Here is a 143309-nt window from a genome sequence, read left to right as displayed (position 1 = left end):
TAGTATTCTAAAATGTTCACAGATTTGTAATATCATGAATGTAATGTATTCTGTGCTGCAATCACTGCTTGTGCACTCCTTTTGGCAGAAGAGAAAGCCCGTTTAAGAAGTATGTAGTGATTAACGATTGGGTTGGGGAACACATAGAATATGAAACATTTCATGTGCTACTTTATATGGGCCTTTGAGTAAGGCCCTTATTCTGTAGTTGCTTCATGACGTTAATCTGCATCCAGCCCTGCAAGCAGGTCCTCCAACTTGCAGGGAAAACATGGGAGTTGGTGGCAGAACTGGGACTTGGGTCTCAATCCAGGTGGTTCATCGTGTGGTGGGTGCAGCAATGTGCTATCAGCACATGCTGCCAATCCCCCCTTTAGTTACGATGGGATTTGAGAAACTCTAGTAAATTAAGCATCGATTAGGCATACATAAATCAATGCATCTACACCAAAAGAGTAAACAAAATCATAGTGTGGAGTTTGAAAGTAAACGAACTAAAGCCAGGACCACTTAAAAAAAACACACACCACAATTTTGTTTTGCATCCTTAATTTTGGACAAACATGGAGTTTAGGTGCTAAGCTTACTTTAGACTTTTAGGTCAATGATGTGACGTGAAGGCACTTCTGGTTGTCCATGTGTAGCAACACCCTAGCAGCAGTAAGCAGACTATTGAAAAAATGGCAGCACCCTTGAAAACAACATGGTGTTGAGGTAAATGTTAAGTAATTTCAACAGCCAAAAATGAAACTGACAATAAATGAAAATATTGATTCTTCATAACAAAAAAACAAAACAAAAAAAGGATATAAACTGTAGTTCAATAAACAAGGGACAAAACAAAAAAAAATTTAAATGACCATATAATAACACATGTTACTCTGCTGACACAGTCTTTGTTCAGCCTTATTTCCTTTCTCAGGGAAAGAAAATTTTAACTTTTGTCTGAATTTAAGTTTTTTTCTAGAGAATTCAGATAACCTAATATTTTAAAATAAATTCTTAATTGTAAAATGAGATTTATAAATGAAAAATGTGTGCATGAGTGTGCTTATCAAATGAACAACGCCATTGTTTCAGTTCCTTATAGGATGCTATCATTTATGATAAGAATATTTTTAAGAATGGTTTGCAGAACACTAAATGCCAGGTGTAATAATAAACAAAGAAAACCAGGAAATGTATAATTAGGAGGAGGAAAGGCCAAGACATAGACTAAGAACAGAAAGAAGGTCAAAATAGCTGGACACTTTAAAATAATGTTATGCATAACCCAATATGCAAAGCGCCAAAGTCAAAAGTAAATAAAGCAGAGCTTGCAACATTTAGCCCGAGAAATGCAATAAGTAATTGATTGATTTTCTTTTAAACAGTGAATTCCAAAAGTATGACACCAGTTAAAGTGCACCGCCATCTTATATAGCGGCTGGACAATTACATCACAACTCAGCATCACGTGGCAATCGTGCATCCAGGAACAAAATGGCTGTGCTCAATTTGGAAAAAGTACCAACAAAATGGAGGCTTGCTGACATCACTGAAATAACAATAAAAATAATACAATAAAAGTACTGCATTTACATAAAATTAAATATACTCACTCACTATAGCAGTGCTGATGCTAACTTTTGAAATTTGTTAATCTGAGACACTTTCATTGCTTTGTTTGATTTAAAAAAAGGTAATCCAACATTTATCAGCTGAGGCTGTTTTCTTCATTTTGGAGTAGAGTTAGGTTAAACTAAATGTTAAGAGAACTAACTGCAAAAGTATGCCATTTTGAGGGAAAAGCAGAATATACTAAAAGGCCAGGTTGAACATTTGAGCTTTTTTTCTCACCAAACCAATAATGGGCACCTTGACTGGCATACACGTGTTGCATCCATGCTTGAGTACAAAGTTATTACTAATGTCTCCTCTAACATAGTCTCTTGGGGGGGACAGATGTGATTCTCAAACAAGAATACCCGGCTGGGGACAACCTGTTAAAAAATTTGCAGTGAACGGCATGGTGAAGACTACACCCACAGAGCTTCTTCCTAAAACATCTATCTCTAATTCCATCATTCTATGTGCTAAAGTAAACTGTCAGGCTTCAAGGACAGTGCAAAAGAAACTGAATAAAAGACTTGATGCTGAAAGGAAATAAAAAGCTAAAACTGCTGCTACTCATTCAGGGACCTGGTAGCAAAAGGTGACCAAAGGTTAATAATAAATCTGTATGCTATAATGACAGAGGCAACACACACACACACACACACATACATACGTAGACCACCACAGCTACACACTATTGAGAAATGCTTCTGTATCTTTCTGTCATTTTAACTATTGGATCACTATATGGCGTAACAAGAGTGTTACGTATTAAAACTCTGCGGCTATTCTGGCATGGCATGTGTTTGTTTCCAATTTGTAATGTTAACTTCCTTTAGTTAGTTAGAAGGTGGACGCTGTGTATACTGGTGTCATTGAGCAGATTTGTTGATTCGGGTGTTTTTGAGTACTGAAACCTGCATCTCCTGTGACTCTGCAGGTCTCTTAATGGCAGTCCTTTTGTTGGAACATGACGCACAGTTTACTTCAAAATACATATTTTGCAGTTCATATTTTCACAAGCAAGCTGCTGATTCTTTCAAACTCACATTGACTCCCACACTATCATCACAACAGTGAGCCACAGAGAGCACACGCAGCATCTGCGTTAAAGTAATCTTCATGTTTACCAATAGTCCATTAATGTCTTTGAATGCCAATGTATAATCTGATATTACAGAAGGAATTTTTACCTTGCATCAGGTTATTTTATTTTTCAGATGTGCTCTCTGCACAATCGAAACACATTTATATGTCTAATAGTTTGTTTTATTTTTAGGACACTTTTCAGCTGTAGATGGTTCATCGTAAACAGAAGCTTTCTCTCTGTCAGGCCAGGTTAACAAGAGCAACTCAGATCTTTTCAGTTCAAAATCACATCCTTTAGTTGGGGCGCCAATTTAGAATTGTGACATTCCCACCCAGTTCTAAGCAAAATTCACTCATGGTCGTCTCCAGACATATATTATACGTCTGGTTGGTTTCAGCAAGACTACCTCTGATGTGAGATACCATGGGTCTCGGCACTTCTCTTTAAGCATAACAAATTAAGGGCTAAAATATATTCTTTTATTTTTTACAAACCCATTCATTGGTAAAATAATCCATATGCCTCACATCACTGAATGAAGAATCAGTTTTTAATTTTAAAATGGAACAGTGGCAGGTGTCTTTTTACATTCATTCAACATTTTGTATTCTATTACTGAAAATGTTTCAAACATTGTAGGTATGCATTAGCAGTAATGCAAAAATGAGTACAGCCCTTAATCTGTGCACATTTGCAGGCTGAGATGGCTGATATCCACATTATCTATCTATCTATCTATCTATCTACTGAAAGAGTTCAAGATTGCTTCATTTCTGTTTTCTGTTAGACAAGGTAATAATCTACCAATCATAGAAAAAATAACTGGACAAAATGCTGATTTTTCATTAGAACAATAATCCACCCTGATTATAAACAGAAATCTGGAATCTGATAACTTTAGTGCTTGACTCAGAACTTGTGATGGAGGAATACGGTTTTTAATATAGTATTCAGGCGAGTGCCTTTATCATAGAAAACAGGTGCATCCATTCAATCATCCTCAGACTTAATTGGCTTCATCCAATTTCACAGCTGTAGACGCCTTTTGTAAGGGGCACACACAACCATGAAATGTATTGCTTTTATCTTTCAGCCTGTGCTAATTATGTAATAGTCCCGTGCACAGCTGAAAAAAAAAACATGTAACAAAATAGCAAAAATAATCAGACATTAAAGAAACACGGCACTTAGTTTGACTTTTAATTTAAATTGATTAAATAACAGCTTATGAAGGAGGAACTTTGTTGCAGCAACAGTCTCTGGTACAGAAATAGTTTTACAGGGAACTTTCTTGCTTCTAAAATAATGATTAAAATATTAAAAACAAATCGACAATATTAAGAAAACAAACAACATGAATCAGTCAATACTTTCTAACACTGTGGAGTGCTACCCATAGAGTTTGCTCCTATCAAAACAGGATCTGTGATGGACAGACTGAAACCTACTGGCGGAGTGGTGGCTCTGAGGCTAGGGATCTGCACTGGCAATCGGAAGGTTGCCGGTTCGAATCCCGTAAATGCCAAAAGGGACTCTGCTCTGGTGGGCCCTTAAGCAAGGCCCTTAACCTGCAATTGCTAAGTGCTTTGAGTAATGAGAAAAGTGCTATATAAATGCAAAAAATTATTATTATTATTACTACACATGCAAGTGTTCCTCTCGACTCTGTGGTAGACACCTTCATGACATCTTCGGGGGTGAAGCCAATCCCCTGACATTTCTTTCCTGTTGTGTTCTTAAAGATTTTTTCGTTGGTTCAAATGTTTGAAAATCTACACACTCTTACTAGGATATTTGATTTCCCGACCTGAAACAATTTTCCACTTACAGGTGTATACTGATGATTACTTGCATTGTATGAAGATTATTTCTTAGTACTCATCAATAGTCTTTTAGTTTACCGCAGCTTCACAATAGAACCCTGAACTGTACGTAGTGGCATTGCTATCTTTATTTATTCTCTGTTATCAAATTTGGTGTCATAACTTACATTAACTTGAATGGTGGTTTGGACAGTGTGGCCAAAAATCCCCGTCAATGTATAATTAAAAATCTTGATGGTTTGGGTAGATACCAGTTTTCAAACACACAAGCTTGGGGAGTATTTCATGAGTATTGGTAAAATTAAGCATGGGGGAAGAAAAACATTTTATGCACTGTCACTAACCCACTTTCTATTTCCCTTCTTAGGATGGAGAACTCCTCTCTGGAAGATGATACTTCCGTTCCAGAGCCACAAGTCCCACCTCTGCCTCCTCCTGCATATGAATTGCCACTAACCTCATGCATAATGCTGTGCGTAGAATTCAAACTAAAACATGGCGTATGGACAAAAGTCAAAATGTGCATATGCACAAAAAAATTCAGATGCAGAAAATTGTGCGTAAGCCAACTTACACATTCTTCCACTACATAAATCCCGGTCTGCGTGAAATATAACGCTTGTGCATGCCCCTCCCACACTCCTCCCAGAATTATGCCTCTTTGCATATGCAAATCAATATAAATAGTCCTTAAGCTCAGCGTTCTGTGAAAAGACAATGGCAAAAGCCGAAGAAAAAGAATTTCAGTGAATACCAAGTGGAGGCAATCAAAAAGTACTATTTGCAGTTGTATAAACAATAAAAGGAAGTTGATCAACAGTTCAAGTTTAGAAAGTTGCACAGTGCCCAAAATCATAGACATCTGGCGCCGCCGAGAGTGGCAGCCTTTTCAGCAGCTCCGTGTATGACTGTATGTGTATATGTACTTTTTTACTTTTATTTTTCTATTTTTATTTATTGATCACTCCTATCACTTTATTTTATGTGGATTTGTTCACTGGACACACTTACTTTTACAACATGGGTAATGTGAATTTCCCATTGGGATTAATAAAGTATCTATCTATCTATCTATCTATCTATCTATCTATCTATCTATCTATCTATCTATCTATCTATCTATCTATCTATCTATCTATCTATCTATCTATCTATCTAAATTAAACAGAAGTGGTCAGATATCAAATTCGCTGTTAAAAGGTGTGTTGTAGCCCACCGTCTCAGTGTCATATGGAAGCTTATTAGGGTACAGAGAAAAGAAAAAAGAAATTGAGACACAGTGGAAAAAAAAACTTGAAATGTCAACTTTAATCTCAATTTAAAGTTTAATCACGTTGTTTATTTTGTCATTAAAGCAGAACGTCATAAACTTCATCTTTAAATTGTTTAATATACTAGTTTCTCAAATCCCATTGTAACTAAAGTAGCACATTAAATGCTTTGTATTCTGTGTTCTTCTATGTACTCTTTGTGTGTGAATCACTACGTGCTTCTTAAACTGGCTTTCTCTTTTGCTGACAGGACACAGAATATTTTACATTCATGATATTACAGCTCTCTGAACAATTTAAATATTAAGATGTATACTTGATATCATTTTCATGAGGAGATGAATTAAAGCATGTATAAAACATGGGAGCTCAGTGGTGCAGTGGTAGCAACGAGCTGGCGCCCCGTCCACAGATTGTTCCTGCTTCCTGCACGATGCTTGTTGTGCCATGCATGACCCTCAATGAAATAATTTATTGCAGCAGTACTGTCTCTCTCAAACGTACTAACCCCCAATTCTTCCCCTTTCTTTCCTTTCTCCACGTAAACAATCGCCACACAATAAGCTCTGTAATAAATGTCAAGCCATCTATAAGTTTAGAACGCCAATTCTTCAAAACTTTTAAGGAACATTGAAATATCTTCGTAGTACATGTTTAATTATTCCATCCACCTATCATTCCAGGGTCACAGCAGTCCCAGCAAGCATACAGTCCAAGGCAGGAACAATCTCTGAAGGGGGCACCAGCTCATCGCTACCTCTGTCCACCGTGTCCACACTTTTAATGAATAACAATATACATTATTTAAATTAAGTTAAAATGTATCTGTTATGGTGGGTGGCCAGGTCCCCTTCTACTTATGTTCTGGGGGAGCAGCCATGGGCTCCTCAGTACCTCCCCCGGGATGCTTGGTGGCAGCCTCCCTGGTTGACAATGGTGCCTCAGTTTCCTGCAGGGTTCCATGGGAGATGGAGTTCTCCACAACCCTGTGGGGATCTGGGGTGGCCGCCAGGGGGTGCTGCATGGATCCCGGAGCCAACCTGGACACCTCTACAGCCCCACCCGGAAGTGCAATTAGCAACAGGTGATCAAGCACCTGGAGCACTTCCGGGTGGGCTATAAAAAGGGCCAGCATCCACCACTCATGAGCCAGAATCGGGAGGAAGAGGACGAGGTTGCCTGGGAGGAGTGGTGGTGCCAGAGGAAGAGTGTTTGGTCTGTGTATATTAAGTGCTTATTTGGGACTGTGTTGTGGCTGGAGGGTTCACACGGAAGACGTGCCCTCCAGCTGAAGAAAAATAAAAGCCTGTGTCTTTTTACACGTGCCTCTGTGTCAGTCTGTGCCAGGCCGGGTGCTATATAGCGCCTTTATCACACTGTATAATGTAATATACATGATACATTAATGCATTTCTTCTTAAAAATGATATCAAGAGCTCCAAGAAGATAGCGCTTGGAAATCTAAATCGACTTAGAAGCTAGTCATCATCATCTGTAAATACATGCTCTCTTCTATTGAATTGAATTGAATTCCTTTATTGTTATAGTATGGTAACATAAGTTTCAATATGTAAATCCTCCATAAACCTATTTTCCTATAAAATGATAAAATAACAGTAATAATAATAATAATATGATACAAAACAAAGAAAAACATACAATATGAAAGCAGAAGTGGCTTAGGTTGTGCAATATTACAACTGTAGTGCAAGTTTACAGTGAGGTACTTATTATCTTACTTATAAGTACAAACAGTTCTACTGGAAGCACTTGATGAATTGATTGAGTGTGTTTAGAGAGAGCTCTTGGGATGAAACTGTTTCTGAACCATGAGGTTCCTACAGGAAAGGCTCTGAAGCGTTTGCTGAATGGGAAAAGTTCAAATAGACTGTGCACATGGCTGAGGTAGTGTGTGCTAGATGTTGTATCCCGATAATTCTCTCCGCTCTTGACACAATCTGCCACAGAGCTTTCCGATCAGCTGCTGTATAGCTGTGATTCCCCACTTAGATACAATGGGTTAAAATACTGGTGCACTGACAGTGACAACGCTAAAGCAGCTGTGGTATATGGAATAGTTTGGCCATTCCACAGGTTACAGGTTGATTACAATCAGATGCCTTAAACTAAAAAACGAAATGCGGTTAATTTCAGTGTATTTGATAAAGCTGAGTCAGGGATGTGAATCTAAAAAATAAAGGGAAACCACACAGGAACAGTAGCACTGCTTTGAAGCTGGGTGCCACCAGTTTGCAAAACTGAGCCAAAAACATGAGTACGCAATAGTTTGAGCTGGCGTGAGAATGTGCGTGGCTTTACGGCAAGTTTAGTATTTATACATTGCAATGTGAGCATGGAAACGGGCGTATGCAAAATTTTTGTGCATATGCACCGTTTATACATGAGGCCCCTGGAAGTCTGCATTTATTTTAGAACCTGCTCCTGAAGGACATCGGGCTCATTAACAAGAGGCTTACTTTCTGCTCTTGATTGTCATATTTTGTCAGAAGTCCAAAAATTCTCTCCAACCTTTTTCAAATCTCTGAACATTAAATTGAGTTTCTTACAGGATCTCAACCATTTATCTGCCTTTTGTGTGCTTCATTCACATAGTATTTGTATGTACTTTACGAATTACTTAACAAAAAACAAATACACTACTAATAATTATGCACACAGGCACACCTCTTATTTTTGAAACAGTTATTTGACTCTGCTAGTCAAATACTGTAAATTCATTAGCATTCATTGACCTTTCTTGAAGTAATAAGTCACTCATTCATGCTCACTGACACCACCACCACTGCAAAGAAAACATAGCACAAGACACGGCTTCTTCACGTCATACCGTCCTCTGTGTATCACCTCACAAACTTGGGTAATACTCTTAACGGTGTGGTCTAGCTAATTACATACAGTTCACATACAAGTCTATACGCAAAGACATAGACAATTTTGTTTTGCATGCACAAATTTTTATGTTCTGTGTTTTATGTTTAAATGCATTCATAAGTTTCCAATAATTTTTAGTATATTGGTATTTTTTTAGTTTATATCAGGAGAGAAATATCATATAGTATGTTGTATTAACAGATATTTCATGCACTCCAACTCATTTGATCTGTAAATTACTTGAGTTCAGTCCTAGATTTAGAAATGCCCTGCCAAGTATTTGTTGCTTACAATATCCACATCATTTTTTTTTATCTTGAGTGATGCTTCGGAGAGGACACTACAGTAAATGAAAGAAAGTCAGGAGCTGGATGGTCCTATTAAGGCTCATTTATACTTCACGCTCACAATGCATACGCGCCCACATCATGGTTGCCACACATTCCCAGCGTTCATTTGATGTGTCCTCTGAGCAGGTCCTAAGAAATTAGCGCTACGCATGCGCGAGTTGCAGTACCAGTAAAAAGTCGGGGGCGCAGTGTGCTAAAATTTAGAATGTGACGTCAGAGTCTCTGTTTACTATCTACATGTGACAGAAAGCCGCTTTGCGGATCCTACGATATCGATGTGCGCGCTTCGATGTTTGATGAATGGTTCGAGGTGGTGAAGCAAAATGCCAACATACAAATGCATTCGTGGTGCTTTTATATTCAAGCGTCACATATTCCCAATCGTAATGACACAATGCATTTTAAAAGTCTCACATACTGTCTTATGTGCCGTCTTTTTATTTTAAGGCTTCCCCTGGACATGACAGCAGCAGCAATCAGCAATAGATCACCACGTAGAACACATTAAATGTATGATATTCCAACTCTCTGCACATTTAGAATCCTAAGATTTACAGGTATACTTGATATCACTTTCATGATGAAATGCATTAAAGTATGTATGTTACATTTTACAGAGAAATCATTAATTTCATTTAAATAATGAATACTGTTAATAATTACACACATGGGGGTGACATGGTGGTAGAGCGTTAGTGCTGCTGTCTTCTTCTTCTGATATTCTCTGCCTGGAGTTTGCATGTTTTCCTTCTGGATTTCCTCAGTGTGCTCCAGTTTCCTTCCAAAGATATCCAGATTTGGTGACACTAAAATGACTCCAGTGTATGTATGTGCTTGTATTCACCTTGCGATGAGCTGATGCCCATCCAGGGATTGTTTCAGTCTTGTGTTCAATGCTTGGTGGAATGGACAAATCCCTGGATTGATGAATTTAATCATTAAACATCCTTTTCAGAGATATTGCGGTAAGGTGTCATCTGAGTTTAATGGGTGTTCCAGGCAATTCACAACACAGAGAAGCCAAACCTGTTCTCACTGTGATGATATCGCGCACTGCCACCTGGTGGATTCCTCCAGATTTCTGTAAAGTACGTGCGCAAGTATAAACAGTAAAACGCTTGCGTAGCAGGAGCATCCGCTGCAGCATGCGTCACGTCGCGTGAAGTATAAACCCGGCCTAAAAGTGTGAGACGTTTTGGGCACACTATAGGATAATTCATTGGAAATCTCCCATTGCCAAGGCCAACTTCCTGTAAGGATGAAAAAAACACAATCACTGTTCTTCTATGAGGGCAATTTCAATTTGAGTGTTGCTGTGTTGGGACTTTTGCAGGATAACTTCAAGTTCATTACGTGTGTGTGTCCAGACTAAATGCTATCCCACACAGCAGTCAGATGATCCTAAGGTGAAAGAAATTAAGTATGAATTATAAGGGAGAGAAAAAGAAAGACTGAGCAAAGGAGAAGTTCTGAGCTTGTGCTGGTTGAGTGAATGGATAAGCTGACTCCTCAGTTAGAGAGGGAACACCTTTGTAAAAAAAATTATAATTATATAAGTTCAGATCAGCTCTGTTTTTAGATAGTTAAACTCCTACCATTTCTCTTTTGCTTGGATGACACTGTTGGTGTAAACAAAACTGTTCAAGCTATCATATGTGAACTGTGACTGCCATCTACAGGATTACAAAAAATATTCTGGTATCTTTCACTTTGATAAATAAAAATGGCATTCATAATTAATTATGTAAATAAGTAAAAATATCAGCAGATTAAACAATTACTTTAAAATGCTTGAAGATTGCATAAGGTAGCACTATCAAAGCAGCTTAATCCAAATCAGTGTTGTGGAGGTCCATAGCCTATCTAGGCAGCATTTCACACAAGGGAGTAACCAACCCTGGACAGGGGGGCACTAGCCCAATCATGCACAAATATTCGCTTACACAGGGCAAATTGAGAACAACCAGTTAACCTTACATGCATGTCTTTGATGACATGAGAGGAAATGTTTACTGCCAGTACCAGCTGTCCCAGTATCTCATCCTGATTAAAGGTTGTCAAGTTTTTGCTTCAATTGCATGTTTCGGTAGTTTGTTTCAGAGTCCCAAAACTCTTTCCGTAAAGAAGTGCTTCCTGGTATCAGTTTTAAATTCCACTTCCCGTTAATTTCCACTGCTGTCCTTGAATATGTGATTCAGTGTTAAGGTAAAAGAATTCTGCTAGATCTACTTTATCATTGCATTTGAGGATTTTAAATATTTGGAATAGGACTCCATGCAGTCTCCTCTACTCAAGACTAAACAGGCTTAATTCTCTGAGCCTGTCAGAGTAGGACATGTTCTTAAGTCCAGGGATGCTCTTGGTTCTTCTGCTCTGCACAACTTCAAGTGCTACTATGTCTTTCTTGTAGTGTGGTGGCCAAAACTACATATAATACTTTAGATGCAGTCTCACTAGTGTATTATATAGTCTGAGTGTAATATCCCTCAATTTATATTCAACATTAAACATTAAACTCCATTTTCCAAGTGTGCGCCCAGTCATGAAGCTTGTCCAAGTTACCCACAAAGATTTGATAAGAATTTTTCTGTTCATTCTTGAGTTACAGTGCCGACAAAGTTATGACTATATAAACTTCTTCTCAAAATGAGTATGAAAGAATATTGCTATATCGAGAACCTGAATGCTTTTACATCATGTATTATATCTCAAGCTATTAAATATTCTTTTTTATGAAAAATTAGTCAGCATGAAAGTATGTGTGAATTAAAACAGGTGTTATAAAGTATGTAGCAGAATGTTTTACTTAAGTGCTTTATAATTAACAGTGAGTTTGGCTCAATTAATATACAGTACAATCAGTTGTGGGAAAAGCTGATGAGATATAATGCATGTCAGAAAACATATTGAATTTAGATAAATTTATGAAGAATTAAAATCTCATATTTCAAAAGACTTACTACTTTCAATTATATTTGTTTTTATTTTGAAAAGTATAAATAATAAAATACTCAGATTGTTAATAGCTGCATATAATGGTCACTGAAATTGAAGTGCTCCGTAAACTTTTTAAGACAATGTCCAAAGTAAAAACAGGCAGAAATATGAAAATGGAAGCACTCTGGAATGGCAAGACACACTGCAAAAAGTTTAAGCAATCAAATGCCAGGAAGAAGAAATGAACCAAACATCAAAGTGAGAAGTTTTTGCCAAAGAAAGTCTTAATCCTGAAGGCCTCTTTACTAATCACTCACTAATATCAGAAAAGTTTTGTTTACAATCCAAGATCTTAGACAAATCGAGCCACCATCGTAAACAGTGGTGTCAAATGACATGACTTCCTTCTTGCTCCACCTGTGACAGCCAAAATGACAGCAGTGGAAAATAAAAATAAATGTTTAAAAATATTAAATCGTCAAGAATGAAACCAAAATAATAAAATATGTACAAAATACCATTCTTCACCTTGATAAACCTCAGAGTTGTGACAACCACCTACTGCCACCCCATAAAGAGACCATGCAGGCAGCGTTCGAAGTGTCTCACCACATGACACTGCGTGTCTGCTTGTAATTTTTACTGCTGTTGTCCCACCAAGCTCTTGCTCAGCCTGGTACAAGTGCAGTATATAAAAATGTCTGCTCACCATGGAAAAGCCCTATTTGAAATCGCTGGTATACAGTATATTAAAATTTACAAAGATGTAATGATACATGTTTGATATTGACACTACTGATTGTGTTGGTTAATCGACCCCTCATGTCAAAGTCATTGGATTTTAAATCTCAGGTGAAGGTTTGAGTTCCTCTTTTCCATTTTTTGTTAATCTGTGATCCATAATCTCAAACTGTAAAAAAAATATATATATATTTTTTAACAATTGTATAGTTGAGAAGGCACTGTATAATGGTGTAAAGCCAAAGTCTCTGAATGTAGACAAAACAAAGAGATGATTGTTGACTTTAGGAAGACTAAGAGTGACCATCTGCCACTTAGCATTGACGGCTCAACTGTGGAGGTTGTCAATAGCACCAAATTCCTGGGTGTCCACCTGGCAGAGAACCTCGCCTGTTCTCACAACACCAGCTCTTTAGCCAAAAAAGCCCAGCAGTAGCTCTACTTCCTGCGTAGGCTGAGGAAAGCCCATCTTCCACCAGCTACTCTAACAACATTCTACAGAGGAACCATAGAGAGCATCCTGAGCAACTGCATCACTGTCTGGTTTGGAAATTGCACGCTCAGGGATCGCAAAGCCCTACAACAGATAGTGAAGACAGCTGAGAAGATCATCGGTGTCTCTCTTCCCTCCATCATGGACATTTACACCACATGCTGCATCCGCAAAGCCACCAGCATTGTGAATGATCCAACACACCCTTCACATTCACTGTTTACACTCCTGCCATTGGGAAATAGGTACCGAAGCATTCGGACCCTCACCACCAGAATGTGTAACAGTTTCTTCCCCCAAGCAGTCAGACTCCTGGACACTCATGGACCAGTCTGATATCTGATATATGTGTTCTGTTCTGCAATGTTTGCACAGGGTTGCACATGTTTGCACATTTGACTCACTTGCACCTTGTTATACTGTATATTATGTGTCTTTATGTTATGTGTCGTGGATTCTTTGTTGTCCTGTGTCTTATGTAGCACTATGGCCCTGGAGGAACGTTGTTTCATTTCACTGTATGCTGTACTACTGTATATGGATGAAATGACAATAAACATTCTTGATACTTAATACTTGACTTGATACAGTATATGAATGTAATACCTTAGATGCTTCAATCTAAGAAAGCGGCAATGCCTTTCAGCACCACAAGATGGCAGTAGTAGACTATGCTTGGACTCCATTGTGCATAAGTACTACAGCACGGCACTGTGGACACACTTGACTTCTCCTGCTCTTCCTCTAATGACACTTAGCAGACCTTTTTTCCTTTTAATTTCATTTTCACTGTTGCTCCTCAAGACACTCTTTATATTTTTCAGAACTGTAATTCTCTTTCTCTGCTCTGCATGTGAATGGCAATTCCTCTTCCTCTCCAGTCCAAGACTAAAACAAGTGTACCACTCTCTGTGAAATGGCTAGAGAATGGGGAATATGGGTACAGCAGGGTAAAAAATAGCTTGAGACATCAATAATAAATGCAGATACAAAAGATCTCAATGTATAGGGGTCTTTAAATTTGTATGGGTTATTTGCTGTTTCCTTTATGACTTAGTTTAGTTCTAACTAGCCACATAACAGGTAATAGAATACATTTTAAAATACTTGAAAACTCTTGCCCTACGTGTACCTTCAGTACTTTCGCTTGGTAGTTTCGTGTGAAACTCTCTTAACTGGTGTTCTCTCTTTTAGGCGTGTTCCTGTAAGGCCTGCTTCTCAGACACCACCATTTCAAGATGCTTTTCTTGCTTCCTGTCCACTTTTATACATCATCTCTTTGAAGGCAGCTCTCATATCGTGCCTCCTATACCATTTCTCCTCTTTGTGAGCAATCAACTTATGTTTACTTCCCAGCTTGCTCAACTTCAGTTCTCTTCAGGTCTCAACTTCGTTCTCCTCCCATATCTCAGACTTGTACATGTTAGGCTAATCAGTGACTCTAAACTAGCCCTGGCACCCCATCCAAGGTTTCATATGGATTTGAGCCCAATGCTTTCTGTGAGCCTATAACAGGAATCGCAGACTGAAAAATAGGAGGATGGATGAATTCTGGTGACTTTTTTCTTGCCTTTTATTTATTTACTTGCCAGTCATTTTTTGATTTTGGTACTGGTCCTTATTTAATTTTATTTTTTGGAATCTACTATAGAGAAAACCCAAGCAAAATGACACCTTTTATTGGCTAACTAAAAAGATTACAATATGCAAGCTTTCGAGGCAACTCAGGCCCCTTCTTCAGGCAAGATGTTATCATTACATTACATCTTGCCTGAAGAAGGGGCCTGAGTTGCCTCGAAAGCTTGCATAATGTAATCTTTTTATTTAGCCAATAAAAGGTGTCATTTTGCTTGGCTTTTCTCTACATTCATAATGGCTAACACGGTGCAACACCCTAGTACTACTTGGAATCTACTATTAATCTTAAGATCAGCAATGCAGTAAGATATAGTAGGTTTCAGAGATTCATCTGTTTTTGATCTTGATGAATTGATATTTTTTCACATAATGGCTTTGCTTGAACTGTTCATCTATCCCTCTGAGGACACATAACCTCTAATGAATCCAAAAGTAAAAGTTAGATGGTAGAAATTGGAGCATTCAGCATCTCTACTTCAGAATGTGAATATGTCCATTCTGACACCTTACATATGAGGGGGTGTCTTTAATTTGGATTTGAAGACACCAAGATTGGACACTAGAGATGGTTGGCTACAACGTGTAATGCTGAAGTAAGTAAAGTGAAGAATTATTAGAAGGTGGATGTCACCTGCCACACAGGTAGCACTGCTCAGAGTAAGTAACATGGAGGCATAAAAAAGCAACCTGAACAGTCATTGTGACCTCCGATCTCTTTCCATCATGGAGTGAGGAGAGAATACACAACATGGTTCAGTGTGAGACCCTGGCTTTCACTGTTGGGTTCAATGATTTAATATACCACCATATATACCTGGACTCCTCCATTACTGTGGTCCGAGAGGCAGATGAAAGCATCACTCAGACACGGAGGGACACAGCACATGCAGAATATTATGGCAAACTGACTTGTTTGACCGTATAGTCAGCATTCTGCAAGTTCACTTCTTCCAGATTCAAAATGTTCTAATTCACCAATATTGTCTATGGAAACTATGCCAGCAGTTGGATGAGTTCAGTTTAAGCTACGTCTCCAAACTAAGAAACTTTGTGCACATATTCTTTAATTTAAGGGTAGATGAAAAACCACTGTACCAGTAGCGATGCCAGGATCTCAGATTAGGATGAGCCAAAATTCATCACAGGTGGGCCTAACGGTATATTTAGAATTGTCAAGTATACATTCATTAAAAAAAAAAAAAAAATAGAAGTCCAATCATACTAATGTATTTTTATGCATTTCTATTCTGAATGATTTTCGTTATCAGTAATTTAAAACCACTTAGAAATGGTTGATAATGTAAGACATACCAGCCCATCACAATGGCACAAACAACCAAATAATATCTGTTATATCTTTGACTACTATAGTATTATATAAAAGCAGACAGTCTCATTAGCATTTCGTTATTCCTAATATGTGTCTCCAAATACACAAATCACATCTTTTGATATCCCATATTCCTCCCAATTTGTTATCAACGAGCCGCTATACTGTAGATGTATGCCTTACCAGCCGTAACAGAAATTGGAAAATTTAAAACCAATTAATTTGGTGGCTCGTATATGTCAGGCAAATCTATGAACTCGCAGATCCTTTGGCATGTGGTAGGTCAGTGCTTACAGATTTTCACAGTAAAGGTGATGATAGCACAGCCATTGCTAAATCAACCGCAGCTATAGCAGCGCAATTTCCACCTGCCTTTGGAACATCACTCGACTCAGTGTCGACATCAGACTCCGACACGTTCTGCACTTCGATTTATTTCCTTTCTCTAAAAAAAACTAAAACAACTGTTTGTTGAGATGTCATTCTTGAATCCCTCCAGCAAGACACAGCCCAACATTTAGTCTACTGATGGGTGATTCAAACAAATCTTTTCAGTGAATCATACGAAAGGATTCAGTGATGCTCAACAAGTAACTTCAGTAAGTCATTGATTGATAGCCGCCTGTTAACGTCACGTGTTTTGAGTTGCTGTGATTGACAACATTTTAAGTCAATCTTATTTTCTAAACTCTCTTATGCAGACTTACACTATATTGATTCAAATCATTTCGTTCAGTTAACCAAAATTATTTGAATCTTTGAGTCACCAATTCGTTCATTTCAAAAACAACCATAGCCTATATTCTAGTTTAAAATCTAGAATAGCATCATAACAGTGTGACAACTTTAACCACCAAACAATACAAAAAGCAAACAGCAAAATAAATAATAATAATAATAATAATAATAACATTCCTGCGGTGGGCTGGCGCCCTGCCTGGGGTTTGTTTTCTGCCTTGCGCCCTGTGTTGGTTGGAATTGGCTCCAGCAGACCCCCGTGACCCAGTAGTTAGGATTTAGTGGGTTGGATAATGGATGGATGGATGGATAATAACATTCTTTATTGATTTTGACAATAAATAAAATTTCAACAATAAATAAAAAAACATTTGTACAAATAGAACCTTAGAGTAATGCACACATCATGATAAAACTGAGAACATTGAGGTTGGGAGCATTCGCTGATAGCGCGTTGCTGTACCTACCACACAATGATCCACCTGGATTGGGACCCGAGTGCAGTGGGTGACACCTCAGCACCACACTGAAACACTGTGAGGTGTTTTATACAGTGGCTGGAGTGCCAATCCTGCCACCAACCCCCAAGTTTTCCCTGTAAGTTAGAGGATCTACTTGCAGGGCAGGATGCAGATTAATGTCATACCCAGGATGAAGCAATTGCAGGTTAAGGGCCTTGCTCAAGGGCCCAACAGAATAGAGTCACTTCTGGCGTTTACGTGATTCAAACTGGAAAACCTTCTGACTGCTGGCACAGATCCTCTCTGATGCAATCTCCTATACATATATCATCACAGAACTAAACTGCGATTCAATGTACTGCGAGTCAATTGTCTGCAGTTCATGAACGAACGTCTCCAGATCAGTAGGGGGCATACTGGTTCATTCAACCACTTAGTGTACTGAGATGGGCATATTTAGTCAGAATGGAATGATCGATGGGAGGTGCTTGGTGTCATCTACCAAGTCAGTCATTGGCTAGTTGTCATCATGACCATTTTGCTGAAACAGCAAGAGAGTAGCCAAAACAGAAGACAACTACCATTTAAGTGAAGTTCATTGCACATTGCTATTACGCTGCATTGTCACCATCCATATACTGTATGTGCTTTCCAAATACTTGCTTTAAATTATTTTTTCTAGTGATAAAGTGATGACTTTACTGTGTAAGTTTAGAATATTTTAATCAAGGGAGAGGTGTGTATTAAAATACATGTATACAGTGTAAGGTCATTTTTATTTAAGGAAAAAAAAAAAAGTAAAACCTAACCTGCAGGATCTAATACTGCCAACTGCTGCTGCCCCTGCCCCTGCCCTGGATTACTCTGAGAAAAATAAAACCTGGGCATGAAAATTGCATTTGTGAGCCAGTCTAGAGACACACATGGTTCAAAACTAGTGATTCAAAATAGAAGATCAATTGTCAAAAACTTCAAGGGTAGTTAAACTACAAAAAGCAGAGTCAAAAATCAAAAGAATATAATTCTAACATAATTTTCTCTAAGCAGCATTTTGAGCAGTTTCTTCAATCTACCTTAAAATCTTTGATGAGCCTCAGTGCTGCTATTATATGTATAGCAGATCCTCATCAACATCATGTCAATTAAGAAGCATAAAATGTCTCATCCAAAGGAGAGGTTAAAAACTTACCTTATTAAATTCAAGATACAATGCAAAACAAAGGAAACATGTAACTGTAACAGTTTACTGCTAAATGAAATGGCCAAGGACCAACCAGATGGGGGAGCAAGTACTTTACAAGAAATTCAAAGAAAAACAGATAAGCTGCTTGACGCAGCTCCCGTTTGCTGAAGAAGCTCTCACAGTTCAGTGTGAATTTCATTTTTCCAGTGATTACAACTGATTGGAACAGCAGATTCATAATCTCAATATACATCTGAGAACTCAGCATCGGCTTTTTATGAGTTTGGGCTTATGGTTGATGGTTGTTCATAGATAGAGAGATAGGTAGAGAGTACTTGGGGAAATGTTTTTACAGAAGCTCAAAAAATGATTAAAACAACAACCACCCCTCCCCCATAATACACACAGAGAAATACAAAAAAAAAAGAAGAGAAAACTTGTCACTTACAGTCACAGCGAGGTGTTATAAAGGTGCATTGCCACAGGTATGAAGAAGCCGCAGCGGCGGTTCTTGACACACTTCTGCCAACTGATTTTTTGGCTAACAATAATGGATGTGCTGCATTGTTTATAATGGCAGTCAGTTTCATCTTCATTCTCTCCTCCACTACTATCTCATCGATTATTGTAATTCCCTACTGGCAGGTGCCCCTTCTAATCTTATATCACAGCTCCAGCTTATTCAAAACTCAGCTGCAAGAGTCCTTACTCGAACCAGCAGCAGCGAGACAACATTAATTAACATAGAATAAGAGTAAGGTCCGATGGCCAGGGAGGACAGAAAAAAAAAAAAAAAAGCTCCAGACGGCTGGAGAAAAAAATAAAATCTGCAGGGGTTCCAGGCCACGAGACCACCCAGCCCCCTCTAGACATTCTACCTAACATAAATGAAATAGTCCTCTTTGTATTTAGGGTTCTCACAGAAGGACTTGATGATGATGGTCATGCAGACTTTTGGCTTTTAATCCATCAATGTTGGAACATCACAGTGCTTTGAGTAGATGGTGGTGGCTCAAGCCGCAATCCAATTTTCAAAGGTTACACTTTTCTTCAAAATTAGCTGCATTCTTCTCTTAAATACCTTTGGGTAAGGTGAAAGCTGAGCATACTGTATGTTCTCTTTGGGGTTACTGAACACCATTAATCTGTTCTCTTTGTGAGCTGAAATCTGACAAGCCACTCTCTTTGGGGTGAGACGCCACCCTCTCTCTGCACAGCAAAGTGCTCACAAGCTTCCTTTGGCCTGGAAGCTACTCTCCATAGAGCCTTGGAGCTGGATGCTCTGAAGTAGCTCTAAGATTTACTCTGTCCAGCCAAGCTAGTAACTAGGCCCAGTCTGAGAAGCAGTTATTACTTCAAGAAGGGAACTTTTGTGCCTGAAAGAGTAATGCTTTTCCTTATGAAGTTGCACCACACCACAGAGAAAGGACCATTTAGCAAAGACAAAGAGTGCACTTTAGTGTAAAAAGTCGGAGCAACAACTCCACACAACATCGTACATCACCTTTAAAGACTTGGCACAAAACTGTTTATCTGTGCAAACATAAATCCATCCATCCATTTTCCAACCCACTGAATCCGAACACAGGGTCAGGGGGGTCTGCTGGAGCCAATCCCAGCCAACACAGGGCACAAGGCAGGAACCAATCCCAGGCAGGGTGCCAACCCACCGCAGGACACACACAAACACACCCACACACCAAGCACACACTAGGGCCAATTTAGAATCGCCAATCCACCTAACCTGCATGTCTTTGGACTGTGGGAGGAAACCCATGCAGACACGGGGAGAACATGCAAACTCCATGCAGGGAGGACCTGGGAAGCGAACCCGGGTCTTTTAACTGCGAGGCAGCAGCGCTACCACTGCACCACCGTTCCGCCCTGCAAACATAAATTAGAATTGTAAATATCTAGTAAGCAGCCAGACTCTTCTGTGTTACATGTTTGTCTGTATCATCTTCCCCTTGTCCTGTCTTATATGTCAATATATATATATTGTCGCAGTTGAGGCTTTTGTCCACCTCTTGAACCCTCAGGTACCACTCCAAACATGAAGTAAAAGCACAAGACTCTTTATTTTTCTGCTTGTACCGTGCACAAAGCACCCTTTCCACCACACTACTCATATAATAATTCTCTCACAGTAAACAATACAATCCTCCACTCCCAGACACTTCGCCCTCCTACCTCCCAGCTCAGCTCAGTGTACTGGGCTTCCCATAGTCCTTTTATAGCCCCTGACCCGGAAATGGTTCCTGGCCTAACCCACAAGTCTGTTTTCCTTCCGGGTCAGGGCAAACAGTCTTTCTTCAGCCTGGGAGCACGTCGTTTCTTCCTGTCACGTGGTGATGACGCACTCCCGGGTTATAGGGCACGTAAGGGCCCACTAGCCCCCCTACAGCGACTCCTGGCGGCCCCCAAGGTATCCAGCAAGGCTGTGTAACGACACTACAAAGTCCATGAGGCCCTGCTGGAACTCGGGGCACGAATATGCTGTCTGGAGGGCTCCTCCTAGCGGCCTGGGGGTGAGGGCCAGACTGGGAAGCCGGCAATCCTCCACAATATATATATATATATATATATATAATATGTTTATAAATTGTCACGTATGCACATTGGAGGACCTTCTCACAGGCTCAGATAAGGTATGTGTTATACCAACCCACGCTGGAAGGGTGTGATGTCGCTGACCTTCTCTCCCTGCAGCTCAGAGAAACCACCCATTGAGGGCACTTAACTTCACTCCTTCCAGGGTCCATCAGGATAAGCAGGCCGTCTCTCTGGAGAGGAGTCAGCATTTGACCTGGGAGTACTTTGTGAGACGGACCTCCTGATTGTCCTTTGTGAGAACACATGCTATGAGGAAGTAGCTTTGAATAGCGCTGGACCAGCAAACCTTTATGTTAATATCCTTGAACATTTTTTGTTGTTCGTATGTACAGGTAAGAACTGCTACTAAACGAGGTTGTGTTTCAGCTATTCATTTATGGTCTGTCCTGCCTTATCCGGCCACAAAATCCATCCATCCATTATCCAACTCGCTATAGCCTAACTACAGGGTCTACTGGAGCCAATCCTAGCCAACACAGGGCGCAATGCAGGAAACAAACCCCGGGCAGGGCGCCAGCCCACCGCAGGGCCACAAAATAAATTGTATTATTCTGTTTCTTAAAACAAGTTTGCTTCAGTTATCTATACTAATAAAAGGCAAAGCCCTCACTGACTGACTGACTGACTGACTGACTCACTCACTCATCACTAATTCTCCAACTTCCCGTGTAGGTAGAAGGCTGAAATTTGGCAGGCTCATTCCTTACAGCTTACTTACAAAAGTTAGGCAGGTTTCATTTCGAAATTCTACGCGTAATGGTCATAACTGGAACCTGTTTTTTGTCCATATACTCTAATGGAGGAGGCGGAGTCACGTATCGCGTCATCACGCCTCCTACGTAATCACGTGAACTGAAAACAAGGAAGAGATTTATAGCACGAGTCAAACGTGGGAATGAAGGTAAATGACGTTAATTGTTGAGTGTCTTTTAATACTGTGTAAGCATACATAATTAACACGTGCAATTAAACGTGTGCATTTACGGGGTGATTTCTCAGGCTTAAAAGCTCGCCTTTTATTAAAAAGGTAAATGCAAACTGTTTTCATTCTGAAGGGCACAAACCACGTTAGATTTCATGGTCAACAGTAAGCTCAGCACACAGCTTGGTCATATTACAACCGGAGGGGCGAACTGACAACGTGGTATACAAAGAGATCCTTAACAAATAATTATTGATTCATTTTCCCTCAGTTTAAAAAGGTTTACTTTTCTTCTTAATAAAAATTTTAAAGCAGTACTTCGCCGCTGCGAATCGCGGATATTTTGATATATATATATATATATGTAGATATGTATATATATATATATATATATATATATATATATATATATATATATATATATATATATATATATATATATATATGTCTATGTATGTATATATGTATGTCTAGATATATGTAGATATGTATATATATGTGTATATATATATATATATATATATATATAGATAGATAGAGATATATATATATATAGATATAGATAGACAGATAAATAGAGATATATATATATAGATATAGATAGATAGAGATATATATATATATATATAGATATATGTGTATGTATGTAGATATGTATATATGTGTATATATATGTAGATATGTAAATATGTATATGTATATATATGTGTCTGTATGTGTATATATATATATATGTGTGTGTATGTATGTATGTGTGTATATATATATATACATATATTTATGTATGTGTGTATATGTATGTGTATATATATGTTGATATATGTATATATATGTGGATGTATATATGTAGATATGTGTATATGTAAATATGTATATATAAGTATATATGTTTATGTATATATATGTTTACATAACCTCTTTAACACACTACTTCTCCGCTGTGAAGCGCGGGTATTTTGCTAGTCCTGATATAAGTCTAATGGCTGCCTTAGAAAGGTAAGGAAAATAAAGTGGAAGTCTTACCAATTTATTTATTTAAATAAAAGGCAAAACCTATGACTAATAAACTAACATTAATCAGTTTTTTTTTCTCACATCCATACGCCATTTCCTGTACTAAGTTGGTGTCCCTGGGTGGACACGAGACTGATCCCTCGCACATTTTCCTGCACAGGTTATTAGTGGTCTTTGTGATTCCTCCACTACATAGTCTTTTTTAGGCATCCCCTGTCCTTCCACTAACGTGTTTGGATGGCGATTTCCATCCTGCTAAAAACAGGCATAATAGGTTTATCTCTCTGGATTTCAAATTAGGTCATAACAAACAATACATCCAGTGCACTGTAGACATGTGGTTAGCATGGCTACAATAATAATCGTTTATAAATAAATACACATTACAATCATCTCTCAAGGCTTTGACTCTACATTTTTTTAGATATTTGGTACACCGTATGTATCCAACAGCTCACAAGACCTAACAGAGGTGTCATGCTCCATAATACAAATACTCCAAGACCCTGGGAGCATTTTATCTTCCTGTTGAAATTCTGAAAGTTTTTTTGAGGAGGAAAGCAAGGAATATTGTTCCTTAAGGATTATGCCGCAGCTGAAACCACCGTCACTTTCCTTAGTTGCCTTCCAATATCACCTAAAAGTTCAATGACTCCATCCATGAAGCTCCATGCACTATCACCACCTGCTAGCACATTTACACTGCTGGTTTGGCTTTCCACCACCCATTTAGGCTCAGGGATTAATACCATGGCTAACACCATCTTCAATCAGTCTCCCCAACTCCATAATCACATCCAAGCCATGATTTCTCCTGAGGCTCCACAGATACAGAGTGATATATTTTAGCAGCATAATAAACCATCAAATGCTTTTGCACATGGAGAGAAAGGTCCCAAATGAGATAAAAATTATATATGTCTTGTCACGCGCATACGCATTGGGGACAGTTTAAGGGCTCTGGTGACGGTAATTCTGCGCTGCTTCAGGGATTGATGCTTTATGTTAATTCCTTTTCTATTCCTTCCTCTGCAGACCTGAAGACTGACGGCTTTTCTGCAAGGCTGACATCACTTCTAGTGTTCGTCCACGTGGACCCGCTTCTTGCTGCTGGAAGAACCGCCATCTTTGGCAGTCAAAACCAGACACCTGTCTGAAAAGACGTCTCTTAAGGCTATTACCCACGTTTTTTTGTTCTTCTCTTTTTTAAGATTCTAATTATTCAGGCTGTCCCCACAGGTGCCCCAGCACTTCTTACTGTTTCGGCTTGTTGTGTCAATGGCATGAATTTAGTTTGTGGTAAAACACAATTTGTTTCGGGAAAAAATTTTGAATTTTTTCTTAGGTTCTGCTGTGAATTCAGTTTCATTTTACACATTAATAGGTACCACCATTTTTTATTATTACTAAATTTTATAAACAATGTGAAACAGAAAAACTCATAATTGTAAAAATGTACTGCTAAAGGAAATGATCGAGGGCCATATCGTCGGGAATTTCTTCTGAGTCCAGTGCATGGGCACTACAATATTGTTTGATAACAACGACCCCCGCTGCTAGATGTGGAGGTCATTGCTACTCCTTTAGCAAAGGAGCTCCATGGCTGGTGATCAGTGATGTGATGACATTTCTCCCATAAAAGATGACGGCACAAATTTTGTTTTAGAGAAGTTTCAAACAAATACAAGTTTTAGTTGGAGAAAGGCTCATAGGCTCATACATTTCCTTCTGCTTTCATTTGAACAGTTAGTTTGGGTTTTGATGACTGGTCTTTTAATTTGTACCCCTGTGGTATAGCGGGTCCACGGCTTCAAAAGAGAGGCCAGATTTTACATAATCCATTCTCCGTGTCAGTCTCTATGGTCGCGATACTGGAGCCGCGGGGAGTTGATGGAGTAATTGGGGCGAGTCACACCTGCACGTGAGGGTGTGATTGTTCTCAATTGCTTAATCGGCTTCCTGAGGTGCATTATTGAGGCGCTGCACCCACAGATCCATATAAGAGCGGGCTGGCACAGAAAGGAGAGGGAGACGAAAAAGAAAGGAAAAATTCTTGGGAGAGTGAGAGCGAGGCATTGGGGGCGAAAGGAAAGAGAAAATGGAAGAAAGGCTTAGAGAGCAAGTGCAGCATTGGGGGCGAAAGGAAGAGGAGGAGCCAGTCAGCCAGCCAGCATGAATGAGAGAGGTCAGCACGATCAGGGGTCCTGGATGGAGTGAAGGATCATGGGACGGATCACACCCACTTAATGTAAGAGTGGGTACGATCGTGGAGGAGTCCGCCCTAGGGATCTGAGGGACGACTACGAGCGCGAGAAGGAAGATGGGAGAACAAGCGACCCCGAGTGGTCTGCCAGACACTGACAAAGGCAGCCAAGACGGGGGTCGGAGGTGTGAAGTCCGCGGCAGATGAAATCTTTCCCACTGAGCATGCCTTGGGTGAGCTGGAGAGATTGGAAGGAGCTGTGCTTGGCTGGTGTGACCCCACATGTCTGCTACTGGATTTTAATCTCATTTTAGCCTTGTTTTAAACGTCTGGATTTTACCTTTTTTATGGATTATTTATTTATGAACACTTGGAGCACTGCATTTTATTTGGTGTCCTCATTGTCCAGCTCATCTGGTTACATTACCGACTGTGTCAGGTTCAAGGGCTCCCAAAAGGGAGATGGGAGCGTGGAGTGGAACCGGCATCGTCACAACCCCTGCCTGACAGCCCATCATTTCCCAGTCACAGCTCATATAAGGGTCTGTTTGGGCTCATTTTGATCCAAAAACACGTCACAACTTCATGGGTCCAGCACCCCAGATTTAGTTCCCTTGTCTGGCTGTGTATCCACCCCCATGTTTGTGTTTTCTTAAGAGCAGTCAGTTTGCATTTCCACATACCTGAAGACCATGCATGTTGTGCTTACAGTGGGACTAAAGAGAGCGAAAAATTTAAAAAACGTCAGACTTGACTTAACAGTTTTCATCCTCTCTCTCTGTACATTTACCATTCATTTGCTCAGAGGCTGAACAGCTTTTCTTTTCTCCACCCTAGCGGTCCACTTCTTCTCTCCTTTCATTGGCATCTTTTCACATTAAAACTGATTAATTCAGTTTTTGTGTTGCAATTACTTAGTACATTTTTCTTAATTTTTCACTTAAGCTGGCACTTAAGTCTTCAATCTGCCTCAAGAATGATTTAGCCATACGCATGTGCAGCACGAGAGTTGATTCTACAATACAATAAAGTAAAAATATAAAGGGTAATAAAAATCATCACCCCGAAAGCGGACAGTAGACTTCACATAGTATTTGTGTACCGAATTTCAGGTCAATAGGTCAAATGGTTTGCGAGCTACAGATGATTTAAAATCCTGGACAGACAAACGGACAGCCATGGAAGTGTATTACAGTAATCCCTCCTCCATCGCGGGGGTTGCGTTCCAGAGCCACCCGCGAAATAAGAAAATCCGCGAAGTAGAAACCATATGTTTATATGGTTATTTTTTATATTGTCATGCTTGGGTCACAGATTTGCGCAGAAACACAGGAGGTTGTAGAGAGACAGGAACGTTATTCAAACACTGCAAACAAACATTTGTCTCTTTTTCAAAAGTTTAAACTGTGCTCCATGACAAGACAGAGATGACAGTTCTGTCTCACAATTAAAAGAATGCAAACATATCTTCCTTTTCAAAGGAGTGCAAAGCAAGCAGTCAAAAAAAAAATCAATACGGCTTTTTGGCTTTTAAGTATGCGAAGCACCGCCGGTACAAAGCTGTTGAAGGCGGCAGCTCACACCCCCTCTGTCAGGAGCAGGAAGAGAGAGAGAGAGAGAGAGAGATAGCGAGAGAGAGATAAAAAAATCAATACGTGCCCTTTGAGCTTTTAAGTATGCGAAGCTCCGTGCAGCCTGTCCTTCAGGAAGCAGCTGCACACAGCCCCCCTGCTCACACCCCCCTACGTCAGCGCAAGAGAGAGAGAGAGAAAGTAAGCTGGATAGCTTCTCAGCCATCTGCCAATAGCGTCCATTGTATGAAATCAACTGGGCAAACCAACTGAGGAAGCATGTACCAGAAATTAAAAGACCTATTGTCCGCAGAAACCCGCGAAGCAGCGAAAAATCCGCGATATATATTTAAATATGCTTACATATAAAATCCGCGATGGAGTGAAGCCGCGAAAGGCGAAGCGCGATATAGCGAGGGATCACTGTATATAAGAAGACCAGTAATGGCGCGCTGCACGGTAATGTGCAGTGAATACATTTGACTTGAGCACTCCTAGCTTTCATATTCTTTTTCTCTGTATGTTTAGCATTCGTTTGCTCAGAGGTTGATGCGCTTGCTGCTTCCTGAGCAGCTCTTCTTATCTCCACCCTAGCGGCCTGCTTCTTCTCTTCTGTCGTCGGCATCTTTTCGTGTTAAAACTGATTACGTGAGTGTTGGCGTTCCAATTACTTGGTACATTTTATTTGATTTTTCACTTAAGCTGGCAGTTAAGTCTTCAATCTGCTTCAAGAATGATTTAAGATATGAAGAGGTAGGGGAAGTGACAGCTAAAGAGCTAGGGATGAGAAGAGTTGATTCTACAATAAAATAAAAATAAAAAGAAGAGTAACCTTGGAGGTCAATCATCACCCCGAAAGCAGATAGTAGATGTCACGTAATATTTGTGTACCAAATTTCAGGTCAATAGGTCAAATAGTTTGCGAGCTACAGGTGATTTAAAATCCTGGACAGACAAGGTAGCATATTATATATAAAGATGTTTTCTTGATTTCAGGCGAGAATTAAAAGCTTTTATGATTTGTTTTGTTCATTTTTTATTTTTCATGAAAAGGAATGGCATGTATTTAAGGCACCCCTCAGTGGCCACACTATTCAGGGCTTTACTGATGCAAAATGAACCATGGAAATGTAAAACATAATAAAGTTATTAGGGTATGGAGTATGTGCCTTGTAAAATTTCTTTTACATTTTTTTTTTATAAATAGCGGATTATGTTCCTGTAATCTGGAATTCTCCATCTGTGTCTAATCCTGCAAAATTTGCACCGGATATATTTAAGCGGGTCCATTAAAAAATTATAAAATCCCATTGACTCTTGTGTCACCCAAGGGAACAAGTTCAGCGTATGGCATCAGTGATCCTAATGCAGGGGTCCTTTGATACCATCCCTGTTGATTTCACCATAAAATGTTACAAATGACTTAAACTTGTTCATTACCTACTCACCGATATTCTGAGTTGCATTGCTGTCTTGCTTAGCAGGATACCACCTAGAGGAGTCTTTGTTTTTCTTGGATGCTAGAGGTAAGTTATATTACTTAATAGGGTTGGCTGAAACATAATTTAATACCAGAACCCTAAGGATAAGTTAAAATGGAGGGATGCTTGGGAGATGTAATCAAGAAGAATGAGAGTTCCTCCAGTCTTACAAATAGCAGTCACATGGCCCATCACACTATACACAGTCCCATGTGACTCATTTAGAAGCGATCAGGCATTAGAGTACTGGGGATCAGAATTACTGAGACATCTTGGGACTGTTATGGGCCTTCTAGAGGGACTGTCCCAAGAGTTCCCAAAAACATTCCAGACCCCTCAAGTTAGATTGCTGGCCTAGTCCTAAAGCCCTTTCTGACCAGCTGGCAACTGAGCTTGGAGTTGGGAGCTTTGTTTGTGACAAGAGATATGCAGGCCTGAGGTTATGGAAGACGGTATGGGAGGTAAAAGGAGTGGTTGGTGTTATTTTGGTGGGTAAATGCTGAATGCATATTCACTGGCAGCTACTGCTTAGCAAAGCCAATTACGGCAACAGGCGGTTTTCCTCTCTTTTTGTACACTGTCTTGCTCTTTGTGTTATATAGTTTTTTAATAAATATATACAGTACCTGAGCAGAATAATATTGGCAAATGCCCATTATGTTAATTCTTCACTAGTTTCTTAACAACTGTTGTTAATTTTGTGTGTCATCTTTAGGTTAGCTTTAACTTTAAGTGCAACTTTTTTCACTTATTTAAAACATTCACCTGTGCACATTTGAAAGAGCCCACTCTAAGGTTTCCGATTATGCTTTTCTCTCATTTCTATGATAATGTAGCATTAAGTTATTAATGGAAACAGAAGGCCTCTGAACTTGCATGGGATCATCGACACTGCTGCAGTCTCTGGAGGGTTAATGACGTGTTTATTTTTATTTTATTTACCTCATTTATTTTTTCCTCTGTATTTCCCCAGTGTTATTGTGGATGACTGTATAAAAGATGCCAAATATGGTATTAATTCTTTTAAGAAGATTAAGAGGATGCCGAATTACATTACTACTTCACGGTTTTCAAGTGCAGTCTTAAATTTCCAAAGTATCTGAAGCTTGTCGCATTTTGACAGCAAATTGATGTGCTGCCTGACAGCACGTATGAACGTTTTCCAGGTGTTGTGGCCCATTTTTTCCTTTTGGCATTCAGTCATAGCATGACAAACCTGAAACCCCAGGAAGACAAGATGCTCTTCCATTTTTGTGGTCCAAAACCCTTGCTTTACTTCTTCCCTTGTGACTACATTGTATGCTTCATGGTTCCGGCTGAACACTCATTGGTTGTCACCTACCACGCAAACAAGAACCTGTCATTACGATTTAAGATAAAATCAAACTTACCTAAAAGTCGTATAGCATGACGGACACTTAAACCTAATGGGGGGATTCCTAGCTGGCACTGTGAAAGTGTGTTTGTGGGTGCGTTAGCGGGATCTTGGATGGAGTGGCACTCTATCTAGGTTTTTTTCCACTTTTTCCAAGTTCCTGCAAGTGTAAATTAGATTAAGCAATTTAAAAATATGAATGTTTTTTGGACGTGGGAGAAAGCCGTAGTCAATAGAGAAAAAACAGGTAAGATGTTTGAACAATGTTTAAACTCGATGCAAACCGTTGGTCAATCTGAAGTCCCAGAACGTGTGGAACCACACAGCTAATCACTACGCCACAGTGTCAGTATTTTTAATACAAAGATAATATATTCATTTCACACTCTGTAGAAACTGTTAACACATACAGGTGTATTTGCACTGCTAAAATGGGTCAAACACAAAATGGAAACACAAAAAAATGTTTTAACACTGGTTGCTTTAACTAAAAAATTTATTAACAATGTAAAATGATATATGTTCATCAGCTTCAACTACCTTCCGCATGCCCTAAAACATTTACTTTATCACTATAATAATAAGCAAATATCATGCTTACCATGAATAAAAAATGTCAAGTAAGTGTATCATCACCTCTTAAGCTCTCCATCTTCTTAAAATGTGAATTCAAAAGGGAAAAGTGACTAAAAAACCTAGCGTATTATGCATATGTAACATTCTTTTCAAAGTGTATACACACGGTTTTGTCATCTTGACTTACATATATGTGCAAAAGTTTACTCTTAGTTTGTACAATTCTTATATGCTAAATAAAACTTGATTACAGAGAATGCTGTATGGAAGATTAGAATGTGAAAAGTACATACTTGTAGAATAAGATAAAAAGCAAAAGTTTCATTTTCTCCATGGCTTTCAGCATGTGCAGTTAGAGGGGTGTGAATAAACCTTCTCTGGAAAATTTACTTTGGATGTCAAAAAATAATAATAATAATAGTAATATAAACATCTGTCTTCAATGGACTTGCACTTAAACAGTAAGAAACAACATTCTGAAAAATACTCTTTTTTTTTGGATCCCATTCTCAACTTTAAAAGGCATTAATTGAGCTTGGCAGAGGACATCACCCTCAGGGTACTTCGAGTCATCCTGTAACGCCCAGAGGCTGCCGTGCACATATGTTACTCCAATTACAAAAACTGAAAAAATTATATTAAAATACAGGTTTCATTTTTTTGCTACCAATATTTTTTATTATGTTTTATTGGAGCAAAATATGTTTTTATTACAAAATAAAAGTAGAAAATGGGCAGCCTTCCAAACATAAAAGGTTAAAAATGGCAGTACAGTAAAATCCATAGAACACAGACTAACGTGTTTACAGATAATTGGTTATGGTCAGTTGTGACGATGCTCAATTGGTTGGTTGCTGTGATTGGTGTTTTTTTTTTTTTTTTTTTTTCCTAGCTTGACACAAGGCAGCATAATCCAAAGAATCGTCTCTTTCGTCTTCTTACTAAAGGGTAGGGAGTCAGGTTTAGGAGGCTGCTATCATCTGCAGAAGATAAAATAAGGAAAAACAAAAATTAGGAACACTTCAATGTATGAATACTTTGTATGAAGACCTCCAGCGACAGACCCCTAGAGGCAGCTGGCGGTCTATAGCCAGATGCTTCTCACATATTGTATAAAGACAGATGAGAATTTTTATGGAAGGTCAAGGAGTAATTTAAGGTGATAACTGCAAAGCACAATATAAGGAAAACGTTATCACCATTAAACTTAAAAAGAGGCAGTTTGTGCTAGTGTTTCCTAAGCCTTTTACAGCGCTACACTAGTGTCAAGTAGTTAAGGACATGAAGTAGCCAGTGCTGTATGGGATCCTTGCACTTCAGATACATTGAAATTGATTCATCCATTTTTGTCAACCCATTTTATGACCCATGTTACTAGTGCAGTGGAGCTAGAGATTATATTTTTAAAAATTGGATACCAATCCTCTAAGTACACACCCGGCAACACACTCTTTTTGGGCCAATTTATAGGTGCCCACTTGACAACTGTAACCAGCATTCCTTTAGAATACGGGGAGAATGTGTAAGCAGCACATAGTCAGTGACTATCTCACAAGTGAATAATGCAATGGAAGGCATAGTTGGCTCCTCCTGGCTGGGACAGATGGTTCCTTTTACCTGGCTGATAGGCAATAAAGAATTAACAGACTGGATGGAATGGCAACCCAATCAGGTTCTTGGTTGGGAGGCCAAAAGGAGATTTCCTCCCAGGGCCATGTGTTCCTCCTGTCCACTGGGTGGCAGTAACCCTCTGGTATATCTCCCACAGGGATGCATGAGTGAAGCAGTTCTGGAGGGTGGCCCTGAAGTGGTCCTTGGGGGCTGCCTACAGGGAGCTATAGGGAGGAGACCACCCCCGTCAGGTGGAAGTTCTACCTGACACAGAAGTCCTAGGTGCAATATCATGGGACTGGAAGTACCCTTTGGGTCTGGCATAAAGAAAGCTGCTCTGCCTGACACAGATGTTTCAGAATTATGAAAGGAGTAGGGCCAATACTCCCCTAGAGTGGAGGAGGAGGAGGAGGAGGAGGAGGAGGAAGAGGGAGTTAATATTCCTAATAATTTTTTGTGACAGAGCCTGTGTGCATGGTATTTTTGCTAAATAAAAATAGTTTGTTTGAATCCAGGACTGTTATACTGAAGATGTGTCTGGGATTTGGGTATCTGAGATGTCCCATACAGACCACTATATATATATATATATATATATATATTTTTATATATATAAATATATTTTTATATATATATATATATATATATATATATATATATATATATATATATATATATATATATATATATATATATATATGTAGTCATGCATGCGCACCAGAGGATTGCCTCTGCCTCTGATTACCACCTGAGGACTTGGTCTTGTCTCCTCTTTCCCTCACAGCCTTGAAAAACTGCTTCTTGAGGGCAACAAAGCCAAGGAAGCCCCACCCCTTCTGGTCTGCTCAGTATAAAGGGGTGGTGCTCCAGGAAGGTGGCGTCTCATTTTGGATGCAACTTTGCCAGATAGAGAGAGTGACTTGCTAGAGTGACTGGTTTGAAAAGACAACTGTCATAGCAATATTGCACCATCAAGCAAGTGTTTGTTTGAGGTTTTAGTTTTTGTTGGAATTAACCCTAATTATTCAAATATATATATATAAAGAGAGAGAGAGTCCATTGGGACTTCACTTCCCACTCTAAAAGGATATCTTCATCAGGCAGTTCTTGGTCAAGGACTTCAGAAATAAACTCTTTAAACTGCTGAAATCAGGCAGACGACTCTGCAGCCTAAAAACTCAAACTGAAAGATTTTGTAGGAGTTTCTATTCATATGCCATCAGACTGTTAAATAGAAAGCATTATTAGATTTTTTTCTTTTTTCTGTTGATGCTATGCTGTATTTGTGTATGGGGTAGTGCAGTATTAGCTTTGTCTTTTAAGCACAGTCCAGGATCTGCTAGAAAAAACATTTTATTGCATCTTATACTAGTATATGATTTTGCATGTGATAAAGAAATTTGAATTGAACTGAATTATACTGTGCTTAAAGGGAAATACCCCAGTAAACCAGGAGCACATCTTCACAGCAAATAGCTCTCGCTGCAAACCATGTGACTTTTGAATTGTTAAAGATCAAAATGAGATAATACAGCTAAGGATGATTTTTTTTTCAAATTCACTCCTAAAATTATAGTCTCTTGCAGTTAGAGCTCCCCATTCAATAAATTACTATACAGCAAGCTGGACAGGACTTTGCTGTGATGTGCCATTTAGCTGACTATCAGCTGGCCAGAAGCAGTCACATCTCCATCCCAGGGCTGTTCTCAAGTGTCTCGGTTAACCCTCAAAGTTTATGTGCTTTCCGACTTATCTGTTTGTTTGCTAGTTTATAAGCATAACTGATGTGATTTACACATAAGGATAGATAGATAGATAGATAGATAGATAGATAGATAGATAGATAGATAGATAGATAGATAGATAGATAGATAGATAGATAGATAGATAGATAGATAGAAAGTACTTTATTTGACTCAAGGGGAAATCTGTGTTTTCAGAAAAGCTCAACAAATATTATAACAAACAACAACCCCTTCATATACACACAAAGGTTATAAAAATAAGGAAAACTCCTGACTTTGCTAATGATAAGACAGTAGTCCCAGTAATACATTATAAAGGTGTATTGGGTGTAGCATTTCTTTACACAGTTCTGATAAATAATTTGTTGGCTGAAAGTCCTCAGCGTTAGTGTGTCAGAGAGAGGATGTGTAGCTTTGTTCATAATGACACTCAGTTTTGTTTTAATTCGGTCCTTTGCTACTAACTCAATGGGATCCAGAGTGAGCCTTCCCTTTTAATTAGCTTGTTGATTTGGTGGGCCGCCCCTGAAATGATGTTACCAGCCCGTCACACTACAGTGCAGATATTTTGAGTGCTGTGTAATCTTTAAAAATCAAATGTTATCTTAATGTCTGTAAGAAATCAAATACACACCTTGATTCTTTAATGGTAAAGGCATAGTTTCCCTGAGTTTACTTAGAAGATTTTTCATTTCCCGCATGTCTCTGTCAATAGAAAGACATATTATATTAAATATGTTAGTTTATATTTACCATACACATATCAGTTATAGAATCATTGTGTAACAAACACGAAAACAAAAGTGCAATGAAAAAAGTAGGGAATTTACAAAAGACACATATAATAATAATAATAATAATAAGTAATAAAGTTTCAGCTTAGATTTAGTAACAGCCTCCTACTTGACTAATATTACATTTTTAATGTTAACATGTTTATACAGGTTGGTCCTCCTGGACAATTGCTACTGGGTATTTTAGCAGCACTAATCTAGCAAGCTGAAACAGATGGATCCTAAGAGAATGAATAACAAATTCATCCTGAAATCTTTGGAGGGATATCTGTCTTTGCTTGCACTAACCTGTTATTTTTGACTGAAGTAATGTTGAGATCCTCGATGGAAATGTGTCAGCAAAATAAATTTTCTGTCTAATAATGAACAAAGTATGGAAAATATAATAATATGCAATTTAAAAACTTTAGAATTTTCTGCTTAAATCAATTCAATAATATCCTTAATTCACTATTGATTTCTTACAAGTGGTTTGATTACAGTCCTGGCAAAATTGGAGTATAGATTGGCAAAAAATGTTTTGAACAGGAATTTCATTATTTGAAACGTAAAATCAATTGTAAAAAAAAAAAAAAAAATTCAAGAAACAACGTTTTTTGGATTCAACGTTTACTTTTGAGAAGTCTTTTCATTTCGACATTGATGAATAATATTGCAGATACTACTCAATTGTTCAAACAAGGTGGTAGGCAAGGCATAAAGTACACAAAATTAATTAATCTAAACTTAATTCAAAACAGGGCCAGTGGAGCTGAAGCTAAACACAGCAGTATTAGGTGGGGTGAAGTTTCCAAGTCTGGCCAAGGGGCAAGTATATGGTATACGATACTCCTTACTTTTACTTTTATGTAGACTGGCAGAGATCACTACATCAAGCATGGCCAAGGAGACTGGTTGTATACTTTACATCGACCCTCACATGCCTAATCCTCGCATGGCGTTTTGCTGTTTCTTTGAAAGGTTTTAAATGTAGGTGAGAGCTGATCATAATTATACATTATTACATAAGTGAAAAACATTTTATTTCATATAAAGTCTATGTGGCTCATCACAAACATTTTTAGTAATAACAACAACAACATTTATTTATATAGCACATTTTCATACAAATGATGGAGCTCGAAGTGCTTTACAAGATGAAGAAAGAAAAAGCAAACATATAAAAGTAAGATAAGGCAATACTAAGTAACAAAGAATAAAGTAAGGCCTGATGGCCAGGAGGACAGAAAAAAACAAAAACATAATCTGCAGGGGTTCCGAGGCCATGAGACCACCCAGCCCCCATTGTGCATTCTACCTAACATAAATGATCTCAATCAGTCCTTGTGCTTTCAGGCTTCATGTGGAAGAATTAGATGATGATGATCATGTGGACATCTGGCCTTCAATCCATCAATGTAATGTACTACACTGCATTCATTATTTCAATAGACGGCACATCATAAACATTAAAGCTACTTTTACAAATCCCACACCAAATGGCATATAAGAGAGACACATGCACTGCATGGTGCACTTACAAACACTGAGGTCTGTTATGATTATTTCGTTTTCAACCTGTCTTGGATGGGTAGCACAGCTAGTATATATATATATATATATATATATATATATATATATATATATATATATATATATATATATATATATATATATATATATATATATATATATATTATATATTAGAATATATATATATATTCTCATACATGTGCATCTGAGGCTTGCTCATCTGTGCTAAATGTAACCACTCTGGAAAAGCAAGAGGGTAAGGCCACTGATAGTAACATCTCCCTTTACTCCCACAGCCCACAAAACAAAAATGGCCACAGAGGGGAACCGACCCCGCCCCCTGCAGTCCCTCCACTATAAAAAAGAGTGCATCTCACTCATTAGAGAGCACAAACTGACGACTGGAGCTCCTACGTGAAACGGAAGTACTGCAGAAAAAGATCATCGAAGCCTCTTATTTAATTTTGGTTAACCTGCTTTTCATTTTTGCTTTATTGAACACGCTACTGAGCGCCTACTATGTGTAAATATTAAAGGGGGTGACCTGGTTGGCACACTAACACTTCCTCTGTGACCAGTGCAATCCCTCAATCCATGATATATATATGACAAGGTGTACAAAATAATAGAAACATTATATGAAAAAGGAGTCTGAATTTGAAGTAACTAAATCCCAATTTCAACTGAAGTTGTAAAGATGGGTCATTTTAGGAAGTATTGTATGTACCAGCTATAAAAGATGCCTGACAAAAAGTCCTTTCTTGTGGGAGTTTTCAAAGTAATGTAAGGCAAGAACTGAATTCCCAATTTTCAGTTGCACTGGATTTAAAAAACAGAAAATGATTTCGTGTCAAAGGGGAAGAGTCTCAAAAATAACAGCAGAGTATGAAAAACATGGACAAAAGGCACTGACAAAGAAAAACAGTGGCCAGTATTTGCAGTTCGCCTACAGACATAGGATGTTCCTAAATGCCAAAAATAACCCCTTTGCAATTGATAAAAGGCAATATGCTTTGATAAATTTCATTTCATCCTCTCTCATTCATCTGGACAGATTTAAATTTGGAAAAGGCTAAAGGATGCCTTCAACCCACAATCCATATTGCCAAGTATTAAACATGGTGGGGGATCCATATGGCTTAAGCATCTATCTCATGGTAGTTATTAGGCCCAATGATTGTTCTGCATGGTCATATAACAGCCAAGGAATATGAAGCCATTTTACAGGCTCAGGTTCACCCTGCGGTGCAAACACTTTTCATTCATGCTCTTTTCCTATGTCAGGATGATAATTCCCATATTCACACTGCTACACTAATTCAGGAACACCAGGATGAACTCAAATGCCTTCCATGGCCTTCCCAAGATATAAACATCATCGAGCTTTTATGAGATATCCAGGAATGCAGAATCTGAGGCACTTTCCATTTCCTTCCTCCCTACTTGAACAAGAGGCTTTCCTTCACAAATACCGTACAATATCCGGCTGCATACAGTTCAGAACTGGTATGACAGTGTTCTGAGAAGAACTGAAGGCATTCAAAAGGCAAAGAATCTCCCTACGCTTTATTACATTCTTGATATCTACATATTGTTTGGTGTTTAAATTATTTTACATTATTCAGTCTACCCCATACATAGTATACAGAAGACACACATATTCTACAAAACATTCTTTTTTTATATGTCAGATATTTCACACAAATTACTTTTCAATATATTCCTTCTTCTTCTTAAAACACAGTTGTAGTCTACAGGCTTCTGAATGCCTTTAGAAAATACAATTTTAGTCACGTGTGCTTCCACCTCGTCAGTCCCCGCTACTTCTCCTAGTTAAATGCAATTTCCTGTATTGTTAATCTTGCACAGGTGAGGATATGGCGCTGCCTTCTATCGACTTCCAAACATTCTGCACCTTTCACACCTGCATATATCTCTCCACTCATATACACTTTGGGGAGGAAAAGCATTGGTCCGGAGTCTCCCTTCACAGAATACCCCTACTCAGCTCACAGGATGTGAACCCTGGTCTGCACCTCCCGCTGAGTAAAGGGAAATATCTTTCTTAAACTGCCAAACCAAAGGAGAAATTTGTAAGCTCAAGTGACTACTTGGGCCTCTGACTGTAGGGTGTATGTTTGTAGTTGGTCATTCCATTTGAGTCCTGCTAAACACATACTGTAAATGGGGTGAACTGAAACTCCTTTAACACATGCCAACACATTTATTTGTTTTTCTTTGCTATAGACACGTAGCCATGTTCATAATTCGGAAGTAACTAACTAAGAAGGGGCCATCCACAGATCCTTTAGTTAGCCATTTTAAACAATTTAGCAACCAGGCCGAAATACAAGGCTAAAACATTGTCAAGCAAGCACTATGGGAGCATGCGGAAGGCTCAGCTTAGAGGGAAAACTGGGAGAAGGATGACTAGCCTCATATCCACTTTCAGTCATAGAGTGGAGGAAAAACCCTTTGAAGACGAGTGACGTCCCGTTTATGTCGACTCAGAATTTCTGCCCGTTATGGGGGTGCCACTGCAAAGGAATTGACGAACCCAGAAGCAGTCGTTCACACTATGGGCGTTGACTGCCGGAGCCTGATAGCCCACAGAAACACCTTTAGCATTAATGTGAAAATGAATGTTTTTTTGCGTTGAATTCCTTTGTATTGTTTTTTTTTTCTGTTGTGACAAATTGTGGTCCTCTCAACCCCTTGCACCCTCTGACCACTCTTCAGACACCAGGTGAAAGTCCAATTATTATTTATTTGGACAATAACAAAGTGCACAAAGCACCTACACTCCACAATACTCATAATAAATCAATACAATAATCAATCACTAATCAATAAACAATCCTCCACTCCCAGACGCGTTGCCACCCTTCCAACCAGCTCAGCTTCACACTCTGGTCTCTCACAGTCCTTTTTATAGTCCTTGACCCGAAGTGTTTCGCCCTCTCTGTCCACGTAACTAAGAACACTTCCGGGTCAGAAAAAAAATCCTTTCTTCTTCACCCCAGAAGCACGTCATTCCTCCTGTCCATGTGACTTGAATGGACTTCCGGGGCGTAGGGCAAATAATCCTTGTTCCTCCCTGCAGCGTCCCCTAGCGGCCCCCACGGCATCCAGCAGGGTTGGGGATAAAAACTGCATTGTCCAGAATTCCCTGCTGGCATTCGGGGCACCTCCATGCTGCAGGGAGGGCTCCACCTGGCGGCCTGGGGATATTGGCCGGGATGAATGGCCGGCCACATATCACACTGTTCATTATGTATTAGCATTATTGCTTGGTGGGAACCCCAACACTTCACCCTATACTGCCTCTTTTCTTCTGACAACATACAGACACAAACAGGAAGTTTTCCTACAGACCAATAATTAATAACATTCATCTTACTGAAACCAGCAAAAGCGTTTTCCAGTCTGAGTGTGTGTTAATCGCTTCTCCTGCATCTTTAGACATAAACAGTTTGATCCCATTATCTGTTAGATACCACTAAATGACAGAACATTGGCCCAATCAGGATTTAGAAATCATTCAGATGTGTGCTGAAATTGACTTATTGACTGAATTATTGACTCAGGCGCCGCCGCAAGTGGCAGCCTTTCCAGCAGCTCCGTGTATGACTTTATCTTTCTACCTTTTTCTCTATTTCACTGATCACTCCTACCACTTTCTTTTATGTGGACTCGTTCCCTGGATACTTTTTACTACTTTTTACTACTTGGACATGGATTTTTACACACAGAGACTCGTCTATTCAGGTAGTCAACTTCAAGCGCTGAGAACAAAGGCCCGTGCCGGTGTGGTTCCCTATTTACCCGACGAGGTAAGAAGGTTGTATCGTGGCAGCAGAGCTGGCACTAAGCTAAAAGCCAAGGGGCTAGCGAGAAAGTGGCGATAGAAGCCTTCGGTGCCCTCTGTGATCCTGGGAAATGTGAACTCACTACCAAATAAGATTTGTTCACATTTTGCCACAGGTCCGCCACGCCCTCGACCCTCTGCAGTTTGCATACCAGGAGAAGGTGGGAGCGGAAGATGCCATCATCTATATGCTACACCGATCCCTCTCCCCCTTGGACAGAGGCAGTGGTGCTGTAAGAATTATGTTTCTGGACTTCTCTTGCACCTTCAGAACCATCCAACCTCTGCTCCTCAGGGACAAGCTGACAGAGATGGGAGTAGATTCACACATGGTGGCATGGATCGTGGACTATCTTACAGACAGACCTCAGCATGTGCATCTCGGGAACAGCAGGTCTGACATTGTGGTCAGCAACACAGGAGCGCCACAGGGGACTGTACTTTCTTCAGTCCTGTTCAGCCTATATACATCGGACTTCCAATACAACTTGGGAGTCCTGCCACGTGCAAAAGTTCGCTGACGGCACTGCTATTGTGGGCTGCATCAGGAGTGGGCAGGAGGAGGAGTATAGGAACCTAATCAAGGACTATTAAATGGTGCGACTCAAACAACCTACAACTGAACACCAGCAAAACCAAGGAGCTGGTGGTGGATTTTAGGAGGACCAGGCCCCTCCTGGACCCTGTGATCATCAGAGGTGACTGTGTGCAGATGGTGCAGACCTATAAATACCTGGGTGTGCAGCAGGATGATAAATTAGACTGGACTGCCAATACTGATGCTCTGTGTAAGAAAGGACAGAGCCGACTATACTTCCTTAGAAGGCTGGCGTCCTTCAACATCTGCAATAAGATGCTGCAGATGTTCTATCAGACGGTTGTGGTGAGTGCCCTCTTCTACGCCGTGGTGTGCTGGGGAGGCAGCATAAAGAGGAGGGACGCCTCACGCCTGGACAAACTGGTGAGGAAGGCAGGCTCTATTGTAGGCATGGAGCTGGACAGTTTGACATCCGTGGCAGAGCGACGGCTGCTGAGCAGGCTCCTATCAATTAGGGAAAATCCACTGCATCCACTAAATAGTATCATCTCCAGACAGAGGAGCAGCTTCAGCGACAGACTGCTGTCACTATCCTGCTCCACTGACAGACTGAGGAGATCGTTCCTCCCCCACACTATGCGACTTTTCAATTCCACCCAGGGGGTAAACGTTAACATTATTCAAAGTTATTGTCGGTTATACCTGCATTTTTATCACTCTTTAATTTAATCTATCTATAAGGCAGCAGATTTAAAAGCAGGAGCTAAAATAGCTCAGCATTTTCAGTAAGGGGCTTATGTGAAACAGTGACGTGAGGGAAAATATATGGAATTACTACAGTTATGCAGCTGCCCTAAATTAGGAGAACAGCTCACACGTTTAACTGAACAAGTCTCCATTGATTTCCTTTATGAAATGCACGTCATTTATAAAAACCAAAGGGCATAGGTACATGTAATCAACTTCTATGGCAAGCCCCTACAGTCCAACAGAGATGTGTTGTGTTTAAATGAAGACTACAATCTGCTAGTTATTTAGTTGCTGTGTACAAATGGGTAAAATTAATATTTTCTTTTCTTTCAAGATTAAGGTCCGCAGAGATGAAGCAACTCATTTGCAGTCTCACCTGTTGACAGAAGAAGTGTCTTGTCTGCAAATTAATGCAAAATAATACCAGGAGAATATAAAAATAGCAAAGGATTATAAGCCAAGTGTAACATCCTTTTTCCACACTTTAATGCTGAAGCCTGCTTAACTCAAGGAATATATTACTGCAGTGAGTTTTGTCAAAATCATTTTAAGAATTTTTCACAGTTTTAAGGAAATGTCCCCTACATATACATATTTTAAAAAGCATTTCTGCCTTTTTTTGGTAAAAACAATAACTAGGGGTACATCCCTTATTAAAAATAGATTCTCTCATTTTTTAGATTTTAAAAATATAAATTTGTTAATCTAATATGACTAATTGGTTGATTAACCACTTGTAAAAGCAAAAAATTGATAAAAATAAACTAAAGAAAGGCTGAAATACGGAGTCTTCAGAGGGTTTGTGGCAAAGGAGAGATGTACTGGTGGAAAGGAGAAGCACATTTGGAATAATAGGAAACAAAAAGGTCTTAATAACATTTGTATGAAAGGAAGGATAAGGGAAAGTTGTTCATAATATACAGTATGAAGGAAGTTAGAAACACAACAGTTTTGCTGTGGAGTCTTTATCATGTATGTATTTGAACTTTAATATGCAGTGAAAATCTAGGGATGAGAGGGGGATATGGCCAGAGAAAATGAAAATAAAAAGGGTGCAAGATCAGAGACAGTGTAACAATCAGCCATCAGAGTGTGAGGAAAGAAGACTTGTTCATTAATGGAATAGTGGCTTGACGTGAGAACGTGAATATGCAGATCAGTCTGGCAATGATCAAAAAAACTGAAATGCCTTACCTCAGGTTTAAAGAATTTTTGACGTAACTCTATCAAAATACCTGCAGGTTACTTAAGTCTTCATCATGCAAATAACTTTTTCAGCAATTTTCAGTCATAATTTTCATTTACACAATTTCATTAGTGGCATGTGCCGGTGATCATCAGTCGAGTAGTGTGACCTTCTCATTGACTCATACCAGTCATACCAGTCTGTTTAATTTTGATTTTGTCTTAAGTTGTACAGCTCCTCTGTTTGTGAAAGCTGGCAATCAAAGGGAGTTCTGCCTGAAGTACAACACATACAATGCTGTGATGGCTGGTGAAAAAAAATTTGGTGGGGGCAAGGGCAAACTGAAGAAGCACTTATCTATTATATAGTGCCTTTCACATCTATCTAGCTATTATACAGTACCTTCCATCCATTTTCCAACCCGCTGAACCTGAGCACAGGGTCACGGGGGTCTGCTGGAGCCAATCCCAGCCAATACAGGGCACAAGGCAGGAACCAATCCCGGGCAGGGTGCCAACCCACCGCAGACAGTACCTTTCACAACTATTTATTAAATAATGCCTTTCATATCTATCTGTCCGGTCATTCCACATGCTCTTGTGGACCTCGTCATAGTGTCAATGCACATCTTGGTCTGTCCAATACCAGACCAATAGGACAAATCCGGACTAAAATGTATTATACCCTTTCCACCATGCTGTCCAATCTGATGCTAACTTTCCAATTTCTACTGTGCTCCAAAACTTCAGTCAGTGACATCCACAGACCGTTTATTCTTCCTATAACTTGCCCTATAGATGTGGAAAGGAACAGGTGCACCTGCCCCCCAAATGTTATACTACACTTGGCTCTAAACTGGCCAATCGTCTGCCAACTTGCCCAGTTTCCCATTCTGCCAAAACCCACACCATAATGTCCGCACCCCACCCTCTTGCAAAAACGTGTACTTCCTCCCGTCCTATGACACATCCATAGCATAAGTCCAATCTAAATCTTATTCTACCGTTGCTAAGAGAGTGCCTAGTCCTTGGCCATTTCCACTGTATTCCATAAATCCACATCATACAATCATTAGCCCTCTGATTTTTCTCAAGTCTTGCATCCCAGTTTATAATTTATTGCACTCACTGAATCAGCCCCTGCCCCTAAATTTAATTCTGCACTTGGTGCCAGTCTGCCCAGTCCTATGCACATTGTATGATCCACAGACCCCCACATCATAAAACATAACCCACCCCACCCACAAGACAAGTCCAGCCTAAATCTTATTCTACCTTTACGATCACGATACCTATATTTCCTTGAGCCTAAATTTTGCCTTCCTTTCCATCAGGCCTAAAAATTTCTCAGTTACTTCCTAATTAAATTGAGTCATTTCACTAAGCCTACCAAAAAAAATTAGCCTCATACTATTATCTAGAATTCTAGATCAGTGTCTCGCTAACTTTTTTTCTGCAGTGTCACAATTTTTGTAACCAAAATCACCCCATGGCACACCACTACCTTACTAACCACAAACACATTACATCTCATACACTTGCTCAACTGCCCAAAGGGGTGGAACTACCGGAGAAGCCGGTAAAAAAGAAGCTCTGAGATATGCGTTTACAGACATGGCACACAGTGAGCACATTGGTGGCATTTTTCAGCTGCTTCACCCCTTTATCTAGCCATCTATGCTTCAGAGGTAACTTATATGTCCACTATCCACTGGTCCTGAGAGAGTCACTGGTGACCACACACCCATGGCAGATGGACTGTAGCAGCCAGGAGACACATCAAAGTGCACTAACATGGCGATTGTGGAGCTGCATTTATGCCAGCTTCTCCAGGTAGTCCTGTCTTGATCAGACAGGCCTCGACCAGCTGAGGAGGTTGTCCCTCTCAGGTTCAGACCCAATTGCACTACACTACTATTTTCAAGGCATACCTGGTTAACTCTCATGGTACGCCACTGTGCTGCGGCAAACTGGTTGAAAAACACTACTTTTATATACTGTTCCAAGCTGCGAAGACTTGAAATAGTGTTCATGGCACAGTTTTGGAGAACGGTGCTGCTCAGATTACATCAAATGAACAAGTATGTGCAAAATGTGGAAACTGATGTTTTGGAAGTTGCAGAAGTTCTCCAATCACTAGTAAAGTTCTTGAACAGTTTGATCTATATGAGGAAAAATCTCTCAACATTTCTGAAAAGGCAGTATATGAGCGTGATGAAAAGTGTTCAATTCTCAGAAAACTTCAATCTGATGAGACACGTGATGGTGAAGTTCGTTTAAGCGTCGTGACAACTTTCGAATCAATTCATTTCTAATGATAGCTGACAACCTTAAAGCAGAACTTGAGAAAAGGTCAGTTGCATACAAAGAGTTTGGCGAAAGATTTGGTGCTATTACAAAATTGTGGTCGCTGACTTCTCCTTAACTTGAAGAAGACGGAAGAAACCTGCTTTTGATTTTCAAAGATGATAAGAAACCCACTCTATGCGATGAACTTGTCCATCTGAAATCTTACATAACTGATTGCAACATTGGGACTAAAAACCCCATAGCACTTTGCAAGTGGCTACAAGAAAAAGGACAACAAACAGTTTATCCAAACATTGACATTTTATTAAGAATGTTTGTCTGCACGCCAGGGATGAATTCCTCGGCTGAAAGGAATTCAGGGATCATTTAAGATCTACAATGCAGCAAAATAAACTGAATGCCCTTGCACTTCTTTGCATTGAAGCAGATTTAACAAGATCTGTCGACTTCAGTGAAACAATTGAAGCCTTTTCATGGACAAAAGTGCAAAGGAAGAAATTCTAGTAGGTATTTAAGACGACTTGAAGAAATTTGATGGAAAGTTTTTTTGTAGGTGTTAATATTATGCAATTTCATAAGTAGTGTAGTAGTGTAGTTTTTGAATTAAAAATATAATGTGGTTCAAAGATTATAAAGATTGTATTAAGTGCTTATATGTTTCAAAAATAAACTATTACATATTAAATTGAAAATTATAAATCAACTTTTTGTTTGGGGCAGAATTATGTGTTTTGGCCTAGGGCGTAGAAATGTGTAAATCCGGCCCTGAGTGTGTGAATGTGTCCCCTCAGGGTGGTCCCTTTGACTGGGTTTGAGGATGGATGGATGGATGATATAATAAAATATCTTACTGTTCTGCCTTTCAAAATCTCTAATAAACAAAACACAGCAAAAGAAAGGAGCATGTTGTTTGTGTTAGTTGTATTTGTTGTGTTTAATTTAGTTGACCTTTCTGTAATACTTTGGATTACAATGGTATTCCAAAGAATCAACATGCAATGCCCATTAAAAAGTCACCCCTGAAACTTTTTACATTTTATTGTTATACAGCTTTGAAAAACAAATGGATCATACTTGGCTTTTTGGCGATGATTAACAGAAAAAATACTTTTTAATGCCAAAGAGAAAACAGATTTCTCCAAAGTGGTCTAAATCAATTACAAATATAAAACAAAATAAATTGATTGCTTATGTATTTAAATCACTGGTGCTGCCAGGTGATTTTAGAAATCATATATTTTGCAATGCACAGAATTCACTCGAGCTCCATATGCGCAAAGCATAGAATTATTCAACTTAAAATTATATATCAAGTGCATCTGTCTCGTTTAAAATTATCCAAAATGTTTCCAGGGCAAGATCCAACCATGAACACTGCAGTCAAGTCCCTGCCTTCACTGGGTCACATGTTTTGGGGCTGCACCAAATTAACATCATTTTGGACCAAACTCTTTAAATGCCTTTCAGACAGCCTTGGTGTCACAATCCTTCCTAACCCAGTAACATCTGTGTTTGGTGGACTCCCAGATGGGCTTAAAGTGGAGAAAGACAAACAAACTGTAATTCCCTTCACTACACTATTGGCACGTAGACTTATCTTGCTCAACTGGAAAAATCCTAACTCATTTATTCTAAGTCAGTGGGTAACTGATGTTATAAACTATTTGAAACTGGAAAAAATCAAATTCGCACTTAGAGGATCTGTACAAAAACTTTTTCAAAACCTGGCAGGATCAATCAATAACATTTTAGAACAAGCATTTAAATTGAGGAAACAGGTTCTCTCCCTTCTTTTACTCCACTTATCTTTATTAATTTATTATTTTATCTATCCATGTGTTTTACTCTGCTGGCCTAGCTCTCTTTCTTAGGGGTGGGGGTTGATTTTTTCATTTTTTTTTGTAAAACTTGAGTTATGTGTATGAAGTGTTATTTGATTTTAATAAATTCAATAAAATTAAAAAAAAAAAGAAATCACATATTTTGTTACATGGAGATCACTTGTCTATAGTCAAGGTGTTTCAGTTGATTACAGTATAAATGCATCTTATCTGGAAGGTCCAACTTGTGGTGAGTCAGTACTGTGACCAAACCTGCACCATGAAGACAAAAGAAGACTCCAAGTAACTCAGTGAAAAGATGATTGAAAAACACAAGTCAGGGGGTGATTACAAGGAAATATCCAAGTCACTGAATATCCTTAGGAGTCCAGTTAAATCAGTCATGAAGAAAGAAGAGAGTATGGCAAGAATGTAAATCTGCCAACAGCAGACCATCTACAAAAACTGAGTGATCGTACAAGAAGAACACAAGTGAGGCCACCAAAAGACCTAAGATAACTCTGGATTGGAAATGAATGGGAAGTTCATTTAGGTAAGAAACCAGAAAGCAGTTTTTCACATAAAGAGTTGTGGGAATTTGGAACAAATCTCAGAGTCAGGTTGTTGAAACAGAAACCTGGATGGGATATTGGAACAGCTTAGCTATTAGCTAAACAAACTGGCTTGATGGACTGAATGGTCTCCTCCATTTGTCAAATTTCTTATGAAGGAGTTGCTCAAGTGCTTAACAGCTATATGGGAAGGAGAAAGCCACTATTTAAAAAAATGCAGAGAGCCTCGGATTCAGGAGGAACAGTGTGGTTTTCGTCCTGGTCGCGGAACAGTGGACCAGCTCTATACCCTTAGCAGGGTCCTGGAGGGTGCATGGGAGTTTGCCCAACCAGTCTACATGTGTTTTGTGGACTTAGAAAAGGCATTCGACCGTGTCCCTCGGGGAATCCTGTGGGGGGTACTCCGAGAGCATGGGGTACCGGCCCCCCTGATAAGGGCTGTTCAGTCCCTGTACGATCGGTGCCAGAGCTTGGTCCGCATTGCCGGCAGTAAGTCGAACCCGTTTCCAGTGAGAGTTGGACTCCGCCAGGGCTGCCCTTTGTCACCGATTCTGTTCATATCTTTTATGGACAGAATTTCTAGGCGCAGCCAGGGTGTTGAGAGGGTCCAGTTTGGTGGGCTCAGGATTGGGTCACTGCTTTTTGCAGATGATGTTGTCCTGTTTGCTTCATCAGGCCGTGATCTTCAGCTCTCTCTGGATCGGTTCGCAGCCGAGTGTGAAGCGGCTGGGATGAGAATCAGCACCTCCAAATCCGAGACCATGGTCCTCAGCCGGAAAAGGGTGGAGTGCCCTCTCAGGGTTGGTAGCGAGATCCTGCCCCAAGTGGAGGAGTTCAAGTATCTCGGGGTCTTGTTCACGAGTGAGGGAAGAATGGAGCGTGAGATCGACAGGCGGATCGGTGCGGCATCCGCAGTAATGCGGGCATTGCGGCTCAGCTCTCAATTTACCAGTCGATCTATGTTCCTACCCTCACCTATGGTCAAGAGCTATGGGTAGTGACCGAAAAAACGAGATCGCGAATACAAGCGGCTGAAATGAGTTTCCTCCGCAGGGTGTCTGGGCTTTCCCTTAAAAATAGGGTGAGAAGCTCAGTCATCCAGGAGGGGCTCAGCGTAGAGCCGCTGCTCCTCCACATCGAGAGGAGTCAGATGAGGTGGCTTGGGCATCTGATCAGGATGCCTCCTGGACGCCTCCCTGGTGAGGTGTTCCGGGCACGTCCAACCGGGAGGAGTCCCCGGGGAAGACCCAGGACACGCTGGAGGGACTATGTCTCTCGACTGGACTGGGAACGCCTTGGGATTCTCCCGGAAGAGCTAGAAGAAGTGGCCGGGGAGAGGGAAGTCTGGGCATCTCTGATCAAGCTGCTGCCCCCGCGACCCAACCTCGGATAAGCGGGAGACAATGGATGGATGGATGGACAGAGAGAATTTTCCAGAAGGTACATGGGTGACTCTAAAGTTAGTTGGAAGACGGTTCTATGATTTGAAGAGAACAAAATTGAGCTTTTTGACTATCAGACTAAAGGCAATGTTTAAACAATGCACATTTTCAAAAACACACCATCCTGACCATGAAGCATGGTGGTGCAAGAATCCTGCTCTGGGGACATTTTTGCACAGCGGGCCCTGTGAGGCTTGTGAGGATCGACGGTAAAATGAATGCGGCAAAGTAAAGGGAAATCCTGCAGGAAAACATGAAGCAGTCTGCAGGAAACCTACGCCATGGGAGAAGATTTGTATTCAAGCAAGAAAACAACCCCAAGCATAAAGTCAAAGCTGCAGAGGAATGGTTTAAAAACAACAATGTTAATGTCCAGGAGTGGATGAGGTGGAGTCCAGATCACAATTCAAGTGACAGTGTGCAGCTGGACTTTATAAATGCTGTTCACTTACAATCCCCCATGTAATCTAACAGATCTTGATCAAAACAGAATGGGAAAAAGTGCAGAGACCAGATGTGCAAAGCTGCCCACACACACTCAAGGCTGTCATGGCTGCCAAAGGTACGCCTACTAAATACTGTACTGACTTGAAGGGGTGAATACTTATGCCATTAATTACTTTGTGTTTTGTATTTGTAATTAAGTTAGATTATTTCAAAGAGACCTGTTTTCAGTTGGATATTATAGTCTTTTTCTGTTGATCAATGTCAAAAAGCCAAATTCAATCTACTTAATTCAATGCTGTATAATAATAATAAGGGAGTGAATACTTTTTATAGGCACCACACTTGAAGCTATATATCATACAGTATTGTCTGAATACAATCTGAAGCCCAAAACCATTAATAGATTCCTTAGTTGACATTAAGTTTAGTTACATTTTTAATTGAAATTAAAAAACACAGAATGTGTTAAATCAATTTCAGCAGAAGAGAAACAAAACATTCCATATTCAATTCATCTGCGTATTATCCTTTCTAATAGAGAACAAGTTGGTGTTTACTTTTTAATAAATGCAAACCTTTCTGTGTTTTCAATGTCTGTGGAAACCTGCCAGGAATACTGATGGTAGTCTATTGGTGAGGATGATGTATCTTCTAATATTGGGATTTCTGAGCTTTCCTCCATTTTGCAGTCTAAAATCTTCGGAAGAGTGCTGGCCTCCTTTCCTGCAAAACAAAGTTTACATGAATAACAATATGACAAGAACAGTTTAATCATGCACCTTTCTGGAGCACTAGGCATGCCATTCCATACCATACAATAATAATACTGTCTCTCTCTCTTACCGGCTCAGTTTTTTCTGAAGACAGTCTTAGCTCTAATATGTCACTGTTGTTCCAGTAACCTCATGAATGTTTTCTCCACCTACTATTTCATTCGATTGCTGTGCCCTTACTTAATTGAAGGTCACATTGGAGATGGGTAATTAAATATTAATTTCTTTTGTCATGGAACAATTAAACATGTTGAATTTGATATTGTACAACACAAACAAAACAAAAGATCAGTGTGTGCTTTGTCAGTCTGCCATCTTTCATTGCCTTATTATTTTTTTCTTTAATCCAAAGATATGTTGAGAATGAAAAAAATGCTCTAGTGTGTTGCACACAAAATATCAATTTTTTTTATTCCATGAATTGCTGTTTACTGATGTCTGTGTTGTGAAGAGTGACAGCCTGTATTTACAGGAACCAAATTTGGATGGCAACCAGTTTACATGCACCAATTAGGATGCAGTACATCATTTTAAAATTCATGATCATCATAATTGTTTAATACTGTATTTATATCCAGCATGTGTTAATTTATCTTATACAATAGGCAATAATACAGGTAACCCATCCACGATCGGTTCCTGCCTTGTGTCTGTGAATCCAGGGATAGGCAGTGGCTCCTCACAGCCCTGACCTGGATAAGTGGATAAGAGCATGGATGGATGCAGGTATGTAATATTTTAAATATTGTGACGAATGGCCGGGTCCCATGCCCGGCCGGGACGCCCCTGCTGTGTATGTTCCGGGGGAGCAGCCATGGACAGCTCAATGCCTCCTCCGGGGCGCTTGGTGGCAGCCTCCTTGGCCGACGCTGATTCCCCAACCTCCTGCAGGGCTCCATGGGACATGGAGTCCTCCACAGCTTGGTTGGGGCCCGGGGTGGCTGCTAGGGGGGGCTGTCTGCTTCCAACAGCCCGGCTGGACGAATCTGCAGCCCCACCCGGAAGTGCAATTAGGACCAGGTGGTCAAGCACCTGGAAGGCTTCCACGTGGGTTATAAAAAGGGCCAGTCAACACTACTCAAGAGCCAGAGTCAGGAGGAGGAGGACTAAGCTAGAGGAGGAGTGGTGGTCAAGGAGAAGAGTGTTTTGGTATGTTAAGTGCTTTGTGGGACTGTGTTAGGCCTGTGGGACACGGGGAAGGCGTGCCCCACAGCTGAAGAGAAAATAAAAGTTTGTTTGTTTAAGTACGTGCCTCTGCATCAGTCTGTGCCGTGTCGGGCGCTATATGGCGCCTTTCACAATATATATGATGATTTTCTGGTACATAATATACAACACTATATTATATAGTGTACTGTACTGTACAGTAAATGATTCAGTGATTTTCCTTGCCACCCTCTCTGACCTTGGCATCAGTGGGGCTGCCCTCAGGTATTTTGTGTCCTGGAGAGAAGAGTTGTCCAGGGTGCACCAGGCAAGCACAGGGGTGTCCCAAGGATCGGTGCTAGGACCTCTCCTCTTGTCTCTATATGCCACCTCATTAGGCCCCTTCATCCAGTTCCATGGTTTCTCATATCAGTGCTACACCAATAATTTGAAGCTGTACCCTAATGGTGCTAATCAGCTAGAATCTCTGCATGTTTCAATGATATCTCAACCTGGGTGAAGGAACACTGTCTCCAGGTCAATCCAGCAAAGACAGATCTCCTTGTTATCCCAGCCAGTTAATCAATTCAACACTCCATCTCTGTTCAGATCAGTTCAGCTCAGTTCATTACCACTAATGCCCCCCAAGTCAGTATACAGGCTTGTGGTGGTGATCGACAACCAGCTGTCCTTATCTGACCATGGTGCTAAAGTCTCTCAGTCTTGCAGATTCACTCTGTATAAAATCCACAAGATAAGACCATATACAGTATAACTGAGTCTACAGTCCAGCCCTGGTCCAGGAATTGATCTTGTCACGTCTTGACTACTGTAAATCTCTGCAAGTTGCTGTAGATGTTTAAAAATGTAGTGGCCTGTCTGGTACTATAACAGCACATGTTGAATTCAAACCCTTGATGCTTGCCAAACAAGGAAGTCAATGGGACAATATATTTTATATATATATATATATATATATATATATATATATATATATATATATATATATATATATATATATATATATATATATATACTAGGGGGCTTTGCTCACCAACCCCTTTCCCCCCTCGCCAGCGCTACATGCCGTTGTGAAGAGGGGGACTGAATGCACCCCAAGGAGATGCGGCCGCTCCTCCGAAACCCCTCTTATACAGTGATACAATGGGATAAAAAATAAAACATTTTTTTAACCCCTCTTTGCTCGATCAGCTGCTGGCTTGCTGCTGCAGCCGTGACGCGTGATCTGCATTTTGTGCGCCGCTTCGAATGTTTAAAAGCCTGTACAGCCCGTTTGCACTAATGTGATCTTTACTCTAATTTTTTGAGACTTTTTAATTTTCCTACTTCTAACCTGCTCTGCATGTGTATCACAGGACTTCCAAAGGTTGTAAGTATGATGTGACTAGTCCGTCTGATAGGAAGTGAAAGTGTCTCTCTGTCTCTCTTCAAAAGATTACGTCTCGTCGCAGAAAAAAAGTCTTATATTGTCGCAAGATTTTTTTATAATATATATATATATATATATTTAGGGTGAGTCAAAATTATGTTACCATTTGAATGGCGGAAACAATTCATTCACAAAACATACTTCATATGTGCAAGATGATTTACAGGAATGTCTCAACCTGTTCACCATCATGTTCAACACAAGTACCATATGTGGCACATAAATTGTCAACAAAAATTGCATATAAGTATATACATAGCTGTACCATTAGTGCTAACATAATTTTGACTCACCCTGTAATATATATATATATATATATATATATATATATATATATATATACACACACACATATATACAGTATGTATATACTGTATGCATATATAAGGGAATATGATGGGAATCGATGAAACAAATTAACTAATTGCATAAATGTACGTAGTTAACCGCATCTACCATTAAAACATGTAATTATTAACACATAAATCATAAAGTAAATACAAACTGAGTCACAAAGTCAATGTAGAATCAACACAAATGAATTAAAAAAAAATAATGGCATAGTTTAAACTTAAACAATGACCTTAAACCTGAACTTCTAACAAAATACTACTTGAGCAAGTACAACCTGAATTTGAATGCCTTCCTAAGAGGCAAGTTGAAAAAAGGCAATAAGAAAACTAGGCCAAAGTATTAATTATCAGACTGGCATAGCATATGAGACACAGACGTGTCCAAGTAAAAATTAAACGCACGTAACAACTGTTGACTTTGAATGCACTACTGAAGACTGATTTAATTGACACATATTAAAACTTGTATTAAAACTCTGCAAATACTCTCAATTGTTCATCACCATCAATGACTTGATAGTCATACTCTGCACAAGTGTTTTTCAACTGGTGCGCCATGGAAATAACGGTGTAGTGCCCCCTGCACCTGACCTGAGAGAGACATGCTTCTCAGGAGGTCGAGACCTGACCAAGGAGGATGGGACTACCTAGAGAAGCCGGGATAATAACAGCTCTGTGAAGACACATTTAGCAATCAGGAGATGTTTCGGGAGTCCATCTGCCTGGGTGCGTGTACGCCAAAGATTCATGCAGAGCCGAGGGCCAGTGGGCATACAGAGTGCCTTTGACCCTGGGTCAGTGAAGTGAGGCAGAGAGAGAGCCACCCATATGACCGGGCAAAGAGACAAAGTAGCTGGAAGTGCTCACTAAGTGCTGTGTCGGCGAACAGCAATCTCTGAGCTGCTTTTTTTGCCTCCCTTATCCCACTCCTTCAGATAGTTTAATACATGTATGGATTTAATGCTTTTTGGGTTGGTAGAACGTGGTGTGCCTTGGGATTTTTTGGGTTACAAAAAGTGCGAAAGACAGCTGGAAAACACCACTCTACCTACACCTTTGCTCCTGGCATGGAAAAAAATCTTGTGTAGCAGCTATCTTGCTTAAAAACTGACTCTGTGCATTACCTGGATGGTTATGTTGCATTCTTTGCATAAATTGCAAAGACACTGAAAACTGGAATAATGGGTAGGGATAATCATTACACTTCTATTTCGTAGAATTTTGTCATTATATTAGGTGGTATTGAACACTGTAAGCTACCTGGCAAACTGAAGAGTTAAATACAGAGGTACTAGAGACTTATTTTGGTTTTAGTGCCACTCAGAGATAACTTATTTAGCACTTATGTGATATGACATTAATTCAATCTTCATAAAGAAACATGAAAATGTAAACAAAAGAGAGAGTGTAATTTCACCCACACAACTTTTCTCTAGCATTGCACCAGGACAGCCACAAACCTCCCCTCGCTCCCACTCCCTGCACCTATGTCAGTATGTATAAATCAAGAAAACGGACACCAGTGCTATGTATTGACATGTGGCGTATTGTTGTGAACACCATAATACAAAATTTTAAACCTTTAAATGAAAACGGTAGTATATAAATATGGTACTGGATGTGGATGTTTATGTAATTCTTTAGGTACACACTTAACATTTTTGTATTATTGTTTTGTAAAGGCGCAAAAAAATAATTACAAGCACTGCCTGAGACGTGCTGGCCCAGGATGCAGCAATACTTTTTAACGCTTTAAACAGGCCACGTTAATCTCAAAAATGAATATGGATAGTAATATAAACATTTATATATGTTCATGACTTCCTCTGCTTCTTCTCGCCCATTCAGATCTGTTGATGAACGCTGTTTTGTGATAGCTCATGTGTAGCTCCTAGCTGGTGGTAGCTGTTGCCCACCTCAATTTAAACTGTTAAATCCCCCAATGTATTTAAGATGTATTTGTAGATTTTTTTTTTTTTGGTAAATTTCTGTCTAACTAATGTTAGAGGTTATTGTAACCTAGGAATTGTAACTTCTTTGATTTTTCTTCTGACCTGTCCCCTTGTAATGATCAATTATGTACCTTCATTGTGTAACTCTTATTCCTAAGCAGCCCACAGACTGACATTTGCTCAACTCTGTTGAACTCTTTTGTAGGTCACTTTGGATAAAAGTGTCTGTTAAGTAAATAAATGTAAATGATTATATGTATGTGGTTTGCCATGTGAAGAACTGGTGCCCAAAGGCTGCTTCTTTGCCTTGTACCCAATACTGCCAGAATAGGCTCCATTTGGATTAAGAAGGTTGAAGAATGTTATGCAGTGCTATGTGACGTGTTTCTACTGTGCCTCTTGGGATCTATACCATGTGCTGTCTGGGAAACATCAATAATGTTGCCTGGGGCCTTCCATCTTGACTGAAGAATGTAAATGTGGATTAATTCAGTGGAGTCTGACTCATTTGTGAATATCTTGCTGTACTTAAATTTAAAAAAAGTTTTGCCCTTTTTACTTTTGTTTCCTAATTTTTCTTATGTAGATCTTTTTGTGGGTTTTAATAGTTTAAAAGAGAGACACTGACAAACATCGGCCTTTGCCATCAGAATTTAATGGTCAAAACCAAGACTCTGAAGGCACATTAACAATCGGTCAATCCACTTAACTGTTCAGGGTTGAAAAAGAATTGGAGACCAATGATGCAACACTGAGTGAAGGGAATGAACCGAGACCTGATGTGGTGGCAGTCTACAAAAAATCACATGGAAAAAATAAGTGAATTAATTACAAAAGGCATTCTGTGTACACAGAAAGGAGGGGAATCTGTTAATTTAGAGCAATGGTGGCTTATTTGTAGAAATTGACGCATTTGTAACATTTTTAATTAACGTATTTCCAAGATGTAAAACCGAGGTCCTGACTTTCGGTAGTCATAAAAGATCCTTGGGCATCTTTCATAAAGAGTTGACCGTTTCCCAATGTCCAGGCCCAACACTGCCTCATCATTCTGGCCCCTTAATCATCTCCTGACACCTTAAGGGCTAACTATCTCTCTCACCTCTAAACTAATAACTAATGTGTGGTGGGCTTATTGGTGCAAAATGGCTGCCATTGTATCATCCAGGTAGATGATGCACATTAATGGTGGCTGGAGTGGCTGCCCTATCTGCCCCATCTATATAAAGTGCTCTGAATGTCTTGAAAAGCACTATATACTGTAAATGCAATGTCTTCTTTTTCTTCTTTGTAAACTCAAACTTGACACACATTCAGTTGTATTCACAAGCTTCTAACAGAAACATAAATGATATACTAAATTTCATATAAAAGATAAAATACTGATAGTGCAAAAGCATTAAGAAGTGACCATTCCGAGGACAGTACAGTGAGGTCAGTGACACTTTGTTAAAAAATAAATAAAAAAAAAACAATATCCATATCCTAAACATAAAGGAACATTTTTTTAACCCAGAAGGCTAAGCAGCTTGTTCTCCCACTTTAAATATGTCCAGGCCATGTGAGGTCCTGGGGAAACAAGGATTTGTGATGAGCCCACTGTGTCAAAAGCAGGATGCCCTTTGCTGCGGGTGACATATTTAATAGGGGGGAGATTGAAACAGAAGCTGTTTCAAGAGCACCGAAGTGTAGTACATGGTAGCTTGAGAGGCTACGTTAGCTAAGCAGGCCATGACACTCATTTTTCATTCTGTAAGAGGGCTGGAAAAAGTCATGCTGTAAGTCTTAACCAAGGAAGGATTCAATCTCTGGTGGGATCCACATGAATGGTCGCATTTTGATTCACTGCATTTGTAGCACAGTAATGCAATAAACCCATCAGTCTTTATTTTGTAAAGTTCAGAGCAACAATATATAACAAAATGCAAAGCATAAATAAGAAATAAACACACACATTTAGCATTACATTCTCAAATCCACTTAATCCATTTCGGAGTAGACAGGGCACTAGAGACAATCCCAACAGCATCAGACAAAAGGCAAGAAGCAATGGATGGATAAGTGACCACTCCATTGCATGGTCCGCTCGTGAACACACTCACACTCACACACACACACACACACACACACACACTGGTGCTCATACTACTATAGTCTACATGCACATTGTTGTCAAGAGTGCCCATGTTAGTCGACTATTAACAAGGCTTGCTCAAACCTTATGTCTGTAAATGTTGCATCACATAGTAAGTTGCTGTTACCATGCTGTAGTCAAGCATAAGCTTAAGCACAACTCCTGCACTAAGTGAACAGTAGTAAAGAAGAAAAAAATGAACTGAGTTGAACTTGCTGCTGTTAAATAACAGAGCAAACAGAATGATTGTATTAAAGATATGCAAGAGAATTCATTTGTTTTTCTGCCGACTTCTACTCCTAAACAGCAAGCCTGTACTGTTCAAATCCATTCCTATAGCAAAAGCAGGTAGGAAGAGGTGAAGGGCGCTGAATCTTTGATGGTTTCAACCTGCACCTGATGCTACAGGGATGGGCTCCATTACCGTGAACTGGATTGGGCATCTTCTATAATGGATGGACATTCACAAATTGTTAGTTTCAGACAGAAACAATGTTGTGTTGAATGGGCTTTTCTTATTTGAAAGCCTGTGCTCTGTTTTTAGGTGCAGTGACTCAACGATCATTTCTAAATGTAATAAGATCGCTTCACCAATACATTAGTCAGTTCCAAGAACCTCTCTACCCTCATTCATGAGGAAGACACCAAGGTAGTTTATTTCTTCCACTTTTGTAAACTAGGCAGTGGTAAGACCAGCAATGATTTACGTAGCAAAGACATGCGCAGTAAAGGGAGCTCAAGAGAAAAAGCTGATTATGGCAGAAATGAGAATGTTAGATGGATGTGTGGAGTTACACAAAAGGATAGAATAAGAAATGAGATAATCAGAGGTGCAGCGAAGTGGGAGAGATTAACTAAGAAAGTACAGGAAAGTAGGCTGAAGTGGTATGGATGCTTGAAAAGGAGAGACGATGAATACGTGGGCAAAAGAGTGATGGGGATGGAAGTACAAGGGAAGAGAAAGTGAGGAAGGCCAAAGAGGAGGTGGATGGATAAACTAAAAGAAGTTCTGAGAGACAAGGGTCTGACTGGTGAGGATGTGCAGGACCGAGCTGTACGGAGAAGGTTGATCAGGCACATCAACCCCTCACAGAAGTGGGAAAAGATGAAGAGGAGGAAGAAGAAGAAGAACTTTTTAAAGCTGTCATTTCTCTTTTATATGTTATGGTGCTCTGAGCTTGCACTCAGCGGAGGGTGCTACACAAAAATAATATTTAATTAAACCTCAAGCAACCTATAGGTGCCAGTCTGTGAATATCATAAATTAAAATTATGTAGATGTGGGGCAAGTTAAAATTCTGTATAATATTTTAAACTCCAGGCACACATCCCCGCTGTATAATCAAACTTTTCTGATGGACTACATACATATACAGCTTGAGGCACAACTCATCCTCCTGTACATTGCAGAGTCATTTTTCTTCTCCAACTCCTTTTTTGTTCCTTTTCACACCGTTAAGTGTAAAAAAGTATATTACTGCTTTATAATATTTCAATATTATTATTGTTTTACTCATTTTCATAGCATGCTTAGTATAGTACAAGGTCATGAGATTATAATTATGATTGCACAGTTTACATTAAGTTTTAATTAAAACCAAATAATATGAAATAATATTTTACAGTCGCAGCTGCTGACACAGGTTGTGGTTCCTAGAAGTCTTAAATTGGTATCATCTGGTAGAAAAAATATATGGGTGGATGTTTTGACTGCCATTACAATCATTAATATAATGGCGAATAATATTAATTACTAGCGTCCATTCAGTTCAATTCAATTAATTTTTGTATAGTGTATTTCACTGAGTACAGGCTATGAGAGATGGACAAATATTTACAGCTACATAAAGTACATTGGATTCAGAGAACATTCAGACCTGTTCACTTTCTGCACACTTTACTGTGTTTTAGATTTAATCTTAAATGGATAAACCTGTCATTTTAGCCCATCAATCTGTATGCAATAAACCATAACATGAAAACATGGTTTCAGAAACGTCTGTAAATTTATTAAAAATCAAATGCTGCAATCTCTTGTTCATTTAAGTATTCAGACATTTAATTAAGTACTTTGTAGAATCCCCTTTAGCTGCAATTAAAGGTTTGAGTCTTCTTGGGTAACTTTCTATGAGCTTTGTACACATGGATTTGGCCATTTTATTCCATTCTTTCTGGCAGATTCTCTCAAGCTCCTTTAGATTGGATGGGAAGTGTCTGTAAACTACTATCTTCAGGTCTATCCACAGAGGTTCTATAGGATGTATATCTGGACTTTGGCTGGACCACTCAAGGACAGTCACAGACTTGTTCTGAAGCCACTGTCTTGGGTGTGTGCTTTGGTTCATTGTTGGTCTGAAAGTCTTTCTAGTCTGAGACTGCGTGTACTGTGGAGCACGTTTTCTTCAAGGACCATTCTGTATTTTGGCTGCATTCATCATTCCTTTAATTCTGACCAGTCTCCCTGTGCCTGTCCCTGAGAAGCAGCCCTGTAACACGATGCTTTCACCACCATGGTTCACCATAGGGTTTGTATAATGCAGGTGATGATCAAACATAGTACTGCATTTCAGAGAAGGTCATTTTTTTCATGCCCTGAATCCTTTAAAGTGTCATGTGCCTTTGATTCAAGAGTGATTTTTGTCTAGCCACTCTACCAGTAATGCCCGATTGATGGAGTGCTGCTGAGATGGTCATCTTTCCAACAGGTTCTCCCATCTTATCAGGACTTCTGAAGCTCTGTTTGAGTGATCATTGGGTTATTGAACCAAAGCCCTCTTTGCCTGGTTACTCAGTTTGGCCAGACAGCCAACTCTAGGAAGAGTTCTGGTGGTTCCTTCTTTCACTTCATAATTATTGAGGTCACTGTGCTTCTGGGAACACTCAAAGCTTTAGAAACAGTTTTATACCTGTTGGTCTAATCTATGCCTCGCCACAGTTTGATCACTATGGTCTACAGAGAGTTGCTTGAACTTTGTAGCTTGTTTTTTCCCATGACATGTGGTGTGAACTGTGGGACCTTAAATACAAAAGTGTGTGCCTTTCTAAAAGATGCCAAGTCAATTCAATTTACAACAGGTGGACTCTGATCAAGTTCTAGACAAATCTCAAGGATAATTAAAGCAAACAGGATGCACATGACTACAATTTGAAGTGCCACAGCAAATGGTCTGAATACTTATATATAAATGATACATTTCAGCTAATGATTTATAGAAAATTTTGCACACCTTTCTGAAAATAATATCCACTTGAAATTAAATCTAGAACAAAATAAAGTGTGCAGAAAGTGATCTAAATACTTTCTGAATCCACCGTATATACAGTTATATATATCAGGTCAGGTCAGGCTGGGGAGCATGCACTGGTACAGAGCATTGCCGTACCCACCACATGACGAAACAACTTGAGATCCTGGTTGGCAAACCCCCAAGCAGACAAATGGTCCAATCCCACCATCCAGAAAAGACCATTATCTGCAGCTGGCAGGTGTTACGTGGGCACCCCCTTGGCCTGGTCCAGCCACTCAGGTCCTCAACAATGAGGATCCTGTGAGCCGGATCACTCTTGGGGAATTGTGCCACATGGCTGAAGTGTCATAACTGACACTCCCTCACAATGCAGGTAATGTGCCTCAATCGGCACATTCTCCAAAGAGACACAGTACCGACGGAGTCAAGTTTTCGTCTTAGGTCACTGGATAGCATCCATATCTTGCAACCATATAGCAAAACAGGGAGCACCAGGACTCTAAACACTTGGATCTTCATCCTTTTGCAGAGACATCAGGAGCACCACACACATATTTCCAGCGATCTCATGACCTCTAATGCTCTCCCAATCCATCTACTGACTTCACAGGAAGAGTCACCAGAGACATGCATGTCACTGCCGAGGTAAGTAAACCTCTCTACAGGGTTGACACTCTCTTCACAGACAGACACACTGCTGATGGCTGTGCCTAAGAGGTCATTAAAGGCCTGAATCTTGGTTTTTATCCAGGACACTTGCAAGGCCAGACACTAAGACTCCTTGCTCAGAAAATCTATAGGCCATACAAAAACACACAAATTACATTAAGCACGTAGTAAAACTCATCAGTTTCAAATCATGCAAATATAAAGTCCATGAACATTATAATTAATATGTGGTCAGTTAACAATGAAGAAGAGGAAAACAAACAGTCCGGTAAAGAGTATTCCTGAAGAAAATAAACCTCTCGATGGGTCCAAGTTTCAATGACCAAGGCCAAATGGCCACCATTATCCCCTTGAAGATTCTAAATAAGTACTGTATGAGCCGGACAGTGTATTAAGTAGTAGATTAATGAATTTTACTGTGAAAGGTCTACGCTACTAATATTTTTGAATCCCAAACCCACAAGGAACAATAAAATACTAAATAAGCCAAAATCTGGCCTGGGCCTCAGAAAGGTTTTGAACTCTTGTCAGTCTATTGGGATGTCTTGGATGCTCGCCAACCTATAAGTACCACAAATAAAAACTCCTCTGTCTATCTCTATCTACCTCACATTCTGAACCTTTCTCTTCACTTGACGCACGATTTAAACCTTCATCCTGCTCACCTCCCAATCCATGTTCACTGAAGTTCTGTTTGGACAGAACCTTCAAGCCCTCAACAAGGGGCCACTTCTGAGGTGATTTCCAAAACTAATTATGGCGTCATGAATGTTCTCTGAAACTCAATGGTCTAACCACCTTTTCATCAGCTTTTGGTGCTCCAGGTCACTCTTAATGAGTCAGGAAATCCCTCAGCAGCCTGTCCATAATTACGAGAAGTGCCCTAGACATAATGCATTGCAACATTTTGCTGGCACTATCTCATACTTCTGTGCCCCTGAAGTAATTATTTCCAGGGCACTCTCTGTAAATGCCTGACCTATCGCTTATTGATGCTACTGCAACAAATAAATTAGCATGGTCAAATACATTATTAGGTGCCCTGAGAATGGGAAAGGCACTATATAAATAAAATGTATTATTATTATTATTTATTTGTTGCATAACTTGACTTCTTTTAGTGGAGACCTTGTAGTGACTCCTCCCATAGTACCCCTGTTGCCTAGAATTCCAGTTCCAACCTGGCACAGCGCTACAATGCTTAGTTTAATGAGATTACTGAGAAATAGCATGCATAGTTAGCCTCCTTTTATACATATGCATACCACAGCAGCATATAACTTTGCATTGCTTTAAAGTGAAATGAAGGCAAATTATTTTAAATAGATAAGAGCAAAAAAATACCTTTTCGATGAAGCTGAAGGGATCCTAAAAGGCATACTGATTTCAGCATTTCAGTTATGTACATCTCTAGACAGCATTGTAGCTGAATGTAAAGCCTGCAGATTTCAGGATGAATTTCTCCATCTTCAGGGCTGAAATACATTGTTGATAATCATCTTAGAATCTCAGGAAATGTCACAGAAATAGAGGTCATTTAGTCAATTGGCTGTAGTAGCTTATTGATCTGTGAGTCCAATCCACCTGCTTCCTGAAGGACAACAGAGAATAAACCTCAGAAGCAGGGCTGATTAGCCTACTTGAGGATAAGTATGTCTGAAACAAATCTTAAGATTAGCAGAGCTCTTAAATGCATTCAAGTCACCCAATCAAAAGAACATAAATTCAGACAAAGTTCACTTTTTATTTAGCTTAATGAATATACTGCAGGGTGAGTCACTTGTTGATGCACGTGAGAAGCATTTTAGACACCTCCATATCTTTCCACTCTCTGTCACCATGAAACACTGTTAATGCATGCAGATACCTGAGGCACAGATACCAAGACATCATGAGGCAGAACAAAAGAGGAGTCTGTGTTAGAGGGAAAACAGACAAGGCAGATAATTTCTTTCTGTTTTTGCTGTGGCAGGTAATTAAAGAATGTGATAGAGGAAAGGAAAGGATTGCTGACACTCCAACTTTCTTTCTAACCTTGAAATCAAATTAGCAAGTTATCTTGGTGAAAATGTGAATCTGAACAACATGTTAGAGGACAACCCTTCTTGTCCTACAAAATCAGAAAGCTTCGTAGTGTCCTTCTCAGTTTTTTAAGAGACTTGCATTGGCAAAAGCTTCAAGTCAGGTCTCCATTTAAAGTACATTCATTCATCCACTACCTGCATTTTACAAAGTTTCTTTTGTGGCTAAGATTCTCTTGATAGCTAAATAAAACAACCAAGTGGAGTCAAAAATCTATTATGGGGCACACATGTGGAATCTGGCGCAAATCATCATCAATCAAGTTGACATTATGTATTTACTCCTATTAGTAACCTGCCCAAAACCCATTAAATCTATTGCATCTGATGGTTGCATTTAACATAAAATAAATCAATTATTCTCTACATTTTATACTACCTTTCATAATGAGTAAAAACCCAAGGGGTAGACTACTAATATAAAGAAATGCTTTGAAGAAACCAAACTTGTTTAAAGCAGAAAATAACCAAAACATACGGAAGAAAACAAATTCCTCAAATGGAAAGAAAACAATCATCACTTTAAGTTTGTGTAATGATATTAATGGAGCCTCACAGGTACCACATATGGAGAAAACCCAAGGCGCTGGCGCCCATAGTATGTGTCCAGGCAGTGTGCTGCGGTGGCTAAGGTGCTGAATACCAAAAGGCTGTCAGTTCAATCACTGTGTGACCTGAACATGTCAATTGATCTGCTTGTGCTTCAACTGTACAGATCAGAGAAAATAATTGTAATGTATCATTACTGTGTAATTTGCAATGGATAAAGTCAATCACCAAATGTATAAAAATATGAATAATAAGCCAAAATGGTGATCTCTAAGAATGGTGCAGTAACCTGGACAGAGAAACTCATCAGTCTATCCATGGTACAAACATAAATCTCACAGACCAAAAAATAAGAATAAAATTAAAAATATCTGCATTTCCTGCAATTCTTTAAATTCACCAGTGCAAGCAGTTTTCTCCTCTAACTAATCTCAATTTCTCATTTTAAAGTAACAACCTGGGTCCACTGTACTAATTCCCTTCATAATTTAAATACTTCAATCAAGTCACCACTTAATCTCTTTCTGCTTAAACTGAAAAGGTCCTTTGATCTTTCCTCATAGCTTGTCCCCTGCAGTTCTGGAATCAGATTAGTCACACTTCTTTGACATTTTTCTTGTGCTGCTATGTCCTTTTTGTAGCCTGGAGAACAGGGGCCTCATGTATAATGCCGTGCGTAGAATTCACACTATAACATGGCGTACGGATAAAAAAAGAAATGTTCATACGCACAAAAAAATCCAGATGCATAAATCTGTGCGAACGCCAACTTCCATGCTCTTCCGCTACATAAATCCTGGTCAGCGTGAAAAGTAACGCACGTGCACACATCTGCTGTCCCGCCCCAACTCCTCCCATAATTATGCCTCTTTGAATATGCAAATCAATATAAATACCCCTTAAGCTCAGCCATCTGTGAAAAGACAATGGTAAAAGCACGGGGGAAATAGAAGAATTTCAGTGAATACCAAGTGCAGGCAAGGAAAAACTTACTATTTGTTGGTTTAAACAGTGATATAATCAATAAAAGGAAGTTGATCGAGTGACAGAGTGTCAGAGAAACTCGAAAGCTCAAGTTCCCAAAGATGCACAGTGCCCGAAATAAAAAAGAAGCGGTCAGATATCAAAGTCGCCGTGAAAAGGTGAGTCATAGCCCACCGTCTGAGTGTCATATGAAAGCTTATTAGGGTACAGAGAAAAGAAAAAAAAAAAACAGGGACACAGTGAGAAAAAATCTCAAAATGCCAACTTTAATATCGAAATTTCCACTTCAATCACGTAGTTTATTATGTCATTAAAGTAGAACATCATAAACTTCATCTTTAAATCGTTTAATTTACCAGTTTCTCAAATACCATCGTAACTAAAGTAGCATGTTAAATGCTTTGTTTTGTATGTGTTCTTCTATGTGCTCTGTGTGTGTGAATCACTACGTGCTTCTTAAACGGACTTTCTCTTCCTCCAACAGGGCACGGAATCCATTACATTCATGATATTACAGCTTTCTGAATAATTTAAATACTGAGATGTATACTTGATGTCATTTTCATGATGATAGGAATTAAAGCAAGTTATTAAACATGGGAACAAGGTGGCGCAGTGATAGTGATGAGCAGATTGTTCCTGCCTCTCGCAAGACGCTTGCTGCGCCGTGCGTGACTTTCGATGAAATAATTTATTGCAGCAGCACTGTCTCTTTCAAATGTACTAACCCCCAATTCCTGTTGTTCCTTTTCTTTCTCCAAGTAACCAATCGCCACACAATCAGCTCTGTAATAGAGGTTAAGTCATCTGTAAGCTTAGAACGCAGATTCTTCAAAACTTTTAAGGAACACTGAAATACCTTCGTAGTACATGTTTAATTATTCTATCCATCTATCTTTCCAGTGTCGCGCCAGCCCCAGCAAGAATACAGTGCAAGGCAGGAACAATCCCTGAACTAATTGTTTAATTATTAACAATATAGATTATTTAAATGACGTTAACATTTTATCTGTATAATGTAATAAACATATTTTGCTGCATTTCATCTTAATAATGATATAGTCGTCATATGTAAATACACGCTTTATAAAGTGGCGCAGGTTGTGCAATATTATAACTGTATTGCAAGTTTACAGTGAGGTAATTGTACTTGTAAGTACAAACAGTTCTATAAGGAGCACTTGATGGATTGATTGAGTGTGTTTATAGTTCTTAGGATGAAACTATTTCTGAACTGCAAGGTCTGTACAGGAAAGGCTCTGAAGCATTTGTCGGATGAGAGCAGTTCAAATAGCGAATAGCTGAGGCAGCGTGTGCTTGATTCTGTATACAATTCTCTTTCCGATCAGCTGCTCCGAGTGGTGCAGTGAGAGTAATATGAAAAAATATGATCCGCTGTGGCAAGCCCTAATGGGAGCAGCTGAAAGTAGAAGAAGAAGTTGCAGTGAGAGTAACAACGCTAAAGCAGCTATGGTATTTGGAATAGTTTGGCCATTCCATGGACCATTATATTGTTACAGGTTAATTACAATCAGATGCCTTAAACTAATGAACAATATGCGGTTAATTTCAGTGTATTTGATAAAGCCAGCGTTGTGGATGTAAAAAAAGAAAGGGAAACCACTTGGAAATAGCGCCACTGCTTTGACGCTGGGTGCCGCCAGTTTACAAAACCGAGCGGAGAACTTGCGTACACCAGGGCTGGAGCTACCGTGAAAATGTGTGTGGCTTTACGCCAAGTTAAGGTTTTATACATCGCGATTTGAGCGTGGAAATGGGTTTACGTAATATTTTTGTGTATACGCACCATTTATACATGAGGCCCCAGGACTATACACAGTACTGCAGATGAGGCCTCACCAGTGCATTATAAAGCTAGAGCATAACCCCTTGGAATTGTACTCTACACATCATGCTATATAACCTAACTTTCTCTTAACCTTCTTAATGGCTTCTGAACACTGTCTGGAAGTTAATAGCTATGAGTCCACTACGACTATTAAGTCCTTCTCAGAAGTTGCACTTTCAAGTTTCATACCATAAGGAAGTCATACCTTTTGGTCCTGGAGACTCTTGGGTACATTATACCCCTGTTCTTGAAATACTCTGTCAAAGCCTTAACCAAAAATAACTGAGCTAAAAACAATAATATTATGATAATTGCACTCTTAGGCCACTTACAAAATACATTTATGCTGTCCTTGTACTGTGAGAGTACAGAGGTGATAAAAAGTTTTTACCTCCTCACTTTGAATTTTTCATAGTTTTTTGTGTTATGCTACGGAAACCTAATATATTCAGTCATCCTTTTGACTTCATCAACACAAACAATTGTATAATGACAAAGCAAAAACAAAAGTGTACAGCTACCCCTAGAGTAAGTATTTATGAGCAATGACTACTGTATGACTGGAGGGATGTAGCTGATAAGCGTTTAGCACTGCCACATAAATGTTAACTGATTTGCCTTTTATCTCTTTGCCATCCTCAATGTAAACCCTGTTGCTGTGCCAGCACCTATAATATAGTGGATAAGGGGTTTGCAGGGAATCAGGCACATTGGGCAGAAGTTGTAAGGAGGACCTTTGGACGGTGTGTTCTGTTGCTGTAGCTTCCAGGGGTTGCCATGGCGAAAGGACAGTAAGACAGAATTAAAAAAGGCTGCTAAAGGCAAGAGGAGAGAGGTTTCAATACAACTGCAAAAACAGCAAACGTAGACAATCCACGGCCAGAGAAAAGATTGCCTCACCCAGATTTGGGGTCCATTCCCACTTATGAAGGTGGCCACCTCGAAGACTTCGCCGCCTAACCCACTCTGGAATAGAAGCAGATGGGAAAGTCAGGAGAAATTAATGTGGGTGAGCTAAAAGCGATCCTTGCTTGTCTGGGATAACACGTTTGAAAACTCTTGGAAAAAGAGAGCAAGACTAATAATACCTTAAGTGTCAGCACTGTTTGGACTTTGTGGGTTGTCTGTGTCGAAGGGTTTTATTTCTTTCCAGTTATTCACGTACTGAATTTGTTGGGGTACAGGGGGAGGTGCATTCATGGATTTTGTTATTGACATTTATGTTTGTATAATTTTATAAGATTGATTTAATACAATTATTTTCGCCTTGTCTGTTCTCCACAAATTTTGCAAATTCATAGGCCTATCCCCATGACAAAATGGTGTAGACTGTACAAAACTAAGTTAAATTTATCAATTTCTACAGCAGTTATCATTGAATATAGGTCAAACTATTTTTGAAGGATATTGAGACATATACTGGACCAAGTCTGGAGTCTGTAAGAAGACATTCACATTACAACTAGTTTGAAAAAGATGCTTCTATTTTTTTGGAAGTTATGATTGTACATAGGTCTCAGTGTTCAGAGCAGATATATCTGAAATCGTTCATTCTGCATTTTTGTATCTTTGCCAGGATGTAGTCATCCAGGAACTCCACATAACACAAATAAACCTCAAATTTCTGACAAAAATTCTAATTTTAAGAGATAAAAATCAATTTCATTCTCTATAGTCACACGAATTTGCTAAGACACACTTACAGACATCATCCATCCATCCATCCATCCATTTTCCAACCCGCTGAATCCGAACACAGTGGTCTGCTGGAGCCAATCCCAGCCAACACAGGGCACAAGGCAGGGAACCAATCCTGGGCAGGGTGCCAACCCACCGCAGGACACACACAAACACACCCACACACCAAGCACACACTAGGGCCAAATTAGAATCGCCATTCCACCTAACCTGCATGTCTTTGGACTGTGGGAGGAAACCCACGCAGACACGGGGAGAACATGCAAACTCCATGCAGGGAGGACCCGGGAAGCGAACCCAGGTCCCCAGATCTCCCAACTGCGAGGCAGCAGCGCTACCCACTGCGCCACCGTGCCGCCCCTACAGACATCATGCTAGAATCAATTTTTCTGGATGTTTTAAACATTGTAGAATCAGAATCTGAACTTAACTCGACAGCAAATTTTTGACCTTGTCACCAAACTTCTATTTACATACAACTAAAACACAGAGTTGCTAATTAAAAATCTTTATGAGCTTTACTTACTCCACAACAGTGAAACACCAGAAAGTACATACTGTAAGCATAGCTTGCCTTTTAATACTTTCATGGATGTGGTAATATTTTTCTCAGCCTCATATCCAAAACCCCTTTACCTGAAGCATCAATCTCTTTAAAAGAGATCTGAACCTGATGAGAAAAGCTTATGTGGGAATGTCCATGACACACAAGAAACACCAGCCCAGAACCCAGCAGAGAGAGTAGAAATTGTTTATTGGCTACAACAGTCTTATCTATACTAGCAAACCTTTAACAAAAATTTAGTTAAACAGAAGGGAATAATGAAATGACCTTTGTCCTTTGCAGAATTTCACAGAACACCCAAGAAATATGAACAGTTACAAAAGCAGGGTATTTAGTTTTATTCATTATTTAAAAAGTGTTGGTTGGCAATATATCTTCAATTAGTGTGTGGCCTGCTAAATTCAATTATCTATTTTAGTCTCTCAGATCTGCAAGATAATGAAACAATTCTAGGTACTTCTCGAAAAAAGATAGCACTTGATGCTACTATAGGATTTTAGATTTTGTGTATAAAATGGGTTCCTGTATTGTTTTCCCGTATCTATCACTCATAATAATTATTAATATCTTTAATATTAATAATAATTAATATCTTTACTTTAATTATAACCTTTTTTGCCATTGAAAAGTAAATACAAACCCTGTCTGTACTACCATTGTTCTTGAGGTTATGGTGGCTTCTCATCTTTCCCACCCTTAAATTTACAGTATATCAATTTTTGTTTCCTCAACTCCAAACTAATTTATTCTATTCCCTACATGTTTACCCATCTTTAATGACGACATATCCAGCTCAAAACGTTTTTTAAGTTAGCACAAATCTTCTAAGTTTGCCATCACTTTCCACCATCAAACACACAGTAGGGGAATCTTTCAACATGCCTTTTGTTCTGTGTTACAAAGAGTAGAAAGACAAAGCCCCAACTACATGCAAGTAGGTGACATTTGGAGATGTTACCAAACTTGTTGGAATGATAAATAATCTACAAACAACCAATATTATAAACAGACCTGAAAAGAATTTAGACTGGGGCAATTTTGTGGGAAACATAATTTAATACAAGTAAATGTAAAACATCACATATAGGAAATAGAAGTGTTAGATTTGAATATTTAACGGTGCAATGATTCTGCCAATTTAAAGATATCAAAAAAAATGTAGGCCTCTAAAATAAAAGCCAGATGGGTGCCCCTCATCAAGTTTGCACCAACAGGGAAGTCCTCACCAATTCTAGAAGCCTAGATCCCAACTCAAGTGGCAGGCTTATGGTCTGCACAGGCCCAAAGTGGGGCGCAGGCTTTAAAATCTAAAAAAAATCAGTAAAGGGAGAGAGGTAAAAAATATCAAACCTCTGGCCAAACAAATCAATAATATTTAGTATTTATTACAAGGTTAAAAAGAAAATGACGACAGGAGTAAAAATGAAATAAATAAAATAGGTTTGCTTAAACCTGAAGCAACCAAAACACTATACAAGATCCAAAAACAGTACTACTTCAAATAAAAGATGTCAAACACCAGGAATTCAAAATGCAAAATTAAGAATCAAAAGAGGAGAGTGTTAAGCAATGCTGAAATTAGACCTTCATGTGCTGCTTCGTTGTTAAATACTGCTGGGGGCAATTCCTTAAAATGGCCTGAAATAGTGTGAGCCGCCTTAATTCAGAGTGTTCATAAGAAAATGTAATGATTTATTTGAAGAATTAGAAGTACATTATAGACAAGTATACTTGCAACAAATATTTGCAATATTAAAATATTTGTTTCAATTTAAATGTTTAAAGTTAAATATTCTTGATTGTAATAGAGATTTCTCATTTTTATTATCTAATAGTGATCCATAGAGGATAAAAACCTCAAAAATAACATCATATTCGTAATCACTGACCTTGCAATAATCTAAAATGATACCCCTCATGCTTATGCTTGAAATTTGTCATTTCTGGGAATGGCTCTTAGTCGGCCAGGACTACTGGTAAGGAATCAAATATAAAAAAAAATGTTATATTTGTGATCACCAACTTTGCAATAGCATAAAACAAAACTTTACATAACTATATTGCTGATCCACATTTTTTTGAAGTTTAATGAAACAAAGCAACTTTGACCTCTAATATCCAATTACAGGGTGAACTCTGAGTCAGTTGATGTGACATGCAGAGTGTTACCTCCTTCTGACCATTTTTGATGAAGACACCTATTGGTTTGCTCTTTATTGTAAGGATGTAATTTCCTGCACAAAACAAAAAATTAGGGCTTTTTGGATCCAGAGAGCAAAAAAAAATTGTGGACAAAAAGCTTGATGTCTCACATAACTAGACATTAAGATGAGCTAAGCGGTATATCATATGCAGAGGTTTCCTCATACAGGTGTGTCAGGAGGTGGTGGAAAAATTTCAATGCATTCATAAGTAAAATTCTTATGAACACAGCAACAAAAAGCACTACACATTACCATCAATTAATTTTCTAAATCTGCTGTATTCATATAACATAAAAAGGAAAATATCATAATTAAGAATTACAAGCATAACAAAAAGGATACAAGTCCTCCAAAAATAACCATAAAGCAGGTGAGGATCTTCACTGGTCAGCTCAAAACAGACCCAATCCACACCAGCTTTCCTCAGATAACTACCTACAGATTTCTACCTAATTAAGCCTAAATGTAGGAAAACTGGCTTAATAATTCAAAATATGATGAAATTTTCAAAGATAAAGCAAAAAGCCCCACAAGACAGAACAAGACGATAAACCTCTGGCTTAAGATCAAGATTATAAAGAATCTTTATATACAAAGAATTTATTTAACAAACTAGAAAAATATAGGAAAATACTTAAAAGAGGAAAGAAATGAGTTGCCTAAAAGGCAATCTTAAGTCAACAAGTCCCAAAAAGCAAAATCCAAAGAACAAAAACAGAATGTAAACAAAAACCAGGGAATTCAACAAAAATAACAATACTTCCAAATGCTCCACACAAACACAATGATCTCCAACTCCTGAGCCTTCCCAGCTGACTTAAATAACCAGAGGGAGGGCCCAGGACTGATGACATCAGGGTGGCTCCACCTTCTGGGGCTCCACCCACAGAGAACAAGGTACAGGACACAATTACTTGATCATAGACAAACATTACAGAAATTACATAAAAACATGAAAAACAATGAAAACAATAAAACACATAAACACAATTTTTTTCTTAACAAACAAAAAAAGATAAAATAAAAAGAAAAAATAAACTGGGTTTAGACAAGCAGAAAATGTGAAACTTGAAAGTACAGCTTATGACAAAGACCAAGAGTCGTAGTAACACTTCACTTTGTGCATGCAGACAGTGTGCAGAAGTGATAAAGAAGATGAGTAGAATGTTGGGTTATGCAACACAGCATGAAGGGTGTAAGTCAGGAGAAGTTATGATTAAGCAATATGACGCACAACCAAGGCATCATCTGGAGCACTGTGTGCAGTATTGGCTCCCATAATCAAAAAAGACATAGCAGAAAACAGCATCTAGACTGATTCCAGGACTATACATCATGAAGAAATGAGTGACGTGTTCAAAATTTATGAAAAGAAATAGTGCCATGAATCCACACTTTTACTTCAAAACAAGAACCAGAAAACAGAGACACAAATGGAACAATATATTTCACTCAAATATTATTAGGTTTTTCTTCACACACAGAGATGCAGGATGTGGAATAAGTTATCAAATAGAGTGGTAGATAGTAGGACTTTAGGGATCTTCACAACTCAACTCAATGTGTTTTTGGAGAAATTAGTTCAGTAGGATTATTGTTGGGCTGAGCAGCATGTTCTAGTCATAATTGTTCTAATGTTCTTATTTGGTATACTTGTACTACAGCATAAATGAAAGCATTTATAAAATATTCATATATAGTAGACTGATGTCATGGTGCAGAGCAATTTATGTTATGTAAATCATCCTATTAATGTTCATGCTTCTATCTATTATACCTTGTGTAATGTACAGTATGTGCCAACTTTTGAACAATTCTGCTTTCCATTTCCACAAGTACACATCACAATAAATTAAAATAAATTTTTGTTTCTTTTTGTTATAGTTTATGTTGCACCAAGCTGAAAACTTGAAAAATGTAAATATTTAAAAATTATGGTGGTTGGTTATTATGGTTGGTGAGGATTTTCAGATCAAAAAAAAAATATTATCACCACATGAAATAAATAGGAAATGCTGCTGATTAATGGCTATATTGTTTGGTTTTCACTCTCATTCTTGTTTGTTTTATATTATATTTTATATATAGAACTTAATCAATAAAATATTTGTGCTTCTCAGTGGTCTCCAGTACACTAGATATGCCTACATGGACTTGGAGATGGTTAAGCTAGACGTGAGCTTCAACGTGCTTTGAGCAGATGGGTCTCCATCCATGGATCATGCCCCCTTGCCCAACTCTGCTCCTGAAGCTCATCAAAAGAAGAACTTGCTGCAGACACAGAGGAGGATGCACCACAATATTAGCCTCGGTGAAGAATATTGACTTCTCTGGATTTCTCAGAACTGTTCCTCAGCATTGCTGGAAAGGAGGGCTTGCATCAAGAGAGATTTGTCCAAGCACTTTATGCTTTTATCACTAATTCCCTTTCTTGGAAGGAGGGTGGATGGGATATACTGCAGCTACTGTGTATTGTTCTTCCCATAAATGACTCCATCTGCAGAGCGTGTCTGATTGCCTCCATTGCCCTACCTCTTGAGACATGGTCTATTATATCACTCTGACAGTAAGCTTAAAGATGCCTCTTAGTCTCTGTTTCAGATCATTGCGAATCAGCTGTCTCCTTTTACATCCTTCATAAACAATCTTACAGCTGTCACTTGTAAACTCCACCTGGTACCAGCAACCAAGGCAGTATTAAAGGACTGCAGAATAGTGTACAATGTGCTCATTACTCTAATAGGATATTTCTGTTAAAACGTATATAACGTGTAACGTATATTTCACTGGGTATCTATGTTGTGTTTGTACTGTTCTTTTTGATTTCTTAATCATCATTTAATGTTGTCTGCCTTTAGTGCAGGCAAGGCATGTCAAATTGTCCATGTGACACAGAGTAAATAAATCAATTTGAACATTGTTAGTATAATTGTTTTTACAGTTCTAAAATTAAACTGCTTTTTTCACTAGAATGCATGGCCGGAAGGTCAAATTAAACTAAATATACAGTATGTTACTGGCATGACTACAAACCTGTCTCTGAGAGCCAAGAAATGAGAAACAATGTCCAGTAGATGAATATAAAAAGAAAGGGGCAGGCAAAAAATGGCAGACTAAGGTCAGTACCAAGAAGTTTAATCAATCACTCTAAATAACCAAAATGAAATCCCAAAAACAGAAGTCAAAAAGGAGAGTGCAAACCTGAAGTAGAATGTAGTGTGTTTTGTTTATTTTTTGTATACTATTTATTCATTATTATTCTTAATTTGTTTTTTTTTGTTCTCTTATAACAATTTCTTTGACATCTTATAAAGGACGTTCCGCTACATCAGTGAAACAAAAGAGCTGGTGGTGGACTTCCACCGTGCCAAGCAGCCTCTGAAATCAGTCACTATTCAGGAACAGGACATGGAATTGGTGCAGATCTCTACAGGTACCTGGTGTTCACATAAACAACAAACTGGGCTGGTTTGACAATACAGTGGCACTCCTAAGGAGACTTGGGTCTTTTGTTGTATGCAGTAAGCTGCATGAAATATTCTACCACGCCATAGTAGCCAGTATGGTGTTTTACACTGCAATCTCATGGGGAAGCAACCTGAGGTCAAAAGATGCACAATGCCTGAACAAACTTATCAGGAAATCTTTCTCCATCACAGGGCGAACCCTGTACACACTGGTAGCTGTTCCGGAAAAGACAATGGTTGCAAAACTGGATGCCATCATGAAAAATTCCCTCTATCTCCTCCAGGAGACGCTCTCTTGGAGCACTTTTAGCCACGGATTCATACCACTATAGTGTACTAAGAAGTTCCTCAGGGAGTCTTTTCTGTCCACTGCTATCAGGTAATTCAGTGCCTTCTCCCAATGTACTCTTTAAATTCATTTTGAAGTTACAATGTGAAGAGGAGACAAGACAACATAAAAGAGTTGGGGCACCATCGTAGTGACCCTGCATGACTAGAATAGTTGTAAGCACGAATAACATACAAATAGTTGTGGATGTGTGTTTTCAGACAGAAGCACAAACTAGAATTGATTTCAAAATGGACGAACTTCCGGTCATATGGGCTCCAGGCAGGAAGGGGCGGTTCCAAGAGAATGGACAACAGAAGTAATTTGAATGGTGAAATGGCCTTCAATCTTCTGTTCTGCAGTGGGAGGATGACAGAAGGCATTAGAACACAGCGCCAACCTCTGGTTCGGTAGGTAATTACTGTCACTAGAGTCATTAAGCTGCCTCCCATGCGCAGACATGTGACAACATTTATTTATTTATTGATTGATTGGCTGTATTATTTGTCCTGTGAGTCTGCATCCTTGTGTTTTATGTTTCTCCTGATGTATGCATCTAAATTTTCCCTTGGAATTATTAAAGTTTACCTAATCTAGTCTAATTTATTCCTTTGTATGAAAATGTGCTACAGAAATAAATAAAAGGAGTTATTTAAAAAAAAAGCTTTGTCTTCAGCACAGAGTAATATTTTTTAAAAAATCACCCAAAAGCAAAATGTGGAGGTCCAAAACTGTGTACAGCCATTTTAACTAGGCAGCGAGTTAGCAGTCTCTTTATCAGAATTCAGTCTAGCAAACAACATGGCCACGACAGGACTGACACAAAATGGCAACAACTACACCAAAGCCAAAAGCAAAACAGCATCATCAGAATAACAGTAAAAAGAATGAAATAACTAAAACACAGAAAATAATGTCCAAAAATGTTCAGAAATAACAGAAAATTTACAGGAATCATGACATATAAAGAATAAAGGCAAAAACACAAAAAGAGTTGGAGATGCAGGACTTCCTGTTTAATAGTCCAGGCAAAGGGGTTTGTGGTGTATAAAAGTCACTGTTAAAATATTTTTTTTTTGATCTTCTGGGTGGTCACCTGACCCTTATGTCTGTCTTTCTTTTCCTTTGATGCCTCCTTGCTGTGGAGTTAGGGTGATCTCACTGTTCTCCAAGGTGCTTGTGCACAGACACTGTTACAAAGGCGTCACACATGCTGTCTTCCCCATTTGCAAACTTAAAATCAGTCCCCATAAAAAAACTCACCAGATCCACGTGTATGACAATGTAAATATTTAAGAGAATATTGTGAGCCTTACAGGAACCAGTGTAAATGTACAGTAATGCATGCATACCTAAAAGCCCTCCAGAGGGCTCAGTTAAGCTGAACAGTACCAGTGTTGATCAGAGGGGGGCCCTGCCAATAACTGCATCTCTGGTTTCCTCTGCAACGGCACCCCATTGGCCAGGAGTGAATGTCTAGCCCCACCCCCTCAAAAGAACATAACTGGGGTGTCTGATTATGGAGGTCATCTACTGACCTGCTGAGGATCACAGAAACGGAGAGCTCATGCCCAAAGCTGACTCAAGATCTAAAGAACATTTGAAGTGGACTTTTTATTTACTGTGTTATTAAATAGGGCACCCCAAACTTTACCAAAGCCTCAGCATTCTTCATGTCACACAAGATAAACTATAAAAACATGTTTTTTTTTTCAAAGTGATTATCTGGGTTAACTTTGAGGACAAACTGTCAGGAGGGTCCTGAGCTCTGGACCAAGTGTTTGCTTCTACCCAGCACTACTTCTCAATCGGTCAAAATGGGAAGGCTGGGGAAATTACACAAAGTACCATCAAAATTCTTCCTTGATTGGGATTGCTGATATTAACCTTTTGCTTTGGATGCTTCAGTCTCCTTTAATGTTTTTACTTCTTGCTTATTTTAGGAGGCTGACTTTACATACTTTTTCACTTTGCCTTTACTTTCTCATCAAAAACTCAGCTGAATCAATGTAACTAGTTTTTCTGGCATAACTCTGTGAGTTGTCATCCTCGTCTCCACTGTCAAGGCTCAGATTTTTATGTTGATGAAGTCAAAGTCAGACATTTAGGCTGAGTGAGATTCCTGCCTGAAGTGGAAGGCCAGTCAGTGCCAGTCTGCTAAAGGTGTAAGCACACTATCATTTCTCTGAAAGGGCTCTCAAGTGCATAAAGCTTAGAAGTCCCCTTATCAAGGACATTTTCCTGTACTAGAGTTAAGTGACATTTCTGGAGCACACTTTCTGGGACCTCATTTAAAAAGATCATTATTTTGACTGCCCTTTCTTTTCCTAGACTGTTAACAGCAGAAATATATATATATACATATTCTGTCAAGCTACTTCTGATGGCAAGTTTATATTTAATTTACTTAAATGATATAACTAACCAGAAAAACAATTATATTACAGCATAACAAGAGTAAATGGAAACAGATGTGCAAAATAAATGCAGTAAAGCAACCATTTATCCTTATTTGTAGCATACTATCTGTTTTATTCTCAAACCTCAGTTAACAACATACATTTCTTAAGAAGACTGTTCAAATTTTTACAAAGTAAGGTGAGAAATGTAATGTTTTGAATATTACAGATACAATAGTGTGCTAAGTTGTGTGATATTAGTGTAAAGAGTGGAGCAGACTACCAAGGAAACATTTGGATCTACTGTATGCTGGATTTACAAAGCATTCAGACCCCTTGCCTTTCTGCATACTTTATTGGTTTGTAAATTTAATTTTAAACAGATGCTTACCACTTTTTGCCATTTAATCTACATTCAATAACCCATAATGACAAAGTGAAAATACAGTATGTTTCTGGATATGTTTGTAAATTTAAAAGTGAAAATCTGAAATCACTCATTCAAGTAAGTTTGCAGACCCCATGCTATGGCGTTACAGATTGTATTCAAGTGCATCTTATTTGCTTTATGTATCCTTGAGATGCACCTACAACTTGACTGGAGTCCACCAGTGGCAAACTGAATTGATTGGGCATTGTTTAGAAAGTCAAACTCCTGTGTCTGAATTCACACTATGTGTGAGGACAAAAATCAAACCCTTAAGTCCAAGGAATTGCCTGCAGACCTTTGAGATAAAATTGAGGTAAGGCATTGATCAGGGCAAGGATATAAAATCATTTCCAAAGCTTTGAGTGTTTTCAAGAGCTCAGTGATCTCAGGAATTGTGAAACAGAGTAAGTGTGGAACCACCTGGACTTTTCCTAGAGTTGGCCAAGCAGCTAAACTGTGTAAGTGGACAAGCAGTGCCTTGGTCAGAGGGGAGACCAAGAACTCAATGGGCTCCAGAAGTCCTCTACTGAGATGGAAGAACCTGTCAGAAAAGCAACAGTACTCCATCAGTCAGGCATTTATGGTACGGTTGCTAGACAGATATTACATTTGAATAAGAGCCAAATGACACTTTAAAGCAGGGGTCCCCAACCCCTGGTCCACGGCCCACTACTGGGCCGCAGCCGTCTGACAGCTGGGCCGCGAGAGAACTGCCGGCAACGGAGACTCACTCAGACTTTTGAGAACGCTTGGCGGGCGGGGCTTTGCAGCGGCGCTGAGAGAGGAGAGAGACCGAGGTGAGAGAGTATTACAACAAAGTATTTTGATGGTCCTGACAGTTTCCCCATATGACACGAGTCTATAGAAATCGCGTTACTACGAAGTACATTCAGCAGATGCTTTCATTACAACGAAGTGACCTTGAAATGCTTGAACGAATCATCCACAGAGCAGTTAGATCTGTGGTCGCAGCTCAGTTGTGCACATTTGCACAACGATCCCCAAACAGAAACATTGTAAAAAAAATCTCTTTCTTCGAACTTTCCTCGAATTTTTTTTTTTTTTGCTGTTTTTATTTTCTGTGGTTTTCAGTGATACTTTTTGCTTATTGCTTGTCAACATTTGAAAAACATCCACTGGAATTTAACTCATTGTCACCCTCCTATAGAAACGGCAGACACGAAAAAAGATAGCAGTGTTAATGTTTGTGATGTGCAAATGCAAAGCATATGTCTTTATTATATGCAAAAAAAGACGAAAAATCTCGGGTTGCAAACGTATGCGAACTGCTTAATAACTTAATAATAATAGAAATGTTATGTAAATTATGTATAAAACTGCCCCCCCGATCGGTCCATGGAAAAATATGCATCTAATAAAGTGGTCCTTGCTGTCAAAAAGGTTGGGGACCACTGCTTTAAAGGACCCTGAGAACATGAGGGTAAAAGATTCTCTGGAATGATAAGATAAAGGTTGAACTGTTTTGGTACAACTCCAAGCACTATATTTAATAACAACCAGGCACTGCTCATCACCTAATGCTGTCTAGTAATGGGGGTGCTTCTCAGAGTTAGGAACAGACAGACAGGTCAGAATTAAAGAAAGGATGAATGCAGCCAAATACAGAAAGGTCCTTGAAGAAAACCTTCTCCAGAGTGCATATGACCTCAGACATGGGCAATGGTTTACCTATTAGCACCAGAATGACTCGAAGTATACAGCCATGGCAAGTCACTAACTGTCCCTGAGTGGTCCAGACATAAACCCCATAGACCATCTGTGGAGAGACTTGAAGATGGCAGATTACAGACACATCACATTCCATCTAATGGACCCTGAGAGGATCTGCTAGGAAGAATAGGATAAACTGCCTAAATGTAGGTGTGCAAGGCTTGTAGAGACTTACCCGAGAAGATTCCAAGCTGTAATTGCTGCCAAAGGGGCTTCTACAAAGTACTGAATTAAGGGTCTAGATTGCTTATATGAATGACAGATTCCAGTTTTTGAATTTTAATAAATTTGCAGACCTTTTTAAAAACATTTACATTTACATTTATTTGGCTGATGCCTTTATCCAAGGCGACTTACAACATTTTTGATACAATTGGTTACATTACTTTTGGTTTTTCATTTGAAGCACAGGCAGGTCAAGTGACTTGATCAAGCTCACACATGTTTTCACTTTGCCATTATAGGTTAGCGATTGTAGATTGAAGGGCATTGTGACGATGCGGGTTCGATACATGCTCCCATCATCTAAACCCTACACCGTCGGTAATGTTACCAATGAGCTTAGCAGTGAGGCACAACATAGCAAGGGGATGGTGCAAAAGTGCAAGGTGCTTTTATTTAAAACAATCAACAAAAACAAGGTGTTCAAAATAAAGTGCAGTGCATTCAAAAACATCTTCAATTAAATAATCCATAAAAACAGTTGTGAAACGTGGAGGTTAAAAAAAACAAATAGAAAAATCTTCTAAAAACAATGAGGTTAAAATAGCACAGGAAGCAATCCTTTATAAACACAAAGCCCGGTGTCTTCTTTTGACCATGGCGGCTCCCCTGCTACTCCCATCTGGGCTACTCAACAGGAGAGTTGCCTACCTGCAGGAACAGCTGCCTTTCACTCTGGTCCGGTAGCCCTCCGATCCCTGGCTACGTTGGGCTCCAAACCGGACCGAGACTTGGGTTATTTCCCCAGCGGCCAAGGGACTCACGCTTGGGCTAAACCAGCCCAAAGCCTCCACGACTCCCGCTCCTTTCGACGGTCAGTTGTCTCCTCTACTGGTCACTCCAGCTCCTAAATCGCTCAGCTGGATCGACCGCTTCCTTCAGCCCCACCGAGTGTCAGCCAAAGACTCCCCTCGTGGGCTCACCTCCCAGCTGCCTGCTTTCTCTCATTCGAGCCTGCTCTTGCTCGTTCGCTCGATCTCCTTCTTCCTCACACCGGCTCTCTCCACCTGCTTCCTGCCTTCTCTTGCTACCTCCCGTTTTCTTCTTTCTTTCCTTTTCTTTTTTTCTCTTATTAACCGACTTGCGCTTCTATTTTATTAAGAGGGCATGGCAGCTGTAGCAAATTAGCAGCCCCAGGAACAATCACGGATGCGGGCGGTCTCTCACCTGTGCACTTAGGTGAGAAATGCCCACACCGCAAATCGCCTTGAGAACTGCTTCAGCCACACAACCACTATGCCCCCTCGCTAAGCTGTGAGCACAGTGATTATTTATTTTAACTGGCCTTTAATGGGAGCTGGGGACCCGCTATACCACAGGCATACATAGCAAATTTATCAATTTAAAATTAAATCTACAACACAATAAAATGTGCAGGAAGAAAAGGGGTTCAAAGACTTTCTAAATGCAGTGTGTATACTGTAATAGCCCAGCATAACAAGCAAAAGCAATGGCACAACATAGCAAGGATAAATGACAGTTACATTAACTTTGACCTCAAAGGAGTTGGATCCTAAGACAGTAGTATTGTTTAAAGCTTGTAACTCGAACAACTTAGTTAGAATTCTTGTTTTCCAGTAGAAAACTGGATTGAGTAGATGACCTCAACAATATCACACTTGTTGAATGAATGCCAGGTATATGTGCTTGGCCTACTATAAAACTTTGATATCATCTATGAGGTTACATATCTAGTGGGTTTGATTTATGATGACATTGCACTACACATAAAATCATAAAACTTGCACTGATAACATGCTGGACCTGTTCAATATATTTAAAAATTTGAAGGTGCTTTTTCTATATGCACAGACTACAACTGGAGAATCTTCATCCTATCTATCAATCTCATGGACTCAGTTGAGCTAGTTAATATTAAAGCAGTTTGGAGTGGCCATTTACCAAAAATGCAGATCTTAGCGATGTGGAAAGAGAACCAGAGAACATTCTCATGCTATGCCAAAAAATGCCAAGTCCCTACAGACAGCAACTGGGTTTGGAAATCAATCCCACGTCCTTCGAGCTGTGAGTCCACAGTGCTAAAGCTGATGTCCACACAGTAAACAAGTAAACCTACTAACTCGAATTGCTATAAATTGTGGTTTTGCTTTTCTTTCAACTTTTAGTGCCATCTAATAAGATTTTATTGGTACATCTCACAGGCTCATCACCACACTGGTGGTATGTTAAAAAGCACAGTCGGTAGCTTGACTTGATTTAAATAAAGAGGATAAGTACAGTATGTTCTCATTTCCAGGTATAATTTTAGGACAGCACACAAATTACCCCAGGATAATAGTAAGAAAGTCTGGACATAATATGCACTAACATTCTTTAGTGTATGAACAAAAGCAACAGAGATTATAACCAGGGAATGAATATAGGCCATACGATATAACAAACTGCTACTCTACATGTAATACTAGCAAGATTGGAAAGAATTCGAAATGATAGCAAGCGGCTAATGCTACATAAAATAAGATGTTAGAAACAACGAAAGAGCATAAGGATCAATACATGCAATGAGCTCCCTTGGTTCATCAGGTCAGCCTACATTGTCTGATAATATTCTCAGTTTCTGAAAAACTGAAAATGGAATGAAGGAAAATGTACACCAAAGGCAGAAGCAATGTAATTTCCAAGCACTTTATTCAGTATCATGTTTCAACCACTTTTCACTTCAGATTTCTGCATGGTCTGGTTTACTTTACTCAAAAAGACCCAAAAAATATAAGAAAGCTTTCAAAACCCAGTAGATGGAGCTGTTGATCTGAATGTCAGGATGGAACGACCTTTCCTGCAGAGGGTAAAAAGCTTCAATTTTGAAAATAAGGAAGAAATTTAACACTTCTTCCAGTCTGCTAAATAATACGATGTGCGCCAAGGACCATTCACCGCAAAAATCAAATCTCTCAATCAAATAAATGAAGCCCTTAGTGAAAAGTGAAATGGGTGAATTTAAACTGCCTATGACGTGGTGCTGAATAGAGAAGACAGTAAAGCACCTGATATGACCTATCAGCTTTTTCGGGACTGAAATGATAGAGTCATTGCCACTTAACATCCTCTAGTGAATTGCGAAACCCAATTCAGCTGAAAAGCACACTGTCCATTTGCGTTAACAGTGTTTGAGGACCATTTCTAGGCTACTAATTATAGACATGATATTCAAATTCCTTTGAGACATCTGCACCAAAGTACATTCTTAAACACTGCAGATAAATCTATTTTTTAGCATGAAAAAGTGCCCAAGTAGAATGAAACGAGCAATATTTTTATATGATTTGTTGATGTTTTTATTTCTGACAAAATGGCAAAGAAAATATTTTGGTTACTGCAAATATTGCTGATTGGTTAAATTAATTTGTCAATCACATCACTGAGAAGTAAAAATATAAAAGAAAATGAGCATTAGATCCATGTACTGTACCTGATTCATTTAGTCAGTCAGTCATTATCCAACCTGCTATATCCTAACACAGGGTCATGGGGGTCTGCTGGAGCCAATCCTGGCCAACACAGGGCGCAAGGCAGGAAACAAACCATGGGCAGGGCGCCAACCCACCGTAGGGCACACACACACACACACACCAAGCGCACACTAGGGACAATTTAGCATCGCCAATGCACCTAACCTGCATGTGTTTGGGCCGTGGTAGGAAACCGGAGCGCCCGGAGGAAACCCACGCAGACACGGGGAGAACATGCAAACTCCACACAGGGAGGACCCGGGAAGCAAACCCAGGTCTACTTACCTGCGCTACTGTGCCGCACACTAATTCATTTAGCGAATGGCTATTTTTCATTCAGTTGTTTTTTAATTAATGCTTCAACAACATTGGCATTTTCTTTAGACTTCCACAGTGCTCTGTGAGCAACTAAAATTAGTTCCAGAAACACATAAATAATTAAGCTGAATGAAAGAACGATATAAGAAAAACAAGCCTGACCTTGACCTCTGGCATGGTCCTGATTGAAAATCATCTATAAACTGACAATCACATGCCATTCCAGCAGGGGGAGCACACTCCCTGGGAATATGTTTGTTAGATACTGCAGCTTTTACTAAACCAAAAGTCTTCAGATCAAAAGTTTTACAACACCTCTGCTTTTCCAGTTTAAATGTAATCATTTGAAATGCAATGAATGGCCTAAAATAGTGAAAAGGTGAGAAATAAACTGCCAGGGGTTTAAATTTAAATTTTAGGTTAGCAAAAACTGAAAAAAAGGAAATTTCAGAATATTGCAAATGGGCTTCTTCAGTGCACAGCTAATATGTTACAACCTACAGATGCTCTTCAGCAATTAAAGTAAATTAAGCCTTGCAAGTTGAAGAAACCAATTTGCACAGGTGTCCCAATTTCTGTTGATTACTTAAAAACCCTCTGTCTTAAAGCAGAGTTGGAATAGACTAGTTTGTTCTAGTTCTCCGCAACTTTTTGTATAAAGTAGTGCTTACTGGTTTCAGTTACAAATGTACTTATTCCACCTGCAGGTAATCTTACCTGAAGCTAAGCAAGTTCTCTGCCAGTACTTGGATTGGACAACATCTAGGAAAAGCTTGGGCTGTTGCTGGAAGAGATGTTGGTGAGGCCAGCAGGGGGCTCTTACCCTGAGGTCTGTGTGTGGATCCCAATACCCCAGTGCATTGATGGGGACACTGTGCTGTACAAATTTTGTTCCTCCTGACTCTGTGGTCATAAACGATCCCTGGTAATCTTTCAAAAAGAGTCCTGGATAAATTGCCCACCACAGCCTAGTCATTCTGGTCCCCTAATCATTCCCTGTCATTCATTGACTAACTATCTCTCTCACCTTTTCATATCAAATGTGTGTCATGCATACTGGCGCAAGAATGGCTGCCATTGCATCATCCATGTGGATGGTGTGCATTGGCGGTGGTTAAAGTGGTTCCCTACCGTCTATGTAGAGTGCTTTGAATAGGATAGAAAAGCTCTATATAAAGGTAATTAATCATTATTCTTATTTTCAAAGTCCATTAGTAGATATGTAGATATGTTTAAGGTATTATTGTTTTTGTTATACTGAAGAATATTTATGTACTGTTTTTAAATGTCATTTCAGGTGTTAATGTGTTTTGGAGGTGAAATCCTAAGAACCAGACCACCTCTTCTGTATGGTTCATTATTGAGTGTAGTTTGAAGTAATATTTGTAAGTATTGTTTTTTCTTTGATATATTGGTTTTGTGACTTTTACTGTGACTTTGGTTTGTGCATTATGACTTGTTCACTAAGGGTTAGGAGTAGGGTTACGGCTAGGTTAGGAGTTAGGCAACTCCTTTTTTGCTCCTTTCAGCATTTGTGTTATTTTTCTTTTTTTTTTTGCCTTTTACTGAACAAAGCTCTGTTTTATAAAGATTCTTGTCTTGCAATTATCTTGCAGCCAGAGTTTTTTTTTTATAGCTTCTCTCCCTAGTAATATAATTTTGATGTTCTTGATATATAGTAGGACATTTCTAGTTATTTTCCTAGTTCTTTTTGTTTGGGGCTTTACAGACAGAAGTTTCCCCTAGGGTGAGGCCTATTTTTGGACAGGCCAGTTCTCACCTGTTTTCTGTGGGTAACTTTGGAGGCCTCATCTATCTTTGTTATTTTGGATGCCAGCATCACAACACTAGGCCGAAGCCTGTGGGTTGTAGTTAAGGACTGGCTGATTTGAGGCAAAGTAATTTTTGGACAGGCCAATGGAGGTCCTGGCCTGCATTTGTAACATCTTACAGAGACGTGTGGAAGAGTAATTTTAGGGTAACATAGCTTTCATCTTAAAGAAATAGCATAAAGGGTTAAAAAATGTCAGAAACCTTTGCAGGCATATCAGAAAACCAGATAAAGTTGAGTGAACAACAAAATGTCTGAAAGTCGACTAAGAGATGACTAAGATTCCAGCAGATGTCCTGTAAACAACCAGAATGGACAGTTGTTATATGCACCGACATTTCAAGGGTGGTGGCTCAATTCAAAGGTATAAGAAGAACCAGAAGATTATATTATAGACTTTTTTTTATATAAGTCATTTGGGTGTAAACCAAAGAACCAACCAGATAAAATGTATGCATTGATTGACACTGAATGTAAATTCAAGAGTTTATTAAATGAACCTCTGTTCTTTGTTTCTCTGATCATTCTGACCATGCTTTTGAAGAATGCTCCGTGTAAGACATTTTGCTGTGGAGTAATTAAAAGATACAATGAACAGCTTTTCCCCTGCCTGATAACTGATTTGTCCTGGTAGAGGATGTTAAATTTCTACAACAGACGTCACCCTATTTTCATGACTCCAAATCATTACAGGAAGCAGTGGATCTTCAATTCAAAAGCGTGATCACATGCTTCCTGTTAGTGGACTACTTTCGTTTTCTGGAGTTATTTAATTTAACGATATTTTAGCAAAAATACCTCAGCCCTGCGAATTTAAATTAAATTCAAAAGTAAAATAATAGATTTTAAAATATATTAATGCACTTTGCACTTCTTTGCATACAAAATCAAATTCATTCAGTAAAGTTTTTGACACAAATATGTACTTAAAAATCCCACTATTCACATATAAGTATTTGCAGAAAGCATTTGACAGGCTAGCATCAATTCCTCAGCCCTGCCAGCTCCATAACCATAAAAAGTGTAAAAGCTCAGGTTGATAACCCATACTACAGCATTATGTGATGGTGAACACCTTGTGGACCTCTTCTATAAATATAATGAAAACTTAATTCTTGCAATGAAATTAAAGGTGAATCTTGAAGACATTTTAACACCTTTCATGGTCTTGTTAAAGGAATTAAGAAAAAGAAACATCAACTTCTTATCAGTGTTTCTGCAATGTAAAAATACACCAAACCCACAAACAGAAATTTCAGCCTCAACTTTCCATTTTTCATCTACAGGAACAGAAACTTATAAAGTAAGTAATTAATTTTATATGGTAAATAATTTTTTTCTCCATTCATGTGCAATTGTGTAGAGTGTTAAATTGCATGTTTTGTATAATATATATTCAAATATGTAAACTTATATACCAATTTAACAATTATTACTTTAAATATATATGATTATTTTGGATAATAAAACATTTGAGGGGTTTGATACAAAAATTTGTCTGACAGTTTCAGAATGTCGAGGGATCTGTCTGCAAAGACAGATAGATAAGTACACAGGTGTTACTTTATTTGTCCCAACGGGGACATTTGACTTTAAACAGAAGCTCATAATTATATAAAAATTATAACATGCAAATACATACCACAGTTACTTAAAAAGAAAACTTCCGATTTTGCAAATGATAACAGAGCAGTCACAGTGAGGCATTACAAAGGTGTATTACTATTGGTAAAAACAGCCCCATTAGCATTTCTCGACACACATCTGCTGAATTATTTGTTAGCTGTGTACTAGAGTGTCAGAGAGAGATAAGCAGCTATGTTTGTAATGTGCAGTAGTTGAGTATATGCTTAGCCTGTGCTTGAGGAATAAACTTTCAGAAAGCACATAGCAATTGGACTGTTTCGGCATGGATTTCTTTTTGAATTTTACATTGCTGTAAAGATAGATCGAATATGTGTCACATGAGTAAAAAGAATCAACATTGGCAGCAGTACAACAGTTAGCTTACAATGATGGTGTGCCATGATTCGGGAGTCCCAAAAGCACATAAGCCCCAAAAGCACTTCAAAGGTTGCTCTCAAAACCATAACTAGAAACAAAAAAGGGCCTTGAATAATCTTTATAAAATAAAAAGTTTATTTTAACAAAAGGCTCTGTAAAGCACAAGGCTCCTAATAGCATAAAGGAAATGCCTGAAAAGGCAAGCCAACCCACACCGAACAAAGTCCCAAAACAGAATCCAGAGACAAAGTTGGAAAAAAAAGCGCAGGTTCCAAAAATCCAGGAAATACTGAAGCAAAAGCAAAAAAGCACAGTTAGACACAAGAAACACTCCACTTCCTAGCATTCGAAATGAACCACCAGTAACTATGGAAGGCCATCCAATAAATAGGGTGCAGGGCAGTTCATAATGGTGACTGACAGGTGGCCCCGCCTCATGGGGAACCACCCACAAAACACATGGGATGTAACCAAATAAACACAAAGAATATACATAATGAACAAAGAAACATTAATACAAATAAATGATACAAAATTAGACAAAATGGAGGAGAGACACAACTTTGAATCCCAGCTGGGGGAGAAATGCTGGCTGAATATGACATGGTAGCAACATAATCATAATTTTACCAGGCACCACTATAAAGCATAAAAATTAAACTTAAATATAACTTATTAACCGAATAAAACCACAAAATTCAATGAAACTGAAGTATAATGATTAAGATTACCGTTTACTGGAATCTCGCCAACCTATGCAAAAAACACATTAACACTATCCAATCAATGCACAATGTTGAGTTAAGTTTTTCCAGCGAGAGACTGACTATGGAGAACTTTTTTAGTTTGGAACAAATGTGAAGAGTGGAATCAATCAAGTCGTACATGGTGATGAAAAACAGTACACAAATTTTATTGCAACTTTTAACATACGCTCATTTGAGTGTTGCCTTTACTTTGAATTTAATCAGCCTTTAGCAATGCAGTCAAAGCCTAGAGTTGCAGAAAATTTTCAAATTATTTTGCCACCTCTGTGTCTTCTATGCTATGACAGTTTAAGGATTATTATTATTTCTAAAATAGCAAAACAACTTGTTATTAAAACAGGCAGAATTGTAAGTCCATTTGTTTTGATTTCATTGTGCATTTACAAACCTCTGTTCACCAGATATGCTTTATATCCCTCTTTCTTGTATGTCTTGCTGCCTTTTATATCAGACATTCTAGCTCTTACATCCCTGTAATCAGAATATAAGTTTAATTGTCAATGTGCTCTGTGCAAATTTTTTAAATCTGTTTTTATTTTCTTCTCGCATGTACAGCTGACACAAAGCCAGATTTAGTACAGGGTCCAGCATTTAGAACTGCTAGGCAAGCATTAGAAGACAAGACAGGGACAACTGCAAAATGGGCATTGTACTATTTCTGTGTGTCAGAGTCAGCATGACATTGGATCTTCTTTTCCTTGTTTGGAATGGCATGATTTACCTAAGTGGGGGCCTACACATGAAGAAAGAGTATAAAGTGTTGGAGCATTTCCCGGCACACCTTTGAAGCCGATGGACGGATGGGAGACAATGTCATCCGATCCTGAAAATCCTTCCAATGCAGTGAGGAAAATGGCAGACTCTATACATCGGGCCACCACTTCGGTGACGGTCTTGTCATGGCTTCCTCGTCTGTTATGCCGCGTAAACCGTCATTTAAGAAAGCTAAGTTATTTCTCCTATGTGATTTCTTACCGTTGTATCACTAAGGGAGGGGTATCGCCTTTTTATATTATATCTATATAGTTTCAGGTTATGTAACATGCCATTATAAAAGAACTTATTCCAACAAGGAAGCTAGCACCCCCTGCCGGATAGAATTCCTCCTAAGTGCTTCTTGTTGCCTTTCTTTGTCAGACATTCTCATCCTCTTTTCGACTCTGGATGACATTATGCAAAGGCATGGATGCTATCGCTTTCTATAAAGAGGGTTATTATTTTTGTTGTTATTGTTGGATTATTATCTGTGTCACAGCCTATAATTTTTGCTCACCCCAATGTGTATTATGAGTCGGCACCCATGCTGATAATATATGTTGTTCAGCAATGTAGATGTATTTCCCTAGACCAGGGGTGGCAAACTCCAGTTCTGGAGTGCCGCAGTGGCTGCAGGTTTTCATTCTAACCATCTTCTTCATTAGTTTATGCTGCTAATTAACTTCTTTTTTCTTAATTTTAATTAACTTGATTCAGGCCCCTTGGTTGTTTCTTTTTCTTTAATTAGCTGCCAAACAATAATGAGACACAAAACAAGGTGCCCCATGACCAGCTCACCCGTGCCCATCACACAATATCTGAAAATAAAGAAAGGTGAAGGTCTCAGTAAGGTTGATCTCTCAGGTCCCCAAAACATTTTGACAATGAATTGGCTTCTCATTAAGAAACTGGTTGGAGTGAAATTAGTTGCAGTTTGAAGCCCCAATTTAGCTGGTCAACTTCTTTAATGAAGAAAATAATTAATTCAGAGCACTGAATCCTTAAAAATAGGGCTATTAAAATGAAGGGAAAAAGAAGTTAATTAGCAGTGAAAACTGGTCACTGATTAGGAAAAGAGTTAGAATGAAAACCTGCAGCCACTGCGGCCCTCCAGGACTGGAGTTTGCCACCCCTGCCCTAGATTTTCTCTTCAGTGTTCAGGTTCATGAAAGAAGGGGGAGAGAAGGGCAATAAATCAGTCATATGGCAAGAGATAATAAAGATCTTTCTCCACACTGCCAATCTTTAATGAGATTACATCTTTACATAATTTAACAAATTCCTATCCTTATAGATTCATACATTGTCAAAAACACACACGTAATGAGTGCTTTGTGGACACTGAATTAAGGGAACCCTGGTAAGACTGCAGAGGGGGTTGCATTGCTTCTGATCACCTTTTCTAGGCCAGAGGAAGTCCTGCTGACAACTCATTCCAAGTTAACCTTGCAACTTCAGTCCAATGAGGACAAAAGAAGACAAAGACATTAAAATATATTCATTTGACCAAGGAGCTTGGTACAGTTCACATTACAGCTATGAAAGCCCTTACTAAGCAATTGCTGATACAAATTATTTGGACTTTTCTTTATTTTTCCCATTATTAAATTTGGTGTCTAGCTCTTTCTTTACTTGTCTTTTCCTGTATAAACATTTTTTGGAAAACATCTAGGTACTTGCAAGCAACAATTTCTACAGCCCATCAAAGCAGTCTTTTCGAGATGGTTTAAGTGGACTGTCTTTCTTTTGTAAAGATCTGCTGTGGTCAGCAGTTCTCAAGCAGAGCTCTAATAGGTTAATAAATGGATCATTAGGCAACCTTCAGGTCAAAGAATAAAAAATGAGGGCAGTTCCACTGCTGCATCTGCTGAGCGATTCAAAATAAATAAGGGCAATAAAAATACTTCAGAAGACAGCGTTCATGCTAGCTGTCTGGGCCCCCATCCCAACTGCTATCAGATGCTGTTCCTACATGGGGCAGCAGAGCCGTCAACTGTTTTTATAACATACTGTGTATTTGCTAATTAAAACAAACCTGTTATTAAAATGCATAGCAAACTCAACAGTATGCTGCAATTATGCTGTAACGTTATGAAACACAGTGTTTTTTCTTAAATCGTGTACTCTGCCTCCTGTACAACAAAAGACCATCTTTGTGTTGGCAAAACAGGAAACCTAAAAAGCTTTTTCAAAGCTAACATGCTATAATTAAAAAAAATTCTGAGTGTTGCAGAAATGTACTTTAACAGATTTCAAATGGTGATCACTTTACTGGTTTGCCAACTAGCATATCCAATAAAAAATCTCTAAACTTTTCTTATTCAGTTAAAATAAAAAATCTGACATTGCCATAGTGAACACATGAATATAACATTCTCAGACCCTCCTACTTCAATTCTGGATTGAGGGGGGCAAAGCTTATCCCTGACATATGTGTTTTGCTTGACTGGGGAATCCTTTGGCATACACAGATGCTCAAAATTGTGACACCTTACATCCGATACAAGTACAAGAAAAAGTTGCCCAGAACTGCTGTGTGTAGCGATGACATTAATTCTAGAAACTCCAAATTCATCATTAGGGGTTTATATCTGAAATGTTGGCCGTAAATGCTGCCATTGATGGCCTAATGTTTACATCTTCTCTTCTGACTTTTTCCAGCGTCTTTTCTCCTGGCTTCTTGTTCAAGTAGTTCTCATTAGTTTCTAGCAGAACAGTGCATTCTTTTGATTTCTGCCACTTTAAATAAATAACCCTTCACTCTATCTTGGTATGCAATACTTTAAGTTTGATTTTCAGGGTCCTCATGGATTTTTCCTGCTGTAAGTGGCAATACGTGGACAGAAAGACATGTGCTGCTTTATGAAATAGTATTCATAGTGTGGACGCTAGAGGTTGCTGTTGCCCCTTTAAACAGAACAGACAGACACTCAGGACACAGGGTAAAAGCACCAAGAAGTATATTAATTCATCGTTCTTCTTGTACAGTGCCCCTAAGCACCACAGCCACTAATACACAGGCAATTAACACAATAATTCTCACAATTCTCTTTCTCTATTTCTATCTCCTCCACACCTCCCACCAAGCTTTGTCCACCTCCACCCGACTCTGGCTCGCTTGCTGTCAGCAGTCCTTTATACAGTTCTTGACCTGGAAGTGCTTCTGCTCTTCAGTCCACGTGACTTGCCAGCACTTCCGGGTCAGATGGAGAATTAAACTTCTTTATTCAGCCCGGAAGTACTTCAGGGCTTCTGCCCTCATTACTTCCTAGTACTTCCAGGCTAAAAGGGAAGCATGACTCCCCAGTTCCTTTCACAGCCCACCTTGGCAGTACCCATGGCACCCAACAGGCTGAGAAACCGAACTCCAAGTCCCAGGATGCCCTGTGGGAATCTGGGGCACCGCTACACTCCAGGGGAGCTGCCATCTAGTGTTTTGGAGGAGGCAATGTCCACAAGTAGCTGCCTTCCCGCGTCCCGGCCAGGTTGAGCTGCCAGCCATCTGTTATAATAGTCATAAACATGTATAATGTATGGGGTTTCAAGAGAAAAATCCAACTTTTTCCATCCCTGATTCCAAAAATGGAAAATTCATTACCAAGACATTAAACATGTGCAAATCAAGATGTACAGAATTGGCAAATGGACAATTCTGACTAGTGTTAGGAACAGAAAGGACAAAAGATCATCATATGGTACATGTTGTCACTTCAAAAATAACTGTTTAATTGTGATCACTAGTGATGAATGAACTCCACAGTGTTTGCTTCTAATCGCGTTTGGAGAAATCACAGAAGTGTCCTCAAATATCACTGAAATTGGCAAAATGCTTTGATGTCAATGGGTAAGGACTACCTGAATTAGATTTGACCCTGTAGTTAGGATATAGCGGGTAGGATAATGGATGGATGGATGGATGGATTATAATGGTGCAGTCATCTTTAAAGTGTCACTGTGGGTTACAGAAACATTTGCCAAACTATACTGGACCAATCATTGTGGCCAAAAAGGTGACCTGAGCTGTGTGGCAGCAGTGCCAATAACTGCACCACTGTGCTTCCGGGAGATCAAAGAAGAAAGGACACAGTCAGAGTCTCGCAATCCTATATTTCATCAAAACAAAGTGGAAATGATGAAATCATAGTCAAAAGTCAGAAAAAATGTTTAGGTCTTTTAAAGGCAGAAAATTCAAAGTGGTGTGTCATGATTGAAGCTTCTGGCTAGTTCTTTTTTTTGAAGTTGTTCTGAAGGTTCTCCAAACTGTCTGCACTGATGTTTTGCACTATTTCTTCTATCAAAAAGTTTTGTAAATAGTAATAAATCTTTTGTTATTATTATTATTATTTCATAGAGTCTCCTGTGTTAGGTGATGTCAGGCTCCTTCAAGGTTTGTTTTTTATTTCCATGTGTCTAATTATACATACATAAGGCACGTGCCTCCTTCTCTTTTACCAACATGGAACTTGAAGATCGACCTGCACATTTGGTGACAACCAGAGATAATTTGTTATTTATGCTGTATATGTTTCATAAAAATACATTTTTGACAACCTGCATTATTTACTTATCTGTTCTAACACTAAGTCCCACAAAGTCTATAATGCAAATGATCAGCATTTTATTTCTGGGGAGTGGTCCCGTCCAATGTTGGCTGTTACAGCTCTGGGAGATGTCATGCTGGCCTCACAGAACATTATGGGGCACTGGGAGAAAAAATTATCCTAAACTGGCCAAACTACCAGTAAATAGTTTGATGAACAAGGGTGAATGCAAACACGGCAAATTCGCTGCGAAAGATGCTTTGGCGAAATTCGCTGATTAACACCAGTGATCACCTAAACAGAAGGTCCAGTTTGTTGGTCCAGTGTTCAGCAGTGATGTCACTGCACAAAACCTGAGAAGCAGTGGCCTAACAGTAACATTCATTCTTATACATGCAGGAGGGAATGTGAGGCCTCCTAAAGGATCCACAAGACAGGTGAGGCCTTACCCAGGTTGACCCAGGAAGCCTGACCTCCAAATTCCATAGGAACCTTTGGCCTACTCAGATACAAAATAAGCAACTGGCTTTCAAAGTTCCAAATAATCTCTTTAATGTCATAAATAAACAAAATACACAAAAATGCCCTTCTAGGTACAGGAACAATAAACAGGAAGGACAAGCCCCAGAGTAAGATACTTAGAAATGAAGATATATATTTGGTCATAAAGACCAAAAATGCCAAAAAGGGCTTGTCTAAAAAGGCAAACAAGAGCAAACAAGTTCCAATATGCAATCCAATTATCAAAAACCAAAACCAGAAGAAAATAAATCCAATAAACCAGAAAATCCAATACTCGCAATAATATGCACTAAACAGAGCTTCAGTGAAGCACTGAAGCATCCGTTCTCAGCTTCAGAATAGAAAGGATGAGGGTGGTCCTTCAGCAGTAACATCAGGGTGGTCCGAACATTTGGGGGTTCACCCACAAAGTACAATGAAAATAAGACTACCATAGAAAATACATAGAAACTAAAAATAAATAAACAAGGCAAAATTAACAGAAATGCATTATTACAACAAGCATATGAAAAGCAATAAATTGAACAAAGACAACACAGAAGAGGAAAACAAACAGAAGGCACAGAACACTCCTGACTGAAACACAATAATTCATGTCTCTGTCTACTATTACAGCCTCAGAACAAAATGGATGGGTTCAGACTTAGACATGGTAACCCAACAAGATGCCTCTTAATGACTGTCAATCTAATAAGTAGTAAATTTGAGGAGACAAACCCTTAGACTCAAACCCCAGAGGCACTTGCGTTGGTACTTGCAACCTGAGTTGCTGTTGTCTGTCTGTGAAGTCATTTTGGTCCTAATGTTCAAATATTAAGATGTATTTGGAATTCTATTGATCTATCCTTGTAATTCAGCTCTTCTCTCTATACAGAAATATGCATACAATGAATTATTTAACATTGTAATTTTGTTCATTGCTTACAAAGCAGAAAAAGGGACTCACTTGACTTGATTGTTAATTTATTCATTACATTTCCAAATTCTCTTATTGCATTAGAGAGTTTCAGGAGACCGATATCTATCCCAGCCACTTCAGGCTCAGGAAATAATCATAAATGTGGAGTCATTCCATCACTGGGTATGCTCATCATTTATACTAACATGCCTATTGTTAGGATGAGATGGAAACATACAGAGACAAGTGGAGAATGGTAAACTTCACAAAGAGAGCCACTTGCTTTTGGAGCTGTTTTGTCTTGGTAGAGTAATATATTGCTCTACTTTCCCCTTTTGTATTATTAATATGTAGCCTTTGTCAGAATGCCTCTGATCTCACAGACTTACCACTCTTTATAAGGCATTATAGTATATAACTTCTTCCCACCTTCCCTTCTACATCTATAACCTCAGGCAATTAGGTGTAGTAAAAGACAAGCAGGAGTTAAGTTACAATTTAAACAATGTATTATTGGTAATATTCATAAATAATAACAATACGCAAAGTACATTTGAATATTGACAACCATACAACCTGATTAAATGGTGATGTGTAGTTTCAGGCGGCACACAGACTTGTTAGTTACTTAAAATGTCTCTAGTTAAGGCATCATTTGTGGTCAGCTTTCTTCAGAACAGGTCGCATGCCTGTTTCAATATGGCTGCCGAGCTGTGCTCTTCATTCTGTTGTCCTTGTCAGTTCAAGCATCAGTTTGGTAAGAGAGAGAGAGTGTGAGGGAATGAGCAAATTTATAGATGTTCTGTCCAACCCCTATAGCCAATAAGACGTCATAGTACTTAAAGGCCTCTGATACAAGCCAGTTCCAAACAGCCATACTTCTAAGGTGACCAGAGTTTTTTGGGCCAATCCGGGGACATGGGGGGGGGGGGCTAGAATCTACAGATCACGAGTTGGGACTCTAAACACTACAGAGTACAAAGCGAAAGCTTATCATGTGATTTCTCGTCCAAAGTTGCAGGATGTGGTAAAGCATAACCTCCGTCAAAACACTGCGCACGCGTGCTGAGTTCAAATTATCGTGGTGATGAGATACATTCAAAAAAGTGAACCAGCTGAAACCGGGGACGAAATCTTAAACAGGGGACAAAACGGGGACATGTTTCTGAGTGGGGACAGTTGTCCGAAAAAGGGGACTGTCCCTGGAAAACGGGGACGGATGGTCACCTTACATACTTCAGACCAATGGGAGAACAGAAAACATCTTCATACCTGCCATCCCCCAAAACCATTTGTTGAGGTAAAGCTTGGCAGTTAGGCAGCCTGGCTTTGTGTGGGAGTTGAGAGACTTCAGAGAAACATTTACCAAACTTGTTTCAGGCACTTCCCCCCAACTTTGTCGTAAAATTCAAAGAGACCCATTCCTGAAAAAAGGGGGGGGGGGGGTTTGTAAACATGAATGCTTTTCACTAATGTAACAGTAATATTACATTGTTTTGCCTAAGTTACAAATAAAGACATACAAAATATTTATCAAGTTATATGCAAAATCTCACATCACAAAATAAGCTATTAGGCATCAGGGTTAACCACTTTGCCATGATCTCACCCCATCATGAAGTTAAGTATACACATGGGCCAGTGTACCATGATGTAAACTTTCAAGTTAAAGACCCCAAAACATGTAGAGGATTATGAGATGAAAAATCAAAAAGCAGAGTGTTCCAAAAACAATGCAGAGGTCTAACAATAAAAAGAGAGCAACTTCCAACAAATAAAGCCAAAATGTCATGGAAAAGACTTGGCTCTGCAGTCAAAAATGTATGTACAGACTCTTTATTTTATTCCAAAGCTGCATGCTTCCATCATAAATAAGGAAGTTATATTGTGAGATCAAAGAATTAAGGCGAAGATTAAAGGTAAGGTTTTTAAGACAGCGGTAAGACCAGCAATTATATATGGAACTGACACATGGGCAGTAAAGGGAGCACAGGGGAAGAAGTTTGATGCAGTAGAAATGAGAATGTTGAGATGGATGTGTGGAGTTACAAAAAAGGAAAGAATAAGAAATGCGACAATCGGAGGTAAACAAAAGAGGTAGAGATATCTAAGAAAGTATAGGAAAGTAGGTTGAAGTGGCATGAACACATGACGAGGAGAGCAATGAATATGCAGGCAAAAGAGTGATGGGAATGGAAGTACAGCTGAAGACAGCACAAGAGATGCCAAAGTGGAGGTGGATGGATAAAGTAAAAGAAGATCTGAAGGAAAGGACTGGACTGATGAGGAGGTGCAGGAATGAGCTGTATGGAGAGGGTTGACCACCATATTGATAAAAATGGGAAAAGATAAAGAGGAAGAACAACAAGAAAAAGTCTGACAGAGGTTTCAGTATCAAAGACTGCTCAACAAGTTGATGATGTACAAGTAAAAGATATTAAGAGGATGTTAGCATGGAAGTCAGATGTGAATGAAAGTGCAAAACCTTCAGTTATCTGTACTCTGGTTCAAGATGGATGGAAAAACACACAAGTAATTGTGAATAATGAATCTAGAAATGTCAATCTATGGTGGCAGCATGAAACCCATCAAGAATGTCACAGTCAAGTTCTGGTATACTGTATAAGCCCTTTACATATACATGTAAACTTTTGCAGGTGAAGTGGTGCAAAAACACAAAAAGTGGCTTGCTGCACAGTGGAAAGTCTACTGGTAACATAATTCATTTTGTTAACTTGTTCTTAACAAGTGGATGGGGAGATGCAACTGCCGTAGCACAAAATTTGTGGTTTTCCCTGCAATAGCAGAGACTGGGTTCCCACCCCAAAATAAAAACTTTTGTTTCAAACCTACCTGATTTCCTGATGAAGTCAAATACTATTCAAATAAATGTTTTTTATAGACCATACTGAGTCTGGACAATTTGTTGCAATTCACGGGAAAACTGACGAGGTGTTAACATAATAATGACTCCAGTGTTTTTACTCACTTAATATTTGTTCAGATAATGCATATTGTCATTTCTACCTGGGAATGCGATTTGCAGGTCACTTGACACATTAATATTAGGCTCATGGTCAGTGTGCAAAATACTCAGTGGTAACTGTGATGTCCTCATTACACTGCTATAAAAGAATGTACAATAAATTAGACATGGGGAATGTGGAGAGCTAGCATATCCTAGGTGTACAAATTTTATTATCTGATGGATACACACTCTGCAAACAAAAACAATCACAGCATCACATGACAAAGCCACTTTTCACGACATAAACACCCTTAAAAACTGTTGCAGTCTCCAGTTGACTGTTTCACTTCCAGCTGAACTCACAAGCCAGTGTTGGGAGCAAGCAAGGAGTTGGGGGCATTGTGCAAAGCCCCTGATCTTTTCCTCCCCCATCTTCTAAGTCACCCCACCCCACCCCACCACTTTTCACAAAATCTTAGACATGTCAGTGAATCCAAAACCAAACTCTTGTATTACATAGGTATAACAACACACTGGACATGCTTGGCTAAGAAGTTAGTTGAATTATAAAACACACTGCGTGGAGGAACAACATGCAGACAAGGGGGCTAAGTCCCTGATACCATTAAATCTAAGAAACATCCCTAACATGTACCAAATGCCCCTGTACACTGCTGCTGAAAGCTGAGATTTGAAGACATTGTGGTAAAAGTGCCCCAGGATCATCCTAGGTAAACAGCTAACTACAGCAGCACTGAATCCTTGGAATCTAACAAGACCAATGGTTTCATTTTCACATTTTTACAGGTAATAGGAAATGCATCCAAAACTGATACAAATTGAGAACAACACATGTCTAGCTTATGCTGTTTCCAGCCTAAACACTGTTAGCATCATGGTATCAGCAATCATCATTACACACTTCATCATCACCAAGATGATGCTCCCTACAGGTAAGCAATAATAATTTATAGTGTCATGCAACACAACACTAGCTTCTCACAGTTTTGTTTATTGTAAAAATATGTATTTCCATTTTCCATAAATAAATACAGTAATCCCTCCTCCATCGCGGGGGTTGCGTTCCAGAGCCACCCGCGAAATAAGAAAATCTGCGAAGTAGAAACCATATGTTTATATGGTTATTTTTATATTGTCATGCTTGGGTCACAGATTTGCGCAGAAACACAGGAGGTTGTAGAGAGACAGGAACGTTATTCAAACACTGCAAACAAACATTTGTCTCTTTTTCAAAAGTTTAAACTGTGCTCCATGACAAGACAGAGATGACAGTTCCGTCTCACAATTAAAAGAATGCAAACATATCTTCCTTTTCAAAGGAGTGCGTGTCAGGAGCACAGAATGTCACATAGATAGAGAAAACAATCTCTGGCAAACAAATCAATAGGGCTGTTTGGCTTAAGTATGCGAAGCACCGCGGCACAAAGCTGTTGAAGGCGGCAGCTCACACCCCCTCCGTCAGGAGCAGACAAAGAGAGAGAGAGAGAGACAGAGTTTGTTTTTCAAGCAAAAATCAATACGTGCCCTTCGAGCTTTTAAGTATGCGAAGCACCGTGCAGCTGCACAAAAGATAGCAACGTGAAGATAATCTTTCAGCATTTTTAGACGAGCGTCTGTATCGTCTAGGTGTGCGAACAGCCCCCCTGCTCAATCCCCCTACGTCAGGATCACAGAAAGTCAGCGCAAGAGAAAGAGAAAAGTAAGCTGGGTAGCTTCTCAGCCATCTGCCAATAGCGTCCCTTGTATGAAATCAACTGGGCAAACCAACTGAGGAAGCATGTACAAGAAATTAAAAGACCCATTGTCCGCAGAAACCCGTGAAGCAGCGAAAAATCCGCGATATATATTTAAATATGCCTACATATAAAATCCGCGATGGAGTGAAGCCGCGAAAGGCGAAGCGCGATATAGCGAGGGATTACTGTATATACATTTTTGTGGCTGGCTTTTTGGAGGTCTAACAAAGAGTGGCGGATCTCTGGGTTTGGAGGCCCACTTGCCTGGCAGGAGTTGCAGGGGCATCCCCTAATTCAGTTTTAAAATGTTCAGGGTAAACTGACTGCCTAAAATCCTGAATCTGAAAAGTAAAATCAGTTTAGCACAAAAAGATAAAAAAGAAAACAATACTTAAGGAGAACTTTCAAGAAAACCAACTGTAGATACACCGTGGCTAAGGCTGCCACTACCCTGTCTCTGAAAAGAAGGACATTTTAGCAGAAAAATTAGAACGTTTTGTAAGACACTTCACCCTTATATTCTCATATGGCCTCATATGTTCTTTAGTTTGGAAAACAGTTCTTGGGAATCTCAAAGAAATTATTTGCAACGGCAAACTAATAACAGTCTGTGTAATTCTCAAACCTGCTTACTCCAGTTCAGTGGAGCATGGAGCAAGAACCAATCCTGGCAGTACCGGGCAAGATACAGGAGAAGGGCTTGGTCAGGGATGCAGTCCATCACAGGCTCCACTGATGCACCTGGGGTCCAAATCATGTTGGTCTGTTTTTGATTCTTTTATTTATTTTAATGTTACTTTGTTCATTATGTGCATTATATTTTGTTTTTCATTTTGTTTATGTATGTGAGTGGCCTTTGTTTTGTGCCTTATGTTTTGTGGGTGGGCCCCCAAGAGTCAGAGACACCTATCAATCACAACCAGGAACTACCCTTCACCCTATAAATGGTCTCCCTCAGGTTCCTGGTGGTTCATTTGAAATGCACTAAGGAGTGGTGAGTTTACTTGTGTTTATTGTGTTTCTTTAATTTTCAACCTTCTGCTCTGTACTTTGATGATATTTTTGAAAATCTGCATCACGACTTGTTTACTTTGGATTGTAGTTTGTGTTTCAAGTTAATTTTTGGTTTGTATTTGATATTCATTTTTAGTTTGCATTTTCAATGTTTCTTTTGTTTGCACTTTGCCCTTCAGGGACCACTATAGGTTTGCCTTTGGTGTTTCAGGCAACTCCCTTTTGTCTTTTGTGCTCCTAAGGAGCTTCATTCCTCTTACAAGTAGTTCAGTTTTTATTTGTAAAGCCCCTTTCATTAGCTGGAGTTTGAAGTTGTTTTCCCCCTCTAGTGGTCATTTTTGTAAGTGTTTTTGAGTTTACATGCTTTGGTCCTTCTAGGTCACGACACACACTCACACTTGGGACAATTTAGCCAAACCTACAAGGCTATGAAAATGTGGAAGGAAAACTGGACTACCCAGAAGAAAAGCACAGAGAGACGCTGGGAGAACATGCATATGTTTTTTCAAATATTCAAATATTCAAATATTTATTGTTCTTTTTTATGTAATGGGTTTTGTTTGGCCTACAGCTCTAAAAAGGTGTTATTTAATGACTGTTAAAAGTAGCACAATTTATGTTAATAAGTGTGTTGTATTTTTATTTACCTAGATGTAAATTACCATGAAAAGGACCCACGCGTAAAGACAAAGTAATCACAAAATTTCATCCATCCATCCATCCAGCTATATCCTAACTACAGGGTCATGGGGGTCTGCTGGAGCCAATCCCAGCCAACACAGGGCTCAAGGCAGGACACAAACCCCAGGCAGGTCACCAGCCCATCCCAGGACGCACACACACATACCAAGCACACACTAGGGACAATTTAGGATCAGCAATGCACCTAACCTGCATGTCTTTGGACTGTGGGAGGAAACCGGAGCACCCAGAGGAAACCCACATAGACATGGGGAGAAACTCCACGCAGGAAGGACTCGGGAAGCGAACCCAGGTCTCCTAACTGCGAGGCAGCAGCGCTACCACTGCACCACTGTGACGCCCACAAAACTTCATGCGTAATTTAAAGAATCTTGCAGCAGAATCAAGCATTATTGGTAGCAGATATCAGAGAACATTGTGGCAGAATCCCAAAGGGACTGGGCAATGTCAATGCAAACCAAATCTAAGTAATCACATTGATCCGATGGTGAAGTATTTCTATTTTTAAAGCATTGGAGTCTCGAAAGATGGGAAAATGGCCCCATTCACAAGGCAGCAGTGTTCAAAGAAATCTTTAAACAGCACAATTGTTGTAGTATGCAGCAAAACTAATCAATAACCAGCATTTAATTATGAATTCTACTTTAAATCAGGGTCTCAAAATCAGCTCCTGAAAGGTTGTAATGGCTGCAAGTTTTCATTTCAGCCACTTTGGTAATTTTTTGCCAGTTATTGCTGTCATATAGGCTTAGTTGCTTTGATTTTAATTGACTCTTTTTTGAATATTCTGAAAGCTGAACCAGATGTCAGTTAGCAATAAACACTATACTACTCAAGTTCAAAAAAGCATCTTAATAATACTGTATTCTCAGAAAAAACAAATAAACAATGTAAGAAATGTCTGATGTGTCAGATTGAGTGCACCCCCAAACTCTAATCCAGGGTCTCCGGCTATCCTGGGTGGAAAATTGGCTTAAGTTTTTCACTGAAACCTATTTAGTAATTAGAAGCTCATTTCTTGCTGTTAATGATACCATACATGTTACTTTATTTAACTACCATATATACTCTCAGATAAGTTCTCCTGCAGATAAGTCGGGACTTGATTTTATCGTATAATTTCTGGTATTTTATAATGTCGGTCGTATAAGTCGAATATAGAAAACTCACGCTATTGGTACAAGGGATTATGATATGCTAACACCCACCTGACAGAGTAACCACAGAGCACACTGCCTTTTTTTTTCTATGTGAGTGTGGCAATGTGCTGTATCAGTGTGTGCTCCTAACCTCTATCTCTCTATTTTGCCTACATGACCACACAGTAATACCCAAACTATTCCAAAGCGATGTTTGCATTGTTTTGTGTTTTTTGTATCTCACACCCTCATACACCTTTATCGTAAGAGCATCCCTTATCTACGATGGAGCATTCGATCAGAAGAAAATATGAAGCTGGTTTTAAATTAAATGTTGTTGAAGTGCTGAAAGAAATTGGTAACTGTGCTGCTGCAACAAATTTTGCTGTGTCTGAGAAACTGATGCGAGATTGGAGGAGGCAAAATTAAAATTAAGTGTCGCATTTTTGAACGGGGTCTGATTTTAGGATTGATTTTTCGGGTTTCAAGACCCGACTTACACGTGAGTATATACAGTATATAGTTTGGCACTACAAAACATGTTCCAATAACAGCAGGACCTGGCTACTATTTAAGAAAGTTGCAGGAATGAAAACTTAAAGTCACTGTGGCCCTCCAGGAACAGTGTTTAAAGACCCCTGCTTTAAGTGAATATCCAGAATTATGATGGCTAATCAAAAGGTTTCGAGCATGACCCTGTAAGGGCTCTTCTACAGTGCTGATTTTATAAATGGCCAAAAATGAGCTCCTGCGTATAGATTATGTGAAGGAGACAATTGTATCATTTGGGGCTCTGATCAAAGGGACATTAGAAAAACCTTGAGGAGAAAAGGCCATTCAGATCAACAAGCCTGTCATGTCCAAAATGACAGGAACTTGAAATTTTTAGGTCTCCAGAATAGTGGCCAAAATTAAGCATCATGTAATCACTGAATTTCCGATGATGCTAGAGAACAATATGTCTCTGGAGGTTCATTCTTATCAAGCACTATCAGTACCCGCACTAGTCTTCTTCATAAGCCATATTATGATGGTCCTGGTGGGCTCCACAATCCCTGATTGCTTCCAGTAACTTCTGGAACCCAGAACCATTAATAATGTACCCAAGGATGTACTGGGCAAATGAGGACACACACAGTCAGAAATGGGTTGGTGCAAAGTGTTGGGGGCTTTTATTTAAAGCTACAATCAAACAAAGCATTCAGAAGTGCAGCTTTCCAGATCTTCAATAAATAAATAAAAAATCCATAACTTCTGGACATCTCTTAATCTGTGCCCTTTGACAGACTGGCACTCGCTGCAAGGCAGCTGTCTGCTTTGTGCTGATACTACCTGGATAAGCTTCTGCCAACTGTGAAGTCGGTTACAGAATGTTGTGTATGTATTTCATTTTTTAATGTGGTTCTGTTTTTTCATTGTGCTTAAAGGCATGCTAAATATTTTAAATTAGGATATTGTGGAGCAAAATTAATTTCAATGAATCAGAAAAATTCAAGACAAAATTTGTTTAGCCATTTAATATTTGTGATAAATATTAAGATTGAATCTATTTTTATGCATGAATATTACAAGCAAAGCTCAATATTTTTAAAAAATTAGCTAAAAAGGTGCAGGCATTGTGGTGTAATGGTTAAGGCTTTGGACCTCAAACTCTGAGGTTGTGGGTTCAAATTCTACTACTGACACTGTGAGACCCTTAGCAAGTCACTTGACCTGCCAGTGCTCCAATTGGAAAACCAAAAGAAAGCATGGGAAAAGTGCTATATAAATAAAAATTTTTTAAAAAAAATTAAAAATTTGATCACAAAATAAGCTGAAAAAGTTACCATTAAAAAAGCATCCCATTATATTAGCAAGTAACATGAGAGTTCCTCGGAAGTATGAGGTAGCTGGCATAACGTTCCCTATTCACCTGTGTATCTCCTTCCAAATCTTTTTATTCTGTGCCTTTGCCCCTGCAATCTGTTTAATCAGAAAGCAGTGAAAAATGGTGCAAATCAAAGTGACTAACGACACAGTCGATTACACTCTGAGCCTGCTCTTCAGCCAGCGCAGTCAGAAGGATAAATACTAGATTTGAGAGTGGCACGGCTTTCACGCCTCCTGTAATTTAGTCGCTGCTGAGACTGAACTTTAATCATTTTTTTAATTAGTTTGATCCATTTTTATAACTGCCAAGTTTTAAGTATTTTTTTAAACAGAGAAAGTGTGACAGCTCCTCAAGTTCAGCAGTCAGTGTTGCCAACTACAGGGAGAAAAAAAGTCATCTGAAAAGCTTTAAAAAGTCATTACTAAAAGTCTAAGAATAGAGTAAAAGTGGTCAAAAATCACAGAAAATTAAAGGCGATTAAAATTAGTCATTTATTACCACAACATTGTAATTGTACACAACTGAGGAAGCTACACACAGGAAGAGCAGCAGAACCAGATGGAGTCAGTCCTCGAGTTCTCAAGGCCTGTGCTGACCAACTTTGTGTTGTCCTCTGTCACCTGTTCAGTATGTCCCTAAGGCTGCAAAAAGTGCCACTGCTATGGAGAACATCCTACAAGTTTCCATTCCAAAGAAGGCAGGTGCCTCTTCTCCTAATGACTACAGACCAGTGGCACTTACTGTACGTCTCACATCATGAGGACCTTTGAGAGGCTGGTCCTGGACTACATGAGTCCTCTTGGGGCAGACCTCCTGGACGCACTGCAGTTTGCCTATCAGTAGTGGAGGATGAAATTATCTGTCTGCTCCACAAGGCTTATCTGGACAAAGCTGGCAATGCTTTTTGATTTTTTCAGCACCTTAAATACCATGGAGCCATCCCTCTTAGGAGGTGAACTCAGAGATCTGCAGGTAGATGAGACTATGGGGTCCTGGATAAAGAGATATCTGTCAGGCACACCACAGTTTGTGAGGTGCAAGGACTGCATCTCTGATACGGATGTGTGCAACACTAGAGCACCACAGGGAACAGTCCTGTCTCCTTTTCTCTTCACTCTGTACACCTCCATCTATAAATCTAACACCAGGTCATGTCACTTGCAGAAATTCTCAGTTGGTTCTGCACTTATGGGATGTATTGATAAAGGGGGATGAGACAGAGGAGAGGAGTCAGGAGGAGAAGTTTGTTTCTTGTTACAGAAAGAATTGTCTGCAACTTAACATTACCAAAAAAAAAGAAACTGGTCTTTGACTTTAACCACACCACACTGCTTCTGTATCTGGTCACCGTTTAAGGAATGAATGTAGAGGTGGTGCATTAGTGCAAGTACTTGAGGGTTCATATCAATGACAGGTTGGAGTGGCCTCATAACATGGGAACTATACAAAAAAAGAACAGAGCAGGCTCTTTTTCCTTAGCAGACTGCGTTTCTTTAATGTGAGAAGTGACATCCTTCACATCATCTATAACTCCGTGATGGCCAGTGTGGTTTTCTACACTGTGGTGTGCTGGGCTGGTAACATCAGTTCAAGAGAGGCCCAACGAATCAACAAGCTTAATTAAAAAGGGCAGATTCAGTAACAGAATGCACTCTGGACCCCCTAAAGGCAGTACCGAAGGAGAGAATTAAAACAAAACTGAGTGTCATTATGAACAATGCTCCACATCCTATCTGTGACACCCTAACACTGAGGACTTTCGGCCAATGGATTATTCAGCAGAAGTGTATCAAGTCCATGGGACTGGTACAGCCAAGTCAGAACTTTTTTTTTTGTTTTATTCATTCTCATGTGTTTTCAGACCATTATTTATTAATTTATATAATGAGCTTCTGAAAAAAAAACCAAAATGACAAATAAAGATCTATCTATCTATCTATCTATCTATCTATCTATCTATCTATCTATCTATCTATCTATCTATCTATCTATCTATCTATCTAACAGAAACACAATTATTCATTAAAGTTTATATCACAGTTTATTCTGCATATTATTGTGTAGAACTTAGGCTTCCTTAAAGTTGTATTCATTTGTTAATACACCCATGACATTTAAATTGCTTTCTCAAGTAGACCTTGGCTGTTCTTCTGTGGACCTAAAAACCTTGAGATATGCTTTAGATGAACCTTAGATAAAGTAAGCTATGCACACCAGGCCAGGTTAAATGATTTCTTTAACAGAATCATGACAGGGCCACACGTAGTGATAACCTTTACCACTACCATAATCACTGAACACGCAAGTTCAGATTACAGACTTTTTTTCATCTGTGTCTGTTTCTATGATTAAATATGTGAGAAAGTTGATTTGAGGATATACAGTTAATTCTGCAAGTCTAAAATCATTATCACTATACTACTACACATATACCTATGACTTTAAAAACTCATAGCTTTTAAAGAATGAACTGGGCATCGGGTTCTGGATGGAATCAGTCTGAGACCTTCCAGTTTAAGCAGATCATAGTCTGTATTTTTTTGGCACCTCCAAGGATGAATAACATAAAACAAAACAAAATAAACAAAGTAAGATCATAACATAGATGCGTACCCTGCACATCTTAAACTGGATGACAGCATGGTGCTCTGGTGTCCGTGCTATAGCCTCACGCTCTGGGAATGGGGTTTAATCTTCTGACATTCTCCCTCTGAATGTGTGGATGCCTCTGGGTACGCTGCATTCCTTCCACATCTGTTTCCTTAAGAGGCATTAGCTCTCTGGAAATGTGTTCTTTTCAATTGTGGTGTTTTAATTAACCTGAATTTAAATAATTATAAATTAAAAAGGTATTTTCCCCCCAGCATGCAATATGGCGGTTACAAGATTAAATGAGAAGTATAAGGATAATTTAGCTCACTTTACTGACGGATTCATACGGTATTACAGACGGGAAGCTTATGACAGACTCTATCAAGCATGTGGGGGGTCTTGACCAACGCAGTCTGCCATCTTTCGTCACCACGCTGAAAGGATTTTCTGGACGGAGAACATAATCTTCCGCCCGTTAGCTTCAAAGTGTATTGGCCGTAGGTCCATCCTTATATACTGGTTGCTCCACGTGCAGGCTCTTTTTCTGGATCCAAACAAGGACAGGAAAGGACTCAAACCCCATCTTCAAAAATATAGGAATAGCACAATGCCTACATGCAGTTCTCATTCTCCCAACAAGGAAAGAGGATTTTGTGCTGACAGAAGACAGAAATATACTAGTCTGTCTTTAGGCTGACTATTCAATTCTCCAGTTGTCTTTGGCTCTGTAGTGCTTGGCTCGGCATCAGCATTTAGAACATCCCAAACTTGGTCCAGCATGAGTGAGTGTGTGGTTGTGTGCATGTATTATGTGACGTATTGGACTCCTGTCCATGCTGAGTTCCAGTCTTGCACCCAGTACTACAAAAACAGAATTCCAATCCTTTGGGCTGCATTTTAACAATAAGTAAGTTTGGTAAAAAGGGTGGAGGTTTGAAGAGAGAGCCCAGAAAAATAGGAGTTGCACTATGCTGCATGTTGGAATGAAAAATCAAGGCGTGATTCGAGTTGTTTTAGGAATGGACAGAAAAAGATATGCTCCTGCAAAGAAACAAGCAATGTCTCTGTGCATGAGGGTCTCTGTATCTTCTTATATAATACGCTACCGTGGCTGTCCATTTGTCTATCCAGGATTTTAAATCACCTGTAGCTCACAAACTGTTTGAACTATTGACCTGAAATTTGGTACACAAATACAATGTGACATCTACTATCCATTTTCAGGATTATGATTGACCTCCAAGGTTACTCCTCTTTTTATTTATTTATTTTTTTTTATTGTAGAATCAATTCTCGGCAGCAGCCAGCCAGGCGGCCGTGTGGCTCATGCGTATGGGCACCGTTCTCATCCCTACCACCTTCGCCATCACTTCACCTACCTCTTCATATCTTAAATTATTTTTGAGGCAGATTAAAGACTTAAGTGCCAGCTTAAGTGAAAAATTAAGGAAAATGTACTAAGTAATTGCAACACCAACACTCACTTAATCAGTTTTAATGCGTAAAGATGCTGACGAAAGAAGAGAAGAAGCGGGCTGCTATGGTGGAGAAATGAAGAACTGCTCAGGAAGCAGCAAGCGCATCAACCTCTGAGGAAATGAATGCTAAACGTACAGAGAAAGAGTATGAAAACTATGAATGCTCAAGTCAAGTGTAGTCACTGCGTGCAGTGCGCCATTACTGGTAGGAAAATAAAAAAGAGCACAAGGTAAAGGTGGGATTAAGAAAATGAGGAGCAAAGCTACTTACTTTGAGGTTAGGAGTAAATGGTGAATATATATAGCCTGTCCCAATGAGAAAGCTTATTTAACTATATTTACAAATTGATAAAAATGAAAATATTTGGTAGGCTTTTAGCTGTTCCTCCATGCCCCATAGACTATAGTGTAATGCACCACTGTGGGTAAGATATTTTCTTAAATCCATAGTTAATGTTAGAACACAGTTTTGCTTGGTAAATGCATATAAAGCATGTTTGTGAAGAAATAATTTTGACATAGAAAAATACTGAACTTATCCTTCAAAGTGACTTAAAATTACAATGAACAGGCATAAGATCAAGTTAAAGAAGAATTTTATTATCTCTGAATGGAAAAATCAGATACAGTATTCATTTGTATTCCAATTTAATTACAGTAAGATATGAGAAAAAAAAGAAGTCCTTAAAATGTAAGTAAGTGAGTGTGCTCTGTAATGGACAGCAGTTTTATTTCCACAGATTCCTGTTGTTTCTGAACTACTTTAAAGTCACCATTCCAAGAAGACAGTTTACACTGAACAAATCAGCTTGAAAGACTTTGCAAAGGAGGGATTTCATTCACAAATGTCCACCATTATACAGTATGTCTTTTATTAAAAAATCTGCTTTCCTTAGAAAATTAAATGAGGGGTGTGCGTGCGTTTTTATGCAATCTGTGCTTTATGACATCAGATTTAAAGTAGAGTGGTTAAAGGTAAAAGACTGTCCCGGAATGATAACTTGGATGTATTTCCAGGATCAATTGAATTCCAAGACAATCAGATCAGCCACGGACATTCAGGCTCTGTGGTGCATAACAGCAGCCTGGAGGCCATTACATTCTGCTTGGATATTACTTTATAAACACTAATTGAAGAGAAATTCAAGGACAATGTGACCTGTTTTAGTCATGTCGTTTTGTAATATAATTTAACAATGTGTTTTCTAAAAATAAATTGATTGCTTAATTTCTTGATTCATTAAGATTAAAGTGGGATGTGATATAAGTGCTGGGTGGCCACTAGAGATGCTCTTATCAGTAGCGATCAGTGCCTGAGATGGCTGAGAAATGCGGTCATTTGAGCCTTCTGATTAACCAACAGTTATAACCACTGTATCTGTAAAATAAATGAAAAATGTAGTTCTTTTGTTCAGTAAATATTAATGACTCAAGATTACTGTAGTTCATCTAGCATGTGGATCATTTTCTGTAGTAAATTACAAAGCATGTAAAAGATTTTACACATACACTTCATTAAGTTGCCTCAAAGAAAAAAATTCTGAATTGTGTTATTAGGATGACAGAACTTTTGTGCGTTTTCTGAAACATCTTTTTCTATTACAGAGGTCAAAGGAACTAAATCTTTACCAAGAAGCATTACAGGAAAGAAAAGCACCAACACTCGACAAACTGCTACTCTACTAAACACTCAGGCATAAAGACATGTCAGGCCAGCTTATGAAGGTCAGTCAATCTAAAACACGACTTCCTGATATGAGAGGAAATGAGTACCCATAAAATACTGTACAGGGACATAAGAAAAGTGTGCGGACTCCAAACAGAATAGACTGAACTGCATTACCACACAAGCATTTATCTATTCATCAGGACAATCTTGACAAACCAGAGCTGGAGCCTAACCCACAGGCGTCAGGGGGCAGAAACTAGCCCTAAATGGAATGCTGGGACATCATAAGGTACATTCACCCATACTCTCCACACAACAGGCCAGTATACAGTAACAAGTTAGCCTTACTTGCATACCATTGGAATACGGGGTTAATCCCTTTACTTTATCTTTCTTAATGTGTCTCCATTAAAACATAGTAGATCATTGTAGCTGTCTCAAGCAGTCACTGTCTTTGTGACTAATATGTGCATAAATAATCCTACACAGGTTCATAAATTTTTATGGGGAGTCTCATCTCATTTGTAAGTATAATAACTTAATGCACTATGTGAAAACGTGAGAATAGAGATATGTAAGGAGTTACTCGGCAAATGTAAGAACTTTACAAAAATTTTGATGAGAACAGGCCATTCAGCCCAACAACCTCACCAATCCTTTACACTTAAATCCTCTAAAAACACATAAGATGGAGGTTCCTGAAGTTCTGCTCACCATCACACTACTTAGTAACTTTTTCTAGGTGTCTATGGTTCTCTGTGTGAAGAAAAACTTTCTAATGTTTGTACAAAATTCACCCTTAACAAGTTACCATCGGTGTCCATGTGTTCTTGTTTGTCTAATTTTTAAAGAAACAACCTGGATCCACTCTACTAATTTCTTTCATAATTTTAAAGACTTTAATCATGTCACCTTTTAATCTCCATTTGCTAAAGCTGAAAACAATCAACTCCCTCCATGTCTCCTCATAGCTTGTACCTCTCAGTCCTGGAATTAGCATAGATGCTCTCTCACTAGAGTTTCTCTAGTAGTGCTATGTCTTTTTTAAAGTCTGGAGAGCAAAACTGCATGCAGTACTCCTGATGAGGCCTCACCAGTATGTTATAAAGCTGAAGCATAACCTCCTTGGTCTTATACTCTACACATTGTGACATATAGACTAACATTCTATTAGCATGCTTGATGGTTTCTGTATAGTGTTTGGAAGACGATAGTGACAGGTCCACTGACTACTAGGTCCTTCAAATATGGTGTACTTTTAAGTTTCAGACCTCATATTGTGTATCCATATCTAACATTTTAAATTCCTAAATGTAATACTTTACATTTTCTTATATTATACAGTACTTCATCAGGCACAAATCTGCCCAAGTCTGCATGCTATTCATGTCCCTCTGTAATGATTCGACATATAATAGAATATTTGTAAATCCATCTGGCTGGGTATCATCTGTATACGTAACCAGCTTGTTGTTCATACTCCTATGCAGATCACTCAAATACTGCATATTAAAAACAGTAGTGGCCCTAGAGCTGACCCCTAAGGGACACCATTTTTAACTTCATCCAATTCTGCTAGTGTTCCTTGCACCATAAATATTTATTTCCTATGTTTAACCAATTTTGTACCCATCTACACACTACACCTTAAAACTCCCAATTCTTTCAGTTTTATGTCCAACCTCTCATATGGAAGCTTATCAAATTATTTCTGAAAGTCACGATAAACATATACACTACTCTGATCTTGTTGCTTCCTCATAGAATTCTAGCATGTCAGTAAAACATGATGCCCCCTTGTCTGAAAACCCATGCGGACTGTTCACTAACACTCCTGTTCTTGCCATGTTTTGCTCAATCTTCTCCTTAATAATTTGTTTCATTAATTTATCTGGGATGCACATCAAGCTTATTGGCCTTTTGTTACTTGGATCTGCCCTGTGACCATTTTTATATAACAGGACAATATTTGCTATTTTCCAGTTCTTAGGAATTTCCTCAGTGCACATTGACTTCCTAAAAATATATGCATCAAGGGTTTATATATTGTGGCAGGCAGCCAAGGACCATGCCCGGCCGGGACACCCCTGCAGCATATCTTCTGTGGGAGCAAGGATGGGAAACCCAGTATCTCCCCGTTGATGCTAGATGGCAGCCTCCCTGGGTTGCAGCGGTGCCTCGGACTCCCCCAGGGCTTCATGGGGGTTGGAGTTTTGTGCTGTCCTGTTGGGTTCTGCAGGCGCCACCAGGGGGTGCTGCAGCTGGGACTTCTGAGCCCATCTGGGCAGCGTATTTGCCACACCCAGAAGTGCAGCCAGATGTCAGCACTCAAGCACCTGGAGCACTTGAGCCAGCAACCACGACTCAGCACCCAGAGTCGGGTGGAGGAGGACGAGGTTGCCTGGGAGGAGTGGTGGTGCAGAGAGAGAACGTTGTTTGGTATTGCTGTATTGGTGCTTTGGGACTGTGTTGTGGCTGGGGGACATGGGGAAGACGTGCCCTCCAGCTGAAGAAAAAAAAAGTTTATTTATTTTATACGTGTGCCTCCAGTGTGAATCTGTGTCGGGTCGGGCGTATATATAGCACCTTTTGACAATATGTTCTTACTAAACTCCTTAAGCACTCAAGGATAATTTTTTCTGGTCCTGGTAATTTGTTAGGTTTCAGACTGTTTAATGTAAACAGTACTTCTCCTTCTACAATTTCCAAATCAGTACCTTAATAGTCCATGTTAATGCTGAGAGGTTATCCACTTCTTGACATATGAGAACTTCAGAAAAATGTAAGTTTAGAGCATTTACTATGTCATTGTTTGTATTTTTTAATCCTCACTGACTGTTCCTGATTTAATTCACGTCCTCTTTAAACATTCTTTTACTACTAAAACAGTGAAAACATTTCTTTATGCATCTTTAGTTATTTTTGACACATTTCTCTCTAACTGCCTTTTAACATCCCTAGTATGTTTTTAATGTTTGCTCTTATTCTCTTATGCTCCCTATCAATGTAAATAATATTTTTACATTCTTTTTTATATGACTCCAGAGAGAGGTGATGTGTTGCATGTAAGAAAGAATTTCACTGTACCCTGTACACATGATTATACTACTACTACTACTACCACTAGTAGTAGCAGTATAACGTTGTCAATTCTATGGAATATGATAAAACAGAGTACCCAGAGAAAAAACTACATAGAGACAGTGAGACCATGAAAACTCCACACCAACAGTGTCTTGGCTGAAATTCAAGATTGGGTTTCTTACTTTGCGATGTATCAGTGCTAATTATTGGATCACCCAATCATCCCATAAATTTTACTATTTTAGGTATTTTGGTATATATAATAACAGGGTCATGCATGATGTGTCCTGAGGTTTGATTAATATTCTAAAAAAAAGACCTGATAACGTAAGATTTATGTTGCTTCATGAAGCAATGTAAAAATTGTAATTCCATGAGGCATTCATTTATCTTCCACCATTTTGCATCATTTAACTATGCTTACCTTAGAAATTAAATTGAAGACAGATTTCTTTCTTTTAAGGAGTGATGATTTTTACATATATTTGTATGAATGACAAAAATGCTATTTTGAGTGTCTTTATGACCGAAATGAGTGGAAAAATGGCCAGTCCAAGATAGACAATAATTTATTAGGACCCGGAGATTAGAAAGCCACAGAAGAAATAAAAGAATTGTTGTTTTAACAGAGCAGAGATTGAGAACATAATTTTCAAGATGAGGCTTATGATTTTTATTTATTAATTATTTTCCAGCTGTTCCTTGGGTTTTATAAATTATTTACAGTATGCATAGTTCCTGGGGTTTTGCAGGTCAATGAATTAATTGATTATATTCACTTTTTTGCTCTCATTTGGTTTTATCAATGTTAAATGTATTTACGTTGTCCTATGGTGCTATGTTGTTTTTCTTAAGGGCATTGCCATTTTGTTGACGGTTGCTATTTTTGTGTGTGCTATGTGTGATGTCACTAATGCAATTACATAAAGGTCGTGTTTTACACTTCTTGATCGTCCAAGGTTTGGATTCATCTTTGGAATCATCTTTAGTGTCTTTCTTATTCTGAGCTACAGATTATGACTTGTTTTTTTGCCTTCAGAATACATCTCACTTTTTTGGCACTGGTAATGTGCTCCTTTTATAGCCTACGAGTTACTACTCTGTTCTTTGACTATTATTCTGGCTACCTGTCCTGATCTTAGTTTATTTAAATTTAGTCTTCCCAGTTACGACCACTGACTGAACTGTCTGAATGTGAAAGATGTCCTAGAAACGGCAAGTTGGAGGTGATGCTGTAGGAGCCAAAGAAACCAAATGATATAATGAACATTCACTAGAAGCAATGTGTTAACATATATGTCAGAAGGTCTTGGGGGATATTACAAAAACACTTCTATTTTAAGATGGACAAATGTAAAGTATACAACCATTTTTTTTCTGGCATATCATGACTACAGTAAAGTATTTGCTGTTTTCATTTATAGCGTACCAGTTCAAAGTAATCTAAAGCTTGGTTTCTAACCTTTAATCTTATTTTTATATCTTTAATCTTCTTTAATTCCCCTTAATAAGGTGCTCTTTAAAGCATTAGTCTGGAAACTAAATTTAACTATCAGGAAATTGGCAGTTCTCTCAAATTGAAGAAGCCATCCATTTAAATTAAGGACACGCATATCTGATCAACACTGACATAAAGAAATCTAGAGTGTGATGAATTTTTATGCTAAAATGGGCACTGAAAATAATAACAAAAACAAAATAATCAGAATTTAAAGATATTTAAATGATTTTACCTTGTTTTTATGCAGTTCAAAAGCAGCAATGATATACTATTGAAAATGAGAAAAAACAGATACTATGTGCATTTAAAGCATGGCACCCTCATAGGACTGTGACCTTGGTTTAAACAAAGGCTTTACATGCCCTAGGGATCAATCAATTAATCAATCAATCTTTATGTTTTAAAACCCTATAAAGCAAATAAGGCTAAAATACAGGATCAAATTGGGAACTTTACACCTAAAAATGAAGAAAAATCAAAAATGAAAAAGAACTATTTAAAACAAGACACTACAAGCATACAGTACATTTGATATAAGGATTGGAAGTTAGTGATTGTGACAGCACTCCGTGTGTCCCTGTTCCTCTTCCCCCCAGCACTTCCTGGTGTGGTGGAAGTGCTGAGGTCCAGGGCTCTCTAAGCACTGGGGCGCCCCCTGGCGGTGACCACAGGCCCCTACAGGGTTGGGCTTCCAAGCCCTGCACCCGTGGTCCCCAACGCAACCAGGGCAGTCACCCCCTCGTGGTCTGGAGGAGGCACAAGCCTTCCTCCAGTCCTCTCGGGCATCCCGGCTGGGTACCACCCCCAGCGGCCTGCCACAATATATATATATATATATATATATATATATATATATATATATATATATATATACTAGAATGTTGGAAATATTTGTAGATGCTTTCTGCCCATGGTGTTAAACAGTAGGTGTCTTGTAGACATACACTGTGTGAAAGACTGATGTTACTATTATATGAAAGCTACAAAACTTTACACAATGTTATGGGCACAGAAATAAAGACAACAAAAACTTACCCTTGCTTCCTAAAGGGCAGTTCTTAGCTGAAAGAATCCAAGGAGGCAATATGTCAAACCAGTCCCCACCAATATGAGATTTTCATTCCTGTAGTGTCTCTGGCAGAGGAGTAGATCTGGTAAACAACTTTTAAAGTTATCTAATACTACAACCAAGATAAATCTTGCAACTATGCTAATTTATTTTTGATAGAAAAAATGTAACAACTATAAGATGGCATATTTAAGACTATACTTCTTAACATTAGAAATTGTTGGCCACTGTGAGGGGCGGCTGGGGACGTTACCTGGCTAGGATGCCTCTGTAATGGAAGGATTGGGGAAGAGAGCATGCACAGGGCATTATCTCCCCCGGATCCCTAGATGGCAATGCCCCTGGATTTCAGCGGTGCCCCAGATTCTCACAGGGCATCATGGGAGTTGGTGTCTGCCAACTCAGCCCTGTTGGGTTATGTGGGTGAGGCTAGGGGGTGCTGCAGGGACATGGGGAGCTCTACTTAATGGGGCTTCTACCTCACCCAGAAGTGCTTTTGGACCATGCTTACGGGACACTGGGAAGTATCCCTGGGTGTTACATAAAAGAAGCCAGCTGCATCAACTCCGGGAGCCACAGTCAGGAGGGCAGAGGACACAGCTTGCTGGGAGGAGGGAAGGAGGCAGAGATGGAGAGAGAAAGAAGACAGAGTTGCTTGGTGCTTATCATTTTGCTTAATTCTACCTGTGGCGTGGGAAACGCTTGAAGGTAGAGTTTCCCACAACAAAGACTCTTTGTGCTTTTATACATGTGTCCGAGTCTTTCTGTCGGGTGTTTGGGGAGCTGGAGCACCCTTCATACTAAAAGAAAAATAATGCTAAACATGTTTATAGCATTTATTATGCTGAATAAGTTTATTTTCTGTCTTAATATATTAATTAGCATTCCAGCTATTGTTTTTCATTCTATTTTCAAATGTGCATAATTTAAAATACCATCCCTTTATTTTCATAATGAAGTTCAGGATTATCAACAGAAGCATCAGCACTGTAGCTTAACAACCCTGCTGGTTGTTTTCCATGTACAGTTTGTATGTCCTTCCATAGTCTGCATGGGTTTCCCTGTGGGTACTCTGGTTCTCCCCCCATATCCCTAAAAGATGAGTAGAGCTGATTAGTTATCATTTACAAATTGGCTCTGTGTAAGTGTGGCTGTTTGAATGAGTGTGCACTGACATGGACTCATTCCTGCATTGTGTGCAATGGAGCCAGGATAGGCTAGTGACCGGGAATGGACTTAAGTAGGTTTAAGAATATCATGCTGTGTCTCTGACCCACAGATGTGGCCTGTTTCTGAAACCAAACAGAGATTTACTGGAGATGCAGTTTAATCACACAAAAAGTTAACCTGAAATTGTGGCTTTGGATCATGAAGGAAAGGTCATGAACATGGAGAATGCACACAACTTAGTTTTGAACATAATGAAATGACAATACTAACCTACTTCCTGAAATAGGTACTATGGTTAACAAATATATTTATTACATGTGTGTATATATTTTGAAAAAAAAAAACAGTATAGAAATAATGATCAGAGAATTACACAGATACATGAAACAGGGAGTGCAGAGTGTAGATGATGGATCTTTCCTTCCTTCACTTCTGGTCTTTTGACATTAAGAAAACCTGTTGATCTGAAATTAGCATAACTAAATTCTTTTGTTGTATTAAATGTATAGCTCAATGATTTGTTCCCTCTTTTATTCATTCAATGTTTTATTTGGTGCTTTTCATCCAAAGAATTATCACAAGCTGCTTTGCAAAGCAATTAACAATATTACCATCCAAGACAAAGCATAAATGCATTGAAAGGATTAAATGGAAAGTAGGCTCAGCAGCAAAGCAATCATCACACTTCACCAATAGCAGGCAGATTTGGGTGATGAGGAGATTCATAAGGGTTCGGTTATGTCCAAAAGTCATATAGTCAAACCAGCTTTAATTAAAATGTATTAAGAAAGTCAGCATGAGGTCTCAGACTACTCTGACGTTTTGACATTCATACAGTTTATGTATATAAGTGATGATCATCTCTGCTTTAAAAGGACGGAGCATAATGCACAGGAAAATAAAAGGCATATGAACAAGAAAAGCTCATTTATGGACATACAAGGTTCCCATTCTGTGTAACTATACATTATATTGTACTGTATGCAAATAAACATTTAATCCCTGTTATCCATTAAATTTCAGGTCTACTCTCCAGGTAATGACTGCATTTTGTATTCTATTCTATTCTATTTTATTCTACCTCTCAACTGCAGGAGGATAGATTCAAATCAAAGCTCTGTCGCTATTTGTGTGAGGTATGCACAGCAGGTCTTCATGCACAGTAAATTCAAGAATTTTAGGACAGCTGGCTGCACTAAACTGGTGTGTGTGTGTGAGCAACAGTGTGCCCAGCAATAAACTAAATGGACTGGTGCCCTTTCCTAAGTTGGTTCCAGTATAATTGGCAGAATAAGCCCCAGTCTACTTTAGCTCTAAAAATAGAATAAAATATATTTGAAAATGTATAGATTAATGTCTTATAATATATTCCGCAATGGAATATCTCCCTGTCCTGGACTGGTTCTTGCTTGGTGCCCAATGCCCACAATAACCCTGACCTGAATTAAGTGGTTTAGAAAAATGTAAGTGCATACAGTAAAGTTCCAAACCCACTTAAGCCAGTTCAGGGTCTTGAGAGGACCAGGGCCTATCTCAATAGCAGATGATGCAGCAACCAACTGTGGAAGGGGTAGCATTTCATTCCAGAGTACAAAAATAGTGCACACCCACACTTGCTATCAAAATCTGCAATTGATAATCACCAATAAATCTAAAACACACAATTGGAGCCTTAAAGAAAAAGCATTCCAACCCACTTGGCCTCAGGACTAATTGCTGCTCCACCATGCCATCCTACTTCCTTATATCTACGTGCAGCTCACAGGTGGCACTTTCGATTTCACAACTTTAAATCTTGCTCGTAAATTCTCAAGCAGCGTACATCATAAAGAAAGACAATATCCAGAAATGAATGCAGTGCAAAGATGTGTCAATGAATGTAGTGAATATGAAGAGAGTGATAAACACACACCAGAAATTCCAGTTTGGACGACCCACGGAAACAATAGAGATTTTAAGGAAGAAGCAGATGTTTGTGTTTATAACCATAACACTGCATTCATTTTTGTACTACATTTTGCCATGTAAATTTGTGTGCCATATTCTTCATCTCTACTCTTTACTCTGTATACCTTAGTTATGTTTAGTGTTTATTTATTGTCACCAGGTTTTACATAGGCTGAAGCACATTACTGGGTCTAGAACAGCCTCAAAAGTTAAGGTGAAATTTCTTCATACAGAAAAGTAAGGAAAGCAAATTCTCAATAAAGACAGAGTGTTTACTCAAAATAGTTTAAATATGTTACTTAGTTCCGTAAGGAGTTACTGTATGTAAGCATAGCAGGATACATACAACAAGCATTTAACCATACAAGTTACATGTATACATAGAAACATGTAAGCTTTTTTAACCCTTCTCTCATCCTTCTTTTGTGTTTGTAACTGCTGTGCACTCATCCAACATCACAGCCTTCATTCCATAGACACCATGACGTGCTGTTATATTATACACGTAAAGGCCTTACCAATTTTACCTTCCAGGTCCCCTTTATTCTTGCTTAAATAACCCTTTATAAATTATAAATCAAAGCCTTACATATCTGTTCTCCTCTCCTCATCTTGAAAACTTTAGTACTGTATTGTGATTCCAGGATCTCACTGCTTTAAGTAATTCCGACGCTCACCATTAGCGCTGGGCTCTTGATGAATATGGAAACTAAACAGGCATTATCTCTATCAATGTACCTTTAGTTTATTTAACACAATTAATACCATACAGCACCAAACAAGGCTTTACAGATCTAAAAACATTACAATATGAAATTTAACAACTGAACAGTACAATGTTAGAAATACACACTAAAGTACAACACAAATTTCCCCTTGGGATTAATAAAGTATCTATCTATCTATCTATCTATCTATCTATCTATCTATCTATCTATCTATCTATCTATCTATCTATCTATCTATCTATCTATCTATCTATCTATCTATCTATCTATCTATCTATCTATCTAACACATACTGCATAACAAATTCAAGGAAAATGCAAATGTCAAAATGAGCTATGCAGATCTATTGTGGTGCAAAATTACAAAACAGAGCACTTAACAATAGTGCCAGGTAGAGCAACATGAGGAGCTATGCAGAACAAGCACAGCTACAAACAAAACTTCAAAAGTGGGGGGCCAAGTGACAGGACAAGGAGAAACAAGAAATATTGCATTAATCATTATGCAATAATGTATTAACTCCACTTATTAAATTCCCTCAACACAAGTCTTCTTGCATTTGTCCAATCTAATGACTGCATATATAAATCATAACAAGAATGGCAAAGAATGATTGAGGTCACTGCAGTTTTGACTGAGTTGAAGAGGAAAAATTAGAAGAGATGCATGAGGTTGAGTTAGAAATATGAAGAAAAAGAATAATAGGAGCTGGGAAAGGTATTACAGGAACAATCCCAAAAACATATTTTTAAACGTAAAAAATAAAGTGTCGATGATCATTTTCAGACAGACTATACATCACTAAAGTTAAGAAAAGACAAAACCAAGTCAGACAGGCAGCAGAACTTTTTTGCTTTATAAACCCATGGACGACACGCTCTACGAAGAGGCACTCCAGAACTGTTTAAGAAATGCCTGCACTGCTGCTGGTTTTCCAACACACAATAGACGAAAATCAGGCTAAAGACTCCACTGAAGGTCTCAATGTTACTCTTTCCTGCATTTAATGCTGTTCATGCTACAATCATGTAACCAACCAAACTTAAAATAGTCATGGGTGGACACATTTGTATTTATTCAGTCTAGCGTGCAGATAGCACATGGACGATGACATACATCAAAGAGGTTTACTTAAAGGAATAATCTTTCTGATCATAAAATAGGTTATTACAACATCAATTGATGAGAAGAATTCATAATTAATTCCAGAATTGTGGTATTTGAGGGTTCCTCTACACTGGCTCTTTATATGTACAATTTGGCTCAAAAACTAATAAGCACATTGTCATCTCATAACAGGCTTAAATATCGAGTTTTGATTTTTCTGTCGAGCTGTTTTATCTCTACACCGTCCTTAAGAAACTTTGACACACAGACACAGACGGACACCCATCATCGAGATTATCGATGTTTTCTATATCAGGGGACCCTAAAACATCGACATCTATCGAAAACCGGAGATCAAAATTCTTGACGAATCTAAAGCTTCACTCCTCCCCCATAGACGATAGGTTATGGTCGGAGGGCGCAAAGCAAAAAAGTTTATAATATAATAGAAGCCGACAGTGAACAATATTGTACAATAGCAAATGATGTGAAAAACCTCCATGGAAAAAAAGAGAAAAAAATCTCACATTACCCATGTCACATAATCCACATGTAAATTATCTAGTCATATGCTCAAAACATGTAAAACACATGCTTTTTTGATAAAATATTGTGAAGCAGATGTTTCCTGTAAAATAATGCACAAGTCAGACACTACATTCACATTACAAGTCTCATTGCTCAATTCCGATATTCACATTCATAAGTACAAATGACCTGTATCTAACTCCCATCAGCAGCAAAAAAATGCTGAAAAATATTCTCAAGTGACTCAATTACTTGGTTACAAGTGATATTCCCTTTTTCCAAAAATTAAAAGAAAAACATTTCTTGCAAGAGAGACAGAGCTCTTTGTAAAAGTGTCCACGTTTTCAGCAAGCTGCAACTGAGCTAAGCACTTCTTGGAGGTGTCCATAGCAGCTGACAGAGAACTGAAAAGTGTCCTTGCCTCTTGCCCAAAATAAGCACACACATAAAACACCAGGCTTACATAAGATTTAACAGTATTCTCGAAATACAAAAAATGCTACAGAATCATTATCAACTACTCATTTTGAAATGGTTATGTAAGATGACTTTTCTATCCCAATAGCAATGTACTTCAGTCAGTGAAATACTTTTGTGCACTACACCCAGTTTTTTGCAAGTTTGTCCTACTTGAAGAAAGAGAGACATACTTTTGTCTAGTACAACCAGGAGCCGTAGAGACAAAAAATTAAGTGAGGCTCTTTTGGGCTTCCTCCACTATGGACCCCTATACAATACATCCTCTGCATCCCCCTAGTGTACCTATGACAATCAAAAGCTGCACAATTTGACCATACAGAAATATTGTGAAAACTACTTTGCCTTTTGGCTTGTGACAAGTGGTCTGGGTGCCAATTTTAAATAAATAAATCATTAGATGTGATCGTGCTGGGGAATGGAACAGGACCGAGCAATTGTCTGAGAAGATAGATCATCTCCAGATTGGTGCAAGGTGGTCATCTGACCGTGCATTGCCTTGCCGGCATGTGCGGATGGTCTGATTGTCTCATCATCAGCCCAGGGTGGCAATCAGGCAATCACACCTGCAACCGCTCCCCAGCATATAAAAGGGGAGCGCAAGGAGAGATCGGAAGGAAAAACAGAAAAAAGGATAGAGTTTAACATGAGGAGAAGAGAGGCAGGAGTAGGAATGAGCCAGTAGAGCAGAGAAGCAAGCGGACGGGAATGGAGCCCCAGGGAGGAGTGTGTGTGGGCAGCGCCCAGGTGGGGGCTTGGGGATCACTCCTATTGAGCGACTAGGAAGCAGGAGCGATCATTATACTCAGGAGTATCCTCCCACTGGAGTTGAGCCAGCAATCGGCAGGAGTGGGAGGATGGTATGCTTTCACCGGGTGGAGCCATAATTATAATAATTATATTATAATCAGCAGTGATGGGCGCAGAGCAGAGCAGGGTCCGGTGGCTCCCTGTGCAACACCATGGATCAGGCGGCAGGGACACAGGCCAGGATTGAAGGGTGTCTATGTGTGTTCGTTGATGTCGCTCCGTGCTGTGAGGTCCAAGTAGGATAAGCCGGAAAGGCATTGGTTTTTAAAGGGAAGCACTGGGGACTGAGAATTTTAAAGGAGACTCCTGCGTTGTTTTAACCTCGTTTTTAATGGATTATTTATTTGCTTGATTTTAACATCCACTTGCACTTTGTTTTATTTTTGGATTATTTATTTATTGAATTTTTGGAGCACTGCATTTTGGATACTGTTTGACTATTTTTAATAACCCTGTTTCACCTACCCTATGCTTTGTGTGTGTTTGTCTTCATCTGTCAAGCTCATCTCAGCGATGACTGTTGATGGTCTCTCAGGGTCAAGAAGCTCCCAAATGCAACAGGGAGCATGGAAGCGACCTGCACCATGACCCTACTTCCCAGAATACATTGCTCTCAGTTCAATTTGATAAGGCTTACAGGCACATCTATCACATTCTATCTATCACAAGTCTATCTCCTACACAAGTATCAATACAACAAGTACAACTACTACTACATGCCAAAGCTGATCCATTAGTTGAAGATTCCCAGATGATTTCTACTCACATCAACTGGAACGTTTTCTGAGATATATCTACCACAGCTTGCTCTGATATTACAGACCAGTTAACTGCTGCAAGGCAACAGATCATGCAAGTCTACTTCTGTGACACACACAGTTCGAAAAAAACAAGTTGCTAGAACAATTTACAAATATTCAGATTTAACCACAGTTAGATCACTTACGCACATTCAGAATAACCACATCCAGTCTTCTGAAACACACATTATTTTATACATAATGTTTCCACAGGAAACACCATCTGAAATTGTTTTAAAATTGCAGCGATAATCCACAATAGTGTACTCTTATTTTATAGAGTTGGAACACAGGCAGGTTAAATGGTTTGCACAGGGTCAGAAACTAAGTGAAAAGACCCTCAACCAGTGACCTTGTAGTTTTCAGTCCATTTCTTCAGCCCCAAGGCCACACTGCCAAAGAACAAGCCCCTTTAACTACTCTGGCCTGAAATAAAAAATTATTTTTTACAATTGTGTGTGTTTATTTTTTATCTTACCACACACACACCTAATTGTGTACATATTTATTTAAAACTTCACAATTGATTAAGCCCGATTTTTCCAATACACCAGAAGGCTATGTTCTTTAAATTAAAAAATCAAGAAAAATGTTTTACTTTTAAATACATCAAACTGTTATTTTTGGTAAAATGTAAATCAAATCACATCCATTATTATCTGAACTTGCCAATATGGGATTGTGAGGGATTAGAGCCTATTATAACATTCAATGAACTTCTTACTTGCATGTCTCCTCAGAACAGTTTACATCAAAACAATACCAACAAGAAGACATGTCTATACAGTATTTTTTAAAATACATATTTGCAATTATGATTGGCTATTCAGTAACCTTACAATCTTTGGATAGAAGCAACCCCCAAATCTACTGGTGCGAGCATCAATGGCTCTTACCAGAAAAGAACAGTGAGGAAAGCAACTGTGCAGGAAGCTGAGGTCTTTAATAATACGTTTTGCCTTTCAAAAGCAGTCATGGTTGTATATCTCCTGAACAGAAGGCAGCTGGGAGCCAGAAATCTCATAGGGCACATCAAGAATTCTCGCTAAGGTTATTGCAGACACACCAGTTCATCTAACTTGCACATCTTTGAGATGTGAGAAAAAAGCAGAATACACAAAGAAACATACAGTATGCGGACATGAGGAGAATGTGAATGCTCCACCAGTACAAGGTTTAAAGCAAGCAGCTGGAAAAGCAGCAGATTACCACACAAAGCTACTCTTTATATTGTACATTTCTACTAATTTTTTAATAAAACAAATTCAAGTTTCTTATGTAGGTTCTCAAAATGTGATAATAAGCCTTATAATAAAATACTCTCAGAGATTTTTTAATATTGCCAATATAATAAATATAAAAACTGAATATGACATTTTAAATTTAAAATATTAAAAATGCACCTTTTTACTGCAAACTCCAACCCTAAGTGAATTACAAATTCAACACAAAATAATGGCCGGTTATATGACTTGTGCAGGGTGTGATACTCTAAGGGAATGACGGGTCAAGAGACAAGAAAAATGTTGGGGCGCGATTATAAACTAAAATGTCGCCCTCTGGCGTTCTAACAAATAAGGTCACTGCTTATAAAGGCTTCTTTTGGATGCTTTTTCTGGGTTTGCAGGAGCTCCACTCCCTCTGCTCTCCAGTCAATTAGTGATGCCTTCTTCATGGGCAGCTGGGCTTTTAAAGTCATGGGACCTGAAGGGGCGGAGTCAAAGGGTTATGGTGGCAAAGGAAGATAACATCTCCCCCTCTCACCCCAAGCTGGTATTACATACCATACCTGAATGGTTACTCTCAGATGGACATGCGTGACACGGGCTACACAATACTTCAAGGCTGGTGACTGAACTAACATCTACAAGGTACACTCCAAAGTTTTAATTTCAAAACTACCTGCCATCACAATCAAAATGCAATAATCATTTTCAGCCTGGAAAGTAGTGCCAAATATTTAGAGGAACAAGTTCCAGAAAATTGACAGTGCTAAACTGAAGCAATATTTGGCACACTGAGTGTTTGGAAAAGCAAAAAGCCAAGGGGTCTCAGTTATTACACAGGTTATGTAGCTGGAGAATAGTCGACCTCATCCATCTTTCCACATATCCATTTGGTCACTCCACACATCAATTAGTGATCTGTCGAGACCACTAGGCACAAGAACACACACAAAGACACACACACACACACACAATTATTTAGAATTAAGCACAAAGGTCAGAAATGGACAGAAAGCCTCTGCAGTTGAGCTAGCTGGGGGGTGTATGGTTGTTACATTTGGTGACTATCACGACTCTGGTCATGACAAACATTTCATAAGAAGAGCTAACGGGTCTCAAAAAAGCAGTAAGCATTCAAAATGTTATTCTCATTTAAAATGGACACTGAAAATGCTACTTTGATTACAGAATGTACAGTACGCACACAGTAGGCACACTTGTTCCTCTTACAGCACTTAAACCCGGGTCCTATCAATGTGGATTTAACACATTCATGTTAGGATCAAAAGAATAGTCATTACTGGGGTCAAAATACCAAAAGAAACACTAACAAACCAAAAAGGGCAAATGGAAGTCAAATTTCATCTTCAGAATTGCAAAGGAAAGTTCCAAACACTGGGTAACATATACTTTCCTTTGTTATCCTAAATTAGTTTTTTCTTTGTCTTTAAACCAAAACTTGGACAAGTTCTCAATGAATCTTATACAATGGCTAAATGATGATGTCCAGCTGCCTCTATAAAAGTAGCACAGAAACCAGCATTAAACACAAAATGATGACATTACCAACATAAAGTTAATAATAAATAATATTGAAATAACTAAGACAATGGCAATAAACTGAACAGGAAGTATCCAAAACAGTTATTTGTATCTTTAATTCTTCAGACATTTTGCATCAGTAAAAATGGAAAGTAAACATTTAAAATGTAGCATTTTTGTAAATCTATAACATTTGTACTTATCAACTGTTCTGCAACCTATCCTAGCAATTGGAGTTCTATTCATATATCCTACCTATGTCGGGCTTTTCTTGTTCGTATATTGTATACTATACATGAACTTTCAATCCTTGACAGAATCAGTTTTGAGATCTCATAGCAAAGGGAGTAAACAGACTTCTCTCCTTCAAGGGTTTCTTCCATTTTGCTCACAGCATTGAGGGACAGGCACCAGTTCCTTCCCATCCTCAGATAGTCATGAAGGTTAAAAATGGGTGGATAGATGGATTTATACTAGTCAGCTTTCACTTTGACTTTATAGAGTTTTTTAAAGACATGGCATTTGAAGTAGAGCATATACTGTAAGTTGATAATTATTTTGTAAGCTAGGCAAACCAAATATAATATCAATATTTTAGGGGGCATGTTTTATTTTATTGATAAGAACAGCAGTGCTTTGGTATTTACCTAAACCCAAGACCCCCCAAGACTGTATTACTGACTAAGAATGTGAAATTTATGGCAGGGGGGCGCATGGAGCATGTATCAAATTAGATTGGTAAGGGTGACTGTTTGGACTTACATGAATCTAAAAACCATCACCCACAAGAAGACCATCATCGGCCTATAGAAAGCAACTGGGCGATGAGCTGTACCTGACCACTTTCATTGGTAAATGACCCAGGAAGGGACAGGTAAACTATAATAATAATTCATTACCTTTATATAGCGCTTTTCTCAGTACTCAAAGTGCTATCCACACAGGGAGGAACCAGGAAGCAAACCCACAATCTTCCACAGTCTCCTTACTGCAAAGCAGCAGCACTACCACTGCGCCACCTGTGAGGACAAACTAATTCTATTGGTCTGAAGTATGGCTGTTATGATGGGTTTTGAATCAGAGGCCATTCTGTACCACAATGCCCCACTGGCTTGTGAGTTGTGACAAGTTTGGTATAAAGTTGGTCACCTTGCCTTTACCTCTTCTGTTACCATCTGACCTTGAAGAGACCATGATAACAGCAACTCTGTCTCGGCAGCCATATTGAGACAGGCATGTGGCCTCTTTGAATACTCCATTCAAAGGGCATGTAGTAGCAAAGCAAATTAGACTGAAAATAATCTGAAAGCTGCCTATGGACGCAAAATGCATTGCTACTTAGGCTGTAAGGGTATGGTTTTTCAATATTCAGTGACACGCTTCCTTAATGTTTCTGGGCATATTATCAATAATACATAATTAAATGCATAATTTAACTCTAGCCTGTTCCTTTATGCTATCTAATTTCCTGAGGTTATAGATAAAGAAGGAAAGTACCTGACCGCAGAGTGGTTAAGTGTATGGGATTTCAGGCATTTTATTCAGGTCTACAGAATATAGCAATATACAGTATAAGGGGGAAAACAGGGTCACCAATGGACCCTATAAGACAAAATAGCAATATATCTAATTTTGAGGTAAGGTAGTTATTTCACTTATTTCAGATAAGGAAGACAGAAGTTTCAAGGTAGAAGTTAGAACATTACAAACATTTCCATGATAGCAGCCCACCAGAGCTTTGCTGGATGTTCCCTAAAGTCCTACTCTCTACCACACTACTTGGCCATTTATTCTTTGTGCATATAGTTTCCCATATGAAGCAAAAACTTTCTAACATTTGTGAGATATTTAACCTTAGTAAGTTTCCACCTATGTCCTTATTTTCTTGTTGAAGAAAGTCAGCCTAAATCTACTGGCCATCATTTTTTTTTTACTGCATAATTACAAGAACTTCAATCATGTCACCCCTTAATCTCCATTTACACACTGAAAATGTTCAGCTTTTTAAGTCTTCCATTTTAGCTCATATGTCTTGGCTCTGGAATAAACCAAGTTACTCAATGGCTTCTGTACACTGTCTACATGCACAGTAGAAAGTGACGAGTCCACTACAACTCTTAATCTCATAAGGGTACTTTCAAGTTTCAGACCACCCATTGTGTTTTCAATTTTACCATTTTTACTTCCTATGTGTAGTACTTTACATTTACTTACAGTACATTTTATCTAACAAATCTAACCAAGCCTGTATTTTACCCGTGTTCCTCTGTAATGACTTGGATAATTGCTGATTGTCTGCCATTCCACCTGGTTTGGTATCATCTGCAAACTCAAGTTTGTTATTTATACTGCTATTTAGTTCATTTACGTATATTAAAATGAACAGCAGACCTATCACTGACCCCTGAGGTGCACACTTTCAACATCTCCTAATTCAGATATTTTTTCTCGGCCCATAATCCTTTGCTTCCTGATCCTAAACCAGTTTTGCTCACATCTACACTCAGGTTTTGAGGTAAGGTAGTAATACTCACTGATCATGGTGTTGGAGAGTGGTGACGTGTTGCATGATGATTAGCATATGCAAGTAAGAATTTCACTGAACTCTGTATATGTGATAATATGGACCCAATCTACCTCACTCTCATTAATGGCACCCTGAAGACCTGCATTGAAGTAAAAGCTTTTATGAGCGTTTATTATTGGTAAGAATCCCAGCAAAAATGTTCTGAGTACATGTTGTGACAAATGTAAAAAGATGGGGACAATTCATACAAGGTGACCACATACTTGATGTAGTGCTCGGTTATAGCCTTAGAACAAATGATATTGGGGCACACTGCAAATAAGTATGGCACTACGGGCAGGAGATTGTTTATTTCTGTTGATTTGTGTTACTCTAAATTTAATGAAATGGCATAGCAAGTACAACTTCAAAAGGAGCTCATGAAATTCAGTATTCAACCTGCACCTGAGTAAGAGAGCCCGTTCTGTAATGGTTCTTTGTGTAGGATAAAACAGCAAAAAAAACTTATAAGATTAAGAACACGAATGCCAAGTTCTGAACAGTATCTCATAAAGAAAATTTGTGTTTTTCCAATTTAAGATGATACAGAAAAGTTCTAGAATTAAGAAAGGTGGATTGGGATTCTTCAGTCTTCATTCAAGTAGTTTAATGTAGGATATTATAACTGATTTCTCACAGCACACTTTTATCCAATCTGGTATTACTCCAAATATTGCTGTTAAGGTATTAGGAGAGATCTTAAACCCAAAGAAAGATTTAAAAATATTTATCCAAAAGCTTTAAGTGGTTGCCATTCCTAAAATGTGATCTCATGATGCAGGCCCTTGATGACATTGCTCAAAGGTAGGCTCTTTCAGTGGATCCATTTTAGACATTTTTGAGCAACATATGTGAGATTGATAATCTAGTGTTTGTTGAATTAGCACATTTTGAACTGGAGTGTATTTAACGAATTACAGTATATCCTGAAATTTGACTTGAGAGATTTCTTTCCTAATATCCCTTTTGATCATTGAGGAGTAAATCCCTTAAACGTTTTTGATATACTCTGGGGATGTTGTCTGAATCTTCATGAAAAACTAACCAATATCATGATTTGTTTATCAGTTAATGTGCCACCTTTATTTGACAGATAGACCAACACATGCAAATCATTGTTTCAATAATGCTAAAATACTTGATCTTCATCTAAATCGCTTTGAATTTACAACTGAAAATGACTACGTACATGTAAGTACGTCTAGGCACAAATGCCCATTGGGTGTAGTCTGTTTATATTGTTGCATTCACTTCAGCATCTGGGAGAACCACAGTTTTAATCTGAACAGTAAATGAATGAACAAACAAGCAAACAGGTGTAGATGCCATACGGGCTGGATGGGCAGGAGAGGGAGCAGACCTGGAAGGAAGGACCGGAAAGGGTGGATGGACAGCGCATTATAAATTGACGTTACTGGAAGTTTTTATTCCCCCAACATACTAGATGGCAGCAGCCCTGAAGGTCGGTGCACAGTAAGAAGCCAGCGGGGCATGCTGGGATATGTAGTCCGGCAGGACAGCCCTGCTGAGGTCACTGGGTGCCACGAGAGGGTGCTGTAGGGAGACAAGCTCCCTATTATGGACTTCCATGCGATCTGGAAGTACTTTCATCGGGCAGTTGCCCTGGCACCGGAAGTACTCCCGGGTCTGTAATAAAAGAGACTGCACTCCATTATTCAAGCGAGTCGGAGCTGGGAGGTAGTGGAGCAATGCTTGAGTGGAGGAGGGTAGAGCAGTAGGGAGAAAAACAGAGATATTGTGAGAAAGACCTGTATTTGCTTGTGTCACATTTGGAGGGAGTAAAAATAAAAAACCTTTGATTATTTGAACCTGGAACTGAGCAAGTGTGTTTGTGTTAGGGTTTGGGGCTCACTGACGCCCTGGGTTTATCACATAGGCAAAAAAAATTTTTGAACGAATGTGATTCCAGTGGTTTCTGTATAAGCAGAGAGCGACTGAAGAGTGCAGTTATGCTCATCTTCATATTATTTTCAGGCTTTGCTCTCTCTTGCACAGGTCTTATATAGCAAGTGATTTTAAAAGTTGGGCAGTGACATACAAAATAATAAGAAGATGCCTGGTTGGAATGAACTCACTGAAAAATTTATCCTTCCAACTGAAGCACCTTTTTGCTTAGGGGAAATAACTTTGAAACATTTATTTTAAATTTGACGAACAGAGATGTTTTCCAATGGATTATTGAATTATCTCAGAGCAACAAAAATGCATATACTGATAAGAAAAAATGCACTTTAAATTTCAAACAGAAAAGGAAACAGCAAAGAACAATAAAAGGAAATGAATATGACAAACACTTTTGTGCACTGAATTTATTTGGCTTATTTTAACCACAAATGCATCTGATACAGCACTACAATAACAATCTTTAAAAAGCACTAAAGGTGTACATTTTTGGATTACTCACTAATATGTATTTCCATTACGTTTTATTTTTCCAACTGAATACCAGTGCTCAGGAGTCTGAAGCAGGCAGTGTTTACCATTTCTTTTGTCACAGTTACATGCCTTCTTAAGGTTTTTGGGTCAAAGCTACACATTGCTTCTGAAAATTGGTACGTTCTTGCATCCTTTTATATCAGAAGTTGATAAACTGTCACATTTTTATATTAAGTATTTTATTTTGCCCTGGGTTTGACGTCAATCTGAATTTTTAACAGCAATATTTAATTAATGGGCATGGGTTTTTTCTCATCCATTTTAAAAAGAAATTTTACTTTAGCAATACATTTTTGTCAAACATTTTAATAACTTACAGACACTGGGATTATCACTACAGTTTTATGTCTGTTGTTTAGATCAATGAGCAGGGGGTTAACAAAGATATCGTACAGCTCTAAGGACGCAGGGCCAAATTTCAGTCTGGTAACTTTCCGTGCGCAGTGTGCACTTCCTTGTGTTGTGGAAGTTATTATAGTAATTATTATTAGTTATCATAGTTGTTATCTTAACATAACATGATATTCTCAAACCTGCTTAACAAATTCAAAGTCACAAGAATTACATTCTGAAATTTGACTTAACAGATTTCTTTCCTAATATCCCTTTTGATCATTAAGGAGTAAATCCCTTAAATATTTTTACTCTGGAGATGCTTTGGAGTCAGAGCCAATCTCAGGCTAAACTTTTATACAAGTATACTCTTTTATTATTAAACATTAGGCACTAAAATATTTTATTTATGTGTTGCTTTGCTTTCATGTCTTCTTTTTTTAATAATAGTTTGAAATATCACATTTTAAATGACTTAAATCATTCTGTCAAATGAAGCTTGCCAAAATAAAGCAAAGATCTGATCCTCCAAACTTCAACTATCTCTGGCATTCATTTAGTGTGCCCCACTACTATACAGAAAGTAGGCACTTTATTAAATAACAATACTGTATGTGTCATCTCAGTGCCATTCTGATGGCATTAGTTCACAGTCAAAGCTAACTCTGGGTGGCATCCCTGTAGACCCCACATAGTACACTCACACCCACTCAAACAACCTAACAGTATGCTCTTTAGACAACAGTCGCAAGCGTAAGTCTCCAGAGGAGATATCCACAAACATCTACAGAAAATGTACACTCAGGAGCGGACTGGGTCTCAAAACTGGCCAGAGCATCCTTCAACGAGTGAGGTGACGAGTTCGACCCACTCGGCCCATTATTCATTGTAATTTTCTTAAAATTTGTGAAGAGTACACAGCTCGCTACTTGCTATTAGCCTATGATATGAACTCTATCTAAGCTGTTGCCAAACTTTATCTGTACACTGTTGTTTAGACACAACTTAAAATTTGACAACATGCTTAGAAATAAAATTCATGTGCTTTATAACTTTATTTCATCATACTAATAAAAAAACTACTAATTATTGCTCATGCTGACGACCAGAGAACAATAAAATGCATAATACATAAACTAATTATTAGTACAGAACAATTTAAATACTAGATATGAGATCAAATAAACTGCAATAATATGTTTGCTAACCAAAATGTAGCGATATCGAAATAGAAATCGGCAAAAGGCAATTTTGACCAAATTTTTCACTGCAACGTTGTGTACTGACAACTAAAAAAACTTGATGACATAATACAGTATATTATATAGGACCTAATAAATCGATAATGTTTAGTAGTTTAGTACTTTAGAAAATTAATTTTAATGTCAAACAGTAACCAGTACATAAAATTTATTTCATGAAACGGCAGGCGGCACGGTGGCACAGTGGTAGCGCTGCTGCCTCGCAGTAAGGAGACCTGGGTTCACTTCCCGGGTCCTCCCTGCGTGGAGTTTGCATGTTCTCCCTGTGTCTGCATGGGTTTCCTCCCACAGTCCAAAGACATGCAGGTTAGGTGCATTGGCGATCCTAAATTGTCCCTAGTGTGTGCTTGGTGTGTGTGTGTGCTCTGCGGTGTCCTGGCGCCCTGCCCGGGATTTGTTCATGCCTTGTGCCCTGTGTTGCGCTCTGATTGTCTCCAGCAGACCCCCGTGACCCTGTGTTAGGATATAGCGGGTTGGAAAATGACCGACTGACTGAATGACTGAAACGGCCGGCCCATGACCAGACCCTAACGGCCAATCTGCCCCTGTGTACACTACGCATATCAAGAAATATTTTACGGTGAGACCTTTGCTGATTTAATCACTGTGCTCCCCTATTTAATTAATAATAATCACGTAATTGTTAGTGTTGCTATCTCATGGATCGAGCAAGTTGTGCTGAAAACCCATTGTCTGAGTGGACTTTCTATGTGCTCCCAGTGTTTGCTTTGGGCTTCCTCCCACTTTACTCAAAGATGAGCAGGTTTGTTTAACTGATGACTCTGTGCTGGTCTCAGTGTGAGTGTGTGAGCTCTGCAATAGACTCACACCCCATCCATTGCTGTTACCTGCTTTCTGCCCAGCACTGTCAGACCCTGGACCTCAAGACCCTGAATTGGATTAAGCAGGTTGGGGAATGAATGATCAGCCTGGGACAACCTTTGACTTCCCACAATGATTACCAGAATCATGTATATAAAATGAAACAATGGGTTTGCTTAATACTTCGCCTAAAATGCATTAGAGATGAATTTAATAGGACAGTGGGCAAAATGTACAGTGAGCAAGCATGAAGTTGTGGCTCTTTAAAACTTCTATCTAGAAATGAAATACGACAGCACAGTTATTTGTTATCTTGAATCAATCAACGATGTGCACCCAAACACTGATTTGAACATCCATACTGGATATATATTTTATTATTAAAAAATAATTCATTCTGCCTAATTCTAGCTAGAAATAAACCCTAATAAGTGATGACTGACAAAGATAAGTGGCCAAAGTATCTTTGATCATTAATCCATTTTTTTCTGTCCTGATTTGTAGTATTGTCTTTAATGTCATCCTTACACTCCATGTTTTAATTATGTGGTTTCTTTCTAGCAAAGCTTTACAGCAAAAAAAACTTGACAAATGAAAAAAACTGACCTTAACAACGTTTGGGGAATAGACAAAGGTAGTTCAGACTTGAAGCATCTATACTGTAGCTTAATCACTTGTCTTTCTCCTTTTCTTTTATAAGAATTATGCACAGTCCAGGAATCACACTGAAATTTTTATTACCCAGTGAATAGTTTAGTCTTCTCAGTGCATTTGGCCATCGGCAGTGGCTTTTGAGGGAAATTTGCACATTGTCCTCATTTATACAAGCCATAAAACATGATTTACATTCAGATTTACTGTCTGTTTTTAATCCATGTGTAAACCAGAATGATATCTCTAACAATAGAATTAACCCTAGGATTAAAAATATCATTAACAGCAACTTGACCATAACACTAGAATTAACTCTGGAATTAACCCTAGAACTCACCATAGTGTTAACCAAAATATAACCTTAAAACTAAAATTAAGCCTAGAATTAACCCTAGTATTAACCAGAACATAACACTAACACTAAAAGTAACTCTTGATGGATGTGTGCATTTGTATGCATATATTTGCATATGCTTAGATATGGATGAACATTTTCTCCTGGGCTGTTTCCTAACCTGTATCAGCATCTTGTTCTCCTGCTTCCGTAATCAGCCTGTGCATCAAAATGACTCCATAGTATAAGGTTTATTCATTCTCTAATCATTTCTTCTAATTTCTTTCAGAAGTAAAAGTTGGATGATCAAGGTATGAAAGTGACAAAGGTTTGTAAAGGAAAATGGTGGTGGCTGCACCTATATGTGCCAACACAATTTCATACCACTTAAAATGGACAGTACAATACAAGGAAGTAAAATAAAGCTCTGGGAGGTATGGGTGTTGTTCAAAGTCTGAATGTACTATAGTTGCAAAATGAAGTAAATCTGTTTTCACAAGGGGACCAAAAACCAGACAGGTCCCTGAGATGTCATGTTAAGTTTGGGTTTTATGTTCTTTTTTCTTTTAGACATTCCCTGTGTGCAATGGGGTACAACATACATACAGTATGGTCTGCATGATTCATCGATTCTCGAAAGTTTGTAAATTTCATTAGGATGTACAAAAACCTGATTTCATTGCCATTGCGACATTTATAGATAATGAATTAATGTTAAAAACATTTAGTGAAATCTTTTTATTCATTGAGACGGTCTAACATTTCTAAATGACAATAACTAACTATTAGCATGCACATCTCTTAGATCTGAGTGGCAGGTGAAATGCAAAAAGTCTACATCATCAGATACTGTTTTAATTTCTTCAACACATTTTCTTTATATAATGCTGATTCTAAAAGCTAAAATATTATCACAAAGTACAGTACAACATATTTTTTCCAGGGAATGTGTATTTGTACAGTTAGAAGACCTTAAACATAAAAGTGATATCCAGCAGCTACAAAATGTTGGGTGTAGACCTGAGATACAATAGCTTAAAATAGTAGTAAAGGACACTGTGGTTAAGAACAATTCCAGTAATTTAATGAATGTTTAACATATTTCATCAAAATAAAACTAAACCAAAAGTTTGATAAATAAATATTTGATGTGTTAGTAAATAATGATTGTATAAAGCTTTGCGATTCAATATAACTGGGAAAGCTTTTTAAAATCAGTACCCTGGCCAACAATCCACTTTGAGATGGATGGATTAGAACTGAGTTTTCCTCTCACACGTACATATGTACAGATAGATAGATAGATAGATAGATAGATAGATAGATAGATAGATAGATAGATAGATAGATAGATAGATAGATAGATAGATAGATAGATTTTTTTTGCAAAAATTTGTTCTGCATGCACTAGTGTCAAAACTATTAATGGGTTAGCTGTTTTATGGTAAAACTGCAAATGATCACTATTAAATACCTTTATAAGAAAACAACAATAAAAGTTTGATAACCCTAAAAATGAACACAACCATTCTCAGCCAGCATTTTGTAACTACTTCTTTTTTAATACGATATCAAATCAAATGTTAACTTCATTTAAATAGAATTTACTTAGGCTATCATAAGCAGGTTAACACTTTTTCAGACATAAAAGTAAGTGCCTTCAACAGTTCAACAACAAAAGATTCCTATTACTAAAAAGGATAGACATTCTTAATTGAGCGCGTTATATCTGATCTGCACAGACAATTTAAAAGTTTGATTACAGAGCTTAGTGCTGACATTGAAACTGTGCTTTCGGTGATGGTGGTCTTCAACGAGTAGACTCTTTTCTAGGCACTGTTCACTAATCTTGCGATCCAGCACTACTTTAAAACGCCTGGCATTAATTTTGAAGGGAAACACTCTGCCCCTTTCTATTTAAAAAAAAGAGAGCGAGATCTGCCGTAGATACAACAGCCAGTGCTAACCAATGTTAACAGTTTGCTAGCAGTAAACGATGGAAGCACTTCTATTGATCACAGCAGACAGGCAAGCCAGGCGCGTGAAATGCAGGCGCTCTTCTTTGCAGTTTTCGGGACTGCGCACATTTGCGAATATGACTGCATTGGCTTCACGTCAGAAGACTTACCCCGAAATCACCGAAAGATTCTGGTGTGCGTTGCGAGCCATCTCGCAGCCTTTGGTTCGCGTCTTGTGCATTTCAGCCCGGAGAGATGGACAATCAGCCGATACATCCCCGATGGAAATAACCAGCTCACGATACTGGGCCACCAGGGTATTGAACTCCTGTACAAGCTGGAGGAAAAAAAAGGTCATTTTACTTTGCTTGCACACACAATACATGATTTACAAAGTAACAAGATTTTACATCATATCATTGCCTAACAGTCGCATACGCCGTTATAACCATTCAGCCTGGACGGGATTATGTAGAAATTATCAATTTCAATGTGTTAAAATGGAGGCTCTTATTGTGAGTTGAGGAAACCTAACAAAAGCGCCTGTTCAATGAGACAACCGAATGGATGATGAATAGCACTAACGAGTTTTCAGACGATATTAAACACGAATTGTGTAATTAATCCTCATTTTAAAGATACGCGGCGTCGGACAACGTTGGAAAATACACTGTGATGACCACACAGCCCACCGACACGGTGGCACACCGCAACTTGCTGCAATGATTTCATTACGCTAAACACTTCCACCAAGAAACGGTGAACGCGAGTGCCCTTTGAAAATGCCAAGGCAGGGCACATACAGCAGCGCCGTAATGCGCATGAATTGGGCTCCAAGTGAACTCTTCGGGATTAAGGATGGCACACCGGCGGTGCGAGGGGAGAATCGAGCGGGTGCAGTCCAGCGTGCACGCAGACCTGTAAGATTAGTACAGCGTGCCTGCGCCTCCTCGTTCAAACAGATCCACGCTTCTGCACAAATGCTGCTGCTGCAGCCGCCGTCTGACAATCCCTCTGGCAGTTCAATAAAACATCATAAACTCTAATAATGGCTTTGGTCCAGGCATATAGTGGGGTTCACACCTCAGCTGCATGTAGCATCCCGTTAGTACTTGCGAAAATGCATTTCACGCACACCGCTTCTAAATATTATACACACACACGCTACCAAGACAGTCCCATCAGTGTATTTTTTTTACTGCAGTTTTAAAAATAGTGCAACTGCACGTGATCTGAATTGAAAAAGGTGGGGGAGAGTGACACCAAAACGACGGCTTAAAATAATCGAAAAGGTGGTGCGCCTACCATCCTGCAGTCTTCCAGGGCTCTTTGGGCTCGGTGGGCGCTCTCCGAGCTGCCCCTGCGCTCCGGGTCCCTGTACGGAGGTTTGCCGATGTGAAAAATGGATCCTGTGGATCTGGGGCGGTTTTTGCGCCCATTCGGTGCAGAACTCATGCATACACATCCAATAATTAAACATACACTGCCAGGAAGAGTGCGTGGTCTTATTATTGTGTGGATAGTATTATCTGAGATTCAGTGCAGCTTTCGAAGCAGCAAACGAGTGGCTCCTCAAACTGTCTACTGTGGAAACGCCTGCTCTTGTCGGAGGCAGCCTTCAGCGCGCAGCAGAGCCGATTGAGCGTCCGCGATACCCGTCTGCATTTCTTCTCGGGCTCGGCGAGTCACCTTCACTTCAGAAGAAGTGGGGTCCCTGCAAAAGCAAAGCCTCGCATTGCCCACCTTCCCTTCGAGAACTGCCGTCAGGATCGCTACGAGGTAACCACTGCTCGCAGTTAAGAGTTTCCATGAAGGACTGGCAGCTGTTCGAAATCTAAAGACTCCGGGGATGCGATTTTGGATTTCTTCGTACGGATATTTGCCGGAGTCAGGCGAGGAAATCAAAAGAAAAAAGGGAAAAGAAGCCAAGCAAGAAAAAGAAGCAATGCAAGTGGATGCGACGGATAGTCCAGTTGTTATTCCCAAGGTCTTCTATAAAGAATATATCTAACCTTGGTGGAAGCAGGAGACGCAGGGAAGCTGGCAGACTGACGTGGTTAGCAACACAGCACATTCATAGGACGGGAATACTAATGTGATCCATCAATCCAGACCCCCTGGAGCTTACACACTTACCCAATCAAATGTTCAATGGCATCAATTATGTTACTTCAGAGACTCCATTGTTACAAATCTAGCGTGCCACTCACGGTATGAGATAGTCATAGATCAACCTGTAATAAGGTACAAGGTCTTATTAATATCTGCAACATTCTGTCACTTGTTTGATGATGGGAAGCATTCTTTTTTAATTGACAATACACCTGGAAGGGATGGCTTGACAGCACTGACTGGTCACATACGTTTCATTTTCATTATTTTATTGACACATCATGAAGTGACAAGACTTTGGTTAACTTTAGCTTATGATAATAAAAACTGCACACACACCATAAAGTAATACCACAACAGAGAGGGAGCTACAGCAGACGTGTTACATTTAATCATAATCCACTTTGTAAAAATATATAAACATTATGTTAATGCAATATACCATGTTGTCCATTATATATATAAAACACGCACACATATATAGGGCAAATAATGTTTATCTATATCTGTCTAGATATATATGTATAGATATAATATAGTGCATACAGTATGCAATAATATCCATCCCTTTTGGAAACCTGTTTCATTGTTCAATGTAGAGTAGATTCAGAAAGTATTCAGACCCCTTCACATTCTGCACACTTTACTGTGTTGTAGATTTAATTTTAAATGGATAAATTTGCCATTTTCGCCCACCAGTCTACACTCAAGAACAAAATGGCAAAGTGAAAACATGTTTTCAGAAAGGTTTGCAAATATTCAAAATCAAGTCTCTCACTCATATACAGGGTAAGTAACTCAGATGAATAGTTCCGTACTTTGTAGAAGTCATTTTGGCAGCAATTACAGCTTTGAGGCTTCCCAGGTAAGGACCTACAAGTTTACATTCTTGGATTTGAGCATGCAGCTTATACCAGTCTGAGCTGGTAGATCATCTCAAGCTCCGTCAGATTGGATGGGAAGTGTCTGTAAACTGCCATCTTCTGGTCTCTCCCAAGATGGTCTGTGGGGTTTAACTCTGGACTTTGGCTGAGCCGCTCAAACACAAGTCAGAGACTTTTTCTTGAAGACATTCCAGTGTTGTCTTGTATGTTTTGGGTCATTGTCACACTGAAAAGTGAACCATCGTCCCGGTCTGAGGTTGTGTGTACTCTGGCACAGGTGTTCTTGCAAGACCTCTCAGTATTTTGCTTCATTCATCCTACTTTCAATTCTGAGCAGTCTCCCTGTTCTTGCCACTGAGTTGCACCCCCATAGCATTATTCTGCCACCATCATGCTTCACCATAAGGATGGTATTAGGCAGGTAGTGAGCGGTGCCTGGTCTTTGCCAGACATGGTGCTTGTAGTTCTGCCCAATGAGTGTAATTTTTGTCTAATCAGACCAGAGAATCTTTTTTCCAATGCTCTCGGAGTCCATTTGGCAAACTCCAAGTTGGCTGACATGTGCACCTGATTGATGGAGTGCTACTGAGATGATCATCCTTACAACGGGTTCTCCCATTTCAGCAGAGGTCTTCTGAAGTTCTATTAGAGCAGGGGTCCCCAACTCTGGTCTTGGAGTGCCCCAGTGGCTGCTGGTTTTCATTCTAAGCCTTTTCTTAAATAGTGACCTGTTTTTGCTGCTAATTAACTTCTTTTTAATTAATTTTATTTGACTTGCTCTTGAAGACTCATACCTCTTAATTGTTAATTGTTTACATTAATTAGCAGCCGTCATGCAATATCTGAAAATAAAGATAGACAAAGGTCTCAGGAATGTCGATCTGCTCAGGTCCACAAAACATTTTAACAGTACTCTTAGAAAAAAGAAAATCAACAAATTCGGAAATGTATGGTATGAAAGAAATAAAGCACAGCACCAAAGATCAAGGTATGGGGGAATTCCCCGTATACTGTTGTCGCTGGCAGAGTAATTATGAAATTATGATGTACTGTAACGGTCAAAATGTGTACAAACATACAAATGACAACCAGAGCTTTTCATCGCGGGACTTTTATGTAGAAATGACAGAAAATGTAACGCTGAGGTGGAAATGAGTTGGCAGGAAGTGACATTTTCACTGGGAGCCGTAAGTGATGTCATCAGAAGAGGACGGAAGTGAAGTCATTGGAATGGACCGGAAATGACGTCTTCTGGAGAAGGAATGGGAAGTGGAGTCATCCTGGGGAGCTGGAAGTGGTTTATTGTGACATAACTGCAGCGAGTATTATTTTTTATTCTTCCTTTAGTCTGTCGAAAGAAGAGAAAAGGTGTTAGTACTCCATTCCAACCCCCTATCTGTTCTTCTGTCACGCTGTTTGGGCCCCTTTGGATGTCTCCTAATCATGCATGTCTGACAATGGTATTGCACAATAAGAGCAGCAACAAGCCATGGAATTAAAGAACGGGTTTAATTAACAACAAGACTCGCCGCCTAATTAAGCACCTGATCGGCGTGAAATTGGTTGGAGTTTGAGGCCCTGACCAAATTGATCTTTTGTTGGCTCAATCACTTCACATTTCATTTCTGTTTAAGGAAAGAAATTAAGCAATTCAGAGAATCGACAAAGAAATTCAAGGCAACAAAGCTCAAAAAACAAGTCAATTAAAATTAATTCAAAAGAAGTTAATTAGCAGAAAAAACAGGTCACTAATTAAGTAAAGGGTTAGAATGAAAACCTGCAGCCACTGGTACCCCCCAGGACTGGAGACCCCTGTGTTAGACTGACCATTAGGTTCTTGGTCACTTCCCAGCTACTCAGTTTGGTGTGATGGACAACTCTGTGAAGAGTCCTGGTGCTTCCAAACTTCTTCCACTTCACAATTATTGTGACCACTGTGCTCCTGGGAAGACTCAAAGCTTTATAAACAGTTTTATACACTCGCCCTGATCTGTGCATCACCACAATTGGATCACGGAGGTCTGAGAATAACTTCAACTCCATGACTTGGTTTCTGTCCTGACTTGTGCTGTAGGAGCTCATTTACAGAGGTAGGTGAAATTAGAAACTAAGACCAATCAATTTAGTTTGCCACAAGTTCTAGATACAACTCAAGGAGAATTAATGCAAGTGACCACCATTTGGAGTGCCACAGCAAAGTGAATGAGAAGTTTAAGTTTTTGATCCATCCATCATCCATCCCGCTATATCCTAACTACAAGGTCATGGGGGTCTGCTGGAGCCAATCCCAGCCAACACAGGGCACAAGGCAGGAAACAAACCCCGGGCATGTCGCCAGGCCACCACAGGGCACACACACCAAGCACAATTTTAGGATCGCCAATGCACCTAATCTGTATGTCTTTGGACTGTGGGAGGAAACCACAGAACATGCAAACTCCACGCAGGAAGGACCCGGGAAGTGAACCCGGGTCTCCTAACTGCGAGGCAGTAGCGCTACCACTGCGCCACCGTGTCGCCCTTAAGTTTTTGATTTTTACTTTGTTATTATGGATTATTGACTGTAGACTGATAGGCAAAAATGGCAAATTTAACCATTTAAAATTAAATTTACAGCACAGTAAAGTGTGAAAAAAGTGATGGGGCTGAATACTTTCTGAATTCACTGTAGCAGCCAACCTGTACATGAGGTGTTGTTGTATGAAAGTGTGTGTGTAAATTTATATATATATATATATATATATATATATATATATATATATATATATATATGTATTTGTGTGTGTGTGTATGTATATATATATATATATATATATATATATATATATATATATATATATATATATATATATATATATATATATATATATATATAATCTCTCTATTATAAAAAAAATCCTGGCAGGGAGACGAGACATGATCTTCTCGGAAGACAATTTGACGTCCCACAAAAGACACTTTAACAGCGAGATAAGGCAGTGAGACAGAAGGACAGCTACTGTACAGGCTTTTAAATGATCAACAAGCAGAACACGCACCTCAGCAGCAGCATCTGATCCGTCCGCATCTCCTTAGCGTGCATTCAGCTCCCCCCCTTCACAACGCGAGCGGGAGAGATGCAAAGTGGCAGGAGCGTAGTGCGCATCCGGGAGGGTTGAGCGAAGCGAACAAGACCTGATCATCGTGGAGAGAGACATTTTGCCGACACGTGAGACTTGACATTACAATTTTAGGAAGCAAAACCCATGAGACGGTGACTTTTACACATCACGCCCTATTTACAATTTAAAACAAGTTCACGGATATCTAACCTAGCAGTTGTTTGAATGCTTTTCGCAGACACACTTCATGTGCTCCCAGCTCTTAAAACAACGACAACAGACAAGCAGAACATGCAGCTCTCCACCAACAGCAGAAAGACAGCAGCTGATCCGACAGCATCTCCTCAGCGTGCGTTCAACCCACCCCTTCACAATGCGAACAGCGTTATACGTTTCGTGAGAAAGAGATTTAACCACGCCCAGGACCAGAAATAAATGACAAATATTGTTTTTACAAAAGTTTTAAAGTAAAACTGAAAATAATGTATATGTAACAATTCACATGAAAATAACAATCTCTTTAAATTGTATATCCGGTAAACCAAACCCAGGGATGGGCGAGCAAAGCGTGCAGGGGGCAGAGTCCCCTAGTATATACTGTGTATATATATATATATATATATATATATATATATATACATACATATATATTGTCACACACGTGCGCATGGGAGTCGAATCCACAGGTCACCCGGTGATTTCCTGACCTCCAGCCGTACAAGTTTTCGCTCATTCATCGTCGGGGCTCTATTCATGCCAATGCCGATGCTCTTTCTCGGGTTCATGACCTCTCGGTTATGACCATACAGGTCTGGGCTGAGGGGGGGGCCTTGTCACACACGTGCGCATGGGAGGCAGCTAAAGGGCTTGAATAAGGGCAATTCCGAATCAGACCAGGATGTGGCAGAGTGCACTGACTCTTTTTCTCCTTTTCCTGCAGACCATTCATGGGAGATTCCACCTGGCCCTCTTGACATCACTTCTGTGCCCGAGCCTAAGGAGGAAGACCTTGCTGGCTCCAGCCCCTGTGATGTCACGTCCAGGCTCGAACCTATGGCTGAAGACCCTTGTGAGCCCGACCCCTTTGACCTCACTTCCTGTCTTCCCCTTTAAAAGCCTCCATCTTTTCCCTATTCCCTCAGTTCTGTTTTGGACTCAGATTTGTGCACATCAGTGCTGTTTATATTTTTGCAACTTTGCAGCCAGGATACCAAATATATGGGTGGCTTCCCCAAACCTTGTCATGACTCAGAGTGGAGTTTCTGACAATATATATACAGTATATATATTTATTTAATTTTTGTGCTTTTTTTGAATTGACATGTTTGTAAAGTATTAAAACATCCACTAGAATTCCCTTCTTAAAAATAATTTTTTATTTTGGTCCTTTGAAAACTGTGACTATTCTTAGAATCCA

The 143309-nt window shown here is 39.0% G+C and overlaps 1 protein-coding gene across 3 annotated transcripts; it reads right to left on the bottom strand.

Annotated features, from left to right (window-relative positions):
* Positions 1-30200: 30200 nt before the first annotated feature.
* rgs7bpa (regulator of G protein signaling 7 binding protein a) lies at positions 30201-137898 on the bottom strand. Of its 3 annotated transcripts, none has more exons than XM_051929708.1 (6): positions 137808-137898; positions 135966-136132; positions 61962-62092; positions 49468-49615; positions 34289-34359; positions 30201-31278 (listed from the first exon to the last, which is right to left on the bottom strand). In XM_051929708.1, the coding sequence occupies exons 2-6, from the start codon at positions 136034-136036 to the stop codon at positions 31187-31189; spliced, it is 513 nt and encodes a 170-aa protein (XP_051785668.1). In that variant the 5' UTR covers positions 136037-136132; positions 137808-137898; the 3' UTR covers positions 30201-31186. The 3 variants fall into 3 exon arrangements, with proteins under 3 accessions (XP_051785668.1, XP_028661837.1, XP_051785667.1); XM_028806004.2 differs by lacking the exon at positions 137808-137898 and adding an exon at positions 137101-137801; XM_051929707.1 differs by lacking the exon at positions 137808-137898 and adding an exon at positions 136879-136999.
* Positions 137899-143309: the final 5411 nt, after the last annotated feature.

The sequence above is a fragment of the Erpetoichthys calabaricus genome, chromosome 7, assembly GCF_900747795.2.
Source record: "Erpetoichthys calabaricus chromosome 7, fErpCal1.3, whole genome shotgun sequence".
In the NCBI taxonomy this organism is placed as follows: Eukaryota; Metazoa; Chordata; class Cladistia; order Polypteriformes; family Polypteridae; genus Erpetoichthys; species Erpetoichthys calabaricus.
This window is presented reverse-complemented; position numbering and strand designations above follow the sequence as displayed.

Coding starts and splice junctions, on each gene's coding strand:
- rgs7bpa (XM_028806004.2), bottom strand. CDS start 137,250: ATGAGTTCTGCACCGAATGGGCGCAAAAACCGCCCCAGATCCACAGGA. Junction 34,360..49,467: donor GACATTGAAAACACAGAAAG/GTTTGCATTTAT, acceptor TTCTATTGACAG/AGACATGCGGGAAATGAAAA. Junction 31,279..34,288: donor TTTACCATTAAAGAATCAAG/GTGTGTATTTGA, acceptor TATCTTCTGCAG/ATGATAGCAGCCTCCTAAAC.